At 38.7% G+C, this 144,179-nt stretch overlaps 6 protein-coding genes, 5 long non-coding RNA genes and 4 pseudogenes across 13 annotated transcripts; 9 read left to right on the top strand and 6 right to left on the bottom strand.

The window, feature by feature from the left end:
- The first annotated feature begins 12,577 nt into the window (after positions 1-12,577).
- On the top strand, positions 12,578-13,671 carry LOC139188327 (uncharacterized). The gene is made up of 3 exons (XR_011571695.1): positions 12,578-12,910; positions 12,994-13,091; positions 13,267-13,671. It is a non-coding gene; the product is annotated as an uncharacterized lncRNA (long non-coding RNA).
- A 14,415-nt stretch (positions 13,672-28,086) lies between these two features.
- Positions 28,087-30,586, top strand: LIS ((3S,6E)-nerolidol synthase 1-like). Its single transcript, NM_001293904.1, is given in 7 exon segments — positions 28,087-28,248; positions 28,381-28,657; positions 28,767-29,145; positions 29,256-29,474; positions 29,561-29,699; positions 29,841-30,089; positions 30,308-30,586. Coding segments are annotated over 7 exon segments (1,704 nt in total).
- A 1,919-nt stretch (positions 30,587-32,505) lies between these two features.
- Positions 32,506-33,901, bottom strand: LOC114827795 (uncharacterized). 2 transcript variants are annotated; one of them, XR_011571928.1, is made up of 3 exons: positions 33,561-33,901; positions 33,382-33,479; positions 32,506-32,833 (listed from the first exon to the last, which is right to left on the bottom strand). It is a non-coding gene; the product is annotated as an uncharacterized lncRNA (long non-coding RNA). The 2 variants fall into 2 exon arrangements; XR_011571929.1 differs by having other exon boundaries at positions 33,382-33,452.
- A 29-nt stretch (positions 33,902-33,930) lies between these two features.
- Positions 33,931-40,341, top strand: LOC103446643 ((3S,6E)-nerolidol synthase 1, chloroplastic-like; annotated as a pseudogene).
- Positions 40,342-44,463: 4,122 nt separating this feature from the next.
- Positions 44,464-53,906, top strand: LOC103456160 ((3S,6E)-nerolidol synthase 1-like; annotated as a pseudogene).
- Positions 53,907-64,421: 10,515 nt separating this feature from the next.
- LOC108170329 (uncharacterized) lies at positions 64,422-65,514 on the bottom strand. The gene is made up of 3 exons (XR_001786689.3): positions 65,123-65,514; positions 64,945-65,030; positions 64,422-64,837 (listed from the first exon to the last, which is right to left on the bottom strand). It is a non-coding gene; the product is annotated as an uncharacterized lncRNA (long non-coding RNA).
- Positions 65,515-77,559: 12,045 nt separating this feature from the next.
- Positions 77,560-80,395, top strand: LOC114827793 ((3S,6E)-nerolidol synthase 1-like). Its single transcript, XM_029110429.2, has 7 exons — positions 77,560-77,867; positions 77,966-78,242; positions 78,352-78,730; positions 78,841-79,059; positions 79,146-79,284; positions 79,428-79,676; positions 79,895-80,395. Exons 1-7 carry the CDS (start codon positions 77,706-77,708, stop codon positions 80,171-80,173), a joined length of 1,704 nt encoding a protein of 567 aa, XP_028966262.1. The 5' UTR covers positions 77,560-77,705; the 3' UTR covers positions 80,174-80,395.
- A 2,719-nt stretch (positions 80,396-83,114) lies between these two features.
- Positions 83,115-83,985, top strand: LOC139187546 ((3S,6E)-nerolidol synthase 1, chloroplastic-like; annotated as a pseudogene).
- Positions 83,986-84,040: 55 nt separating this feature from the next.
- LOC103400600 ((3S,6E)-nerolidol synthase 1, chloroplastic-like) lies at positions 84,041-92,275 on the top strand (annotated as a pseudogene).
- Positions 92,276-92,586: 311 nt separating this feature from the next.
- On the bottom strand, positions 92,587-93,456 carry LOC103446642 (small ribosomal subunit protein mS79 (rPPR3b)-like). The gene is made up of 2 exons (XM_029109317.2): positions 93,050-93,456; positions 92,587-92,797 (listed from the first exon to the last, which is right to left on the bottom strand). Exons 1-2 carry the CDS (start codon positions 93,454-93,456, stop codon positions 92,587-92,589), a joined length of 618 nt encoding a protein of 205 aa, XP_028965150.2.
- A 5,012-nt stretch (positions 93,457-98,468) lies between these two features.
- Positions 98,469-101,185, top strand: LOC103446597 ((3S,6E)-nerolidol synthase 1-like). Its single transcript, XM_029109316.2, has 6 exons — positions 98,469-98,988; positions 99,124-99,502; positions 99,621-99,839; positions 99,924-100,062; positions 100,203-100,451; positions 100,653-101,185. Exons 1-6 carry the CDS (start codon positions 98,469-98,471, stop codon positions 100,929-100,931), a joined length of 1,785 nt encoding a protein of 594 aa, XP_028965149.2. The 3' UTR covers positions 100,932-101,185.
- A 2,117-nt stretch (positions 101,186-103,302) lies between these two features.
- LOC103412504 (uncharacterized) lies at positions 103,303-107,285 on the bottom strand. Its single transcript, XM_017326057.3, has 2 exons — positions 106,113-107,285; positions 103,303-104,261 (listed from the first exon to the last, which is right to left on the bottom strand). Exons 1-2 carry the CDS (start codon positions 106,543-106,545, stop codon positions 104,257-104,259), a joined length of 438 nt encoding a protein of 145 aa, XP_017181546.2. The 5' UTR covers positions 106,546-107,285; the 3' UTR covers positions 103,303-104,256.
- On the top strand, positions 103,439-104,567 carry LOC103446645 (transcription factor DYT1-like). Its single transcript, XM_070806028.1, has 4 exons — positions 103,439-103,727; positions 103,818-103,991; positions 104,095-104,271; positions 104,350-104,567. Exons 1-4 carry the CDS (start codon positions 103,533-103,535, stop codon positions 104,419-104,421), a joined length of 618 nt encoding a protein of 205 aa, XP_070662129.1. The 5' UTR covers positions 103,439-103,532; the 3' UTR covers positions 104,422-104,567.
- A 9,570-nt stretch (positions 107,286-116,855) lies between the features above and the next one.
- Positions 116,856-119,218, bottom strand: LOC139188391 (uncharacterized). Its single transcript, XR_011571785.1, has 3 exons — positions 118,684-119,218; positions 118,514-118,582; positions 116,856-117,757 (listed from the first exon to the last, which is right to left on the bottom strand). It is a non-coding gene; the product is annotated as an uncharacterized lncRNA (long non-coding RNA).
- Positions 119,219-121,942: 2,724 nt separating this feature from the next.
- On the bottom strand, positions 121,943-129,199 carry LOC139188390 (uncharacterized). 2 transcript variants are annotated; one of them, XR_011571784.1, is made up of 3 exons: positions 128,859-129,199; positions 123,601-123,669; positions 121,943-122,844 (listed from the first exon to the last, which is right to left on the bottom strand). It is a non-coding gene; the product is annotated as an uncharacterized lncRNA (long non-coding RNA). The 2 variants fall into 2 exon arrangements; XR_011571783.1 differs by lacking the exon at positions 128,859-129,199 and adding an exon at positions 123,771-123,963.
- Between the last annotated feature and the right edge of the window lie 14,980 nt (positions 129,200-144,179).

Genomic DNA, 144,179 nt, shown 5'->3' with positions numbered 1-144,179 from the left:
TAATTGTATCTGGTTTTGTTTGTTTGTTTTAATTAGATGCTTGAAGGCTTAGTTTATTGATTCAAAAGGTTGCGAAATTGAGAAGCGATGAACTTACCAATAAATTCTTCAATATTGAGTTTAACGAAGGGATTACTGGGTGGATTCAAGATAAAAACAATATTGGACTGTTGAGGCTATTTTAGGAATAATGGTGTGGAAATAACTTTGCTCTCTTTTACTTTTAATTGGGGGTGTAAATATAGAAAGAGGGGGAGGGGAAGAGATAATAATAGGAAAACTAATAAAAATGTTTGAAAATCTTAAGTTTTAACGATAAAAACAAAATAAAAGATAAAATGAATAGTATAAGAATTGATTTTTTAGTATAAAATTTTGGTTTTTCATTAAAGTGAACAATACTGAAAGCTTTTCGTTAAAATTCGCAATAATAATTGATTAGTTGAATAAAGAAGGAAAAAAAAAACCAGCACATAAGTACAAGGCATGCAAATTGCTACTAGATCCGGACCGGAAGAGAGAAAAGGTAAGATCAAGAAAAATAGGGGGCATTTGTTTGCCTTCTTTAGCTCTCACTGGATTGGATTTGATTGGATTTGATTAAAGATATACAATCCGTGTTTGTTTGCTCTTGGGATGACATTAGTGGTACTAGCGAGGACTTGCCTCAACTAACAACGGGGCTAGCTAGTCTAAGTGTGTCCCCTCCAAAACCATGGGACTAGCTAAGACGCCTTACTCTGCTCTCACCTCCTCTATCTACTTCTCTCATTCTCCCATGGATGCTCGCGTCCCAAAATCGCGTCCTTTCCCTCTTCCCTCGTGTCTTCTCTTCTATCCTCTATCCTGTGAAATCACACCACCAGACCAAGCACAAACTGACCTGACCTAGTAATTTCCAAGCTCGAGGAGATGAGATTCTTGTTTAATCGGTCTTGGTTCGCGACCTAGACTTGAGTGGGGATTAGAATCAGAGCGTCACCTTTGTGAATACAGGAGATTCAGCTGCGATTTCGATTTCGATTTCAATTAAATTTCGTGATTGTGTTGCGCTTTGTGATTTGGAAGCTTTATTGATTGGAATGGAGGGAGAAAGTTGTAGAATTTGGACGAAAAAAGGAGAGAGAAGATAGATTCTTAGTCCAGAGTTGTGGAATTTGGACGAAAAAAAGGCTGAGGGAAGGGAGAGGTTTCTTAGTCCAGGGAGAGTGTTCTAGAACAAGAAACAGAAAATGAAAATGAAAAAAAAAATTAATAATTATTATTTTCATTATCCTGCTTTTTAGTCCGACACTACATCAAACGCTTCACAAAGATAGTTCAGCTTAGTTCTTGAAGCTAGTCCAGTCTGAGCTAGTCCGGTGCAACAAACACACCCATAAAGTATCCTCATTTTTTCACCATTCCGAAAGAATGAGCAACTTCTTCGGATTCTCTTTGTGAGGATTCTACCGATCTTTTAATTATATTCGTTCATTATACATCTTGCAGTTAGAAATTATTGTAAATTTTTTTATTTAAAATTAAATATAAACAATACCTGACGAAAACTGACCGCACAAATTATGATGAACAGATATAATTGAAAGATTTCTGAAATTCTCACAAAAAACATCCAAAGAGGATCCCTATTCGATCCGAAAATATCTTAGTTGTTGTGTAACATCCCATATCGCCCATGGGAGTGATCCTTAAATGTATATTATCATCTCTACCTAACAAAAGGCCTTTTGGGAGCTCACTGGCTTCAGGTTTCGTAGGAACTCCGAAGTTAAACGAGAATGAGGCAAGAGCACTCCCAGGATGGGTGACCCACTGGGAAGTTGCTCGTGAGTTCCCAAAAACAAAACCGTGAGGGAATGGTAAGCCTAAAGCGACAATATCGTGCTACGGTGGTGGAACGAGCCCGGGAAGTGATCCGTCTCGGGACGGGATGTGACAAATGGTATCAGAGCCAATCCTTGGTCGGAAGTGTGCCGACGAGGACGTCTGGCCCCTAAGATGGGTGGATTGTAACATCCCACATCGCCCAGGGGAATGATCCTTAAATGTATATTCTCATCCCTACCTAGCACGAGGCCTTTTAGGAGCTCACTGGCTTCAGGTTCCGTAGGAACTCCGAAGTTAAGCGAGAATGAGGCCAGAGCACTCCCAGGATGGGTGACCCATTGGGAAGTTGCTCGTGAGTTCCTAAAAAACAAAACAGTGAAGGAATGGTAAGCCCAAAGCGGACAATATCGTGCTACGATGGTGGAACGGGTCCGTGAAGTGATCCGCCCTGGGTCGGGATGTGACATGTTGAATGGCCATGATTTGACCCTAGTCATTATCATGTTAGAATGTGATTTGTCGATGAAAAAGCAAATTGATAATGAATAAAATTCAAACTCTCAACGTACAATTAACCGGCTCGATCATGCAATGACCCCAACTTTTAGTATTTTTCTGAAAATTTATATATATTTATTAATGCTAGTGAGATCAAAATTTTAAACTAAATTTTGTAAATCAAATTATGTGAAAGTTTATTATTGGATTATTGCTAAGTGTCATTTAACTTGCTTATTTCTTATTTATGACATATTATTTGATTTGTAAATTTAATTTAAAATTTTAATCTTCCTAGTATTATCCTTCTTTTTTTATTTTATTTTTTATGATGGACCATTAATTACTTGATTCATTGAATTGAGAATTGTACATACATAAATTATTTGTTTGTTATAGTCAAGGAAGAAAATATCGGTAATATCGGAAATATCGGTAGTCCGAAAACACGGAAATAACGATGGAAATATCGGGATAATATCGATATCGATAAAAATTACATGGAAACCACGGAAATTGTAAGAAAAACTTGGAAATTTTTATTGAAACTTTGCAGGATGTTTATTTAGTCAATTATCTATTAGTTTATCACAAAAAATTGGAAGGAAATGCATTGCATGATGGATTTAACATTATCAAGTTGATTATATAGCGAGCTGACAAACATTGTGAGTGTAGAAAATATGTAGAAATTAATGAAAGAAGTCTAAACACACCATAATCATTTATATATAATGAATTAGTACAATATTTTACACTTTATACATTGTATGGTAAGATACATGAGTGACTTAGTACCACATAGAGTTCCTATGAGGTTCAAAATTTTCACTATCTTCATCATCTCTATGTATAGAGTGAGTGTATTTTGAAGAGTAGTTAGCAACCATGACAATGGTTTTCAAGAACCAAAACCCAAAAGTCAATAGGAAACCGAATACTTTGGTATTTTTTGGGATTACCAAACAAATGGGATTTGGAAACCAATCCCATATCGAAAATTTCGGTATTTTTCGAGATGGGATTCCCGAACTTCAGGATGGTTTTGGTTTGGGATTTTTCAGTTTGGGTTTGAGACTTTTTCGGTTTGGTTTGAGATTTTCTGGAATTTTTTCCAGCCCTACCATGTAAGTGACCAAATAAAAAATAGAAAAATTAAAAACCACATGCCATTGACTAAGTAATTAATTGACACAATTTAAAATATAATACCACAAAAAATTTGGAAAATGTGCAAATTTGTTTCTTGTAAAAAGAATTCAAAACAAAAGAATATATATAAATATTGTAGCATATTATCACAACAACATAAGTGGTATAGTGGTTAAGGCGTTAAGGAGTTAAGTGGGAGGGGTTCGAACCCCTCTATGCTCAAAATTGAGACTTTTCAAAATTTTCAGGAATTTTTGGACTAATATCACGATATTATAGCTAATATCGCGATATTATGACGAAAATTCATTGAATACTCATTAAAATATCGATAACTAAAAAAAAATCGGCGATATTTTAGATATTTTCTTCCATGGTTATAGTATATTAGTACACCATATAATGTGACGTGAGAAAGTAGGCTTAGGTTTGTTGTTCTTCGTACGATAAGTAGTCCATAACCATTCAATTAAAAAAACAAAAACACACAATGAAAGTTACAGAAGTTGTACTGTCCCCTCATTTTTGTTGAAAGTCTTGCCGATTTTCCGGCTGTGTGGAAAGTGGGGCTAAGTGGCCACATAGAATTATGCTCCACGTGAGTCTCGTACACATTCATCGTGATAATATCTGAAGATCACAAATATACGAATATGATGTGTCATTCCCAACAGTACTAAATATTCAAACACTACAAAAATACATGTCAGCACAAAAAGTTATTTGTGCCATGAGGCTTAAGGACACTAACATATGTGCCCTTATGTCAATAGCAATAATGTAGCAATTAAAATGTTTTATGTGCTCTTTATAAACGTGCTTTTTGGTCATAAGATACACTATGGCATTTTGTTCGCAAAGATTAGGGCACTATTGACAGCATATTTGTGCCTTAAATATCGGCGCGAACTACCGTGCTCAAATTTTAGTTGGCACAAATACATCATTTTTTTCTTTTTGGGCACTAACTAATGTACTTTTTGTTCAGGGGGGCACATTTGAGATAGTATAATGTTCAATAAAATTTAAAAAAAGGATATAAATGTTGTAAAATTGACAGTGTATAGTGGAATAAAGTAAATAAGACATAATATTTACGAGATTCAGCAAGTTTGCCTAAGTTCTTGGGGCAGCAATAATATTTTATTTCATTATCTGAAATAATAGGAGTACAAAATAACTCTCACTATTTTCTCTTTTCTACCTAGCCTGACTCACTAGTAATTTCTTCCACATCCCTCTTCTGTCATCTTCTCTTTATTTTTCTCCATAACTCCTCTTTCTTTCCTTTGTATGTTTTTCTCTCATCTCTTTCTTCTTCTCCTCACTTCTTCCTTCCTTCGTTTGCTCTTATCTTATAGGCAAAAAATTACTATAACACTATTCTTTGGATAATAACTTTCGTATTCACTTTACAAACTTTCGCCAAATAAATAGTGAAATACTATGCATGAATAGTAACTCATATGTTTTTCTTGATATGAATAATAATTCATCTGATTTTTCTTTGGATGAATAGTAGCGAACTATTTATGTCGACCATCCATATATTATATTACAACAACAAATCAATTGTGTTCCTTGTCCATTTTTCTTGTAGTGAAAGTTCCAAATCTAGGTTTGGTAGTAACTGATGTGTAGATTTTATATTATAAATTTAACCATATTCTTAGTATATTTTGGTTAATATTTTGGAAGAATTTTGATATTTTGAATTGTATTTCTAATATAGGACTTTTGATTTCCTCTGAAGCAAAACGTGGTCAAATGGACGAATTTTGGAGCAATTCCAGTTGGAGGACGTTCGTGAGTCACTTAGCTTGATCATATCAAAATTTGGGATTTTCCCACCAAGCGGTTATTTTCTGGTGATAAAATAAAGGAGCGATGCGCGGTGCTTGAAAATGACGTTTCTGGCTTAAATTGCGTTTTTTGAGCTCAAGATGACCTCGGATGGTTTCATGGCCTTCTAGAAATGTGTTCAGAACGTCTTGATCTTTAAAAGAAGCTATCTTGAGCTGGATTTGGAGGAGATATGAGGCTAAAACGTGGTTAGACAAGTACTTGGTAGATTCTCCTAGTTTAATTAGGGTTTTATTTTCTAAGATATTTTATTATTTTTCTTAGTTTCCTAATTGGAATAAGAGACCTATGTTTTAGGGTTTGTGGATGGCTTAGCAGATATATTGCTTTGCCGTCTACAGTTTTTCAGAGACAAAGAACTTTGCTAGGGTTCTTGGAGATTTTCTACTTTAAGGTGTTATCAATCATTTTCTTAATAATATTTTCTATGATTTTAATTATGAATATGCGTAACTAATTCCTTTTGCTAGGGCGAAGCCTTGAGCCTTAGTATGAATATGTGATTTTTATTTAATTGCTTATGATTGATTGCATGCACACTTTGAATTATTAATCACCATGATTAAAACTATCTAATTGTCTTAATGCTTGATCACCATTAGGATATTTAGAAAAGTAATTTGATGCAATTTTGGTCGGAAGGTTCCCTGAAATTGACGATGGCTTCTTGTGATTAATAATTGTAATTTCACTTAGGATGAATACCACGTCTTAAGGGTTGCTTGGTTTTTCAAAGGGTTTTCATAAAGCATAATGAATCTTTCATGTTCATATTTGATCCGAACGTCCGAACAGGTTGCATGTTAGATATACGTTCTATGTTGGAGGTTCCAAGTAGAATATGAATTAGGAAAATCTAACCTTCAAAATGGCATGTGTAGATCATAAGTAATTGATAAAAGTTTATAGGATTGCTAGGTGATGGTAGAACCCTAGTGCTTTCTTAATTTGATTTCTCCAAAACTGGTTCCTTTTCTTTCATCTTTAATATTGCAGATTAGTTTACTTGTATTAATTTAATTCGTTTTTAATTTAAGTAGTTTATGAAATCAATCATCTCAATTTCTACTTTACAATAATTAATTGGAATTTGGTTTGTTTCGAAATATTTAATAATCCATGTAGAGAACAACCTTGCGAGATCCGTTTATGGTATATATTTGATCACGATATTTCTTTGCACCCTTCGTTTCCTTTTTCATGAAGGTCACGAATTAAACAGTTTATATGCTGCTGCTCAAGAACTTTAGTACTTTAAAGTAAACTATTAGGAAATTTCATTTTACTCGCTTTAGCGGAGGAGAGTAAGACTACAAATGTAATTCAATGATCATGCATTTATGTGTAGTTCAACTCACTTAATTTATCATCTTCTATATCCAATTTGACTCTCAGTATTCCTCCATGATGTATATATACTTTCATATATTATTCATCTTATATATTATCCTTTCTGCTAATGAACACAAGGGGAATCCGCTAATGAACAAACACCCTTGATAACTTGCTAACTAAAGTGCTAATGATCTTCCATCTTTAATAATCTCTTTTAACTAGATAAAACGTAAGGGAGAGTACACAAAGAAAGGATAAAAAAGAGCCATGAAAATGGAGCATTTTCTCAGTAGAAATGAAGTTACGGAACGAAGAAAAAAGAAAAATGATAAATGATGGTGTAACTGTATTGACTGAGTTTTACAGGATATTAAAACATTCATATTGTTTCTATGCCTCCTTAAATTTGATTTTAATATATTTTTTTCTTCAGTGTCAAATTTTTCCATTTAACTCGAAATTTAATTTTTGTTACACTTTACATGATTTTTGTCATGTCCACTTAACACTGACCATGTGACACAAGTATAAGATTACTCCTATGACATAAGTGAACTATTATTGATATTGTCTTCTGTCACACCTTGATCCCGACGTACGTCCAGGATCGACATGTGACGTCACAAAGTACCCATATATTTAACATACCTCGCCTTTGGGGTACAAACAAAGCACAACTCAAACTTCGAATTGTGTAGTGATTTTTCGTTTACTCTATGACTGCATCTAACCTTTTTGTTAGACTGCCTAAGTACCCTCCGACGGGATCAAGCCATTCGTAGTTCACCATTTGTTAAACTCTGAACTTTTCATAAAACACTTCCTAGCAGAAAACATAAGGTACCACACTACACATCAACCATAAGCCAAACAAGAGTTGTCATCTTGCCATTCACACACACATATGCCTTCCAATATCATTCCACAATCACGTCAATTTAACTCATCCAATACACCAAAATGAGGGCTAGAGTGATATAGATCGGTCCAAGCCTACATCTCTGAAGAATGTAATTTCAGACCACTCAACGAAATCCAACAACATCAGGTTTCGGACCACTCAATGGTACCAAAATACCAACCGGGATTCCGGACCACTTTAAGGAGTCCAAACCAAGATACGATTCCGGACCACTCAATGGAATTTCGGAGTAGAAGTGATTCCGAACCTCATAACGGAATACGAGTGGATATGATTTCGAATCACTCAGCGAAATTGTGGAGTACAATGGATATCAGACCACTCAACGAAATCCAAAGCAGGATACGATTCCGAACCACTCAACGGAATCGCGGAGCACGAGGGATTCCAGACCACTCAACGAAATCCAAACGGAGCAAGGAACCAGACCACTCAACAGAACCCCAGTGAAACCCAATTCTAGACCACTCAACGGAACCAAGCGGAAGTCCAAGAAACATAACAACGGCTCGAAGAAACAAAACATGAATCAATTTGCTCAATTTACAAAGGCTTAACGAAATGAAACAAAGCACAAGTACTAAATTTAGAATGGGTCAACGAAGCGAGAAATAAAACAATATCGAAGCAAACAAATCCCTATGACAATGGGTTAATGATCCATTACTAACCCTCGCATTTCACAAACAATTCAACATGTATTTCAAATCACATTTCACAAATATTTACAATCCACGAATTACATTTCATAACAATAGATCGATGGCCAAATATTAAAAAACATTTTAATAGAAATCACATTTAATAAACCAAGTTATATCCACAAAGGATATTAAATACGAAACCAAGGTAATAACCATATCACATTTATTAAAGTCACTCACTAACCAATGTAAGCCCACTAGACTTCACTTAGTCTCTAATAGTACTAATTTTAGTATTTAAAATGATTCGAGACATGTTGACCCAAAGTCAACTCTCAGTCAATGATGGGGTCCACAACCCTACGTAATTCGATCCGAAATATCCACTCACAGATTTTCGATCTGTAATTTCTAAAGAGTCTTGTTGATGCACAAAATCAGTGAAGACTTTGGTACAACAGAAAGTATCAGGTTTTGTGACCTTCGCTTGGTTGCTTCGGTCACTAGTGAGGATAAGTACGTAAATGAATAGAGACAGAGAAGCAAACACAGGATGTACGTGGTTCACCCAGATTGGCTACGTCCACGGAGTAGAGGAGTTCTTATTAGTAGTGAAGGGCTTACACAAGTACAAAGGATCAAGCTCTCAATTTAGTGAGTTCTTGTGAATGATTTAACACAAATGGCATTCGGCAATATTGTGGGGGAATGACCCCTATTTATAGAAAAACTTGTAGCTTTGTCACATTGACATGTGTCATGTTATGATTGGTTCTTGATGTTGACACGTGCTGCGCTCTGATTGGCTTCTAATCTTGACACGTGTCGAGTAGTGATTGGCCTCCTGGTCGGAGGGGAACTCTTCTGGGTCCTTGACAGTACAGCGTTGGCCGGTGCTCGGTAGTTTCGGGATTGGTCAAGTATGGTACAAACAGTGCTCCCCTAAATTCCCGAGTGAGGGAAACTCCTCGGTTGGGGACTTGCAAGATCCAATCCCTTGAGTAATCACGAAACTTCTAAGTACCGAAGTGTGGTCTGATCTTCATCTGCCCTTCTCTGGAAGTACCTTTCCTCCATCCGGGAATGGTGTATTTAGCTGATGTTGACGCACAAGGTAATGTATCAATTTCACTTGAAGCTTAGTTGTAGTTTCGGGCTTAGTCAAGTGTGATACAAACCCTATAGTAGGAGTCCCCCAAGTCGCCGAGCTAGGAGATCTGCCGAAAGAGGTGACAGACAAGGTAAGCAGTCAAACTTCCAAGTAAGCAACCCAGGATCAGAGGTTTGACTTCGGCTTCCGGTTGATTGTTCTCCTTCTCCTTGTCTCTCATTCAACTGCCAGGATAAGGAGAAGCAAATGGATAAGAGATGATATGAGATACTTTTGCTTTTGAAGAAGTAACTTTCCACAGGCTTATTCTTGAACTGTGCTGGAGGGTTTTCTGGTGCCCTTCAGAGTATAAGGCCGACTCAAAAATTTGAGGGTCAAAACAAGTCCATCAAATCTAGAGTACGTTCGACATTGATGATATGGGATACTTTTGCTGTTGACGGAATAATGAATGTGGTATGGAAAGGTGTCGTGCTGTAGTGATCTGTTTCAGCTCACCGTTGAACCTTCTGCTTCAATCTTTTGCATGGCAGAAGTGGTGTGCAACCTATGCATTTAAATGGTCCTTCAGAACATTCCTTCATAGTGACTCATCCACGCTTGGCAGCTTCAGTGTAAAGAGCCAATATCTGATCAACTGTCATGAGGCATTTGCCGGTGGAATTCGTGACCTTGACAGCAGTTGAGGATGAGTACTCGAGAGCAATGCTAAGTAAGCAACCAGGCAAAGGCTCCAGGCAGTCAGTTCCAAATTGGAGGTTTGATTTCAGGTTCCGACTGACTGCTCTCTTTCTCCTTGTCCTGCAGGTGTGGACAAGGACAAAGACAAAGACATGGAGAAAGCATGATATGGGATACTCTTGCTTTCGACCCTGATGATATGAGATACTCTTGTTCTTGGTGTGGCTTATTTGCTGAGGTATTATCGGGGGGAAATAAAGCTGAGTATTTCGAGAGGTTATGTTGAGGGTGCCTTTTCGAATGCGAGAAAGGGTTGAGCATTTTTGCAGGTTTGCCTGTCCGTTGAGGAGGGAGGTCAATGTATATAGGGATTTCCCAATAACAAGTAGTAATGCTATTCCTTTACCCTTCTTGGTCACAGCAATGTAGTGGGAGCTGCCAGCTTCACGTGTTTTAATTTTGTCAGAGCACTTTGAAAAAGTGGTATGTGGTATCTGGAAAGCTGATGTTACGTGTGAAGATTACAGACAAACTTTATCTAAGGAAATCTGGCTCTCGACGTTCTGAGAGTTGTGCCTCTTCGGTTTTCGAACAAGCAATCCCGTCGAGGATCTGACTCTCGAGATTCAGAAAGCGGTGCTACTCCGGTTTTTGAGAAAGTAATTATGTTGGGAGTCTTTTCTCGAATGTGAGTAAAGGTTGGACGTTCTTGCCAACCTGTCTTGCCGAAAAACACGGAGGTCGACACACATAGGGACTTTCCAGTTGTCAAGCAGTGGTGCTGTTCCTTTACCCTTATGGGTAATAGTAGGGTAGCTGGAACTTCGAAATTCTTGTGCCTAAACTTTGTCAGAGATCTTTGACAAAGTTATATATGGTACCCGAGGAGTTGATGGTGCATATGGAGAGCGGTGATTGAACAGTAAGATTCACGTGCTTTCTACTTCACCAGAAATCTTCGACAGAGTGCCCGTAATTTCCGCAAAGCTGATTGTGCATGTGACAGGTGCTGACGAGGCTGAAAAGGCAGGTGCTTCTTCGATTTCTGAGATCGGCCCTCGTGGTCTCTGAGCAGCCCAGCTTTTGAGAAAGCAAACGCCTCTTCGATTTCTGAGATCGGCCCTCGTGGTCTCTGAGCAGCCCAACTTTTGAAAAAGCAAACGCCTCTTCGATTTCTGAAGCTCCGTCGAGTGCAGATTTTTATAGAGGCTGGCATTAAGTTCCACAGCACACTTGAATCTCTACCAGTAGAAGCTCATTTCTTGCACTTCTAAGATCTTGATTTGTCTGACCTCTTCCTTCTTCAACACATTTGAAAATGTCTGGACCCTCCGACCGTCGTTTTGACTTGAACCTTGGAGAAGAGACAGCCACGCCTTCTCCAGACAACATATGGCGCCCATCCTTCATATCCCCTACTGGTCCTCTTACCGTTGGGGATTCTGTGATGAAGAATGATATGACCGCTGCAGTGGTGGCCAGGAACCTTCTCACTCCCAAAGATAACAGACTACTTTCCAAACGGTCTGATGAGTTGGCTGTTAAGGACTCTCTGGCTCTTAGTGTTCAGTGTGCAGGTTCTGTGTCTAATATGGCCAAACGCCTATTTGCTAGAACCCGCCAAGTTGAATCATTGGCTGCTGAAGTGATGAGTCTCAAACAGGAGATTAGAGGGCTCAAGCATGAGAATAAGCAGTTGCACCGGCTCGCCCATGACTATGCTACAAACATGAAGAGGAAGCTTGACCAGATGAAAGAATCTGATGGTAAGGTTTTACTTGATCATCAGCGGTTTGTGGGTTTGTTCCAAAGGCATTTATTGCCTTCGTCCTCTAGGGCTGTACCTGGTAATGAAGCTTCAAATGATGAACCTCCAATGCCTCATCCTTCTGGGGTTTTGTCAAGTACTGAGGCTCCGGATAACCACCCTCCGGTGCTTTCTCTTTCTGGGGCTCTACCGACTGCTGAGACTTCCCCTAAGCAACCTTTGTGAAGGCTCCCTTTTGTTTGTTTATTTTGACTCATGTATATGTACATATTTGTGGCTTATCGAAAATATTAATAAATAAGCTTTGCTTCATTTCAACATATTGTGTTAAATACACCAAAGTTTTCTTCATAAAGTTCTTTGAATTTTTGCTTTTGTTGAAACCTGTATTGTTGAAGCTTTGTGAGTGAAGCATGTAGTTTGAGGTAGTGTTCCCTTAATTTCCCGAGTGAGGAAAACTTCTCGGTTGGAGACTTGAAAAATCCAAGTCACTGAGTGGTTGTGAGACTGCCGAGTATCAAGGTGCAGTAGCATATGGTGGGAGTCCCCCAAGTCTTCAGGCGAAGAGAGTTGCCGAATGAGGTGTCTCGCGTGTTACTAATTTGTCAAAGTAACGAATCCTTGTTTCGATGTCACACATTCGTATATGCTTTATCTAAAAATATTTCTAACTTTTGTGTGTTTGATGCTGCATGCTATTGACTAGACAAGATCAAGTGCAATTAGTAGCTTTTCTCTTTTTTTCATCTTTTCTTTGGTGGAATTGCTTTTCGTTTCCACTAATCAGCCTGAGTGGATGCAAGATAACACCTTTCTCTATAGCTCAGATTGCAAAGTCGTCTTCATGAAAGTTTTGCCTTATCTTGTGAACTACAACATATCCAAATTTGAGATCCATCGGAGTAGTACAACTTCAGAAATTCAAGTATGATGAGTAACTGTTCATCAATGTTCTGTTAATCCGTCAGACTTGTTGTGAGCTTCGAAACTCCATTTTCTCTTGTTCAGATCAACATACTTTCTTCATCGAAGTTGTTCCTTAACTTGTGAACTACAACATATCCAAATTTGAGGTCCCTCGGAGCAGTATAACTCCAGAAATCCAGGTATGATGAGTGACTGTTTATCATTTGTCTGTCAACCCGTCAGATTTGTTGTGAGCTTTGAAACTCTATTTTCTCTTGCTCAGATCAGCATGCTTTCTTCATTGAAGTTGTTCCTCAGCTTGTGAACTACAACATATCCAAATTTGAGATCCCTCGGAGCAGTATAACTCCAGAAATCCAGGTATGATGAATGACTGGTTATTATTTTTCTGTCAACCCGTCAGATTTGTTGTGAGCTTCGAAACTCCATTTTCTCTTGTTCAGATCGGTATGCTTTCTTCATTGAAGTTGTTCCTCATCGACTCTTTCATAACATATCAAAAATTCAGGATGAACTAACGGTTAAATATTTCCAGATCTTCGAAACATCACAACAGCTTCGAAATCTGCAAGAAGCCGACTATCATGTTTGGAGCTTCAACACTGTAATTTCCGTCGCTCAAACAGAAATGGTTCCTTCTTGAAAGTTGTTCATATGCTCAAGAACTATAGGGTGTCTAAAATTCAGCTCCATTGGAGAAGAGCAGAGGTTGCAGAAATTTGATAGATGAAAGGAGGCGGAAGAGGGAGAGAGAGAAAAAGTCTCTTGGGTTGGATTTCTATTTTGGGGCAGATTCCAATTTTTGTAGCACCTTCATTATTGATGAATTGCTTGTACTTTTGTCCATTATGAAACTTGGGACTTTGGCTTGTTGTTGGATCTATTATAATATGTTTGGGAACATATATAAGTGAATAAATAAGAAGGAAAATTTTGGGCCCTTGTGGGTGTAAAACAAAAAATGTTTATGTTTACCCAAGTGTTTTTGTACAAGTTCAAGGGCATCTTGGGTTTTGTGAACAAAATTTGTTTATTTGGAGCAAGGTTTTGTGTTGAAGCTTTCTAGGTGAAGCTTTGATGGTGAAGCTTTGTAGATGAAGCTTTGTAGATGAAGCTTTCTAGATGAAGCTTTCTAGGTGAAGCTTTGATGGTGAAGCTTTGATGGTGAAAGTATGTAGAGGGAGCTTTCTAGGTGAAGCTTTTTTAGGTGAAGCTTTGTAGGTGAAGCTTTTTTAAGTGAAGCTTTTCGGGTGAAGTTTTTTTTTGGGTGAAGCTTTGTGGGTGAAGCTTTTTAGGTGAAGCTTTGTGGATGAAGCTTTGGAGGTGAAGCTTTTCGGGTGAAGCTTTTTGGGTGAAGCTTTTTAGGTGAAGCTTTGTGGGTGAAGCTTTGGAGGTGAAGCTTTTCGGGTGAAGCTTTTTGGATGAAGCTGTTTTTTTTTTTTTTTTTTTTTTTTTTTGGCGCTTGACACGGTCTTCATTTGCTTGTTTTGTAGTGACTGTGGAAGACGGATTGCTTTCTGATTGAGAAGGGTTCCGGCATCGCTTGCTATGAATGTAAAAGAGTGAGGGCTGAGTTGGCTAAATTACCTCTTTATTGAATTCATTGCCAAATGGCCTTCATTACATAGGATGCCGAACGGCTATAGCTCAACACTTGTACATCGTGAGTCTATTTGTAGTAGTACTTCAAGTGATCAGCGTTCCATGGATGGCCAAGGGTCTTGCCATCGGAGCTTCTAAGTGTGTAAGAGCCAGGGCGACTGATGCCAATGACTTCATACGGTCCATCCCAGTTTGGACTAAGTGTGCCTTCACTCGGGACTCTGTCGCAGAGTAATCTTTTCTTTAAGACCCAGTCTCCTATTTTGAAAGAACGAGGCTTGACCCTAGAGTCATAATAGTTGGAGATGCGCTGCTTGTAAGCGACATTCCTCAAGTGAGCTTGGTTTCTGTGTTCCTCGACTAAATCCAAGTTGAGGGTGAGTTGTTTGTCATTTTCACTTTGAATGTAGTTCTGGACTCGGAATGTTGCTTGCTCGAGCTCAACAGGGACAACCGCCTCTGTGCCAAAGGCAAGTGAGAATGGAGTTTCTCCTGTTGAAGTCCGATATGAAGTGCGATATGACCAAAGAACTTGGGGTACAAATTCTGGCCAACAGCCTTTAGCTTTGTCCAAGCTGGTTTTCAAAGTGCGCTTGATTATTTTGTTGATGGCCTCAACTTGTCCATTAGACTGGGGATGAGCTGGAGAGGCAAAGCATAAGTTGATGTTGAACTTAGAGCAGAACAACCTGAACTTCTTGTTGTCAAACTGTCGCCCATTGTCAGTGACTATCGCATTGGGAATGCCGAATCTACAAAGGATGTTCTTCCACACGAAGTCTTCTATCTTTGCCTCAGTAATGGTTGCCAAGGGTTCTACTTCGGCCCACTTTGTGAAGTAGTCCACTGCAACGACTGCGTAACAGACTTTGCCCTTCCCTGCCGACATTGGGCCGATCAAATCAAGTCCCCACTGGGCGAAGGGCCAAGGGCTGATCATAGGAGTAAGAGGCTCTGGAGGGGAATGAGGAATAGTTGCATATCGTTGACATTTGTCACATGAGCGGGATACTTTGATGGCATCCTGGTGGAGTGTTGGCCAGTAATATCCTTGGCGAAAAGTCTTGTGTGCTAGGGACCGAGATCCAGCATGATCTCCACATATTCCCTCATGTATTTCCCGAAGGACGATTTCCGCCTCGGCAGGCGTATGACACCTTAAGTATGGCAGGCTAAAACCTCGCTTATAGAGTTGATCATTGATGATCAGGTAGCGGGTAGACTTGTATCGAATTTGCTTAGCCTGGACTTTATCATTTGGGAGGGTGCCATGAGCAAGGAAATTATAGATCGGGGTGATCCAATTATCCCCCTGTTGTAAGTTGCATACTTCTGCGGCCATGGTGCTTGGTGTTGCCAACAGTTCGACATGAATTTTTCTTCCAATCTTGTCTTCCACAGCCGAGGCGAGGCGAGCCAGGGCGTCTGCATGACTGTTTGCCGCTCGAGGAACTTGGGTGATCTGGTAGTGGAAGTGCTTGAGCAAAAGTTGTGTTTGCGCAAGATATGCTGCCATGGAGCTGTCCTTAGCATCAAAGTTGTTGGTAACCTGGTTGACCACCAATTGGGAGTCACTGAAAATATCAATTTGTTTAACCCCGAGGTGTTTGGCCAAACGTAATCCTGCTAGAAGGGCTTCATACTCGGCCTCATTATTTGATGCCTTGAATTTGAAACGAAGAGCATACTCCATTGCTACTTTGTCGGGCGTAGTCAAGACTAGTCTCGCTCCACAGCCCTGTTGGTTGGATGAGCCATCAACATACAGACTCCATGCTGAGGTCGTTGATTCTACTTTCTGAGCTTCCGATGGTAATGAAGCTACTGCTTCAGGTGTAGAAGCAATGTCAACAGGATATGTGAAGTCGGCGATGAAATCTGCTACTGCTTGACCTTTTTCGGCTGGTTTTGGTTGGTAGGAGATGTCAAACTCACCCAATGCTATCGCCCATTTGATCATTCACCCAGACGTGTCAGGACTCTGGAGTATCTGTCGAAGAGGGTGATTGGTAAGCACGATGATGGCGTGTGCTTGGAAATAAGGGCGAAGTTTCCGAGCAGACATGACCAATGCTAGAGCTAATTTCTCAATGTTGGAGTATCGTGTCTCCGCATCTTGTAGGGCCTTGCTAGCGTAGTAGACGGGCCGTTCGACACCACTGTCCATTCGAATAAGAACAGAACTGACTGCTGAAGCCGAAACCGATAGATAGATGATGAGAGTGTCACCAACTTCTGGTTTGGAGAGCAGAGGGGCTTTACTCATGTACTCTTTGAGGTTCCTGAATGCCTTGGCACATTCCTCCGTCCATGTAATGTACTTCTTATTTCCCTTGAGTGCTTTGAAGAAAGGAGCACATCTGTCTGTGGCCTTAGAGATGAATCTGGTTAAGGCTGCCACCTTGCCAGTAAGGCTTTGGATGTCTTTTGAAGTTATTGGCTCTTTCATGTCGAGGATTGCTTTGATCTTTTCAGGGTTAGCTTCAATGCCTCGTTGGCTAATCATGAAGCCTAAGAATTTGCCAGAGCCCACGCCGAAGGCACATTTGTTGGGGTTCAACCTCATTCGATACCTCTTTAGAATGGTGAAAGTTTCAGATAGGTCGGTGATGTGTTGGTCAGCATGTTTACTTTTGACTAGCATATCATCAACGTAAACTTCCATGTTCTTCCCAATTTGTTCGGCGAACATTGAATTGACCAGTCTCTGATAAGTTGCTCCTGCATTCTTTAGGCCGAAAGGCATGACTTTATAGCAATATAGTCCCCTGTCAGTAGTGAAGGCCGTGTGTTCTTGGTCTGAGGGGTTCATGAGGATTTGGTTGTATCCTGAATAAGCGTCCATAAAGCTCAAGAGCTCACACCCTGCCGTAGAGTCTATAAGCCTGTCAATAAGAGGAAGAGGGAAACTATCTTTCGGACACCCTTTGTTTAGGTCGGTGTAGTCAACACACATTCTCCACAAGACCTTTTGAAGCAAAAGACTTTCTTTGGTCGGATTTTTCTTAACAAGGACCACATTTGCTACCCATGTCGGGTAATTGACTTCGCGGACAAAGCCTATGCCTTTGAGTTTTTCAACTTCTGCTTTCATTGCCTCGTATCGTTCAGCGTCATAAGATCTTCGCTTATGTCTCACCGGCTTGATCTTGGGGTCAATACTCAAACGATGACAGATGACATCGGGAGAGATGCCTGGCATGTCCTCGTATGACCAGGCGAAAACTTCAGTGTTCTCTTTCAAAAAAGATATCAATGCTAACCGAAGGGGTGGTGACAATGTGGTGCCAATCTTCACCATGCGATCTGGATAATCTCTTGAGATAGGTATCTTCTCCAACTCTTCAGCAGGTTGGGCTTGCTGGGTGAAAGAGTCATCTCGAGGATCATCGGGTTGATTGTTGCTATCAGGAAGATCCAAGTTCGCTTCATCTAGGCTGGTCTTTGTGACTTGGTCATGTACAGACAGGGTTTCCTTGGGTCCGGGCAAGTGTTGTTGCTTAACTGAAGTGTTGTAACATGATCGTGCACTAAGCTGATCTCATCTGATGTAGCCGTTGCCATGGGGGGTTGGAAATTTCATCAACAGCATATGCGTGGATACCATAGCCTTGAGATCATTGATGCCTGTGCGCCCAAAGATGACATTGTATGCCGTTGGGCAGTCAACCACTAGGAAGTTAGTGGTAATGGTAGCCGTGTAAGGGCCTGTACCAATAGTAAAGGGTAAATATATGCTCCCTAAGGGTTGCACGATATCACCGGAGAAGCTTATCAGAGGAGAAATCGAGCGATCGAGCACGTGTTCAGCTACACTGAGTGCCCTGAAAGCTTCGGCAAACATGATATTGACCGAAGCCCCTGTGTCTACGAGGATTCGTCGAACATCAAAGTTGGCTATGTGAGCCTCCACGATCAATGGGTCGTTATGAGGGTAGATGATGCCTCTTTCTTCCTCAGGGTAGAAACATATCGGATCCCAGTTAGGCTTTTGATACTTCCCTCCCCTGATGTCTTCCACGTGAAACACTTGGTGACCAGGCCTCAGAATTCGTTCACTGTTTTTCATGGCCCTATTGGAAGATTCAGATATGGGTGTGCCGCCGCTTATGGAATATATGACATTCACCTGGCGTTGGTTACGGTTATCCCTTTGAGGGTGAAGGAGGAATTGATCAATTTTTCCTTCTCGTGCCAAAGCTTCAATACGATCACGGAGGATGATACATTTCTCGCTATCATGGCCGTTATGCTCATGGTAGCAACAAAACATGCCCGCGTTATTCGGGGGCGTGTAATCTGGGTGCCTCGGCTTTGGCTTTGGTATCAGGTGAGCTATGCTGGGGTAAATGGCCGCGCATGTGGCATTCAAGGGCGTGTATGTCTCATATCTTGGGGTAGGGGGTATCTTGACGCGGGTTTGACCCACTGCATTGACTGCCTGGGGGCGAGCGTTATTGTGGCGATACCCTTGGTTATCGGGATAGTGTCCCTTACTCTTTTTACTGAAATGAGAGTGGTGAGGATGGAAATCCTTCCTCTTGCCTTGAAATTGATATGTCTGTTGATTCGGCGAAGCATTATGCAAGGCATGGGGAGGTGCCACTGCTGTTTGGAAAGTCGAGGTCTTCTCATTTAGGTGAGTCTGGCTTCCATCTCCCACTTGTTGATAAAGGATGGTTGTAGGAGGTTTCTCCTGATATGTCTTTGCCTCGGCGGAGGCATGGTTATAAGCTTGTGCCATCACCTCAGAGTAAGTCTTCCAAGTATTGGCATTGATCATGTATTTAAAGAAACAATCACGTAGGCCTGCCGTGAAGGCTTTGAGGGCAGTCTTGTCGTCTGCCTCGGCACACCGGGAGTATTCATGGCTGAAGCGGCCAGCATACATACGTAATGACTCGTCTGGCTTCTGGCGGATAGTGTACAAGTCATCTGCAGAGTGCAAGCGATCGGTTTGGAAAATGTGTTGGGAAACAAATAGTTTCCTCAATTCCTCAAATGAGTCTACCGTCTCAGGTGTAAGACGACAATACCAATTTAGAGCTCCACTAGAGAGGGTGGAGGGGAAGAGAAGACATCGCTCTTCGTCGGTGTGCATCCGGTATGCCATGGTGGACTCAAAGAGGTTAAGGTGCTCAATCGGGTCCTCTTTTCCAGTATAAAGTTGCAAGCCAAGCTTTTGCTTTGTCTTTGCTTGAAAGGGGGTGTTGAGGATCCTCCTTGTAAGAGGGCCAGGCCTGGGTTGGTTCCAGTCAGGTATTTCAGCCTGACGTTCAGCCTTCAACTTGTTTACTTCCTCAAGAAGTTGTAGGACAAGAGGGTCCTGAGCGGAGTTATGTGTCACTGGAGCTTTCTTTCGTAAATCTCCATCTCCTCTTGGAATTAGGAAGGTTTGATCAAGGGCATGTGATTTTTCCCTGGACTCGCTGTACTGGCTTCCAGGGTATGTCTGTCGGAACACCTCTGAGTCCCCTGTACCCTCATGTCTCTCTAGGACTTGTTGCCCCTTCCCCAAATTGGTGGCCGGCTTGGGCCGTGGCAGGGGACCGAGTCTTTCAGAAATCCTTGGGTCATTAATCTTTAAGCTTATGTGGATGGAATTCTCTCGACGTTGCTTCAGGAAATCCCGACAATCGCGAAAAACGGCTTTCGATCCTTCTGCCCCTTCAGCAAAGAGGTGTCTCCCTCCACTTCTCATGGTTCGGGTCGAAGCAACTGGGTTAAGAGAAGCCTCATGTTGATTATCAAGTCGAGGGGTAATCTGTTCCCTATCAGGGATATCTATGTCGAATGCATGTGACCCTCCATGTTGGAGGGCACCCAGTTGATGGTTGACTTCCACGGGGGCAACAATCTCGCGTGTCTGAGCTTGCCTAGCTTCGTGGAGTGTCTCGAAGAGCTTCTCATATTGCTCCTGGAGGACCTCATTCCTCATTGCTATCTTGTTGTTCTGAGCTTCCAACTCATCGACTTTAGCTTGAAGAAGAACTCGTTTTCCTTCCTTCTTTCGTTGTTTCGCACTATGTGCAAGGGGGGTGTCATTCTGTGTGCTGTGGCTTCCTTCGCTTCCCATGTTGGAGAGGGATGCCTGATCAAAAGAAAGTGTACGAATGATAGAAACCAGCTTGACACAGCTGAAGAGAGTAGGAAAAAGTGTCGCTTCCCACAGACGGCGCCAAATGTTGATGCACAAAATCAGCGAAGACTTTGGTACAACAGAAAGTGTCAGGTTTTGTGACCTTCGCTTGGTTGCTTCGGTCACTAGTGAGGATAAGTACGTAAATGAATAGAGACAGAGAAGCAAACACAGGATGTACGTGGTTCACCCAGATTGGCTACGTCCACGGAGTAGAGGAATTCTTATTAGTAGTGAAGGGCTTACACAAGTACAAAGGATCAAGCTCTCAATTTAGTGAGTTCTTGTGAATGATTTAACACAAATGGCATTCGGCAATATTGTGGGAGAATGACCCCTATTTATAGAAAAACTTGTAGCTTTGTCACATTGACATGTGTCATGTTATGATTGGTTCTTGATGTTGACACGTGCTGCGCTCTGATTGGCTTCTAATCTTGACACGTGTCGAGTAGTGATTGGCCTCCTGGTCGGAGGGGAACTCTTCTGGGTCCTTGACAGTATAGCGTTGGCCAGTGCTCGGTAGTTTCGGGATTGGTCAAGTATGGTACAAACAAGTCTCATTTATCTTCTAGAACAATATCTTAAAATTTTGGAACGATTCAACGGTCGGATCTCCGCCAATTGTTAGAATTAGGTGGCGGTCAACAATTAGTTTTGTTGATGCACAAAACCGGAGGGGTCTTGGAACAACGTAAATCCAACCGTAAATCTGCAAGAAAGTAAATAACACAAGATGTATCGTGGTTCACCCCAAGGTTTGGGCTACGTCCACACTGATATTGCATTTATGAGGGAGAGAGAGCTCTGCATATGAAAGTGAGAACTTTGGGAGAGCTTAGAGCTTAGGGGATGTGAGGAGGCTTAAGAAATGGCCTCCTTTAATGAGGAGAGTGAGGAGTCCTTTTATAGAATAATGGCTCTTCACTTATTACATATTTGCCCCTCAATTTATTACATAATTACATTTGAGTCCCCCAAGTATTTATACGAGGTCTAAATACGGAGGCCCTAAGTATGGTACAAACAGTAGTTCCCCAAGTCTTCAGTCAAGAGAGTTTTTTGGTTGGAGACTTGAAATTCAATCCATGTGTAGGTCAAAATAACTAGATGTCGTCTAGAACTGATACTCAATATGAGGCGTTGCCCAATTTGAAATGATGTTCAATTAGAAGTAGCACATGTTGCGAGGCTGCTCTGTTTGTGGTTTATGTTGCCTTGGTTGGCTCGGCTTGTGGCGTTGAAGGTGAATGAGTATTTTTTATAGAATAAGGGCTCGCTCCTCAATACATAAATTATGGGCTAGAGTTAATGCTTGCGGCAAGGCAGTTGCTCAGTAGGCGGCAATGCTCTCTAATGATGGTGAGGGAGTCCCTTTTATAGAATAAGGGCTCACTTCTCAATACATAAGTGATAGGTTATGAGTGATGCTCGCGGCGAGGCGGTTGCTCAGGCGGCGATGCTCTCTAATGAAGGTGAGGGAGTCCCTTTTATAAAATAAGGGCTCGCTCCTCAGTACATGAATAATGGGTGCTCTCTAATGAAAGTGAGGGAGTCCCTTTTATAGAATAAGGGCTCGCTCCTCAATACATAAATAATGGGCTAAGTCTCCCAAGTATTTTTCATGAGGCCCTGTTGAGGCCCAATATATGGTACATAATGTAGTCCCTCAAGTCTTCGGTCAAGAGAGTCTTTTGGCGGTTGTTCGGAAGCGGTATTTGTATACCATGCACTGAAGCTTTGTAGGTGAAGCTTTGCAAGTTGAAGCTTTGAAGCTAGAGCTCTGTAAATGAAGCTTTTGAAGCTACAACTTTGTAAATGAAGTTTTTGAAGCTAGAGCTCTGTAAATGAAGCTTTCGAAGCTGGAGCTTTTGTAAATGAAGCTTTTAAAGCTAGAGCTCTGTAAATGAAGTTTTTGAAGCTAGAGCTCTTTAAATGAAGCTTTTGAAGCTGATTGACATGAATAATGCTCATGAATGTTTATGTTGATTGACATGAGTGATGCTCATGAATGTTGACATGAGTAATGCTCATGAATGTTGACATGAATGATGGTCATGAATGTTTATGTATGATTGACATGAATGATGCTCATGAAATGTTTATGTATGATTGACATGAGTAATGCTCATGTATAATTTTGGAGTACTGGACGTACTTTTGATCACCTGGTTGGTGATAATAGCGGTAGGCTGCCGAATAATTTTAGAGTACTAGGCGTACTTTTGATCACTTGGTTGGTGATAATAGCGGCAGGCTGCCGAATAATTTTGGAGTACTGGGCGTACTTTTGATCACTTGGTTGGTGATAATAGCGGCATGCTGCCGAATAATTTTGGAGTACTGGACGTACTTTTGATCACCTAGTTGGTGGTAATAGCGGCAGGCTGCCGAATAATTTTTTGTAGTATTGGACGTACTTTTGATCACCTGGTTGGTGATAATAGAGGGTCTGGCTCTTTTGGGCATATAGGCATTCGCCCTCCACATAACATTGCGGCCCATTATTTTAGGCTTGCTGTTTTTTTTATATTTTATTTTTATTTTTTATTTTTTATGATTACCCTCTGATGGGGTTATACAGATGTCTCCAAAAGATAAGAAAAATAAATTACATCATTCAAAACAAAGGTTTCGACCCTTTGCTCAATGGGTCACGCCCATAATGCCATCATCACTGCAATTATGTCTGCTTCTTTTTATCTTCTTTTGCTTTCTGCTTTGCTTTTGCTTTTGTGGAAGTGGTTGAGCTGGGGGATAAATGCATGCTTTTTCTTTTCACCTGCAGACATACTCACATGCAGCCTTTCTTTTTCTTTTTTTTTCTTTTTCTTTTTTGCTTTTGAAATATTCTATTTTCACTGCACCTCTCTGTTTCTCTACCTCCAGACATACTCACATGTACTTGCTTTTGCTTTCTCTTTTCACTTTCTTTTTCATTTTCTGCGTAGGTGCAGTGGATTTTGATATAAATCTGCCAATAACATTGCTTTTGTCAGTGCTTTTGCTTTTCTTCTTTATGAGTGATTTTTCAGATAGTGGGATGGTGGACTCCCTGTGGTTGCTCATCTTCACACCAAACATCCTGTGTCCGTTCTGTCACTCTATAACCCTGTGGACATGGCAGAGAGTTTGTTGGGCCGGTGGATGTGGCAGATAGTGTACAAGGTTTATGTAAGTTACTCTCATCGAGGGAATGCAGAAGTCTGGGTACTGTTCAGGATTTGGTCTCTCGATTGGAATGAACTGACAATCCAAGACATTGTACACAAATATGATATGGTCGACGCCATTAAAGACTTCAGTGAAGACCAAGGTGTACTTGTAACTCCCTTGGTGAAAGTGGCTAGCTTTATGACAATATTTGATCGCATTTGGATCCAAAGAGACAAGAGATACTTCGGAAGAAGAGTTGTCGCCTTGTCGGGAGTTAGATCCTGCAGCTACTCCGTTGGAACTTCTTCAAGCAATAAGTGATGTCGAAGAGGAAGGGACGGTGAAGACTGGCCCGGTGTGTTGTACTTTGAAGTTTTCATCTGCAAACTTATCACCGTATATTGATTCTCCACCTCGTCCATCACCGAGAGTGAAATCACCTCCCTCTATCATAAAGCTGGGGATAATCCTATGAAATGTACTGCCTTTGTAGTGAAAATGCTTCCTACTCATTCCAGTTCATTTTTCCCATGTGCAAAGTGCTCGAAAATCCTCTCGGAGCTCGCTTTTGACAACATTCGGCTCGTTAAGAGCTATGTCGTCGCTGAGTCGAGTCAGGATGAAGACCAAAGTGCCGAAGAGGAGTATGACCCACAAGAGAGCCACCGTCGAAACCAGCCTTTTTCCAATCGTCATCTCGGCTTTTCTTGTTTCTCTTGCCTCACGGTTTGAAACGGGAACTGGTTTGAAGCTTCTAAAAAAATGGCCATCTTGAAGATCTTTACAGGCGGCGTCGAGGAGGGGCGAGACGTCGGCCCAGACGGCTTGATCGCCGGAAGGAATGGGGGTGCCGCAGTCGGGTAATGAGAGGTTCACGGTAGCTTCCTCTGCACTAATCATCCCGGCCATCATTACAGATGCCTTTTTTTTATCCACTGCTGCGTTGGAATATCAGTCATTTTGGTTTAACTTGTTGGTTGCTGTTGCCCACTTTGCCTGCCTTGAGAAAGTGAAACGAGGAAGGAAGACAGTGAGCGTGGACTGGTTCCTTGGGTTTTTTTTTTGGAAGGCTTTGGGTTGTTGGATTTTTGCAGATTTTGCAGATTCACGGTGGAGGTGAAAAAATGAAAGAGAACCGACATAGTTTTTTGTGTCGTTTCCCACAAACGGCGCCAAATGTTGATGCACAAAACCGGAGAGGTCTTGGAACAACGTAAATCCGACCGTAAATCTGCAAGAAAGTAAATAACACAAGATGTATCGTGGTTCACCTTAAGGTTTGGGCTACGTCCACAGTGATATTGTATTTCTGAGGGAAAGAGAGCTCTGAATATGAGAGTGAGAGCTTTGGGAGAGCTTAGAGCTTAGGGGATGTGAGGAGGCTTAAGAAATGGCCTCCCTTAATGAGGAGAGTGAGGAGTCCTTTTATAGAATAAGGGCTCTTCACTTATTACATATTTGCCCCTCCATTTATTACATAATTATATTTGAGTCCCCCGAGTATTTATACGAGGTCTAAATACGGAGGCCCTAAGTATGGTACAAACAAGTTTTACAAACTTAAAAATTCAATTCATCAAGATCCGTATGTCGGATTCCTGATCTGTCAGTTTCTAATGTCCTTAAATATTACGTGTTATAATATATTAAGGTTTGGTGACAATCCAACGGTTGGATCATCGATGGTTATAATGATCAAGAGGCGGACCCTAACGAAACTATGTTCGAACGATGGAATTTCGTCCATCAGATGTCACATATGGAATCGGTGTATCAAATTTAGCTTAAAAGGGTCAAATGGGTCCTTAGGTCACATGCCACCGCCCTGACTCGCAGGAAAATTCACCTAACTTCAAAAATTACCAAATTTTACAAACATGTAGAGCTCAATGAGGGAAACATTTTTCATACCTGGGCTGAAGTCCAATTAGGCCGGGAAGATGCTTGAAATCGCCTCTATCCGCCTGAAACCCCTGAAATGGGTGCACTTCGATTTGTCTTCTCCAGTGCTCCACCGCCGCCAAACTTTTTTGGGGTTTGTTCCTGGGCCCAAGAGGAGTTGATTGATGGTGGTGTTTGACAGTGATTCATGCAGGAAAGGCAGATTGTTGTTATGCACCCCACGGAGCCTGTCGGCATGTTTTAGAAGAAACCGAAGCCAAATTCCTTCAATTTCAAGTGAAAATGGAAAAGAAGAGATCATGGATGGGTTCTCAAGTGTTGCCTCATCGCAATTCACCAGAAAATGGCCGGAGAAGGCATCGGATTGCATGTTGGCAGTCAATAGTTGGGTCGCGGGTCGAAAGGGGGTCTGGGTTCCCTCCTTCTTTTTTCCCTCATTTCCCTCATTTATTCTCATCTTGATTGGTACGTTTAGTTCATTAAGGGCATTTTTGTCCTTTTACTTATTGAAAAAAAAAAACTACATGCCATAATTATAAACGCGTCAAAACTAAGAATACAAAATACGTAATTTTAAATAGTGAAATATGGGGACAGGATTTCACATCTTCACTTAACTATTATGCAATCTAGTAAGTCTAAATTTTTATCAATGAAGACCTCAATGCAAGTTGTATTTAATTTTATCAAGTTTTCGAAATGAGACTTTTTACATTGTTCAACATTATTAACCTAATCATTGGGGAAAAAAAACCTTGATTTCAGTATTATCAACCAAACTTGTATTATCCACGGTCACAATTGGATATGGGTTATACAAGTTATATCATGTCATTTACTATTACGACTGGTGGATAAAAAATGAGATCGAGTGATGCTAGAGATACCATATTTATGTGCATTACATTAATGCTTAACAATTTATGCTAGGAAACCAATTAATACTGCAATTTAGTGATTTTTCTCTTCACTTGTAAATGAGAGATTTTAGGTTCGATTCTCACCAAAAGAGAATTTGAACCACATTATTGCTAGTCCATTGTGAGGCTAAGCCCACCTCCCCCCTCTCCCCCTTAATGTAGTCAATATCGTTTGTTCCAAAAGAAAATATTTATGCTAGGGTACACCACGAGATCACACTTTTATTGAAGAGACGTGGGACAATGTGGTAAACTAAAATTGGATTTTCCTAATATTTCTATTAAAAATTATCCTTGAATTCACGACACATCAATTATATCGCACATGTAACATGTCGTCTAAAAAATATGTAATGTCTCACACACAAATGTAAACTCATATGAAACACAAGACACTGTATGTTTTAAAAAACTAAAACAAAGTATGAAAGAAAAAAAAATGTAATGTCTCACACACAAATGTGAACTCATATGAAACACGAGACACTGTATATTTTAAGAAACTGAAATAAAGAATGTATGAGAAAAATGGTATACAAAAATTACTTCACTTGCCATCTAATATTTGTTGAATCTTTTTGTTTGGCAAAATATAAAATGCTTTCAAGACTCTTTTTACAAGAGGACAATTGACACGTGACAAAAAAATGTCATAAACAATAGTTTGGTCATAATTAGGTGTTGTTGACTTGCTTCCGTCGAACTCACTAAATTATATTCAACCAAAAGAGTTCCCTAAATAGTATATATTATATAATAAGGAATGTGCTATCCACACACCTTATTTTACTTCTCACACACCTCTTGATAATTTCTGTCTATTGATCTTCTTCAATTCATCCGATTCGACGACCGAAAATTAAAAAGATATGTGAGAAGTAAAATGGGGTGTGTGAATATCATACCCCTATAATAAACTACGCAATGTTGCACAAGGACATTAAGGCTTTCTGGTTTGTTCGAAATTTTTTACCTGAAAACATAGAGAAAAGATAGATAGAGTTGATATCCGCACAAGTTTGCCGAACCAAAAGGTTCTAGATCTGAGCATTATTCATTTATTTATTTGTGGTCACTAATAATGGGAAAATGTGTTTGAAGGCTTCCATCAATATTGATGCCCTTATAGGGTTTGAGACATGCTTGGATAATACTTGGGTATACTGTTTTAGTGATTAAAAAATAATGACATGTTCATTATTATTTTTATTTTATTTTGAAAAACAAAACCCACGCGATATTTTTTTATTAAGCCAAATAAATACAATGAGTACATAAAATATTCACTAGTGACAAGTACCTAGGTATTAAGGAATCAAAAGTTGTTTCATAATAATAGGAATCCGCTTTCCAGTTGCCGAATAGCACAACTTTCACGTTTGGTACACTTTTTATTCTTTCTTGGACCCTTACTAGTACGTTTGATTTTTCAACAAAAAAAAAAAAACAAAAAAAAAACAAAAGCGCGAATAAAAAAACTCTAAATCAACGTGCAAATTAGTGTGCTAGCTCTCGAAGTATAGCGAAAATCGATTTTCATGGCGATTATAAATTGAGAGATCAAGAAGAGCGAAAAACATCTTATTTTCTCTATTCGCCTTCTACTACTCTGGGAGTTGATTACACATACAGAAATATGGAATTTTCTATTTCCCAGTCCTCCTTTGCGACCTCGTCTTCTACTCCAGCTGCTCCGGAATACCTTAGTTCTCAAAAATGGAGCATCCCCGAAGATAACAGTTTGCTTTCTACTCCCTTAAAACCGCTTAACTCCAAAACGAAGTATACTTCATCTAAGGTAAGAAAAATCATCTCTCTCTCTCTCTCTCTCTCTCTCTCTCTCTCTCTCTCTCTCTCTCTCTCTCTCTCACACACACACACATGTACATACATGGTTGAAAATCGACTCTCTTCAATTCCTTGTCCGCAGGATGGCATAATTTGTTTCCAGAATGAACAAAAACTGGACGACTTAAGGCATGCATTGATAAAAGTGGGAGGAGAAGCAGTTGAAAGTTTGGACATGATCGATGCGGTTCAACGGCTAGGTCTAGACTACCACTTTGAAGAAGAAATTGACCAAATTCTCCAAAAGCAACATATAATATCTAGTACTACTGCTCATGGTGCTCACCATCCCACCGACCTACATGAAGTCGCTCTCCGCTTTCGACTACTCAGGCAGCATGGTTACTTCGTCTCTGATGGTGAGTGTTAACTATAATTCAGTAATATAGATTGGTATTCGGTACCAGTAAATTGACTCAATACAATTTCGATATTTTGATAACTAGTGTGTTTATCGTGTGAATATAGATGTGTTTAACAACTTCAAGAACAGAGAAGGAAATTTCAATCAAATGTTAAGGGAAGACATCAAGGGGTTGATGAGTTTGTATGAAGCTTCACAGCTAAGTATAGAGGGTGAAGTTGTACTTGAAGAAGCTGGAAAGTTTAGTGGCCATTTCCTAAATTCATCACTGTCACATCTCGATCATCACCAGGCCAGAGTTGTTGGAAACACATTGAGAAATCCTCATCACAAAAGCTTGGCCCCATTCATGGCCAAGAACTTTTTTGTCTCTAGCTTCCAAGGAACAAATAATAGATGGCTAAATATATTACAAACTGTAGCAAAAACAGATTTAAATATGGTCCAGTCCCTTCACCAGAAAGAAGTTGCTCAAGTTTCCAAGTAAGTAACTTTATTGGAAAATAGCACCTTAATCTTCAATTGTTGTCTCTATATTTAATAAATTAACCAGTTGCTAATCAATGTTTATTTGTTTCAATTAACTTAATTAGATGGTGGAAAGAGCTGGGATTGTGTAAGGAGTTGAAGTTTGCAAGAGACCAACCTATTAAATGGTACATTTGGTCCATGGCTTGCCTAACAAATCCAAACTTGTCAGATGAGAGGATTGAGCTCACAAAACCTATCTCATTTATCTATTTGATTGATGACATTTTTGACGTTTACGGGACGCTTGATGAACTCACTCTTTTCACGGAGGTTGTCAATAGGTAGCAATAATTAAAACATCCCGTAACTTCTTAATTAATTTCACTACTTTTCACAGTGAACTGACAAGAACATTGTTATGCTACAGATGGGAAATTGGTTCTATAGAGCACTTACCGGACTACATGAAGATATGCTTCAAGGCTCTTTACGATATGACGAATGAAATCAGCTGTAAGATCTATCAAAGGCACGGATGGAACTCGTTGCATTCGCTAAAGAAGACGGTATATATATATATGTAAACTGTAGTATTGCCTTATTATTAAGTATATCTATCTAACTGGATTAATGTCGTGACAATTATATACTAGCATATTAAGAAAGGCTTAATTATAGCTTAATTCATTCTATTTGTTTGCGTGCAGTGGGCTAGTCTGTGCAATGCATTTTTAGTGGAAGCAAAATGGTTCAAATCTGGGCACTTGCCTAGGGCTGAAGAGTACTTGAAGAATGGAATTATTTCTTCTGGGGTGAATGTGGTGATGGTCCACATTTTCTTTCTGTTGGGTGAAGGTATAACCAATCAAAGTGTGGAGTTCTTGAATGGCACTCCAGCCATTATATCTTCAACGGCAGCAATTCTTCGGCTTTGGGACGACTTGGGAAGTGCCAAGGTAACTACATATTTATAGTATCATTTATATCAAGCACCCTACTAACTAAATGCCTATTCATCCCTGCTTATGAGGTTCTATATCATGTGTGGTCGATGTCTTGGCCGACTCCATCACAGAAAAGCTATATATATATTTGTCCATCAAAATTTGTAGCATGCATGTATATATACGCACATAGAGCACGTCAGATTTTCTTATCGTCGTACTGATTGTAGGATGAGAATCAAGATGGGGACGACGGGTCATATGTAAAGTTGTATTTAAATGAACATCAAGGCAAGACCATGGAGGAAGCACAAGAACATGTTACAAATATGATTTCAGAAGAATGGAAGAAGCTGAACAAAGAATTGGTGTCTCCTAATCCACTTCCCGCGGCATTCACAAAGGCTTCCCTAAATCTCGCAAGAATGGTGCCATTGATGTACAGCTACGACGACAACCAGTGCCTTCCATCTCTTGACGAGTACATGAAATCGATGCTTCATGCATGAAGTTGGTTTGATTTCGATTTCTTACGTGCAATGGGTACAAATAGAATTACCCTAGCTAGTTTATAATACATTAATATCCTACTGAGCAAGGAATAAACAACTAGAACATAAGTGCAAGGCATGTGAATCGCTACCGGAAGGGAGAATGCAAAATGAAGAGATTAATTTGATGCTCTTCAGTTGTTTTATTTTCTGAAAGAAAAAAATATCCTAGTTGTTGAAGGGCCGAGATTTGCTAAGTTGTTACAAACTAAACTATTATGTGGCCATCCAACTAAAAATTGATTAACAATGAATAAAAATATCCAAGAAGTGAGACTTTAGTTTTTCGGTATAAAGTTCATACTCTCAACTTCATCAACCAGCTGGATCATGAATAGCTTGTCCACATGAATTTGGGGGAAATATGTGGCCCCAACATTTAGTAGTTTTATGGAGGAATTTCTCTAAAACTAATGCATAATTTTAGATGTCATGTGATTATAAATTAGTCAAACTATATATTAATTGTTTGTCATGTCACGTGATTGGTTACAATATTTGATTTATTGAATTGAGCTTTTTACCTACAATGCAAAATCGTTGTGTGGTCATTACAAAAAACAATTGAAGATATTTCTGTTACTCAACAACTTATAACAGTCTTAGCAACCTGGTCATTGCTGCCTTGACTAAGGAATTTGATATTAAAGACTTGGGGACACTTTCTTGGCATTTAGATTACTTAGAATTAAGAGGGGTTGTTTCTTTCTCAAGCTAAGATCGTGTCTGATTTACTTACAAAAACAGAAATGTGTCATATAACATATTGCTCAAAGATGATGGGAACAATCTTGAATTATACAGAAGTATTGTAGGGGCACTTCAGTACCTTACCTTTACTAGAACAAATATTGCATTCTCAATGCATCTAGTCTGTCAGTTCATGCATTGTCCAATGGAGTCTCACTTTCTCGCTGTAAAAAGGATACTTAGGTATTTGTAGGGTACACAGAACAATGGTATTCAATTTGTTAAAGGTGTCTTAGATTTACATGGATTTAGTGATGTTGATTGGGCTAGATACCCTAATGACAGAACGTCAACAACTGGACTTGTAGTTTTCTTGGGGTATAATCCTACTATCTCTTGGTCTTCCAATAAACAGAACACAATTTCTCAATTCTTTATTGAGACTGAATATAAAGTCATTGCTTGACACGCCCGACCCCAATATTCCTTGAAGACCAGGGTAGGCACGTACTGGCCAACACCCGAAGGTGATGAGGCCATATTAGGATGCATGAGAACATCGAATGTAAATAAAAGTTATGAATTTAAATACAATGATTATGCAAATGAGGAATGTGTTCAGAGCATACAACTAATCCTAAACACTAACAAGGAATAATATGAAATTGAATGAACCAAGAGGTGAGTCATACACTGAGAGGACTCGAAGATGCTGATGCGGGAGTGCCCTGACGCTAGGATTGTACACCTCGAATCTAAGTTCTGAGGGGGCGTAATACAAACATGAGTGGACCAAGTTGATATATATATATATATAATATTGAAACAGTTATTCAACGTATTAACCCCCAAAGTTTTATGAAAACTCAATAGTATAATATGTAATAGGTTTTCCGAAAACCCTAGCATGCCATAAAATCTTTTATAAAACATATCTCGTATATAGTGTGATAAATAGTGGTATCCAATAATAATATCTCTTAGCCCAATGCCAACTTTTATGTCTCTATGCTCATAGCCAGATATTATTTCTCTTGGCCCAATGCCAGCTCCATGTCTCTCGGCCTGAAGCCAGAGATTATTTCTCTCGACCCGCAGCCAACAACCATAATCCTTGCCTGTGGCGGTATAGTGACCACTAGATAAGCACAAAACCATTGTACATAAACTTTCCAAACATAGGTATATATATCTCAAAAACATCTTCATAGTATAAAGTCATCCATCATCTATACTATAAAGAAGTGTGCAAAAGCATGTTCATAAGCAGTATAAAGTCATCTATCATCTATACTACAAAGAACATGAGTTCGATAAAATATGATAATTCAAAATATTCGTAGTAAGCATAATATCTCATAAAACGTTTCATAAAACGTAATTATTAAATCATGCTTTTCATGTATGCATTTCTACTATTAAAACATGCATTTTAGAAGGGGTCCATTCACAGATACTCCGTTGTCGAAGAGCTGCATGAAGTAAGCTGGATAGAATCGCCGTTAATAATTGTACCTAAGCACATAAAGGGTCCAATCAATAAAACTCTATTCAAATGATTGAATTTAGGAAAATGGACATCAAAAACGAATTCAGGACGTCGAATTACGCTAAAAAGGGTCCCGGTTAAATTTCAGAAAAGTCAACAGGGGAATATTCCCTAAAGGAATATTCCATCAGTTGGGTTGGGCCGATTCTTTCCAAGGTTTGGGTTAGGCTTTTAAAGGGTTGAGCTTTAAGAGGTTTGGGCCTGGGATTCTTACACAACCCAAGGCCTAGGTTGCCAAAAGGGTTTTGGGTTTTAGGTTAATGGGCCGAAGGCCCTAGCTGAATGGCCCAAGCGCCTCAACTCAAGGGGTTTGGGTTTGGGCTACCCTTAAAGGGCCGGGGGTTTCCATGGCACAAGGGCCTCGCAAGCCGCTTGAGTCACCGGAGAAGAACGCTGGTTTTCTTGAGTTTTCGCTGAGAAAACTTCCCTGGCTTCGATCCGGGGTTAAACCTTAACCAAAAACTACCATTAAAAGGCCAAATCAAAGGTAAGAGAATAAGGATTCGAGTTGTACCAAAATGGAATGAAGTTGACATCAGGATCGGCCGGGAAATGGCCTGCAAGCCACAGAACCTTGCTGGAAAACTGGAAATATAATCCCCCGAGTTATCTCTACATTTATACCACCCCAAAATGTCTCAAAACATTTTAATCTACTTGAAAACATAATCTATAGAGGTCTATGGTGCTTACCTTAGTCGGAATATTTGAAAACTCGCCGGAGTCACAAGCACTGTGACTGTATAGTGCCGAGATGTATCGAAGGGAAAGAGAGAGAGAAAGGAGGAGGTCTAGATGTTAGGGGTGCTGGTGAAGTCCTCGGGGTTGTCGTGTGTATGTAATGTGTGATCCTGTCGAAGATGAGCACCGAGAATGAGAGAGGTAAAGGAAAACCGGCAGAGGTGAGGGAGATGAGTTCACATGGGATGAGGGAGAAAAAAAGGAGAGAGATGGACTAAGGCTACGGAGAACAAAACCAAAACAAGTGGGCCCCACAGGCACACACATTAAGACCCAAAACAATTTTTAAAATAAATATCCCAAACTTAGTGACATTATAAAAATGCCCATTCGTTCCGTAAATTATGGGACAGGTTGTTACATTGCCTCCACAACAACTGATATTGATTGGATTAGACAATTACTTGTTTTTCTGCAGATTCCAGTGCCTATTCCTTCTACATTGTTCTGTGATAACTTGTATGGCATCGCTCTTACATGTAATCCAGTCATGCATCAAAGGACAAAGCATATAGAGATTGATGTTCACTTTGTCAGGTAAAGGGTTACTAAACAACTTTTATGTATGCAATTTGTCTCATCAAATGAACAGTTTGATGATATCTTGACAAAAGAATCGTGTACACCATTTTTTCATACACATTGCTGCAATCTCAGGCTTGGTGCTTCCTTTCCTGAGCTTGATGAGGGATGATAACAATATAGGATCAATGGATGTATAAAGTGCCATGTGTCAGTAGATTAGGGAATCTATTATAAGGCTGTTAAGATTGTTATACGGTTGTTGAGTTGACTTAGTTACTAAAACAACAGATATATAACCAAATGTACTCTTTGTAATTCACTACTGAAAATATATATAACCTTTTCTTCCTCTTCAAGCTTCCTCTTTCTCTCAACAATCTCTCTTAGTACTGGTTTGGTACTGAGATGTTTTTATAAAAAGTGGGTATAAAAAAAAGCTAAGCTCAAAAATGTGTTTGGTAAACACTTATAAACACCTTATTTTCACAGTTTTGAGTGAAAAAAAAAGCTGAAAACGTAAAGTAACAAAAGTGAGCTTATTTTTACATTACAGCAGAAAAAGTTTTTTTTTCAAAGCATAACAATACCAAACCAACCCTTACTATTCTTCATGTATGCAAACATTATTTGTTTCTTTACATAAATACCACGAAGATATTAAGTATCCGAATTGGGGAATTCATGACATAATCAAACAATTTCTTTCTCCGCACCCTTTGAGAATATGACATAATCAGGTAAAAAGAATTATCTCATACCGTTGATGTTTCCTTATAAAAAAATGACATCTTCTGGTTATTCTAAATATGTAATGATACACAAGTGTTTAAATTTATATGATAGCAATGAATGATCACGCAATGTACTATCTTCTGGTTATTCCAAATATGTAATGATACACAAGTGGGAGTTTGCATTTTAGCATGTCACTAAGAAATAATTTCATACGGGCTCTATAAATGAGAAACATGTTGACGTTTTGTGCCATAAATGGGGTTGTAGATGCATATGTGCTAAAGAAAAGTAAAAAATTTAAGTGCTTGTACTAAAGAAAAGTAAAATACTTGTGAAAAGATGTTAAAATGACCGAAATAACCCCGAACAAAAGTCTTGTGTGAGGCACTTGACTTATATTGGATGGAAAACTTAACGGGAGTTGGGGTGAGATGACAAATTAATGATTTTGTAAAGCTGGTATAACAAATTGCTTAAAATTTAGTTTATATAACAAATTGAAAATATGAACAAGTTCATATGACATTTCAAAAAAAATTCCTTGAAAGTATCAAATGTAGCCTAATTCCTTATAAACACATATAAGGTCTCTTATATTCTCAATGTGGGAACTCATACTCTCAATATATTAAGAGCAATGTAGGTTGATGCATGGAATAAAAATTCTTTCAAAGTTATGTAAAAAAGTGAAAATTCTAAAATATATTTAAGTATAACATAGATTTTTTAATTTAACAGTTAGATACAATGACGGAACCAAAATTTTATGTGTGGGGGGCTGATAGGCAAAACATATAATATAAAAGTAACATTGAATGATGAACAACTTGTGCAAATCAAGGAATAATGTATGCTTGCTCAAATGGTGCGAGAGGGTCAGGGCCACCTACATCTATCTGGCTCCGGCCCTGGTTAGATACATGTGCCGAAGAATGCCAACAAATTTAAACACTTGTTAAACGAGGTACATACCTTGTACTCTTCCCTCTATGGCATTTTCTTCTCAGGCCATCTTTGCTATCTCCACTCCAAATATTGCTCAAAAAAAGATCCTACTTCTTGGGCACTCTGATCTCATTCAGCTATTTATATCCAAACCTATGTCCACTCTTCCAATAACTCCACTTTGCTTGCAGGATGACATGCCGTTTCTGACATGAATAAAAGTTGGAGGCATTCAGGAATGTATTGAGCAAAGTAGGAGTAGAAGGCGCGCTCGAAAGTTTGAACATGATCGATGTTGTTCAACGTCTAGGTATAGATTACCACTATCGAAGAACAAATTGACCTAATCATATCTATCAGCTCCTGGCCTTTCTCATCAACAAAATGACCTTCATGAAGTTGCCCTTCTGTTATGGCCACATGGTCACTTCGTGTCCGAGGGTGAGTATAACTAAAATTTCGGTAACAATTTGTTTCTTATATTTACTTAGTATTGCAGATTGATATTCAGTATCAGTCAATCACTCCCAATTATAACTTTTGTTATTAATAGATGTGTCAACAACTTGAAGGAAAGCGAAGGAAGCATTTTAAGAAAACGTTAATTAGTTAAGAGGTCAAGGGATTGATGAGTGTGTACGAAGCTTTACAGCTAAGCAGGGAAGGAGAAGATGCACTTGATGAAGCTGGAAAATTGAGTAGTGATCTCGTAAATAGATCATTGTCCTATCCTGGTCCTCATTAGGCCAGAGTTGTGGGGAACACACTGGAGTACCCCCATCACAAAAGCTTGGCCACATTCATGGCCACTTTTTTGTTACTAATTCCCAAGCTGGCATGAACAATAGATGGCTAAATATGCTACAGGATGTGGCAAAACGGATTTTAATTTGGTTCAGTCCATACATCAGAAGTAGATATTCAAATTTCCAAAATTAACTGACATCGTGCATTTAACAGCACTTCTTAAAAATGTTGTCCAATTTATCGCCAACCATGTTGTACACATATCTACAAGGTCGAAGTACCAACAATATCATCAATATCAAGAATATATCCGCATGTAAACAATACGGTTAACTGCACTATAGAAATCCTAATTTGTCTGTTTATTTCATCCAACAAAATAATTAGGTGATGGAAAGAGATGGGACTGCCTAGGGAACTGTAGTTTGCGCTCAACAGATCCTAACCTGTAAGAGGAGAGGATTCAGTTCACAAAACCATTTATTGATGACATTTTCGATGTACGAGACGCTTGATGAACTTACTCTCTTCACTGAGGCTGTCAATATGTAAACAATAAAATGTCCTGTACTTTCTTAATTGGCTTCACCAGTTTTCACCGTGAATTGATCAGTAAATGTTACGCTGCAGATGCGAAATTGGTGCTATAGAGCACTTAAACCGGACTACATGAACATATATTTCAAGTCTCTTTACAATATGACGAATGAAATCAGCTGCAAATTCTATCAAAAGCATGGGTGGTACCCATTACATTCGTTTAAGAAGGTAATATATTAAACCGGTTAGTGTCATGAAATTTAATTACTAGTTTGTTCAAGAGAAGGCTTAACAGATAGTTAATTCTACTATCACGTGCAGTGGAGGATTCTGTGCAATGCATTTTTAGCAGAAGCAAAACGGTTCAAATCCGGGCACTTGCCGAAGGCGGAAGACTACTTAAAGAATGGTATTGTTTCTTCTAGGGGGTTAATCTTAGTTTACTACCCTAAAATTTCTTGATTTTCAACCTTTGATACATAAAGTTTTTTTTGTCCCAGTTTGGTACTTAAAGTCATAATTCTGGAACACTTTCATACATCCGTTAAGTTTTCCGTCAGAACATTAGTTAATTGATGAAGTGGCACTTACGTGGACAATGACTGGATGCCACGTGTCAATATGGGTCCACATGGAAATTTAAAAAAAAAATCTTTTCTGGGCATCCTGCCTCACCCTTCCCGCCTCGCTTTGTTACATCCTAGTCCACACGGTAAGATATTGTCCGCTTTGAGCCACGCCCTCACGAGTCCGCATGGTAAGATATTGTCCGCTTTAGGCCATGCCCTCACAGTTTTGTTCTTGGGCTTCCACCCAAAACACGTCTTTCTATAGGGAGGTGGGCATGTACATATAAAGCACATCACCTTCCCTCCTTCGGATGATGTGGGATCTTACAATCCACCCCTTTAGGGGCTCGACGCCCTTGTCGGCACACTTTCGGCTGGGCAGTGACTCTAATACCAAATTGTCACATCCCAGTCCGCAAAGTAAGATATTGTCCGCTTTGGGCTATGCCCTCACGATTTTGTTCTTGGGCTTCCACCCAAAATGCGTCTTACTGTAGGGAGGTGGACATATACATATTAGGCACATCACCTCCCCTCTTCCGGCGATGTGGGATATTACACCCTCCCTCATTCTCCCTCCCTTCTTTTCCCTACACCCACCTCCTTGCACACCCACACATCTACCTTGCTCCCTCCCTTCTCTCCTCTGCACCCACCCAACCTCTATACGGTACCCACCCCCACCCTTTTCACCTCCCCTCTCTTCTCTCTCCTCCACCCTCTTCACCCAATTCCTCCCATCAGATAGTTGCCGTATTTGAATCCCCCAAACCCTTCACCGTCACCATGGCCTCCAAGATTAAGATAGTTCAGCAATCGAGACTGCGATTCGCTATCTCCTAAACGCCGATCCGCTATTGACTTCGTTGATCCACCGCCACCTGCGGCTGACCTTCGATAACGCCGACCCATTTGTGCGGCGGCAAGGCCTATGTCATACCTAGATAGGTGGAAGAGGAGCAGGGCAGATAGTGGGTGTGCAGGGAGGGTGGGTGCAAAGAATGGAGGGAGAATGAGGGGAGAGGGTCCGAGGGAAGTAGGATGCCTAGAAAAGAAAGAAAAAACTTTAATTTTTTTAATATTCACATAGGCCCATATTGAAACGTGGCGCTCAATCATTGTCCAAGTGGGCGACACATCATCAATTAATTGAGGTCCTGACAGAAAACTTAACGGATGTATGAAAATGTCCCAGAATTATGACTTTAGGTATCAGACTACAATGAAAAAAAAAATTTATGTACCAAAAGTTGAAAACTAAGAAATTTCAGGGTAATAAACTGAGATTAACCCTTCTTCTGGGGTTAATGCGATGATGGTGCATAGATTCTTTCTCTTGGGTCAAAGTATAACCAAAGAAAGTGTGGAGCCGTTGAATAGAACTCTAGAAATTGCATCTTCCACAGCAGCAATTCTTCGGCTTTAGGAAGATTTGGGAAGCGCCGAGGTGATTATATATAATTAGATTCAAATCAAACACGTTACATAGAGTAAACATCTTGTTCATATCTCTCAAAATGTGCATAGCTTGACTGAAGGATGAGAATCAGGATCGGCACGAGGGGTCATACATACGACGCTACTTAGATGAAAATCTAGGTTCTTCAATGGAGGAAACACAAGAAAATGCTGTAAATATGATTTAAGAAGAATGGAAGCAGTTAAACAAAGAATTGGTCCTGTTAATGTGTCGCTACGATGATGACCAACACCTTCCACCTCTTGAGGCGTATATGAAATCCATGCTGTATGAAAATCTGTGTAATAATAACTATTCAACACTGAAATTGAAGGAATGTTTGAAGCTTGCACAAATTTAACTATATAAATTAGAAGTGTCTAGCAATAAAAGCACAAACATTTCGACATGCAAACAGAAACAAACAACAACAGAAATACATTATTCCTCTGAAGGCAACTGCAAATTGTAACGCAGGTATGTATTTGTGTTCCCAAGCCTCACAATCTTCTTTGCGTCATTGATCCGGGAAGCGTTAGCTATCCCATCCACCAGAGTCTGCAGTAACTCCACATCCACAAGGAGACGCCCTTTGAAAATTTTGTCGCCGAGTTCAAAGGCAAAGTCCAAATCACCCCTCTCGCAAACAAAAGGAACAAGAGCCTGGAAAGTTCATTTCTGCAGAGCACAACTACGCTTCACCAGTTCACGATACCACTGTTTAGCTTCTTCCAATTTACCCTCATTAACAAATCCCTTGATCATGGCATTGAAGCTTAACACATCAGGTTTTACTTCCTTGTTCCGCATTTCCTCGAACAATTCAACCGCCTCGTCAGTTTTCTTCTCCGAAGCCAATCCCAACAACCTGGCATTGTAGCTCCTAACATCAGGGACAACATTCTTCATTCAACTCCACAGCTTCTCGGCTGCCAAAAACTGATCATTCGCAAACAACCCATTCATGATCGTGTTGAACATGATTATATCCGACTCAACACCCTTCTTCTCCATCCCATCGAAACCACCGATCCAACGAACCCATTTCACAAAATGCCTCGATCATAGTATTATACGACATCACATCTGGTTCAATTGACAACTTCTGAGAGGCGTTTGAGGTTGCGCTCTTTGTAGAGGTCGGTGGAGATGGCGCCAATGCTCCTGCCGTTGGTGACGTTAGATTGGGTGGCGGTGCAGAAGGAGCGCTGGAGAACTTAACGACATCTTCTGAGACCAGAGATTTTTCAGTGCGATGGAATATGCATGCTAAAAAATTAATAATTAAAAAGTAAAATTTCTCACAATTTCTATTAAAATACGTAATGTAAAAAATACAACTCGAACTCTTTGGATATGGGCTTGAGTCTTGACCGTAGCCCAAAAAGAAAATGTACCCGTTGAGCATATTGGACTAGGTTATTTAGCAGTAGAAAATGTAATGTGACAACACATATATGAATAGTTGTTGAACATGCCTCTTGTTCCTCTCAGTAATCTCGTCCATTGACTAAATTTAACGATCAAGATTATTACAGTAAACATATAATTATACATGTTTTTAATTAAACCAATCCCTAACCAAGGTCGTTTATACATCTAAAAACATATTTTAAGTTCTGTAACAAAAATTGGACTTTCCGTTTCACATTAAAGTATTGTTATTGTTTGTTCCACATATTCTTTAACTCTTGAGCCTTTTCAAGACTAAAATTATAACTCAAACATTGTTCTTCAACACTAACACATCAAGCTTCAGCAGTCGCATATGCATTGGAGCATCCCTATCACAAGAGCTTGACAAAACTAGAGTTCAGCATGGTTTAATCTCTAATTGTTTAGACTCGATTTAACACTATCGCCCGATATAATTAAGGCTTGTTGGATGAAGAAAGGATTCCGGTTTTACACGTTAGATTTTCAGTGATTATTATTGTGCACTGGGTACGACCTTTTTTTTTTTATTATTGTGATTTTGTCATGGTATTATTGCATTAGGATCGAAGATAGGCTGCTAAAGTTCAAATGAAGATCCCATGCAATCCTTTGGATAAGGATTGTTTTCGCTTGGTCGGTAAAACTGGGATTAAAGATCCTTTGTTGTTTTATGGACTAATGTGACAAGGAACGTGAAAAAACTTTACCATGTTGTGCAGAAGGGATGCCGTTTATGATTGAGATGGTACAATTTGTAATGACTTTGATGTCAAATTTTTTTTAATTATTTTACTGTGTGAGGCTTATTAATGCATCAATTATAGATTTTGAAAATGTATTTTAATTGATTTATTTTTAAAATGAATCCTACAGATATCATTTATAATAAAGAAACATATCAGTTGGAAAAAGAGAAAATCTAACATTGCCACGTCAGCCATCAAATTAACATTTAACATTTATATTTTGACATCTCTTTTAGAAGTGCTCTTAGCTGTGTATGTAGGTGAAAAAGCAAGATGCATGGAGTGGAATTAATACCAATTTAGCTTTCAGTCTCGGGGGTCGTAATCAATGTTAACAAAAACAATGAAAGTTCCACAAAGTTAGCGTTTTGGGTTGTTGTTCTTCTTTTAAAGTAATTTAAAAAAAAAATTAAATTATGTACACTATCATAATTTTAATTTTATTAACATTTTAACATAAAAATATTTAAATTCTGATAAATATTGAAAAACCACTAAATTTGGGTGAATTTTGAGTTAAATAATTTTTTTTAATTATTTTAACCGTTAGATTTAAATTTGGGCCGTTAGATTTTTTTTTTTACAGTTAAATTTGATTATATTCGATCTCAGCCGTTGGATTCATTAAATCCTGTGAGACATGCCCATGTAGGTGGGGTCCCTCTGGTGGTGCCCACACCATTTTATGGGCTAAATCCTAGGGGGAATTTGGCATTTAGCTTTTAGCCCACACATTTACATGAGTTGGGTTGGGTTTGAGGGGGGGGGGGGAATAAAACCTACAAAATAGCATTTAGCCCAGGGTTAGATTTGGTCTTAAAAGTGAGACAAATGTTTTATAATGTTGGGATAACGTTTTATAATTATAACACGAAAATTAACGTTAAAATGTAAGGCAAGAGATCATACTTTTGAGTAGCATTTGTGGTCTGTCTCGCTCATCTTCTCTCGGTGGGAATGGGTTGTGTAGGAAGGACTACGGGTCTCCATTAAATGTATAAATGGATTTTTTTGGGTAATGGTCCCCATTCATCATTTGTTTAAGAGAACTTTAACGAAAAACTCATGAAACTGTTCACTTTAACGAAAAACCACATTTTTACACTAAAAAGTCAATCCTGGTACTATTCACTTTACCCTTTATTTTGTCTTTATCATTAAAACTCAAAGTTTTCAAGCTCTTTTCATTAGTTTTCCTTATGTTTAATGGACATGGATTGCCCAACTCCAATCCCACTATGTTTGTCCAATGCTCATCCCTACCATTGATGTGTAACTGTATTAACTATTGACTGAGTTTTAAATGAAACAGCAACATTTTTATTTTTCCTATGCCTCCTCAAACTTGATTTTAATCTTATTTTCCCATTGAATTCAAAATTTTCTATTTAATACCTTGGAACTAAATTTTCGTTCCATTTTTGCTTGATTTTTATCTTGTTTGTTACATATTCGTTAAGTTTACTAAGACATAAGTATAAGATCAACGCATCCAACCAAATGGTGCCACATATATTGAAAAAAAAGGAAAAAAAGAAAAGAAGAGGAGGCTTCTTCAATCTTCATCCACTGGCCATTTTTTTCTGAAATAATGTCCCAACAGCTTTAAATAGCTTAAATATGTAAAATTACAGTTAATTTCATGTGCTTATGTGTATATCTAAGGATTGTTGGTGTGGATAGGTTTTGGTTTTATGTGGCTATCGTCTGCTAGAAGGAGAAGAGTTCAGTGAAGTCTTAACATTTCTATGCTTATTTTTTGCTACTCTTTTGAAAAGGAATAGGCGAAATTTGAGTTTCAAAGGATAAAAGTGAGATTGAAATGGAATTTTAGGGACGGTCAAGGAGGTTAGATGCATTGTTGCCCACCAAAATCTGATGAGCCCCCTCCCCTAAGTACGGTTAAAAATGGGAGCTACAATAGTTAAGCATATAACTTGGGTTGTTGGCTAAATGCTACAGAAAATGTCAAAAAATAGACACGAAGAAGTGAAATTGGAATGAAGAGTCGAGAAGATGTAGTCGAAGCAGAGCATTGGATGATGATCGACACGTGGGCAGTGTGGACAAAGGCGTCATTCCACTATGCTAAGGAGGAAAAAGAACGAGGAATGGAGAGCTAGTGGAGGGCCATTTGTCATTTTACGGTTGGTGAACAATGTTTTTTGAACCGAGTTTTAGCATATAGAAAATGAGATTGTTATTGGCACTTTAAAAATCTTATTTTGCACTCTAAACTTTCTATAATTAAAAAGAAAAATACACTTATAAGAAGTGTAGAATAAAATTTTGCATTGTTAATATCAAGTCCCTGACGAATTCAACTATCTTATTTCTCCAACAATAAAGGGTGCAAAACGTTGTGTACTGTTAAGACAAAAATATGCATCAATCGAGCTCAAGTACTCAACTTCATCATCGTGCACATTGATCCCACCACTAAAGTGTGCAAAACGTTCCGCATCAGTGGCGGAGCCAGAAATTCATGCCACAAAGGCCTTTAAACTAATGAAAGAAATTAGAAAAAAAAATAGTAATATCATGGAAAATTTGAATCAAACAAGAGTGATGGAGCTTTAAAATTTGTATGAAAAAATTAGTATTGAGAGATGTCATAGTAAATAGAACATGTGTTGACATCTAACGCAACATTAATAATAATGTTATAACTAGCTCAATCTATTATTACAATATTTTTCTTTTAATATTATTGAATCGTTCTCTTGAATATATATACCTTATTTTATATGAACTAACAAAAAAATAAGCTATTATTACGATACTTTTTTTTTAATATCATTTAATCTTCCTCCCGAATATATATACCTTGTTTTATATGAACTAACACAAAAATAATTGGTTAAAAGAAATCAGAATGTTAGCAGAAGGTTAGTTATATATGATAATTGGTAAAAAATACCAAAAAATAGCTTTTCGTCAGCAAGCATCGACCCCAAGACCTAATGAAACCATTAAAACCTAACATACCAACACACCACTTGCACATTACTGCAAAATTTACTACATAATCGCTATAAATTTATTTCCAGGATAGGCCCTGGACTACCCTAGTCTCCATGTGGCTCCGCCACTGCTCCGCATGCTCCATTGCATTGGATGCCAAGAGACATTGCCCTATAAATTCACTAGGAATCACCATGAGCTGATCACCTCACTTCATTCCCAACAAGTATTTTCTCTCATCCAAAACTGGAATTTCTTAATTTCTTTCTTGTAGAAAATGGCACACTTCCTTCAAGCTCACTCTGCTTCCTCCAAGGGACAAGTTATTGTAAGTTCCAAAAATAATAACCCAACATATAGATATATATATATATATATATATATATATATATTTTATATACACATTAGTGTCCAAATTGCTCCACAATCCACTACTCATGTACCAAAACTAACACTACTTGGTTACTTAATTACTCCACACACTATCTTCTCTCTCTTTTTCTTTTAGAATAAAGTGCCGATTTAGTCCTTAAAATATCACCTTAAAGAAAATTAGGTCCTAGAATTATTTTTTCAGTAAAATAAGTACCTAAATTGATAAAAAATTGCTAATATCATTCATACTATTATATTCAAAGCTATTTTATCCAATTTTTCGTCAACTTAAGTCACTTGTTACTTTAGAGTATAATACTATCATTTTCTCGCTTATAAGCCTTTAACATTTCATATAGGTTGCGAATGTAACGTCTAATTTACCCTCCTAAGTTAACTCTATACACTGTCTTTTGAAAAAATATCAATCTACCTTCCAATGTGAATCACATGCAAGTAACGTGACTTAAATTGACAGAAAATTGAATATAGTAGCTTCGTATCTAATATTAAGAATGTAATTAGCAGATTTTTATAATTCACAGACTGAAAAAATAGTATAGGAACTTATTTTCACTCAGATGATAATTCGGAAACTAAATTGACAATTCACCTTTATTTTTTTACTATGTAATTTCAGCCTAGTGTTTGCTTATCATGCTAAGTTCAATGTTTCCCCTTTTAGGGCGACCTTCAGGTTCGCTATGCAAAGAAATTGAAGGAATTGAAGGATGCACTCGCAAACATCGGAGAAGATGAACAATTGATTGCGGTTGACGCCATGCAACGCCTAGGCGTTGACTATCATTTCCAAGAGGAGATTGAAGCAATTTAAAAAAAGCAATGCACGAGAGCTTATGGTGATGAAGGCAGTGATGAACTTGGTGTGGTTTCACTTCGTTTTCGACTACTGAGACAACAAGGTTATCATGTAACCACAGGTTGGTCTCAATTCTCTTTTTGTCCTAACTTTACTGCAAAATGTTATTTTATTAAAACGACCAAGTGAACATTTATTTGTTTGTTTGTTGATACAAATGTCAAATTTGGTTGAAAAATTTGGTCTGTCTAACATTACTCTGAAAGCTAATGTCACCATTACTACAAAGTAATTAATTTTCCTTGTGATTAACAGATGCAATATTTAATAAGTTCAAGAACAACAAGGAAGTCGACATAAGCGGATTAGTAGGATTATATGAAGCATCTCATTTGAGCTTCCCAGGAGAAGAGTCACTTGATGAAGCTGGAAGGCGAAGCCACCAGCTTCTCACGGATTGGATGAAAAACAACCTCGATGATCATCAAGCTTCATCCTTCGCGTACTCATTAGAGCATCCTTATCACAAGAGCTTGACAAGATTCATGGCTAAGAACTACTTAAATAATTTCGAAGGGAAGGAGAAATGGGTCAATGTTTTGCGGGAGCTAGCAAAACTAGAGTTCAACATGGTTGAATCTCTAATCCGAAATGAAGTTCAACAAGTATCCAAGTGAGTTCAGATCCAAAGACACTAGACACTGATTTTAAGTTAGTACTCCTTTTTAATTAATGAAAATATTTTTCATCGTAATAATTAGGTGGTGGAAAGAACTAGGCTTGACTAAGGAGTTGAAGTTCGTGAGAGACCAGCCAATTAAATGGTATACGTGGCCGATGGCATGCCTAGCAGATCCAAGCTTATCAGAGGAAAGGGTTGAACTCACAAAATCGATCTCTCTTGTCTACATAATTGACGATATTTTTGATGTTCAGGGCACCCTCGATGAACTCATTCTCTTCACAGCTGCAGTTGAGAGGTTCGTGTACTTGTGTGGTTTTATGATATCCTACATGTTACACTAGTGTGCAAATAAAATGTGAATATGTTGCTAGATTGTGAATTTGAATCATGCATGACTATCAGCGGTCTAATTCATAGTCACTTGCGCTGACATTAACGCATGTAATTAATTATTTGCAGATGGGATATTGATGCAACTGGTGAACTAAAAGGGAATCTTCTTCTCAACAAATTGATTGCTTGTCTACTAGCCTTTCACGAGTACTTCCATTAGACATGCCTTTCATAATTTTGTCTAGTCCACTAATTGTCCATTAGTCTTTCTTTACTATTTCCATTAGTTGTTGTCCGCTCCTTTGGCTCCTATAAGGAGCATCTCTATTGTAAATCATAATATAGAAATACAATATACATTTTATACTCACCTTAATTTGGTATCAAGAGCAACAAAGCTCCATCGAGCAATTTTTTTTCCGATCCTCATGGCTGAATCCACCAACTCACCCCCCTTGCCCACCCCTATCACCATTAACGCTGCTGCTCAGTTACCTCTAAAACTCACACCCACCAACTTTCCTTCATGGCGAGCTCAATTCAATGCCCTGCTTCTTGGGTATGACCTGATGGGTTACATTGATGGATCAAAACCACGTCCTGCTGCCTCCTCTACTGTGTGCTACACCTTCTGGATTCGTCAAGATCAGCTGCTACTACATGCTATCTTAGCTTCTGTCTCTGAACAGATTATATATCTCATTTCCTTCTCTAAAACATCTAAGGAGGCTTGGGACAAGCTCACCAAGCTCTACGCCAACAAAACACGCTCTCGGGTTCTCAACCTCAAAGAGCGTCTTACGCTCATGCGTCGCGATACACAACCTGTGTCAGTTTTTCTACAAGCTATCAAAGTTATCATTGATGAGCTTGCCATCATTGATTCTCCACTCTCCGACGATGATGTTGTTCTACACGTCCTCAATGGTGTTGGACCTGCCTTCAAAGAAATCGTTGTCGTTGTTCGAGCTAGCGATACCTCCATCTCTTTTGAAAATCGGTATGACAAACTCATTGAACATGAAACTTTCCTCCAACGAGATGCACCACCAGCTGCTGTTACTCCTATGACTGCCCTTGTTGCTTAAGCTCCCCGCTCCTTCTAGCGTGACTTCAGGGCCACACAAGCCTCCCAGCAGCGTCCAACAAATACCACCTACAACTCTAACCGTGCTAACCACCACAACTCCAATCATCATCGTTCTACTACGGGGTATCGTGGTTTTTGTCAATGGTGTGGTACTCAAGGGCATAGTGCAAAACGTTGCCCTCAACTTTCTTCCGCTCCACCCATGGTCAACCACACCACTATCCGCCCCTCAACATCATCTCCTTGGCTGCTCGACTCGAGTGCCTCTCACCATGTCACTTCTGACTCCAGGAACATCCCGGACTCCACTACCTATGATGGTCCTGATCAAATTGTTATTGGTAATGGAACAGGTTTAAGTATTACACATGTTGGTTCCACATCACTCTCTTCTTCCTCTACCACCCCATTTCACTTAAATGGTGTCCTTTGTGTTCCTTCCATTTCCCGTAATATTATTTCCATTGCCAAATTTAATAGACAAAATGCCACCTCTATTGAATTTTTTCCTGATTCCTTTCTTGTCAAGGATCTCAACATGGGAGCGGCACTTCTTCGAGGCCCGAATAAGAACGATACATATGAGTGGCCGTGCTTGATGCCTCAAAAACAAGTTATGAGTAGTGTGATGGACTCCTCCAATGTGTGGCACCGTAGGCTTGGTCACCCCAACCATCGAACCTATCTTCAAATCCAACGTACCTCCTCAATTCCTATGTCTTCAACTCCTTTGCACTTCTTGTCATTGCAATAAGAGCCACAAGCTCCCGTTTGGTCATTCTACGCTTGTTAGTAAGCGTCCCCTTGAACTAATTTATAGTGATGTATAAGGTCCTGCTCCCTATTTATCTACTGATGGTTTTTCATACTATGTTATCTTTGTCGATCATTTCACGAAATATATTTGGTTTTATCCCATGAAACACAAATCCGATGTTTTCTCAATCTTCACAACCTTTAAAGCTCTTGTAGAAAACTACTTCCACACCAAAATAATCACCTTCTACTCTGACGGAGGAGGAGAATATGTTAAACTCAAACATTTTCTTTCCACAAATGGCATCACTCACCTCACCACTCATCCACACACTTCTGAACACAATGGTGTTACTGAACGCCGCCACCGCCATGTTGTCGAAACAGGGTTAACACTTCTCCACCAAGCATCCTTACCCCTAACTTATTGGTCATATGCTTTCAAAACTGCTGTGTATCTTATTAATAGGATGCCCACTCATGTTCTCAATAATATATCTCCATACAAAGCTCTCTTTGGTGATCTTCCTAACTACATTAAGCTTCGTGTGTTTGGTTGCTTATGTTTCCCTTGGTTAAGACCCTATAATTCCAACAAGCTTCTTCCTCGATCTCGTCCATGTCTCTTTCTTGGTTACTCCTCTACTCAAAGTGCTTATCTATGTCTTGATCTCCCTTTCCGTCGTATGTTTGTTTCCCGTCACGTTCGATTTGATGAAAACACTTTTCCTTTTTCTTCTTTTGACTCTGTCATCCCTTCAGTTCCTTCCCCCGACTCCACTGCATGGTCTCCTGTCACTCAAGCCGCCATCTCCATTCCTGCTCACATTGCCGAAGTGCCACCAGTTCCATCACACACCTCTTCTCAGCATGCTGCCATTCATACATCTTCGGAGGTCTCGGAGTTGTGTCTCTCCGCTGCACCATCACCATTTGCGACTACTTACCCCCATCCTCACATCATCTCATACCCACATCTATCATTCCTTTACCCCCACCACCACCACCAAATATCATTCCTTTACCCCCACCACCACCACCAAATAATTTCAACCATCACCCCATGACCACCAGAGCCAAAAACAATATCTTTAAACCTAAACAACTTTGCACTGCCACCAAACACCCACTTCCTTCTCCCATTGAACCAACATGTGTTTCTCAGGCTATTAAAGATCCTCTTTGGCGTGCAGCAATGTCCGACGAGTTTAATGCGTTAATCCGCAATGGCACATGGGAGCTTGTTCCTCCTCAACCTTCACAGAATCTTATCGGGTGCAAATGGGTCTTCCGCATCAAAAGACATTCTGATGGCAGCATTGATAGGTACAAAGCACGCCTTGTTGCTAAAGGCTTTCACCAATGTCTTGGCGTGGATTTCTTAAACACCTTCAGTCCAGTTGTCAAACTCACCACCATCCGTATTGTTCTTCATTTGGCTCTCACTCATGGTTGGCCTCTTCGTCAATTAGACGTGAACAATGCCTTTTTGCATGGATCACTATCTGAAGATGTTTACATGGTACAACCCCCCGGGTTCGGTGAATTTACCATTCCAACACATGTCTGCAAACTTCGCAAAGCTTTATATGGCCTCAAGCAGGCACCCCGATCATGGTACAAGGAGTTGAGCACCTTTTTGCTCAATCAAGGATTTGTCAATGCCATCTCAGATATCTCTCTCTTTATTTTTCGTCAGGATAATGATGTGATATTCCTTCTAGTTTATGTTGATGATCTTGTTCTTACAGGAAATAATACCAGTCTCCTCTCTATGTTCATTCAAGTCTTGGGAAATCGTTTTTCTGTCAAAGATTTGGGGAACCTTCATTATTTCCTTGGGGTTGAAGTGATACCCACCACCACGGGTTTGTTTCTTTCTCAACATAAATACATCCATGATCTTCTCGCTAAAGCTAAAATGGATGATGCTAAGGATGTGACCACACCAATGGCTACCTCTACTCCTTTGATTCTCTCTGATGGCTCACCTCTCACTGATGCTACTACCTTTCGACAACTTGTTGGAGGTCTCCAATACCTCAGTCTCACCCGCCCTGACATCTCATTTACCATCAACAAACTCTCACAGTTCATGCATCGACCCACTGAGTCTCATTGGCAGGCCTTGAAACGTCTCATCCACTATCTAAAAGGCATTGTTTTTCATGGCATTCTCTTCCACCGCAGTGCCTCATCTCGTCTATATGCCTTCTCAGACGCTGACTGGGCTGGTGATCGTGATGACCGTAAGTCTACCACGGGTTATGTCATCTATTTGGGTGGCAACTTAATCTCTTGAAGCTCTCGCAAACAATGTTTTGTCGCTCGATCGTCTACGGAAGCAGAATACCGCGCCATAGCCTCTATTACTGCTGAACTAGCTTGGCTTCAATCCCTTATCCATGAGCTTGGTGTCTCCTCAATGGATAAGCCAACCATTTCCTGCGACAATATTAGGGCAACTTTTTATAGTGTCAATCCTATTCTTCACTCTCGCATGAAGCACATTGAACTTGATTTTCAGTTTGTTCGTGATCGCATCAATCACGGGCTTCTTCAAGTTTCACATGTTTCTACTCAGGATCAGCTTGCAGACGTCCTCACAAAAGCTCTTCCTCGTCCACGCTTCCAATTGTTACGATCCAAGATCGGTGTCTCTGACAGGACCACCGTCTTGCGGGGGCGTAAAAGGGAATCTTCTTCTCAACACATTGATTGCTTGTCCACTAGCCTTTCATGAGTACTTCCATTAGACATGCCTTTCATAATTTTGTCTAGTCCACTAATTGTCCATTAGTCTTTCTTTACTATTTCCATTAGTTGTTGTCCACTCCTTTGGCTCCTATAAAGAGCATCTCTATTGTAAATCATAATATAGAAATACAATATACATTTTATACTCACCTTAATTTGAACTACCGAATTACATGAAGATATGTTTTAAGGCTCTTTATGACGTTACCAATGAAACCAGCTACATTGTGCACAAAAGGCATGGATGGAACCCTCTAGAGCCCCTTAAAAAATCGGTATATAAGTTAACTTCGATTCAATGACTTACGCATTACAATTCAGATTTGGATTTATTGTTAATAATATAGTACTGCATGCATGCAGTGGGCAACATTATGCAAAGCGTTCCTACTAGTGTTCGCGTCAGGAATTTCTGTCGGGGATGTTTCCTGGCCGACGAGCACACAGCTCCTCTGGAGGTTGGCGCCGGTTGAGGGCTGCTATCGGGCTTCTGCTTCGCTATCGGGCTTTGTCGGGCAAGTCTTGTCGGGCAATACTCTTCGGGCAAGGCTCGTCGGGCAAAGCTGAAAGAGAAGGACAACGTTAACTTTGAGAGGTGTCTTTGTGGGGCCTTAGGTATAGGCCTTGAGGTTCACAATCAAGGTTAACTTTTAGGTGCTCAGGCGTGCCACTGCCATCTTCAGCATGGTAGATGTAAAATGGATGTCGAGTTTTAATTGTATATATGTATATATCCGAGAAACCGTGTTAGTTATAACAGGTGCCTTTGTGGGGCCTTAGGTGTAGGCCTTGAAGCTTCCCATAAATAACTAAACCAGTGCTCAAACACATCATATTTGTTCTTGTGATTGCCGGAGTTTTCTAACTATTATACTTCTGATTACCCGAGTCCAAGAAGTAGAATGAACCCAAATAGGTGCCTTTGTGGGGCCTTAGGTGTAGGCCTTGAGGCTTCCCATCAGAGTTCATCCTTATACTTAGACTCTCTAGATCGCAGAACGGAATGAATCCAAATGGATGCCTTTGTGGGGCCTTAGGTGTAGGCCTTGAGGCTTTCCATCAGAATCCACTTCATGCTCAAGCGTTCTATGGTAATCATAACATAATAGAAATAAAACTAGAGGGTAGGTCGATTACTTGTGCCCAAAGTAACTTCGGACTTCTCGTTTATCAAGGACTGTCGTGGATGGGTTAAGTCCACATAAGGTTCTTTTTTATGCCTTGAGGCCAAGGACTTTTAACCGATCAGATTTACATGCCCGAGGGCTTAGGACTTGGATCTGGTTTGAACACTGAAGATATATTCAAATCGGATTCAAGTATTGAGAAAGCCTTTTAATAGTCATATTGCTAGAAATAACTTGCATACAACTGGACGTATACAACATATTGAAAAGACAAAAACAAAGCAAAGAAGGTCGGGCAAGGTTAAACCTTATCAGGTAAGGCTGCTCGTCCTGTAGGTTCCTATCTTTGTAGTTTTGTCAAGGGTCTGACAGCTTAGAGGGATAGAGAGAGGGATTACAAAAGATGAATCGATACTACAGCAAGGTTGAACAGGGTAGCAGAGCTATTACAAAGGTTTGAAGGGAGGGTTATCCCGCGAGGGATGAAGGCTTGTCCCGAGAGGGATGAAGGCTGACTACAGCTTTGTTTTGAAGGCAAATCTAGCTTTGAGCAGAGTTTGTGCTTGCATTTGTTTGTTTGATTGAGTGTCCTTATTCCTGGTTTCTCTTTCTTCTTATATAGACAACTCGGCTTGGCCTTCTGTAGCAGCAGCCTTACCCGAATACGGTTTGAGGGTGATGACTCATAAGCTATTTTACATGTAATGCCACCATAAAGTGCTTTATGGGATGTGTAGCTGATCAGTCTACACCACTTGGCTTTTGGGTAGGTAAGCAAGTGGTCTTCATAAGCTGCACCAAGTCAGAAAAGGCCCTTTCTGCCTTATGGGCTTTAACTGGGCTTCGGCTGTCTTTCCCTTCGGGCCTCATTTTGGGCCAGCTCATTTCTTGAGCCCAAAGTTCAAGTTTTGATCCAAACAACTAGAAGCACGATGGTTTAGTTGCAGGCACTTGCCAAAAAGTGAAGAGTACTTGAACAACGGGTTCATCAGTTCAGGGGTGCATGTGGTTCTAACACATGCATTCTTCTTACTGGGTCAAGGTATAAGCAAGGAAACTGTACGTATTCTGGACAACATCAACATATCTAGCATTATATCTTCAACCGAAAAAATTCTTCGGCTATGGGATGACTCTGGAAGTGCCAAGTTTCGTACTTGTATTTTGATATGGTTAGTTTGAGTTACATTTAGCACTTGTTTATAAAAATATAGTATTGTAAGGATATTTTCTGGATTAATTGCAGGATGAGGACCAAGATGGAAATGATAGTTCATACATAGAGTGTTACATGAATGAAAATCAAGGTTGTTCAGAGGAAGATGCACGAGCATTCGTTGTCCATAGGATTTCGGAAGAATGGAAGTTCCTCAACCAAGAATGTTTGTCTGCATCAAATCCATTTTCAGCATCCTTTATAAAACTTGCTCTTAATGTTGCTAGAATGGTCCCATTGATGTATGATTATAATTCTCAACATAGCCTTCCAAGCCTTGTGGAGAATATGAAGTCACTGCTTTCTGATAGTTTTCTTGCACAAGACTTAAGTAACCAGCGCAGCCAAGCATAGATTGATCAATCTTGAGAAGGCAAAAGGCCGCCAGAGACCATATGCCAAGTTTGTTTAATCGCAATGCTCAAATTATAGTTTGGATTCAGGAGCGCCTTTGTTCTTGCTCTCCTTGTTAGTTTTGGGAGATAGTGTGTTTTACCTTATTTGGTTGTCCTCCGATGAAATAAAGGGATTTGGATCCTCTCCTGGGCTAATGGAGAGGATCCTCCTGACCAGTCATCGTGGGCCGTTGGATTTTTATCCAACGGCTACAAACAGAGAAGTCCTTTTAAAGTTATTATAATTATAGCCGTTGGATTTTTATCCAACGGCCCACAATGATTGATCAAGAGGATCCAAATCCGAAATAAAGAATAGAAGTTTATAATTCTCATACATTTTTTATCATAAAATTGTGCAATTAAGATTTCATAAAAAGACAGTCCACTTTTTGGAAAGGAAGAAAAGTAAGTTGACACTCACAGTTTTTAATTATTGATGTGAACAACTTTAGAAATCATTAGAAAACTCGCGCATGCTTCGTTGCGGGAATTGAATGTATTAGTCATAATAGGCAAGAATAATTTGCACAAAAATATGCACTAAAAAAGAGGTAGGAAGTGAATCACACCCTCAAATGCACCAATGCAGATAACACATATCTTACCAACACCAATGCAGATAACACACATCTTACCAAAGCAAATAACACACACTAATACCCCTTCACATAAATTGCAGGCCAAGATGTGGAAAACATGTTACCATATTCCTTCAAGAAAAATTTCTAGGCCTTTGTAATATTATGTATTAAAAAGAACCAAATTATATCCGTAAAACTCTGAATTTGTTCACTTGAGTCACAATCCTTTGCATCAAGTAGCAAATAAAATTACAAACTTGCAGCAACAAATATTCAGCATGTGCAACACTACCTTAGCGAAATATTATGGCGGCAACCATTCTTCGGCAAGTTCCCAACTTAGAAAGTTCAAAGGTAGTCAAATTAAATGAATTTTTTTTATAAATAAAATAATCATAATATGCCCACCCCGGACTCAGATCATCTCCAGGTCTCTTTAATTATGCGGATCCGACGGATTCTTGAATCTTGATCGTTCACACATATCAAACGACCATAAATAAAATTAAAAAAAAATTCACACCAAACGAGATTGCCTCTGTTGAGTGTCGTGACAGCTCAACATTAATTAGTTAGTGAGACTGCCATGTCATACTAAAGCTGTTAGATTGTTAAAAAAATTAGTTAGTCACTTAGAAGTGTAAGAATGAATCTTTAATCTAGATATATGTGTGTACAAAAACTCTGTAATTTTGATGATCCATTTCATTAAGTCTTAAATACACTTTATACAGTGTACTCTCTCTCTCTCTCTCTCTCTCTCTCTCTCTCTCTCAATTGTTTCTCTCTCTAGTACTCCATTTTCCTACATTTCTTATTGCTCTTTGATTCTTTCTCAATGTAGTTAATAGCCTCACCCCTTTCTAGTTTTTTATTTTTTTTGGGTAAACCACCCCTTTCTAGTTTCTACCTTCCGTTCCGTTTTATCTTCACTCTCTCTCTCTCTCTCTCTCTCTCTCTCTCTCTCTCTCTCTCTCTCTCTCTCTCTCTCTCTCTCTCTATTCATAGCACCATCGCCATGGACATCAGTAATCAAGACTCATAATTCACTGTTTTTCTTTCTAATCTCTTTATTTTTCCCCTTTGATTGCAATTTTCCACCGATATGCTATTAGAAATTTTCCCTGCCTCTCTTCATGTCTAGGTTCTGAAAAAAAATTTATAAAAAAAACCAAGAACTATTTTTGCATTTTTTTTCCTATTAAGAACTCCATGGAATTAATGATAACAAAATCCAGGAAGAAGGTTGGAGATGGAGGCTGTGAACAGAAATAGAAAGAGGAGAGAGCATAAGTGAATAGAAGAAAATGGTGGTACTGCGTCGTTTTTGTGATTTATTTATGGTCGTTTGATTTGTGTGAACGAGCAGGATTTAAGGGTCTGTCAAACCGTAGAAAAGAGATCCTGCGAGGATCTCAGACTCAGTCCCGCCACTTATTGTCTATTATTCCACCCACTTTATAATAGGAAAAGGATCCAGCGAGATCTTAGGGATCCTATGATTATGACCGTTTATCGTATATTGTGCGGTCAAAAATCATTTTAACATTTAAAATAAATATAAATAATATATAACGAAAATTGACCGCCCAATGTACTATGAACGGTTGCCGGATCCTTTTCCTTTATAATGAAAGTTTTAATGACAAGCTTACCTTATTGCAAAATTTCATAGAAGGAGACATAATAAAATATAAAGAAAGTGTTTTTTTTTGGGACTGGAGTGACGTAGGTAGCTCTGCGTCTCTCTGTCTCTCTCTGATGCACCACCGATCCTCACAACTTAACCAATAGCAGAGTTAGGATTTTTTTTTTTTGGGTGGGCTAGTTGAAATTAGTACTATAAAATCATATGTTTATTTTTTAATCAATAAAAAAAATGACAATAAAATATAAACAATTCTTAAAATCATAACCCTAACTGATAACTTCATGACCATATAAATAATTAACATGCTAAATAAACCAAGAATAAGTAAATAAGGCGATTAAGAACATATCGAAGGTTGCATTCATTGGAAAATTACAATGAAAAGTAAGGAATTGTAGAGATAGGGATTTAATTGTGAACTAAAAGAAAATTCTTTTTCTTTTCTTGAGTAAGAAGTACGGAGGCTAAATCGCATAGGGTAAATAGTCTTTTTCTTTAATGAATAGGATAGAAGGGGGAGGGAAGATAGAACTAATTATTACTTGGGAGTAGGATTCTCTCCCTTTTTTTTTCCCTCAGCTTTCCTTACCTCCTAATTGAAGGGTCACGATTAAGACACGTCAACATCTTATATTAATTTTTTTATAGCAAGAGAAAGACAAAATAAAAGAATGTGAGAGGGATGAGATAGAAGGAGATGGAAAGATGAGATGAGAGAATCCTAATCCTTTAAAATTGGGGAGAAGACAACCTAATAAATAAGATTTTACTTGTCAAATCATTTTCGGATGTGTCAGATTTTTACCTTACCTTTTGGATATATGAGAATCATGTGGTATCTGCACAATTTTCAGCCTTTGAATTTGTGATTTGAGCTGCTCTTTGATATCATCGTCATCAATCGAGGTACCTTACACAGAGAACAAACATGCATGATGTTTGTACCATACTTAGGGCCTCCGTATTTAGATCTCGTATAAATACTCGGAGGACTCAAATGTAATTATGTAATAAACGAATGGGCAAATATGTAATAAGTGAGGAGCCCTTATTCTATTAAAGGACCCCTCACTCTCCTCATTAGGGGAGGCCAATTCTTAGGCCATGGGAAGAGCTCTCTCACCCTCAGAAGCTCTCACCCTCTCATCCTCAATCCTCTTAGAGAAATACAATATCAGTGTGGATGTAGCCCAAACATTGGGGTGAACCATGATACATCTTGTGTTATTTACTTTCTTGCAGATTCACGGTCGAATTTATGTTGTTCCAAGACCTCCGGTTTTGTGCATCAACATTTGGCGCTGTCTGTGGGAATCGATATGAAAAGTTGTGTCGGTTCTCTTTCATTTTTTCACCTCTGCCGTGAATCTGCGCCAGCTTTCATTTTCTGATTTTTGTCAGCTTTCATTTAGTGAGTACTACGCCAACTTTCATTTTCTGATTTCTGTGAGGACCAGGAGAGAGAAGAAAAATAATGTGTGGGTTTGAGCCATACACCACCTCAACACTCCTTTATTCTCTTATCTGTTTTGCGTCTCGGCGGCGGGTGCATTGGCTCATCTACAGGGTGATGAGTGTCACTCTTCCAACAGCAAATCTGGACAAGGCTTTTATTGATTCTTGGTTCCACCATTCAGCATGAAATCAAGACCAAAGGATGGTTAGCATTCTATTATGCCTCTTTGTTTCAGAGGCAAAGCAGAAGCACATTTTTTGCATTTTTCCAAAGGTGAAGGCAACAGACTACATTAAAGGGAACACAAGCCCTCAAGAGAGCCTAAGCCCACCAGAGAAGAGGCTGCATCGAGCATCTAAGGGATCCGTCTGAAATATCGGTATTTTTTGTAACGTGTTTGCCCAACACCGCAAGAAAAATCTCGTCAAGAGGGTCCGATTCTTGAGCTTTCGCGCAGATTGAAGCATCGTGGACCTAACTGGAGTGGGCTGTACCAGCATGGAGATTGTTTTTTTGGCTCATCAGAAGTTGGCCATCATTGACCCTGCCTCTAGTGATCAACCTCTCTACAACGAGGACAAGTCAATCGTTGTCACGATGAATGGAGAGATTTACAACCATGAAGAGCTGAGGACATAAGATCTGGCTAGATACATTCATGCTCTACTTTCACTTTTCATTTTCCTGGGGTTTCATCAAATCGCACTCCCGACACCACTCTCCTGTCAGCCCCTCAACCCGACCCGACTCCAACTCGGCCCTGAACTCCCTTGACGAGTTCGTAGTGAGCTCCAACTCGGCTCTCTCTCTCTTGCTTATGAACTCAGCTCACTCTGTCCCAACGATTCAACTCGGTGATGGCGGTTACAACTGTTCCGAGTTCCCATCTTCACGACGACTTATCCGCCATTGGATTATCCTCGTTTGAGCTCTTTTAGGACTTGTTTCACCTCCTAGTGTTGCTCTGTGTGTCAAGGTTGTGCTCGTCAAGGCTGTGCAAACCCCCGTGGTGGCGAGCTCTGATTGGTCAGAAAACGCTGAAAACGGCAAAGTGTAAAGTGCAAAGTTCAAACAGAGGGAGCACTGAGCAGAAAAGAGAAAGCAAAAAGAAAAAAAGAAAAAAAAGCAGAAAAGAGAAAGCAAAAAGAAAAAAAAAAACAAAAGAAGAAAAGAGCAAGTCGGCCACGGCGATGGGAAGATGAACTCTGGTGTTTTCTTATGTTTTCTCAGTATTATGGGCTGTATTCTTGACTTTTTCTCTTGTCAGCTTTTGGTGGCTTTCTTATGTTTTCTCAGTATTATTGACTTTTTCTTGCCACGGTTTCCCTTTCTTTTCAGAGGCTGCTAATGGTAGAAAATTAAAGATAGTGAAAGAGAGAGAGGGGAAGAAGAAGTTTGGAAAAGCAAGAGAGTTTGAGATGAATGGAGGCTTCACAAACTCCACTCTCTTCATGATCTCACTGTCGGTGGGTTTCCTGACCTTGTATCCTTCCCAAAAGAGTACCTTCTTCCCAACAATATAACATCCTTCATCATCCAAAGACTTCCAGATCTTGGATCCATATCGGAGGTGCTCGGAAATCTCTCATTGCTTCAAAAATTGGTCATCATGAAGTATGATAAGCTCCAATATTTGCTAAAAAAAGGGCTACCAGCAACGCTTTGTCACCTATCAATTCATTGCTGCCCTATTTTGCTGCATCGGTGGCTGCAATTGAGAGCCTGGCCAGGAGGTTCTATGGGTTGCAGTACCAACCAGAAGTGCTTAGTCGTGACTCATTCCCTGCATCTTCTTTACAGGGTGGTAGCAAATCATTTTCTGAGAAAGCAAAAGGAGAAAGCCATGTGAAATCATTTTCTGAGAAAGCAAAAGGAGAAAGCCATGTGCTCGCGGTTTCAGGCATGTGAAATCATTTTCTGATTTCTGAGAAAGCAAAAGGAGAAAACCATGTGAAATCATTTTCTGAGAAAGTGAAAAGAGAAAGTAAAAGCAAAAGCAAAAGCAAAAGCAGAAGGCAAAAGAAGATAAAAAGAAGCAGACATAATTGTCGTGGTGATGGCATGCAGAAAAGAGAATTATGGGCGTGACCCATTGAGCAGAGGGTCGGATTTATTTTTCTTATCTTTCGGAGACATCTGTATAAACCCCATCAGAGGGTAATTAAAAAAAAACGGCAAGCCCAAAATAATGGGCTGGAATGTTATGTGGAGGGCGAAGGCCCATATGCCCAAAAGAGCCAGACTCGCTATTATCACCAACCAGGTGATCAAAAGTACGCCCAGTACTCCAAAAAATTATTCGGCAGTCTGCCGCCATTATCACCAACCAGGTGATCAAAAGTACGCATAGTACTCCAAAATTATTCGGCACCCTACCGCTATTATCATTAACCAGGTGATCAAAAGTATGCCCAGTACTCCAAAATTATTCGGCACCCTGCCGCTATTATCACAAACCAGGTGATCAAAAGTACGTCCAGTACTCCAAAATTATACATGAGCATCACTCATGTCAATCATACATAAACATTCATGAGCATCACTCATGTCAATCATACATAAACATTCATGTCAACATTCATGAGCATCACTCATGTCAACATTCATGAGCATCACTCATGTCAACATCCATAAGCATCACTCATGTCAATCAACATAAACATTCATGAGTATCACTCATGTCAATCAGCTTCGAAAGCTTCATTTACAGAGTTCCAGCTTCAAAAGCTTCATTTACAGAGCTCCAGCTTCAAAGCTTCACTTTAAAAGCTTCACCTACAAAGCTTCAGTGCATGGTATACAAATACCGCTTCCGAACAACCACCACTTCGGCCCATACATGGATTCAATTTGAAGTTTCTAGCCAACAAACTCTATTGACTGAAGACTTGGGGGACTACACTATGTACCATATATTGGGCTTCCTTAACTGGGCCTCATGAAAAATACTTGGGGGACTTAGTCCATTATTTATGTATTGAGGAGCGAACCCTTATTATATAAAATGGACTCCCTCACTTTCATTAGAGAGCATCCATTATTCATGTACTGAGGAGCGAGCCCTTATTTTATAAAAGGGACTCCCTCACCTTCATTAGAGAGCATTGCTGCCAGCTGAGCAACCTCCTCGCTGCGAGCATCACTCCTAACCCATTATTCATGTACCGAGGAACGAGCCCTTATTTTATAAAAGAGACTCCCTCACCTTCATTAAAGAGCATCGCCGCCAGCTGAGCAACTGCCTCGCCGCGAGCATCACTCTTAGCCCATCACTTATGTATTAAGGAGCGATCCTTTATTCTATAAAATGGACTCCCTCACCTTCAACACCACAAGCCGAGCCAACCAAAGAAAAATAAGCCACAAACCGAGCAGCCTCGCAACATGTGCCACTTCTAGTTGAGCATCACTTCAGATTGAGCACCGCCTCATATCGAGCATCAGTTCAAGACAACATCTAGTTACTTCGGCCCACACATGGACTGAATTTCAAGTCTCTAACCAAAAGACTCTTTTGACTGAAGACTTGGGGGACTACTATTTGTACCAAACTTAGGGCCTCCGTATTTAGATCTCGTATAAATACTCGGGGGACTCATATGTAATTATGTAATAAACGAATGGGCAAATATGTAATAAGTGGGGAGCCCTTATTCTATAAAATGACCCCTCACTCTCTTCATTAGGGGAGGCCAATTCTTAGGCTATGGGAAGAGCTCTCTCACCCTCAGAAACTTTCACCATCTCATCCTCAATCCTCTTAGAGAAATACAATATCAGTGTGGACGTAGTCCAAACATTGGGGTGAACCACGATACATCTTGTGTTATTTACTTTCTTACAGATTCATGGTCGGATTTACGTTGTTCCAAGACCTCCGGTTTTGTGCATCAACACATGAGACATTTCTGATTCATCTCTATCTAATCTGCGCTCTGGACAAGAACTAAACGGGACGAAGGTTGAACTTTACCTCTAAAGTGTTATTGGGGCAGGATTTAGGACAAAGATCTGACATGCACATATTAGGGATGAGAGAGAAACTTTGTTCAGCTAGTACCATCATCTCTCTGCAATGGACACCCGTTCCCCAACTCTCCTAAGGATGCAATTGGGGCTTCGGGTTTCAGGAAGCAAGCGGAAACGAAGTGTGTTTCCAACCCCACCCTTTCTACGATGGTCGATACGTGCACAGTTGAAGGGTTGGCAATTTCGTAAATAACCAAAATTTCCAATCTGAAACTGAAGAGGTGGTGGCAATTTTGTAAATAGCTCAAAATCCACGTCAAGTAACTGTTCATTTGAACAATGCAATTGAAAACCTTATTTTAACTAAAGTAATTGTAAAACTACTTTTATGACACATTGGCTGCAATTGAGGGTTTTTTTTTAATATATTTTTTAATTTAGCTATTTAGTACTACAGTTTAGTGGTATTTTTTTTCACTTGTAAGTGAAAGGTCTTAGGTTTGATCCTCGTCAAATGCGAATTTGAACCACATTCTTGCTAGTTCATTGTGAGATTAAGCCTATCCCCTTTCCCTTAGAGAAAATAACATCGTTCAACAAAAAAAAAAATTGTATGAAATTCTAGAGGCATTATTTTCGATCCAACAAATATTCAACATGTGCAACACTACTTTAGGCGAAATATTTTGGTGGCAACCATTCTACGGCTAGGGGATGACTTGGAAAGTTCAAAGGTGGTCAAATTGGGATTTGGATCCTCTTCAGATCCACTTGATCTGAGCTTGCGGATCAAGTGATTTGGGCCGTCAAAATTTGATCAAACGGCTACAAACAGGGGGCCCCTCTAAAAGTTATAATAATTGTAGTCGTTTGATCAAATTTGGACGGCCCATATCACTTGATCTGCAAGCTCAGATCCTTTGGATCCGAAGAGGATCCAAATCCCAATTTGATCAAACGACTACAATTATTATAACTTTTATTTTATTTATCAATGAAAAAGCAAGTTGATAATGAATAAATTCAAGCTCAAATCCTTTGGATCCAGAGAGGATCCAAATCCGTCAAATTAACTCTTTTTTTTTTATTTATAAACCAAATAATCATAATTATGCCCACCCCAGACCCGGATCATCTCCACGTCTCTTTAATTATGAGGATATGACAGATCCTTGAATCTTGGCCGTTCACACAGATCAAACAACCAGAAATTTTTTATTTATTTTTTACACGAAACAAGGTTGCCTTTGTTGAGTGTTAATAAATGACAGCTCAACATTGGTTAGTTAATGAGGCTGTCATGTCATACTAAAGTTGTTAATTAAGTTGTTAAAAAGATTAGTTAGTCGTTAGAAGTGTAAGAATGAAGCTTTAAGCTAGATGTATGTGTGTACAAAAATTCTGTAATTGTGATGATCCATTTCATTAAGTCTGAAATACACTTCATACAATTTACTCTCTCTCTCTCTCTCTCTCTCTCTCTCTCTCTCTCTCTCTCTCTCTCTCTCTCTCTCTCTCTCTCTCTCTCTCTCTCTCTCTCTCTCTCTCTCAAGTTTTTCATTTTCTTACATTCCATATTGTTCTTTGATTCTTTCTCAATGTAGTTAATAACCTCACTCCCTTCTAGTTTCTTTCTTCCGTCCCATTTTATCCTCTCTCTCTCTCTCTCTATTCGTAACACCGTCGCCATGGATACTAGTAATCAAGACTCATAACTCACTGTTTTTCTTTCTAATCTCTTTATTTTTTCCCCTTTGATTGCAATGTGCTACCGATACGCTATTAGATTTTTTTGTTACGCCATGGATACTAGTAATCAAGACTCATAACTCACTGTTTTTCTTTCTAATCTCTTTATTTTTTCCCCTTTGATTGCAATGTGCTACCGATACGCTATTAGATTTTTTCCCCGCCTCTTCATGTCTAGGTTCTGAAAGAAAAAAAAAATTTTAAAACCCAAGAACTATATTTACATTTTTTTTTTCCTATTAAGAACTCCATAAAATTAATGATAACAAAATCCAAGAGAAGGTTGGAGATGGAGGCAGTGAACAGAGATAGAAAGATTTAAGGGTCTATCAAACCCGCAGAAAAGACATTCTGCGAGGATCTCAGTCCCGCCACTCATTGTCTATTATTCCACACATTTTAATGAAAGTTTTAATGACAAGCTTACCTTATTGCAAAATTTCTTAGAAGGAGACATAAGAAAATATAAAGAACGTGTTTTTTTTGGGGACTAGAGTGATGTAGGCAACTCCGCGTCTCTCTCTATCCAATGCACCACCGATCCTCACAACCCAACTCAAAATCAAGCAAAAGACCCAAGATTTAAGTTGCTGCTTCATTTAGGTGTTTGAAACTCACATCACAATTAATATTGAAGAGAAATTCGATTGAGCAAATATATTATGCAATTCTTGAATTTAAGAATCGATTTATGGCATAAACGCAAATAGTGGGAAACATGTAACAAATTATTATGGGAGTTTTAACGAAAAGCCCAAGGTACTGTTCACTTTAACGAAAAACCACATTTTTACACTAAAAAGTCAAACCTGGTACTATTCACTTTACCCTTTATTTTGTCCTTATCATTAAAACTCAAAGTTTTCAAGCCTTTTTCATTAGTTTTCCTTTAAAACTTTGGATTTGTCGGCAATAGCACGGATACCAATTTAGGTATTCTTTAGATGGGTTTTGTGATTTGGTCGACAAAATTAGATAAGAGTTTAATGAACCATAAAAAAGCTTACTAAAGTTGGTCTTCAAAGAGCAAAAGATTAATTGTATCTGGTTTTGTTTGTTTGTTTTAATTAGATGCTAGAAGGCTTAGTTTATTGATTTAAAAGGTTGCGAAATTGAGAAGCGATGAACTTACCAATAAATTCTTCAATATTGAGTTTACACTACAAAAAAAATGAGCACTGCGCATAATAAATTATATGTGCCCTTTGAGATCAAAAAGCACCAACAATTGTGCCCATAGACCAATAGCAACAATGCAGCTACTATCTTTGGGTCTGTGCCCTCTATGGGCGTCACCATTGATTAGAGGGCACGATACAGCCATGTGTGCTCAAACATTGAGCACAAATAAGGTTTTTTTTGTGTCCTGTTCTGACACCTGTGTCAGATGCCATTTCAGATTCATGTTAGCACAATTTTTGTAATTGTGCCTTATCAATTAATTTTTTTTTTTAAAAAATAACAAATTCGAAATACCCTACAATCTAAAACAAACATTTGAAAACGTATATTCATCCTTTCAGGCAATCATCCTTCCGGTGGAGGCGCCTGTGCTCCACGCGCCATCCACAACAGCTCCACGCACAGCGACAGTGCGACCTGCAGCCACGCCAGGGGTTTCAGAGTCCGTTTTGGTCCAAAACACAACCATTTTCAACAATTCAAAAGCTAAAACAAAGCTACAAAGGTAAGTATTCGAAATTTACCTACTTCAAGGCCATTGAGTGGCCGGTGATAGCCTAAAATCATAGCCCTCGCTGGAAATCAGGGGAATTTGTCCCCTAAGTTGAAACTGCATCCAAACTTAACCAAATCAGGCATGCAGTGCACGAAAGCGTCTCTAAACAACTTAAAGAACCTAACTAAGGTGTTTTCAAGACTCACCCATACTGAATTCGACGGAAAATCTCGCCAAGGAGTCAAGCCGCGACGGACCTTGTCATTTCATCGCGTCGGTTTCGATTTTCAGAAAGCAAAAGGTAAAGGGGAGTCTGCAGAGAGGAGAGGAAGGTGACGCTGGTGGTTGCCTCGCCGGAGATCGCCAGCTCCGCCGCCGTCATTGCTTATGTGCTTCTCTGTGTCAAGGAAGAAGCCGAGAGGGAGAGACAAAAAGATTGTGAGAGAGCGAGGGTGGCATGTAGTGTTTGGGTGGTGGCAAGGTTCGCCGGAGTGGCTAGTTAGATGGAGATGGATGCTGAGGTTTTCTGTGCAGTGAGCACAGAGATGGTGAAGGAGATCACAGAGAAAATTATGAAGAAGTAAAGTGAGAAAGTGAGAGAAAGGGTTGCGTGAAGGAGGGAGACAGAAGAGTGATGCAGTGCAGAGAGGAGTAGAAGCATGGGGAAGGGTGAAGACCCACGTGGGTGGGTCCTTGTTGCATTTGTGCCGGGATAGAAAAAAGATGGAGGAGCACAAAAATCCATCATAAAATTAATAAAATAATAATTTAATACTATTATATATATATATAATTAGGTGGGAAGGGTGAAGACCCACGTGGGTGGGTCCCTGCTACATGTGCTTGTCGGGAAAGTAAAATGGGAGAAGCTTTGGCTTCTAGAATACTCCTTCCCAAAATTTTACCATTTTGCCTTCTAATTTTAAAAATTCGTAACTTACTCGTTCTAATTCCGAATTCACATCAGTTTGTAACCACGCGTTCATTACGATAAGTATTATTTAAATAGAATATAATATTTATCACCATTAATAATTCAAATTGATTGCAACTAGATATTTTCACAAATTGTAAACAAGAAAAAAATAGTTGGGAATAGGAAATATTAAATGTAAAAGACACGAAAATATAATTTTTTTATTTAAACATATTAAAATAGAGGGCACAAAAGCCTTTATTGTGTTTGTGTAAATTAATAAAAAAAAAATTTCATCCCTGACAAGCAAGCTGGACACAAAGTTTGGTGTTCAAATTTTAGTAGGCACAAATACCCGACACAAACTAATGTGCCTTTATGTTAGAGGGCACATTTGAGGTATTTTGGTGCTCAATGGAATTTAAAAAGCACAAATATATATTTGTGCTCAATGAAAATGAGAAGGGCACCAATCAATTGTGTTCTTAGCCCATTTTTCTTGTAGGGTTAACGAAGGGATTACTGGTTGGATTCAAGGAAAAAACAATATTGGACTGTTTAGGCTATTTAAGGAATAATGGTAAGTGTGGAGATAACTTTGCTCTCTTTTTACTTTTAATTGGGGGTGTAAATATAGAAGGGGGGGGTAAGAAATAAGAAGGTGGACATTGTAACAGTGTTAAGTAATCATAATCATGGTTATAATAATTGATCAGTTGAATAAAGAAGGAAAAAAAAAAAAAACTAGAACATAAGTACAAAGCATGCAAATTGCTACCAGATCCGGACCGGAAGAGAGAAAAGGTTAGATCAAGAAAAATAAAGTATCCTCGTTTTTTTCACGATTCCAAAAGAATGAGGATCTTCTTCGGATTCTATTTTTGAGGATTCTATCGATTTTTCAATCATATTCGTTTATCGTATATCGTGTGGTCAGAAATTATTGTAAATTTTTTTATTTAAAATTAAATATAAACAATACTTGATCAAAATTGATCGTACGATGTGTGATGAACGAATGTAATTAAAGGATCTCTAGAATTCTCATAAAAAAAATTCAAAGAGGATCCCTATTCGATCCGAAAATATCTTAGTTGTTGAATGGCCATGATTTGAGCAAAGTCATTATCATGTTAGGATGTGATTTGTCAATGAAAAAGCAAGTTGATAATGAATAAATTCAAACTCTCAACGTACAATTAACCGGCTCGATCATGCAGTGACCCCAACTTTTAGTATTTTTTTTTTAATTTAATGATAGCGAGATCAAAATTTTAAATTAAGTTTTGTAAATCAAATGATGTGAAGACTTATTATTGGATTATTGTTAAGTGTCAATTAACTTGCTTATTTTCTATTGATGACACATCATTTGATTTATAAATTTAATCTCTCTAATATTGTCCTTCCTTTTTTTTTTTTAACGAGGGACCATTAATTACTTGATTCTTTGAATTGTACATACATAAATTATTTGTTTGTTGTAGTACATTAGACCATCTCTAACTCTTGGGCTAAAAGCCAAATTTTTTAGCCCGGAAAATTTAGCTTTTAGCCCAAAAACATCTTTTCTGCTCCAACTCTTCTGCCCTAAAATCTTAGCTCGGAATTATTAAAGAATGAACTTAGACTAATTTTTTTCTTAAATCAATTTTAAAAAAATAAATATGTAGATTATTGTAAATTAATTTTATGAACATTTTAATCTAAAAAGATTTAAATTCCGATAAACATTTGGCATTTAGCCCGGGTTTGAAGGTGGTCTTAGTACACCACATAATGTGATGGTGCTCATATTTCCTTTTTTACTTTTTACCTTTTCCCTCTCCCTCTCTCTGGCGTAAACAGACGGCGCCCATATTTTCCTTTCCTCCCCACCATTTTGCAAGCAACAACCCATGATTTCATGGGTTTCCGTCTCATACCCGGGCTATACCCTCTAGTGCGACTAGACCCGCGATGGTGGGTCGGATCCACCTCCTACACCTGCGGCCGGATTTCCTTGGAGGGATTTAATTTTTGGAATACGACAAATGGCTAGCCAAATGGATACAACAGAAACCCAAGCACAAATTTAGCTTAAATTTAAAAAAATGCTTGGAATACTCTATTTTATAGACAACGTGTAGATCAGGTAGGATCTACTTATATTGGTGAGCTTTATTTATATTAAATAGTTCACATATAACTTGTAAAGTTTAGTTTCTCTAATCACTTTTATAATTTTGTTTAATTTTCTGGTGATGTTTTATAGAGCTGTATGGTGATGAAAAGTCTGCAAGTACTACGTACGAATGTGAAAAAGGAAGATGCATGGAATGGGATATCAATGTAGCTTTCACTCACGGGGCTCATAATCATCAATGTCTAACAAAAACAATGAAAGGTTCACAAAGTTAAGGTTTAGGGTTGTTGTTCTTCGTACGATAAGTAGTCACTAACCATTCAATTAAGAAAAGAAAAAACACGATGAAAGTCACTAACCACTCGTTTTTGTTGAAAGTCTTGCCGATTTTCTGGGTGTGTCAGAAGTGGGGCTAAGTGGCTACATAGAATTAGGGTCCACGTGAGAAAGTTAAGGTTTAGGGTTGCTATTCTTCGTACGATAAGTAGTCACTAACCATTCAATTAAAAGAAAACACACACACACACACGTTTTTGTTGAAAGTCTTGCCGATTTTCCGGTTGTGTGCGAAGTGGGGCTAAGTGGCCAGTGGCCACATAGAATTAGGGTCCACGTGATTCTCGTACACATGCATCATGATAATGTTTGAAGATCACAGATAAATGGACAAGGATTCTCTGCTCTCTTTGTTTCTGTATCCTCCTGTTTTGTGTGATCATGGTTAAACCATATCAACATTTTATATTTTTTTTTATAGAGATAATAAGACAAAAATGAATAGTAATATAAAATGTTGACATGACTTAACTGTGACCACACAAACAGGAGGATATGAGAGGGCACGAGAACAAGGAGGGCAAACAATCCCTGTCCCAGATATATAAATATGATGTGTCATTCCCTACAGTACTAAATATTCAAACACTACAAAAAAAAAATATGGCCAGCACAAAAAAGTTATTTGTGCCATGAGGCTTAAGGACACTAACATATGTGCCCTTAGAGCAAGTCCACCGGAGTGGAATTTGCCTAGCACAAAATATAAAAATCAGGCTGGGAGCCTGTCAATCCACTCCAGCCGACCCTTTTGCCTGGGACGCAGCCCAAGCTGGTCTCCAAGCTAGCCCAAATTTGACTGAGTAAGAAGCCGGCCTATTTGGCTGGCGCGTGCACGACAATCGCGCGTGGCCACGAGTAGGCGACAAGGTTGCAGAGGGCTGTCAACCCACTTGTGCTCCGGAGCCCCATTAGTGATGTGGCATGCTCATAGCCATTGGATTTCCAATGGCTAGTTATTCTAGACCGTTGGATTTCCAACGGTAAAAAAAAAAAATTAAATTTTACTTTTAAACTTGACCGTCCGATCACAGATCAACTGTCCACATTTTTTCTCCCAAAAAATTAAGAATTTCACTTTTAAAAAATACAGAAATTTTTTAATAAATTTAGATATTATTATTATTATTATTTTATTTTTTATAAATTCAGAAATTAAAAATAAAATTATTATTTTATAATAAATAATAATAATATTTTAATAAAATGGACAAGGCTATTTTTTGTTAGGGGTGGAGATGCTTTGGCCTATTACTGTTCCCTAGGGTCTATTACTGTTCACTTGAATGGATAAATGCGCTGGGTGCTAGCACAAAATCCTTAGAGGTGGACTTGCTCTTGTGTCAATAGCAATCAATAATGTAGCAACTAAAATGTTTTATGTGCTCTTTATGGGCGTGCTTCTTGATCATAGGACACACTATGGCATTTTGTTCGCAAAGAGTAGGGCACTATTGACAGCATATTTGTGCCTTAAATATTGATGCGAACTACTGTGCTCAAATTTTCATTGGCACAAATACATCATTTTTTTCTTTTTGGGCACTAACTAATGTACTTTTTGTTCAGAGGGGCACATTTGAGATAGTATAATGTTCAATAAAATTTAAAAAAAAGATATAAATGTTGTAAAATTGACAGTATGTGTATAGTGGAATAAAATAAATAAGACATAATATTTACGAGATTCGGCAAGTGTGTCTAAGTTCTCGGGGCAGCAGTAATATTTTATTTCATTATCTGAAATAATAGGAGTACAAAATAATTCTCACTATTTTCTCTTTTCTCTCTAGCCTAACTCACTGGTAATTTCTTCTGCATCTCTCTTTTTTCCTCTTCTCTTTATTTTTCTCCATAACTCCTCTTTCTTTCCTCTATATGTTTTTCTCTCATCTCTTTCTTCTTCTTCTCACTTCTTCCTTCCTTCGGTTGCTCTCATCTTATAGGCAAAAAATTACTATAACACTATTCACTTTACAAACTTTCGCCAAATGAATAGTGAAATACTATGCATGAATAGTAACTCATCCGTTTTTCTTCATATGAATAATAATTCATCTGATTTTTCTTTGGATGAATAGCAGCGAACTATTTATGTGGACCATCCATATATTATATTACACCAACAAATCAATTGTGTTCCTTGTCCATTTTTCTTGTAGTGAAAGTTCCAAATCTAGGTTTGGTAGTAACTGATGAGTAGATTTTATATTATATATTTAACCATATTCTTAGTATATTTTGGTTAATATTTTGATACTTTGAATTGTATTTCTAATATAGGACTTTCGATTTCATCTGAAGCAAAACGTGGTCAAATGGACGAATTTTGGAGTAATTCCAATTGGAGGACGTTCTAGAGTCACTTAGCTTGATCATATCAAAATTTGGTATTTTTCCACCAAGCGGTTATTTTCTGGCGATAAAATAAAGGAGCGATGTGCGCTGCTGAAAAATGACGTTTATGGGTTTAAATTGCGTTTTTGGAGCCCAAGATGACCTCGGATGGTTTCTTGGCCTTTGGGAGATGTGTTCAGAACTTCCTAATCTTTAAAACAAGTTATCTTGGGCCGGATTTGGAGGAGATATGAGGCTAAAACGTGGCTAGATAAGTACTTGGCAGATTCTCCTAGTTTAATTAGGGTTTTATTTTCTAAGATATTTTATTATTTTTCTTAGTTTCCTAATTGGAATAAGAGACCTATGTTTTAGGGTTTGTGGATGGCTTAGTAGATATATTGCTTTGCCGTCTACAGTTTTTCTCGACGCTAATTATTATTCAACTTCAGAGACAAAGAACTTTGCTAAGGTTCTTGGAGATTTTCTACTTTAAGGTGTTTTCAATCATTTTCTTAATAATATTTTCTATGATTTTAATTATGAATATGTGTAACTAATTCCTTTTGCTAGGGCGAAGCCTTGAGCCTTAGCATGAATATGTGATTTTTATTTAATTGCTTATGATTGATTGCATGCACACTTTGAATTATTAATCACCGGGATTAAAATTATCTAATTGTCTTAATGCCTGATCACCATTAGGATCTTTAGAAAAGTAATTTGATGCAATTTTGGTCGGAAGATTCCCTGAAATTGACGATGACTTCTTGTGATTAATAATTGTAATTTCACTTAGGATGAACACCACGTCTTAAGGATTGCTTGGTTTTTCAAAGGGTTTTCATAAAACATAATGAGTCTTTCATGTTCAGATTTGATCCGAACGTCCGGACGGGTTGCATGTTTGATATACGTTCTATGTTGGAGGTTCCAAGTAGAATATGAATTAGGAAAATCTAATCTTCAAAGTGGCATGTGTAGATCATAAGTAATTGGTAAAAGTTCATAGGATTGCTAGGTGATGGTGGAACCCTAGTGCTTTCTTAATTTGATTTCTCCAAAACTGGTTCCTTTTCTTTCATCTTTAATATTGCAAATTAGTTTACTTGTATTAATTTAATTTTTTTTTTAATTTAAGTAGTTTATGAAATCAATCATCTCAATTTCTACTTTACAATAATTAATTGGAATTTGGTTTGCTTCGAAGTACTTAATAATCCCTGTGGAGAACGACCTTGCGAGATCCGTTTATACTACAATAACCTTGTCATTCTTGCAAGTATTATAGGAGTTTTTAGCTTGTTTACGTGTGTAGTAAAATCCCTATCAGTAACCCATCCGTTTTTCTTCATATGAATTATAATTCATCTGATTTTTCTATGGATGAATAGTAACAAACTATTTATGTGGGTCATCCATATATTATATTACAACAACAAATCAATTGTGTTCCTTATCCATTTTTCTTGTAGTGAAAGTTCCAAATCTAGGTATGGTAGTACTTAACAAAGTTGTGGTATATATTTGATCACAATATTTCTTCCCACAAAGCCTTTGTGGGAAGTGGGGCTAAGTGGCCACATAGAGTTAAGGTTCCACATGAGTCTCGTACTCATACATCGTGATAATGTCTGAAGACCACATACATTAATATTATGTGTCATTCCCAACCGTTCTAAATAGTGAAACGTCAAAATTTATGTTTGGTAGTACTTAACAAAGTTGTGGTATATATTTGATCACGATATTTCTTCGCACCCTTCGTTTCCTTTTTCATGAAGGTCACGAATTAAACAGTTTATATGCTGCTGCTCAAGAACTTTAGTACTTTAAAGTAAACTGTTAGGAAATTTCATTTTACTCGCTTTAATGGAGGAGAGTAAGACTACAAATGTAATTCAATGATCATACATTTATGTGTAGTTCAGCTCACTTAATTTATCATCTTCTATATCCAATTTGACTTTCAGTATTCCTCCATGACTGAGTGTATATATACTTTCATATATTATCCATCTTATATATTATCCTTTCAGCTAATGAACACAAGGGGAATCCGCTAATGAACAACCACCCTAGATAACTTGCTAACTAAAGTGCTAATGATCTTCCATCTTTAATAATCTCTTTTAACTAGACAAAACGTAAGGGAGAGTACACAAAGAATGGAAAAAAAAGAGTCATCAAAATGGAGCATTTTCTCAGTAGAAATGAAGTTACGGAACAAAGAAGAAAGAAAAATGATAAATGATGGTGTAACTGTATTGACTGAGTTTTAAAGGACATTAAAACATTCCTATTGTTTCTATGCCTCCTTAAATTTGATTTTAATATATTTTTTTTCTTCAGTGTCAAATTTTTCCATTTAACTCGAAATTTAATTTTTGTGACACTTTACATGATTTTTGTCATGTCCACTTATCACTGACCATGTGACACAAGTATAAGATTACTCCTATGACATAAGTGAACTATTATTGATATTGTCTTCTCTCACGCCCTAATCCCGACGTACGTCCAGGATCGACACGTGACGTCACCAAATACCCATATATTTAACATACCTCGCCTTTGGGGTACAGACAAAGCACAACTCAAACTTCGAATTGTGTAGTGATTTTTCGTTTACTCTATGGCTGCATCTAACCTCTTTGTTAGACTGCCTAAGTACCCTCCAACGGAACCAAGCCATTCGTAGTTCACCATTTGTTAAACTCTGAACTTTTCATAAAACACTTCCTAGTAGAAAACATAGGGTACCACACTACACATCAACCATAAGCCAAACAAGAGTTGTCATCTTGCCATTCACACACACACATATGATTTCCAATATCATTCCACAATCACGTCAATTTAACTCATCCAATACACCAAAATGAAGGCTAGAGTGATATAGTTCGGTCGAAGCCTACATCTATGAAGAATGTAATTTCAGACCACTCAACGAAATCCAACAACATCGGGTTTCAGACCACTCAATGGAACCAAAATACCAAGTGGGATTCCGGACCACTTAACAGAATCCAAACCAGGATACGATTCTGGACCACTCAATGGAATTGTGGAGTAGAAGGGATTCCGGACCTCTTAACGGAATACGAGTGGATACGATTCCGGATCACTCAGCGGAATTGTGGAGTACAATGGATATCGGACCACTCAATGAAATCCAAAGCAGGATACGATTCTGAACCACTCAACGGAATCGCGGAGCACGAGGGATTCCGGACCACTCAACGAAATCCAAACAGAGCAAGGAACCAAACCACTCAACAGAACCCCAGTGAAACCCAATTCCAGACCACTCAACGGAACCAAGCGGAAGTTCAAGAAACATAACAACAGCTCGAAGAAACAAAACATGAATCAATTTACTCAATTTACAAAGGCTTAATGAAATGAAACAAAGCACAAGTACCAAATTTAGAACGGGTCAACAAAGCGGTAAATGAAACAATATCGAAGCAAACAAATCCCCATGACAATAGGTTAAAGGTCCACTACTAGCCCTCGCATTTCATAAACAATTCAACATGTATTTCAAATCACATTTCACAAATATTTCCAATCCACGAATCACATTTCATAACAACAGATCGATGGCCAAATATAAAAATACATTTTAATAGAAATCATATTTAATAAACCAAGTTATATCCACAAAGGATATTAAATACGAAACCAAGGTAATAACCATATCACATTTATTAAAGTCACTCACTAACCAATGTAGACCCACTAGACTTCACTTAGTCCCTAATAGTACTAATTTTAGTATTTAAAATGATTCGAGACATGTTGACCCAAAGTCAACTCTCAGTTAATGATGGGGTCCACAACCCTACGTAATTCGATCCGAAATATCCACTCACAAATTTTTGATCCGTAATTTCTCAAGAGTCTCATTTATCTTCTAGAACAATATCCTAAAATTTTGGAACGATTCAACGGTTGGATCTCTGCCAATTGCTAGAATTAGGTGGCAGTTAACAATTAGTTTTACAAACTTAAAAATTCAATTCATCAAGATCTGTATGTCGGATTCCTGATCCATCAGTTTCTAATGTCCTTAAATATTACGTGCTATAATATATTAAAGTTTGGTGACAATTCAACGGTCGGATCATCGATGGTTATAATGATCAAGAGGCAGACCCTAACGAAACTATGTTCGAATGATGGGATTTCATCCATCAGATGTTACATATGGAATCGGTGTATCAAATTTAGCCTAAAAGGGTCAAGTGGGTCCTTGGGCCACACGCCGCCGCCCCGACTCATTGGAAAATTCACCTAACTCCAAAAATTACCAAATTTTACAAATATGTAGAGCTCAATGAGGGAAACATTTTTCATACCTGGGATGAAGTCCAATTCGGGCGGGAAGATGCCTGAAATCGCCTCTATCTGCCGAAAACCCCTGAAATGGGTGCACTTTGATTTGTCTTCTCCGGTGCTCCACCACCCCCAAACTTTTTTGGGGTTTGTTCCTGGGCCCAAGAGGAGTTGATTGATGGTGGTGTTTGACGGTGATTCATGCAGGAAAGGTAGATTGTTGTTATGCACCCCACGGAGCCCGTCGGCATGTTCTAGAAGCAATCGAGGCCAAATTCCTTCAATTTTGAAGTGAAAATGGAAAATAAGAGATTGTGGATGGGTTCTCAAGTGTTGCCTCGTCGCAATTCACTGGAAAATCGGCAGTCGGTAGTCGGGTCGTGGGTCGAAGGGGTGTCTGGGTTCCCTCCTTCTTTTTTCCCTCATTTCCCTCATTTCTTCTCATCCTGATTGGTCCGTTTAGTTCATTAAGGGCGTTTTTTTCCTTTTACTTATAAAAAAAAAAACTACATGCCATAATTATAAACGCATCAGAACTAAGAATACAAAATACATAATTTTAAATAGTGAAATCCAGGGACGGGATTTCACATCTTCACTTAACTATTATGCAATCTAATAAGTCTAAAGTTTTATCACAGAAGACCTCAATGCAAGTTGTATTTAATTTTATCAAGTTTTCGAAATGAGACTTTTTACATTGTTCAACATTATTAACCCAATCATTGGGGAAAATCCCTTGATTTCAGTATTATCAACCAAACTTGTATTATCCACGGTCACAATTGGATATGGGTTATACAAGTTATATCATGTCATTTACTATTACGACAAGTGGATCAAAAATGAGATCGAGTGATGCTAGAGATACCATATTTATGTGCATTACATTAATGCTTAAAAATTTATGCTAGGAGACCAATTAATACTGCAATTTAGTGATTTTTCTCTTCACTTGTAAATGAGAGATTTTAGGTCCGATTCTCGCCAAAGGAGAATTTGAACCACATTATCGCTAGTCCATTGCGAGGCTAAGCCCACCTCCCCCCTCTCCCCCTTAAAGTAGTCAATATCGTTTGTTCCAAAAGAAAATATTTATGCTAGGGTACACCACGAGATCACACTTTTATTGAAGAGACGTGGGACAATGTAGTAAACTAAAATTGGATTTTCCTAATATTTCTATTAAAAATTATCCTTTTTTTTTTTGGAAAACCTCGACGGTACGAGGGTAATTTTATTGATAACGAAAAAACAAGTTACACCTAGTCAGGGGGGGACATACACCTTACCCCTCCAAAAAACAGAGACAACAAAAAGGAATACACTAGAAAGAAGGGGGGACATAAACCTTACCCTTATAGAAACAAAAAATGAGAATGAAACAAAGAAAAGAGGGGGGGACATGAAACCTAACCCCTCTAGAGCCAAACATAAAGGTCTAAACCTGCAAAACAAGTCAAACAACACCATAAAGATATGAGAAAAAAAGAAGAAGAAAGTGAGACAAACCTGGATACCGACATGCACATTAATTTGAGAAGCGATAACCAAGCAAACCAACATAGTCAGAAAACAGAGTAGCACGACACATCAATTATATCGCACATGTAACACGTCGTCTAAAAAATATGTAATGTCTCACACACAAATGTAAACTCATATGAAACACAAGGCACTGTATGTTTAAAAAACCTGAAACAAAGTATGAAAGAAAAAAAAATGTAATGTCTCACACACAAATGTGAACTCATATGAAACACGAGACATTGTATGTTTTAAGAAACTGAAATAAAGAATGTATGAAAAAAATGGTATACAAAAATTACTTCACTTGCCATCTAATATTTGTTGAATCTATTTGTTTGGCAAAATATAAAATGCTTTCAATACTAATTTTACAAGAGGACAATTGACATGTGACCAAAAAAAAATGTAATAAACAATAGTTTGGTCATAATTAGGTGTTGTTGACTTGCTTCTGTCGAACTCACTAAATTATATTCAACCAAAAGAGTTCACTAAATAGTATATAGTATATAATAAACTACGCAATGTTGCACAAGGACATTAAGGCTTTCTGTTTTGTTGGAAATTTTTACCTGAAAACTTAAAGAAAAGATAGATAGAGTTGAGATCCGCACAAGTTTGCCGAACCAAAAGGTTCTAGATCTGAGCATTATTCATTTATTTAGAAAATGTGTTTGAAGGCTTCCATCAATATTGATGCCTTTATAGGGTTTGAGACATGCTTGGATAATACTTGGGTATACTGTTTTAGTGATTAAAAAATAATGCCATGTCCATTATTATTTTTATTTTATTTTGAAAAACAAAAAACAAGTGATATTTTTTTATTAGGTCAAATAAAAAAATGAGTACATAAAATATTAGTGATCAGTACCTAAGTATTAAGGAATCAAAAGTAGTTCCATAATAATAGGAATCTGCTTTCCAGTTCCCGAATAGCACGACTTTCACGTTTTGTACACTTGATTTGATTCTTTCTTGGACCCTTGCTACGTCTGATTTTTCAACCCAAAAAAAAACCAAAAAAAACAAAAGCGCAAATAAAAAAACTCTAAATCAACGTGCAAAGTGTGCTAGCTCTCGAAGTATAGCGAAAATCGATTTTCATGGCGATTATAAATTGAGAGATCAAGAAGAGCGAAAAACATCTTATTTTCTCTATTCGCCTTCTACTACTCTGGGAGTTGATTAGACATACAGAAATATGGAATTTTCTATTTCCCAGTCCTCCCTTGCGACCTCGTCTTCTACTCCAGTTGCTCCGGAACACCTTAGTTCTCAAAAATGGAGCATCCCCGAAGATCACAGTTTGCTTTCTACTCCCTTAAAACCGCTTGACTCCAAAACGAAGTATACTTCATCTAAGGTAAGAAAAATCATCTCTCTCTCTCTCTCTCTCTCTCACACACACACACATGCACATACATGGTTGAAAATCGACTCTCTTCAATTCCTTGTCCGCAGGATGGCATAATTTGTTTCCAGAATGAACAAAAACTGGACGACTTAAGGCATGCATTGAAAAAAGTGGGAGGAGAAGCAGTTGAAAGTTTGGACATTATCGATGCGGTTCAACGGCTAGGTCTAGACTACCACTTTGAAGAAGAAATTGACCAAATTCTCCAAAAGCAACATATAATATCTAGCACTACTGCTCATGGTGCTCACCATCCCACCGACCTATATGAAGTCGCTCTCCGCTTTCGACTACTCAGGCAGCATGGTTACTTCGTCTCTGATGGTGAGTATTAACTATAATTCAGTAATATAGATTGGTATTCGGTACCAGTAAATTGACTCAATACAATTTCGATATTTTGATAACTAGTGTGTTTATCGTGTGAATATAGATGTGTTTAACAACTTCAAGAACAGAGAAGGAAATTTCAATCAAATGTTAAGGGAAGACATCAAGGGGTTGATGAGTTTGTATGAAGCTTCACAGCTAAGTATAGAGGGTGAAGTTGTACTTCAAGAAGCTGGAAAGTTTAGTGGCCATTTCCTAAATTCATCCCTGTCACATCTCGATCATCACCAGGCCAGAGTTGTTGGAAACACATTGAGAAATCCTCATCACAAAAGCTTGGCCCCATTCATGGCCAAGAACTTTTTTGTCTCTAGCTTCCAAGGAACAAATAATAGATGGCTAAATATATTACAAACTGTAGCAAAAACAGATTTAAATATGGTCCAGTCCCTTCACCAGAAAGAAGTTGCTCAAGTTTCCAAGTAAGTAACTTTATTGGAAAATAGCACCTTAATCTTCAATTGTTGTCTCTATATTTAATAAATTAACCAGTTGCTAATCAATGTTTATTTGTTTCAATTAACTTAATTAGATGGTGGAAAGAGCTGGGATTGTGTAAGGAGTTGAAGTTTGCAAGAGACCAACCTATTAAATGGTACATTTGGTCCATGGCTTGCCTAACAAATCCAAACTTGTCAGATGAGAGGATTGAGCTCACAAAACCTATCTCATTTATCTATTTGATTGATGACATTTTTGACGTTTACGGAACACTTGATGAACTCACTCTTTTCACGGAGGTTGTCAATAGGTAGCAATAATTAAAACATCCCGTAACTTCTTAATTAATTTCACTACTTTTCACAGTGAACTGACAAGAACATTATTATGCTACAGATGGGAAATTGGTTCTATAGAGCACTTACCGGACTACATGAAGATATGCTTCAAGGCTCTTTACGATATGACGAATGAAATCAGCTGTAAGGTCTATCAAAGGCACGGATGGAACCCGTTGCATTCGCTAAAGAAGACGGTATATATATATATATGTAAACTGTAGTATTGCCTTATTATTAAGTATATCTATCTAACTGGATTAATGTCGTGACAATTATTTACTAGCATATTAAGAAAGGCTTAATTATAGCTTAATTCATTCTATTTGTTTGCGTGCAGTGGGCTAGTCTGTGCAATGCATTTTTAGTGGAAGCAAAATGGTTCAAATCTGGGCACTTGCCTAGGGCTGAAGAGTACTTGAAGAATGGAATTATTTCTTCTGGGGTGAATGTGGTGATGGTCCACATTTTCTTTCTGTTGGGTGAAGGTATAACCAATCAAAGTGTGGAGTTCTTGAATGGCACTCCAGCCATTATATCTTCAACGGCAGCAATTCTTCGGCTTTGGGACGACTTGGGAAGTGCCAAGGTAACTACATATTTGTAGTATCATTTATATCAAGCACCCTAGTAACTAAATGCCTATTCATCCCTGCTTATGAGGTTCTATATCATGTGTGGTCGATGTCTTGGCCGACTCCATCACACAAAAGCTATATATATATTTGTCCATCAAAATTTGTAGCATGCATGTATATATATGCACATAGAGCACGTCAGATTTTCTTATCGTCGTACTGATTGTAGGATGAGAATCAAGATGGGGACGACGGGTCATATGTAAAGTTGTATTTAAATGAACATCAAGGCAAGACTATGGAGGAAGCACAAGAACATGTTACAAATATGATTTCAGAAGAATGGAAGAAGCTGAACAAAGAATTGGTGTCTCCTAATCCACTTCCCGCGGCATTCACAAAGGCTTCCCTAAATCTCGCAAGAATGGTGCCATTGATGTATAGCTACGACGACAACCAGCGCCTTCCATCTCTTGACGAGTACATGAAATCGATGCTTCATGCATGAAGTTGATTTGATTTCGATTTCTTACGTGCAATGGGTACAAATAGAATTACCCTAGCTAGTTTATAATACATTATTATCCTACTGAGCAAGGAATAAACAACTAGAACATAAGTGCAAGGCATGTGAATCGCTACCGGAAGGGAGAATGTAAAATGAAGAGATTAATTTGATGCTCTTCAGTTGTTTTCTTTTCTGAAAGAAAAAAATATCCTAGTTGTTGAAGGGCCGAGATTTGCTAAACTTGTTACAAACTAAACTTTTATGTGGCCATCCAACTAAAAATTGATTAACAATGAATAAAAATATCCAAGAAGTGAGACTTTAATTTTTCGGTATAAAGTTCATACTCTCAACTTCATCAACCAGCTGGATCATGAATAGCTTGTCCACATGAATTTGGGGCAAATATGTGGCCCCAACATTTAGTAGTTTTATGGAGGAATTTCTCTAAAACTAATGCATAATTTTAGATGCCATGTGATTATAAATTAGTCAAACTATCTATTAATTGTTTGTCATGTCACGTGATTTGTTACAATATTTGATTTATTGAATTGAGCTTTTTACCTACAATGCAAAATTGTTGTGTGGTCATTACAAAAAACAATTGAAGATATTTCTGTTACTCAACAACCTTATAACAGTCTTAGCAACCTGGTCATTGCTGCCTAGACTAAGGAATTTGATATTAAAGACTTGGGGACACTTTCTTGGCATTTAGATTACTTAGAATCAAGAGGGGTTGTTTCTTTCTCAAGCTAAGTACGTGTCTGATTTACTTACAAAAACAGAAATGTGTCATATAACATATTGCTCAAAGATGATGGGAACAATCTTGAATTATACAGAAGTATTGTAGGGGCACTTCAGTACCTTACCTTTACTAGAACAAATATTGCATTCTCAATGCATCTAGTCTGTCAGTTCATGCATTGTCCAATGGAGTCTCACTTTCTCGCTGTAAAAAGGATACTTAGGTATTTGTAGGGTACACAGAACTATGGTATTCAATTTGTTAAAGGTGTCTTAGATTTACATGCATTTAGTGATGCCGATTGGGCTAGAGACCCTAATGACAGAAGGTCAACAACTGGACTTGTAGTTTTCTTGGGGTATAATCCTATCTCTTGGTCTTCCAATAAACAGAACACAATTTCTCAATTCTCTATTGAAACTGAATATAAAGTCATTACTTGACACGCCCGACCCTGATATTCCCTGAATACCAGGGTAGGCACGTACTGACTGACACCCGAAGGTGACGAGGCCATATTAGGATGCATGAGAACAACGAATGTAAATAAAAGTTATGAATTTAAATACAATGATTATGCAAATGAGGAATGTGTTCAAAGCATACAACTAATCCTAAACACTAACAAGGAATAATATGAAATTGAATGAACAAAGAGGTGAGTCATACACTGAGAGGACTCGAAGATGCTGATGCGGGAGTACCTTGACGCCAAGATTGTACGCCTCGAATCTAAGTTCTGAGGGGGTGCAATACAAATATGAGTGGACCAAGTTGATATATATATATATATATATATATATATATATAATATTGAAACAGTTATTCAACATACTAACCTCCAAAGTTTTATGAAAACTTAATAGTATAATATGTAATAGGTTTTCAGAAAACCTTAGCATGCCATAAAATCTTTCATAAAACATATCTCGTATATAGTGTGATAAATAGTGGTATCCAACAATAATAATATAGCCTTGTACAAATACTGGTAGTCCAAAAACATAAATCAAATAGAAAACTTCGAACACCACATGGTACATTTGGAATGGACAACACATTCTAAACGCACAAAAATTATGGTTTCAACTAAAATTTATTATGTTGAAAGCATGAATGATAAAATCCAATTCTCAATTCCCTATTCAACATGCAAGTAACACTGAGAGATAGGGAAGAAGGGGGAAGGGGGGAAGGAGGGAAGAGAAGGAGCAGTGCTCCAATATTTTTTTGTATTTTGATTTCGTTTTGTAAAATTTGTTCTTAGCTTTTACCTCCAGAGCATGAGCTCATATATAACTCTCCACTCAAACAAACTGTCAGCTGGCTATAACTAATCACTCACTAATAATTGTTATTTAATCTGCTAATATATCACTGATTGTGGTCAAGGTATTAACGGGGACCTAACAATGAACAAATTAACTGATGTGAAATACGTGTGGTTGCCAAGATTCACACATAGATTAATTTATTTTGATACCATGAAGGAAGTTGGCATTCTATCATAAAACTCTTTGAAAGTAAGGAAATTTTTTGAAATATCATATGAACTTGTACGGATTTTGTAATTTGTCATATAAACTAAAATTTTAAGCAATTTGTCATATCAACTTAATGAAATCATTAATTTGTTATCTCTCCCTAACTTCGTTAAGTTTTCCATCCAATATAAGTTACTCGTGTTTAGGGTTATTTGGTCATTTTAATACCTTACTTCCCTTTTATGAAGTTATATTCAACAAAAAACTGTAGGGTTTATTAGGCAATGGAACAATATTTTTTTATATGATAGCAATGAATGATCACGCAATGCACTATTTTCTGGTTATTCCAAATATGTAATGATACACAAGTGGGAGTTTGCATTTTAGCATGTCACAAAGATATAATTTCATATGGGCTCTATAAATGAGAAACATGTTGACGTTTTGTGCCATAAATGGAGTTGTAGATGAACAATTTTATGTGTAGGGCTGAAAGGCAAAACATATAATATAAAAGTAACATTGAATGATGAACAACTTGTGCAAATCAAGGAATAATGTAAGCTTGCTCAAATGGTGCGAGAGGGTCAGGGCCACCTACATCTATCTGGCTCCGGCCCTGGTTAGATACATGTGCCGAAGAATGCCAACAAATTTAAACACTTGTTAAACAAGGTACATACCTTGTACTCTTCCCTCTATGGCATTTTCTTCTCAGGCCATCTTTGCTATCTCCACTCCAAATATTGCTAAAAAAGAGATCCTACTTCTTGGGCACTCTAATCTCATTCAGCTATTTATATCCAAACCTATGTCCACTCTTCCAATAACTCCACTTTGCTTGCAGGATGACATGCCGTTTCTGACATGAATAAAAGTTGGAGGCCTTCAGGAATGTATTGAGCAAAGTAGGAGGAGAAGGCGCGCTCGAAAGTTTGAACATGATCGATGTTGTTCAACGTCTAGGTATAGATTACCACTATCGAAGAACAAATTGACCTAATCATATCTATCAGCTCCTGGCCTTTCTCATCAGCAAAATGACCTTCATGAAGTTGCCCTTCTGTTATGGCCACATGGTCACTTCGTGCCTGAGGGTGAGTATAACTAAAATTTCGGTAACAATTTGTTTCGTATATTTACGTAGTATTGTAGATTGATATTCAATATCAGTCAATCACTCCCAATTATAACTTTTGTTATTAATAGATGTGTCAACAACTTGAAGGAAAGAGAAGGAAGCATTTTAAGAAAATGTTAATTAGTTAAGAGGTCAAGGGATTGATGAGTGTGTATGAAGCTTCACAGCTAAGCAGGGAAGGAGAAGATGCATTTGATGAAGCTGGAAAATTGAGTAGTGATCTCCTAATAGATCATTGTCCTATCCTGGTCCTCATTAGGCCAGAGTTGTGGGGAACACACTGGAGTACCCCCATCACAAAAGCTTGGCCACATTCATGGCCACTTTTTTTTACTAATTCCCAAGCTGGCATGAACAATAGATGGCTAAATATGCTACAGGATGTGGCAAAACGGATTTTAATTTGGTTCAGTCCATACATCAGAAGTAGATATTCAAATTTCCAAAATTAACTGACATCGTGCATTTAACAGCACTTCTTAAAAATGCTGTCCAATTTATCGTCAACCATGTTGTACACATATCTACAAGGTCGAAGTACCAACAATATCATCAATATCAAGAATATATCTGCATGTAAACAATACGATTAACTGCACTATAGAAATCCTAATTTGTCTGTTTATTTCATCCAACAAAATAATTAGGTGATGGAAAGAGATGGGACTGCCTAGGGAACTGTAGTTTGCGCTCAACAGATCCTAACTTGTAAGAGGAGAGGATTCAGTTCACAAAACCATTTATCGATGACATTTTCGATGTACGAGACGCTTGATGAACTTACTCTCTTCACTGAGGCTGTCAATATGTAAACAATAAAATGCCTGTACTTTCTTAATTGGCTTCACCAGTTTTCACCGTGAATTGATCAGTAAATGTTACGCTGCAGATGCGAAATTGGTGCTATAGAGCACTTAAACCGGACTACATGAACATATATTTCAAGGCTCTTTACCATATGACGAATGAAATCAGCTGCAAATTCTATCAAAAGCATGGGCGATACCCATTACATTCGTTTAAGAAGGTAATATATTAAACCGGATTAGTGTCATGAAATTTAATTACTAGTTTGTTCAAGAGAAGGTTTAACATATAGTTAATTCTACTATCACGTGCAGTGGGGGGTTCTGTGCAATGCATTTTTAGCAGAAGCAAAACGGTTCAAATCCGGGCACTTGCCGAAAGCGGAAGACTACTTAAAGAATGGTATTGTCTCTTCTAGGGGTTAATCTTAGTTTACTACCCTAAAATTTCTTGATTTTCAACCTTTGATACATGAAGTTTTTTTTGTCCCAGTTTGGTACTTAAAGTCATAATTTTGGAACATTTTCATACATTCGTTAAGTTTTCCGTCAGAACATTCATTAACTGATGAAGTGGCACCTACGTGGACAATGACTGGGCGCCACATGTCAATATGGATCCACGTGGAAATTTTAAAAAAAAAATCTTTTTTGGGCATCCTGCCTCACCCTTCCCGCCTCGCTTTGTCACATCCCAGTCCACATAGTAAGATATTGTCCGATTTGAGCCACGCCCTCACGAGTCCGCATGGTAAGATATTGTCCACTTTGGGCCATGCCCTCACAGTTTTGTTCTTGGGCTTCCACCCAAAACACGTCTTTCTATAGGGAGGTGGGCATGTACATATAAAGCACATCACCTTCCCTCCCCCGGACGATGTGGGATCTTACAATCCACCCCTTTAGGGGCCCAACGCCCTTGTCGGCACACTTTCGGCCGGGGAGTGGCTCTAATACCAAATTGTCACATCCCAGTCCGCATAATAAGATATTGTCCGTTTTGGGCCACGCCCTCACGGTTTTGTTCTTGGGCTTCCACCCAAAACGCGTCTTACTATAGGGAGGTGGACATATACATATAAGACACATCACCTCCCCTCCCTCGGGCGATGTGGGATATTACACCCTCCCTCCTTCTCCTTCCCTTCTTTTCCCTACACCCACCTCCCCGCACACCCACACATCTACCTTGCTCCCTCCCTTCTTTCCTCTGCACCCACCCAACCTCTATACAATACCCACCCCTACCCTCTTCACCTCCCCTCTCTTCTCTCTCCTCCACCCTCTTCACCCAATTCCTCCCATCAGATCGTTGCCATATTCGAAACCCCCAAACCCGTCACCGTCACCATGGCCTCCAAGATTAAGATAGTTCAGCAATCGAAACTGCAATTAGCTATCTCCGAAACGTCGATCCGCTACTGACTCCGTTGATCCACCGCCACCTGCGGCTGACCTTCGATAACACCGACCCATTTGTGCGGCGGCAAAGCCTACGTCATACCTAGATAGGTGGAAGAGGAGCAGGGCAAATTGTGGGTGAGCGGGGAGGGTGGGTGCAGAGAATGGAGGGAGAATGAGGGGAGAGGGTCTGAGGGAAGTAGGATGCCTAGAAAAGAAAGAAAAAACTTTAATTTTTTTAATATTCACATAGGCCCATATTGACACGTGGCGCTCAATCATTGTCCAAGTGAGCGCCACATCATCAGTTAATTGAGGTCCTGACGGAAAACTTAACGGATATATGAAAATGTCCCAGAATTATGACTTTAGGTATCAGACTAGAATGAAAAAAAAAATCATGTACTAAAAGTTGAAAACTAAAAAACTTCAGCATGAGATTAACCCTTCTTCTGGGGTTAATGCGATGATGGTGCATAGATTCTTTCTCTTGGGTCAAAGTATAACCAAAGAAAGCGTGGAGCCGTTGAATGGAACTCTAGAAATTGCATCTTCCACAGCAGCAATTCTTCGGCTTTGGGAAGATTTGGGAAGCGCCGAGGTGATTATATATAATTAGATTCAAATCAAACACGTTACATAGAGTAAACATCTTGTTCATATCTCTCAAAAAGTGCATAGCTTGACTGAAGGATGAGAATCAGTATCGGCACGAGGGGTCATACATACGACGCTACTTAGATGAAAATCTAGGTTCTTCAATGGAGGATGTTGGAGTATGTGGCCAAGTGGCCACCTTTTAATTAAACAAATCAAAAAGAAAAAAAAGACAAAATAATTATGTCTCTTCCTTGTTTTGGGGAAAAGAAAAGGGAATTGGTCTAAAGTTGTCTTGGTCCATGGGAAGTCACGGATGAGTTCTTTGAAAGAGAAATAATTGCTATTTTTGATGAAGTGTAGTAATGAAGCCATAAGAGAGGAAAAAAACGTAGCAGAAAATGAGAGCAAAAACAGAGGTGCTGCAGCCCCATTTTGAAGAGAAGAAAGAAAGGTGATTTTCTTTCTTTGTTGGTACTCACTCAATCAAAGTTGTATTTGTGTATTAGCTTTGAGCTTTGTATAGAGAGGAAATTATTCACTATATTTCCCTCTCTATTTGTTTCTTTGGTGTGTGAGAGCTATTGGGTGTATTGGGCTTTTGGGTTGTGAGATTGTCAACACTTTGTAAACTCCCATTTGGTTGATAGTGGATTATTGGGTGAGCTCCTACTGCTCCGAGGACGTACTCCAGTTACACTGACTGTTGAGGAACCTCGTTAAAATCTTGGTGTCTTTAATATTTTGTTCTTGCATTTCATTTGATAAATTTCTTGTGGGTTAGCTTGAGTTGGTTCCAACGGGTTTGGTGCTGTCCTAGCACAACAATTGGTATCAGAGCACTGGTTGCTCTTGGGTACTGTCTAGTTGCCAAAGATGTCAGATGGGCAAGATGAAAATCCTTTTGGAAGCAGCTCCGGGTTTGCAAGAACTACGGTGCAAAATGCAAAGTTCGAAGTGGAAAAGTTTGATGGCACAAACAACTTTGGGATGTGGCAATGTGAGGTCAAAGATGTGTTGGCTCAACAAGATCTACTTACCGCTTTGGGAGAGAAGCCAGAAGCTATGTCGAAGCCGGAATGGGAGAAATTAAATTTGTGGGCTTGCTCTTCAATTCGGTTGTGCCTTGCAAAAACTCAGAAGTATTTTGTGATGCGGGAGACGGTAGCAAGTGTGTTGTGGCAAAAATTGGAAGACAAGTATATGACGAAGAGTGCAGAGAACCGGCTACACTTGAAGAAAAAACTCTACCGCTTCCAATACAAAGAAGGTATAAAAATGATTAGACACCTTGATGCTTTTAATAAGTTGATTGCCGACTTGTTAAATTTAGATGAGGATATTAAGGATGAAGATAAGGCCTTAATATTGTTGAATTCCTTGCCGGACTCTTATGAGCATTTTGTTACCACTATTATGCATGGTAAAGAAACTGTGAAATTTGAAGATGTGTCAAATGCCTTGATGAATTATGAAATGAGGCATAGAGATAAAAATCATGATAGTACATTTGAAGCTTTATTTGTTAGAGTTAGATCATCGGAGAGAAGATCATCTTCTAGTAGGAAAAAATCACAGTCTCGACCTAGAGGAAACTCTAAAGGTAGAAAACCTTTGGAAAGAGATGAATGTGCCTTTTGTCGTAATAAGGGCCATTGGAAGAAAGATTGTCCTAAATTGAAGACCAAAGGCAAAGAAAGTTCTGAAGCTAATGTTGCTGAGGTTGAAACAGATTTTTCTGATTTTGCTTTAACCACTTCCTCATCATTTGATTGTGCTACTAAGTGGGTGTTGGATACGGGTTGTACTCATCATATGACTCCTCACAAGGATTGGTTTTCAAGCTTGAAAGAGTTTGATGGTGGCGTTGTGTTCATGGGAGATGACAATCCTTGCACAACAAAAGGGATTGGTACAGTTCGTTTGAAGTTGCATGATGGCATGGTTAAAGAGTTGACAGGTGTTCGGTATGTACCGAATTTGAAGAAAAATCTTATTTCTTTGGGTACTTTGGAATCTAAGGGTTTCAGGTTTCATTCAGATGGACATACATTGAAAGTTACTTATGGTGCACTTGTTGTGATGAAAGCTCCTAGATGTGGCCATTTGTATTTATTGCAGGGAAGCACTGTGACAGGTGAAGCATCTGTAGTCTCAGAAAATATGGGTACATCTGATTCAGATACTACTAGACTGTGGCATATGAGATTAGGCCATGCTGGTGAGAAAGCTCTACAAGGGCTTGTGAAACAAGGTCTTTTAAAAGGTGCCACGACTTGTAAACTTGATTTCTGCGAGCATTTTGTCTTGGGGAAGCAAACTAGAGTGAAGTTTGGTACTGCTGTACATCAGACGAAGGGCATTCTTGATTATGTGCATTCGGATGTTTGGGGTCCTACAAAGACTCCTTCATTGAGTGGTAGACATTGGTTCGTGACCTTTGTTGATGATTATTCAAGAAGGTCTTGGGTCTACACTATGAAGCATAAGAGTGAGGTGTTAAGCATTTTCTTGGGATGGAAGAAAATGGTTGAGAACCAGACTGGGAGAAAGATTAAGATTTTGAGATCGGATAATGGTGGTGAATACACATCCGACCCTTTCTTTAAAGTTTGCAAAGAGGAAGGAATTGTGAGACATTTTAGTGTTCGGGGAACTCCACAACAAAATGGAGTTGCAGAAAGATTGAATCGAACCTTGCTTGAGAAGGTTAGATGTATGTTGTCTCAGTCGGGTTTAAGCAAGTCATTTTGGGCAGAAGCAGTTAATTATGCATGTCACATCATCAACCGATTACCTTCAGCTGCTGTTCAGGGTAAGACACCAATGGAGGTATGGACTGGAAAACCTTCTTCTGATTATGACTATATCCGTATTTTTGGTTCACCTACTTATTTTCATGTGACTGAAAATAAACTTGATCCTAGAGCCAAAAAGGCTATCTTTCTTGGTTTTAGTAGTGGTGTCAAAGGTTACAGGTTGTGGTGTCCAGAGATGAAGAAACTGGTAATTAGTAGAGATGTGACATTTGATGAAGAAAGTATGTACAAAGTCTCTGAGAAGAATGTGAAAGATGTCCAACAGGTGGAGCTTGAGAAAGTTGCCTCTGATACTTCAAATCCTATTTCCGCTGATGTCGAAGCCACTACAAGTGAAGAAGTTGGAGACCATGAGGATGTTGAAGAAGTTGAACTTGAAGATTCTATTCAAGTTGAAGAGCAAGTTTCACCTCAAGAGTCTATTGCTAAGAACAAAGGAAAGAGACAAATTACCAAGCCAGCTCGGTACAGTGACTATGTTGCTTTTGCTCTTCCTATTATCACTGATGAGATTCCATCCAATTTTGAGGAATCTATTGAGAGTGAGGAGAAGAAAAGGTGGTGCAATGCCATGGGTGATGAGATGAATTCTCTCTTGAAGAACAAGACTTGGGACTTAGCTAAATTGCCTAAGGGCAAGAAAGCTATCCGTTGCAAATGGGTGTATGCCAAGAAGGAAGATGCTGATGAGAAAAGCAATGTGAGATTTAAAGCAAGATTAGTTGCTAAAGGGTATGCACAAAAGGAGGGCATTGACTACAATGAAATCTTTTCTCCGGTTGTGAAACACTCCTCAATTCGCATTATGTTAGCTCTTGTTGCACAGTATGATCTTGAGCTTGTGCAACTTGATGTGAAGACGGCTTTCCTACATGGTGATTTGAATGAAGAGATCTATATGTGTCAACCGGATGGGTATATAGTGAAAGGGAAGGAAAATTTGTTTTGCAAATTGAAGAAATCGCTTTATGGCTTGAAGCAATCTCCAAGGCAATAGTATTTGAGGTTTGATAAATTTATGAGAGGCCAAAATTATTCTAGAAGTCAATATGATCATTGTGTGTACTTCAAGAAGTTGCAAGATGGGTCTTTCATTTATTTGTTAATATATGTTGATGATATGTTGATTGCCTCAAAGAATGTTGAAGAGATTGAGAAATTGAAGAAGCAAATGAAGAATGAGTTTGAGATGAAGGATCTTGGTGAAGCGAAGAAGATCCTTGGCATGGAGATCACTAGAGATAGAGAGAAGGGTTTGGTCAGTTTGAATCAAAGACAATATCTTGAGAAGTTGATTCGGAAATTTGGAGTTCATGATTCAACCAAACCGGTTAGTACCCCTTTGGCTCCTCATTTTAAATTGAGTTCTTTACAGTGTCCTAAAACTGATAAAGAGAAGCTGCAAATGAAAAATATACCATATGCAAATTTGGTTGGTAGTTTGATGTATGCAATGGTATGCTCTAGACCGGATATTGCTCATGCAGTTGGCATGGTGAGTCGATATATGCATAATCCAGGTAAAGAGCATTGGCAAGCAGCTAAGTGGATATTGAGGTATCTCCATGGTACTCGAGATGTTGGTTTATGCTTTGAGAGAGATGACTCTGGTATTGGTCATTTTGCAGTTGGTTATATTGATTCAGATTATGCAGGTGATCTGGATGGAAGGAAGTCTACTACAGGCTATGTGTTTACTATGGCTAAAGGGCCAGTTTGTTGGAGGTCCATTTTGCAGTCGTCTGTTGCCTTGTCTACTACAGAGGCTGAATATATGGCAGTTGCTGAAGCTATAAAGGAGGCCATTTGGATACATGGGCTTATTAGAGATTTGGGGGTTGATCAGAAGCAGGTGGAGGTACATTGTGATAGTCAGAGTGCCATTTATTTGGCTAAGTATCAGGTTCATCATGCGAGGACCAAGCACATAGATGTGCGTTATCACTTTGTTCGTGAAATTGTTGGTGAAGGGGAAATCATTCTCCAGAAGATTCCAACGAAAGACAACCCCGCTGATATGTTGACTAAGGTTGTTGGTGTAGCCAAGTTTGTTCACTGTTTGAACTTGGCTCACATTATGCCTATATAAAGAAGGCGTTGAGCAGTAGGAGTTTTGGAGTATTTGGCTCGGCATGAGTTGTTCTCTTGCTAATGTTTGGGAGTGATGTTGTGTGTTAATTGTGTTGGTTGGCTTATCATGACGTTTTTCGGAACTTGGCCAAGGTGGAGATTGTTGGAGTATGTGGCCAAGTGGCCACCTTTTAATTAAACAAATCAAAAAGAAAAAAAAAGACAAAATAATTATGTCTCTTCCTTGTTTTGGGGAAAAGAAAAGGGAATTGGTCTAAAGTTGTCTTGGTCCATGGGAAGTCACGGATGAGTTCTTCGAAAGAGAAATAATTGCTATTTTTGATGAAGTGTAGTAATGAAGCCATAAGAGAGGAAAAAAACGTAGCAGAAAATGAGAGCAAAAACAGAGGTGCTGCAGCCCCATTTTGAATAGAAGAAAGAAAGGTGATTTTCTTTCTTTGTTGGTACTCACTCAATCAAAGTTGTATTCGTGTATTAGCTTTGAGCTTTGTATAGAGATGAAATTATTCACTATATTTCCCTCTCTATTTGTTTCTTTGGTGTGTGAGAGTTATTGGGTGTATTGGGCTTTTGGGTTGTGAGATTGTCAACATTTTGTAAACTCCCATTTGGTTGATAGTGGATTATTGGGTGAGCTCCTACTGCTCCGAGGACGTACTCCAGTTACACTGACTGTTGAGGAACCTCGTTAAAATCTTGGTGTCTTTAATATTTTGTTCTTGCATTTCATTTGATAAATTTCCTGTGGGTTAGCTTGAGTTGGTTCCAACGGGTTTGGTGCTGTCCTAGCACAACAGAGGAAACACAAGAAAATACTGTAAATATGATTTAGGAAGAATGGAAGCAGTTAAACAAAGAATTGGTCCTGTTAATGTGTCGCTACGATGATGACCAACACCTTCCACCTCTTGAGGCGTATATGAAATCCAGGCTGTATGAAAATCTGTGTAATAATAACTATTCAACACTGAAATTGAAGGAATGTTTGAAGCTTGCACAAATTTAACTATATAAATTAGAAGTGTCTAGCAATAAAAGCACAAACATTTCGACATGCAAACAGAAACAAACAACAACAGAAATACATTATTCCTCTGAAGGCAACTGCAAATTGTAACGCAGGTATGTATTTGTGTTCCCAAGCCTCACAATCTTCTTTGCGTCATTGATCCGGGAAGCATTAGCTATCCCATCCACCAGAGTCTGCAGTAACTCCACATCCACAAGGAGACGCCCTTTGAAAATTTTGTCGCCGAGTTCAAAGGCAAAGTCCAAATCACCCCTCTCGCAAACAAAAGGAACAAGAGCCTGGAAAGTTCATTTCTGCAGAGCACAACTACGCTTCACCAGTTCACGATACCACTGTTTAGCTTCTTCCAATTTACCCTCATTAACAAATCCCTTGATCAAGGCATTGATGCTTAACACATCAGGTTTTACTTCCTTGTTCCGCATTTCCTTGAACAATTCAACCGCCTCGTCAGTTTTCTTCTCCGAAGCCAATCCCAACAACCTGGCATTGTAGCTCCTAACATCAGGGACAACATTCTTCATTCAACTCCATAGATTCTCGGCTGCCAAAAACTGATCATTCGCAAACAACCCATTCATGATTGTGTTGAACATGATCATATCCGACTCAACACCCTTCTTCTCCATCTCATCGAAACCGCCGATCCAACGAACCCATTTCACAAAACGCCTTGATCATAGTATTATACGACATCACATCTGGTTCAATTGACAACTTCTGAGAGACCCCTCTGAAAACCTCATCAACCTTGTCAAAATCCTTGGAGTTAACACAAGCACCCAGAGGGCATTAAAGGACAAGACGGTGCGCTCACAGTTTTTCTCAGGCATTTCGTCAAGCACCGGCATTCTCCCGTAAAGCTTAACCAGTGGGACAGCGAATCCCTCGTTGGAGAAGTCCGCGTACTGCTTCTCGTCCTCCAGGATCTCCTCGATCCACTTGAAACGTTTTGCGGAGGCGAGACGGCGTACGGTGTCCTCTAAATGGGAGTTTGGTACGGAAGCGATAGAGCTCGGATGATTTTTTGAACTTCTCAACGAGGCGTTTGAGGTTGCGCTCTTTGTAGAGGTCGGTGGAGATGGCGCCAATGCTCCTACCGCTGGTGACGTTAGATTGGGTGGCGGTGCAGAAGGAGCGCTGGAGAAGAACGACATCCTCTCGGAGGAGGAGTTGAGATTTTTCAGCGTGACCAATAACGGAATGGTACATCATATGTCATTATACAAATTGTGAGATATGTGTGCTAAAAAATTAAAAACTTAAAAAATAAAAGTTCTCACAATTCCTATTAAAACACGTAATGTAAAAAATACAACTCGAATTCTTTTGATATGGGCTTGAGTCTTGACCGCAGCCCAAAAAGAAAATGTACCCTTTGAGCATATTGGACTAGATTATTTAGCTGTAGAAAATGTAATGTGACAACACATATATGAAGGGTTGTTGAACATGCCTCTTGTTCCTCTCAGTAATCTCATCCATTGACTAAATTTAACGATCAAGATTATTGCAGTAAACATATAATTATACCTGTGTTTAATTAAACCAATCCCCAACCAAGGCCGTTTATACATCTAAAAACACATTTTAAGTTCTATAACAAAAATTGGACTTTCCGTTTCACATTAAATTATTGTCGTTGTTTATTCCACATACTCTTTAACTCTTGAGCCTTTTCAAGACAAATTATAACTCAAACATTGTTCTTCAACACTAACACATCAAGCTTCAGCAGTCGCATATGCATTGGAGCATCCCTATCACAAGAGCTTGACAAAACTAGAGTTCAGCATGGTTTAATCTCTAATTGTTTAGACTCGATTTAACACCATCGCCCGATATAATTAAGGCTGTTGGATGAAGAAAGGATTCCGGTTTTACACGTCCGAAGATAGGTTGCTAAAGTTCAAATGAAGATCCCATGCAATCCTCTGGATGAGGATTGGGACTAATGTGAAAAGGAACGTGAAAAAACTTTACCATGTTGTACATAAGGGATGCTGTTTGTGATTAAGATGGTACAATTTGTAATGACTTTGATGCCAATTTTTTTATAATTATTTTACTGTGTGGGTCCTATTAATGCACCAATTATAGATTTTGAAAATGTATTTTAATTGATTTTTTTTTAAAATGAGTCCTACAGATATCATTTATAACAAAGAAACATATCAGTTGGAAAAATAGAAAATCTAACATTACCACATCAGCTATCAAATTAACATTTGACATTTATATTTTGACATCTTTTTTAGAGATGCTCTTAGCTGTGTATGTAGGTGAAAAAGGAAGATGCATGGAGTGGAATTAATACCAATTTAGCTTTCAGTCCCGGGGGTCGTAATCAATGTTTAACAAAAACAATGAAAGTTCCACAAAGTTAGCGTTTTGGGTTGTTGTTCTTCTTATAGGGAAAAGATTCATCTTCAGATTTTCTATGTGGGGATCTGGATGATCAATCAATCACTATCGTTCATCGTACATCACGCGGTCAGAAATCATTTAAAATTTAAAATTGAACATAAATAGTATTTAACAAAAAATAATCGCATGATATACGATGAACGGTCGTGATTTATTGATCCCTCAGATCTCCACAAAGAAGATTCGAAAAGAATCTTTTTCCTTCTTACAGTAACTAGTCACTAGTAATTCCATAAAAAGAAAGAAGAAAAAAACGAAAATTTCAAAGTTGTACTCGTTTTTTCGAAAAGTCTTGCCGTTCCAGTTTCCCGCAGCATACCAAAAAAAAAACAGTGTGGGATCACGATAGGAATTGACGTGAGTCTCGTATGCATCGTGAAAATGTCTGAGGATCACGTACAGACCCATCAACATTATGTGCCATTCCCAACTTTACTTAACAAAAGTCCCAAAATTAGGTTTGGTAGGCCATCCCTATTTCCTGTAATTATAATCATGAGGAATTAACAATTAATCTTTTTTATTATTACTGATAAATTGTTGAAATTCTTGTGAAAATTCTTTTTAACGTGTCTTCTAGAAGTTGTCCTTCACCTAACACTCAAAAATAATGTTCGAATAACTATATTTTAAAATGATATAAGTAGTAATTTAATTAAATTAATCAATAAATTCAAAGAAAAAACTGAAAGCTAATAAATTCTTGATAGACTATGCTTAACTCTTTCAGTTAGAAATGGTATATGAATATGCTTTGATATTATTCATTTAAAAAAAATTACAAAACTATAATTCTGGATGAGACCATATTTAGTCATTTTGGATGGAGATGACCTTAGTACCCAACTTTACTCATCAACTTCTGTCTAATTTGACTAATTTCAGTACTCCTACAGTGACTTTCAGTATTCCTACCATATCTCGTATATTATCCTTTCAGCTAAAAGAACAAAAGGGGAATCCGCTGATGAACAACCACCCTAGCTAACTTGCTAACGAAAGTGCTAATGATCTTCCGTCTTTAATAATCTCGCAAGCGAGAGTGCACATAAACTAAGGGGGAAAAAAATAGAGTCATCAAAATGGAGCATTGAAACGTTTTTCTCAGTAGAACTGAAAGAACAAAGAATAAAGAAAAATGATAATTGGTGTGTAACCGTATTGACTGGGTTTTAAAGTATATGTTATAACATTTCTATTGTTTCTTGAGATTTTATTTTATTTTTTTCTTCAATGTCAAAATTTTAAATTTAACCCATTGAAATTTAGTTTTCATTACACTGTACTTGATTTTTGTCATGCCCACTTGTCATTGACCATGTCATACAAATATAAGACCAACACATTCAATCAGTACCACATAAGTCAAAAAAAAAAAAAAAAAAAACAAAGAATAAGGAATAAAGAAAAGAAAAGAATCTCTCTTGTAGCCAGCGCTTTAGGAAAAAAACAAAAGAATAAGAAAACAAAAGTACGTATAAAAAAATGGTATAATAGGATATCTGACATGCAACAAAATTTATTTATTTATATTCAAAATCGTTTCTGACGTCGATGCAAATCATTTTAAGTTTGTCCACCCTAAATTATTTTGGTAATTCTGTTAAAAATCGCCATTAAATAAGGATAAAATGACAAAAATACTCTCAAATTTTGTCAAATCATTTTGGTCTATTGTTTATTAAATTGAGGGTAGTTTTATCATTTTAATATTTATTTAACATAACTATTCACGCAAATACCAAAATGATTGATGGTGGACAATCTTAAAGACCAATTGTATTGATTTCAAATCTCAATGACCAAATGAGAAGTTATGCAAATCTTAGAGATCATTTTGGCTATATTTCCTTAAAAAATGTCTAAAAAATAGTTTGGTCATAATTAAGTTGTGTTGAGTGCTGCTGTCGAACTCACTAAATTATATTCAACAAAAACAATTCTCTAAATAATACATATTACATAATTAATGAATTACGTAATCGTGTACATGAACCTTAATATAGATAATATCGTTTATTAAAAAAAAATCTATTTTATTATAATTTTTTTTACCAAAGAACATAAAGAAAAGGAAAATAGATATAGTTGAGATCCGCACAAGTTTGCCAAACCAAAAGGTTGTAGATCTGAGCGTATTTCATTTATTTATCTTTTTTCAGTAATTTGGGCAGATGTGTTTGGAAGCTTCCTTCAATATTGATGGTGTCCGAAACATGCTTTTGCCGAATAGCACTATTTTCGCGTTCCGTACACTGCATTTGAACTTTCAAGTATATTTGGTTCTTCCTTGGATCCCGAGTTCCCGACCCCGACCCCTATACTTTTGCAAATAGAAAGAAGAAGAAAAGATTCAAAGGTTACAAAATGTCTGAGCCGCCCAACCATGTTGGTTTAAATTAATACTCTAGTCCCTTTGTTGTTATATATATATATAGTTTGGAACATTATTATTAACCAAATTTTGTGTACTTTAGAAATATATTGTTCAAATTTCAACTTTGTTCATTGATGATGCAATATATGGAGGAGGCCTGCAGGAGGATAGGGTAAGAAAATAAGATTACTAAATGGTCCTTGTCACTAGATCCTCACTCTAATAGGATAAAGGAGTATACACGCTAGTGCAAAAAAAAAAAAATTGTGTTAGACAGTGATCAGATAAGGTGGATTGTCTGATCTATCTTCAAAGAAAAAAACCATCTATATTTACATGTTACTGTCATTTTTTTAGGTTGAAACTCCAAGATAAGAGTTACATTCTATTATAAGTTGGTAGAACAATCCACCTAGTCCCGTTGTTGACGAACATAGGACTTTGCAAGTTTCTCCCTTTCATGAGGGTTAACTTGAAATGAAAATTGTGGTTCCATCATAAAACCAAATGGCAATATAGAGAATAGTTTAACCTCTTATAAGCTCATGTAAGGTTTTTTACTTCACCGATGTGAGAATCTTTTACCCTTCATATCCTCACGTGCCCTCTCGCATGTGACAAATTTTTAAGTCTAACAAGTGAACAACACAAAAGGGGTAACATGGAGCACGTGTGGCTGTTGAGCTTCATATGTGGGCCAACCTACTCTGATATCATAAAAAATTGAGATTTCACTATAAAATCAATTGTCATAAGGGAGTATAGCCGAACTAATATGAGAGAAAAAGGTGTGCGGTACATATAATGGTGGAGTGATCGCTTTGAGCCCTAAACACAAATTTGACAGGAAAATGTTCCTCCATCTTATGTTTCATGTTTCAAGAAATTAGTTACCTCAAGCTTTATGGTCAAATCAAGATTAGGCGGTGAGAAAAGTGGCCCCAAATTGTGTAAATGCATGACAGAATTATAGAGTTAGATGCTTAATCTTAATTATTGTACTCTGCCTTTGAACTTTAAGTATATTTTATTCTTTCTTGGACCACCGACCCAGATACTCAGGACTCCACACAAGAAAAAAACTTGAATAACTAGCGACAATCAATTTTCATGGTGACTATAAATTGGAGAAATTTTTAGTGTGACCGGAATTAATACGTTTAGTACATCAAGTGTCATAATACAAATGGTTAAATTTTTTTTTCAAGTATTCAACTACTTGTATTATGAGACTAATTAGTGTATCATAACATGTTCTACACAATGAACAATCTCTATAAATTGAGAGATCAAGAGGAGCGAAAAACATCTCATTTTCTCTATTCGCCTTCTACTTCTTTGGGAGTTGATTAGATATATAGAAATATGGAATTTTCAAAATTTCTGTCCTCCCTTGCGACCTCGTCTTGTACTCCTCCAATTGCTCTGAAAAACCCTAGTTCTAAAAAATGGAGCATCCCCAAAGATCACAGCTTGCTTTCTACTCCCTTAAAACCACTTAACTCCAAAACGAAGTATACTTCATCTAAGGTAAGAAAAATCCTCTCTCTCTCACACAAACACACACACACATCTAAGGTAAGAAAAATGGAGCATCCTTGTGCGCAGGATGGCATAATTTGTTTCCAGCATGAACAAAAATTGGACGACTTAAGGAGTGCATTAAAAAAAGTGGGAGGACAAGCAGTTGAAGGTTTGGACATGATCGATGCTGTTCAACGTCTAGGTATAGACTACCACTTTGAAGATGAAATTGACCAAATTCTCCAAAAGCAACATATAATATCTAGTACTACTGCTCACGGTGCTCATGATCCCACCGACCTGCACGAAGTTGCTCTCCGCTTTCGACTACTCAGGCAGCATGGTTACTTCGTCTCTGATGGTGAGTACCATCTATATATAATTCAATACTATAGGTTGGTATTGGGTACCAGTAAATTAGCTCAACCCTTGCTGGTATAATTTCAATATGTGATAACTAGCTAATCCAAAATTTGGGTTTATCGTGTGAATATAGATGTGTTTAACAATTTCAAGGAAGGAGAAGGAAATTTCAATCAAATGTTAAGTGAAGACATCAAGGGGTTGATGAGTCTGTATGAAGCTTCAAAGCTAAGTACAGAGGGTGAAGTTGTACTTGAAGAAGCTGGAAAGTTTAGTGGCCATTTCCTAAATTCATCCCTGTTACATCTCGACCATCACCAGGCCAGAGTTGTTGAAAACACATTGAGAAATCCTCATCATAAAAGCTTGGCCCCATTCATGGCCAAGAACTTTTTTGTCTCTGGTTTCCAAGGAACATACAATAGGTGGTTAAATATATTACAAACTGTAGCAAAAACAGATTTATATATGGTCCAGTCCCTTCACCAGAAGGAAGTTGTTCAAGTTTCCAAGTAAGTCAATAACTTTATTGGAAAATACCACCCTAATCTTTAATTGTTGTCTCTACATTTAATTCATTAACCAATTATTAATCAATGTTAATTTATTTGTTTCAATTAACTTAATTAGATGGTGGGAAGAGCTGGGATTGTCTAAGGAGTTGAAGTTTGCAAGAGACCAACCTATTAAATGGTACAATTGGTCCATGGCAGGCCTAACAAACCCAAACTTGTCAGATGAGAGGATTGAGTTCACAAAATCTGTATCATTTATCTATTTGATTGATGACATTTTTGACGTTTATGGGACGCTTGATGATCTCACACTCTTCACGGAGGTTGTTAATAGGTAATAACAAATAGAGCGTCCTGTAACTTTAATTAACTTCACCAATTTTTACAATTAACTGACCAGTAAATTGTAATGCTGCAGATGGGAAATTGGTGCTATAGAACATTTACCGGACTACATGAAGATATGCTTCAAAGCTCTTTATGACATGACGGATGAAATCAGCTGTAAGGTTTATGAAAAGCACGGATGGAACCCGTTGCATTCCCTAAAGAAGACGGTATATATACAAACCATAGTATTGGCTTATTATTAAGTGTATTTATCTAACTAGTTTAGTGTCGGGACAATTAAGTACTAGCATAATTAAGAAAGGCTTAATTAAAAGATTATTCATTCTATTTGCATGCATGCATGCAGTGGGCGAGTCTGTGCAATGCATTTTTAGTGGAAGCAAAATGGTTCAAATCCGGGCACTTGCCTAGGGCTGAAGAGTACTTGAAGAATGGAATTATTTCTTCTGGGGTGAATGTGATGTTGGTCCACATTTTCTTTCTCTTGGGTGAAGGTATAACCAAACAAAGTGTGGAGCTCTTGAATGGCACTCCAGCCATTATATCTTCAACAGCAGCAATTCTTCGGCTTTGGGACGACTTGGGAAGTGCCAAGGTAACTACATATTTATAGTACCATTTATATCAAGCACCATAGTAACTAAATTCATATTCATCCCTGCATCTAAGGTTCTATATTATGTGTGGCGGATGTCTTAGCCGGCTCCATCGCACAAATATTTGTCCATCAAAATTTGTAGCATGCATGTATGCATATAGAGCACGTCAGATTTTCTTATTGTGATACTGATCGTAGGATGAGAATCAAGATGGAGACGACGGGTCATACATAAACTACTATTTAAATGAACATCAAGGCAAAACCATGGAGGAAGCACAAGAACATGTTACGAATATGATTTCACAAGAATGGAAGAAGCTGAACAAAGTATTGGTGTCTCCTAATCCATTTCCAGCAGCATTCACAAAGGCTTCCCTAAATCTTACAAGAATGGTGCCACTGATGTATAGTTACGACGACAACCAGCGCCTTCCATCTCTTGACGAGTACGTGGAATCGATGCTTCATGCATGAAGTTGATTTGATTCCGATTTCATACGTGCAGTGGGTCCAAATAAAAATACCATAGTATATTATCTTATGGAAGTATAGAGTAAAAACAAGAAATAAACAATTAGAACATAAGTGCAAGGCATATGAATTGCTACCACAAGAGAGAATGTAAAAAATAAGAAATCTTAGTTTGATGCTCTTGTAGTATTTTATTTTCTAAGGAAACAAAATATCCTAGTTCTTTTCTCCCTAAAGAAAATATCCTAGTTGTTGAATGGCCGAGATTTTTTACTAAACTTGTTATTACCAACACTGAACTTTTATGTCACTTAAAATTTGACTACAACTAAAAATCGATTGACTGGATGAAAAGATACAAGATTATTTCAACTATGTACATATTAAGTGAGACTTCAATTCCTTGATATCAAGTTCATACTCTCAACACAATCAACCGGCTGGATCATTAGCTTGTCCTCATGAATTTGGGGCAAATATCTTGTGGCCGCAACATTTAGTAGTTTTATGGAGAGATTCTCTCCAAAACTATCGCACACTTTTAGTGGCCATATGTTCAGAAATTACTCCAATTATCTACTAATTGTTTTGTCATGTCACGTGATTGGTTACAACACGAGATTTATTAAACTGAGCATTTTACATACAATGCATATTTCTTGTGTGATCATTACGAAAAACATTTGGAGATATTTCTATTATGGTACGAATACCATGAAGGTATTTATTAAATGGCCTTACAAAATAAGTATACTCTACGGTCTACAAGAAAGGAATATAGTCTGCCCTAACAAACCTTCATTATTTGTACGGGTTTTTATCACAAATGGTCGCTGAAATTGACTCACCAAATCAAGATAGTTCCTGAAATTAAAAATCGATCAATGTAGTTTCTGAAAATGATTGTTGCAAATCAATGTGGTCATTCCGTTATAATTCTGTTAAAATTTTTATTAAGTGCTGATGTGACACATAAATGGATCCTATAAATTTAATTAAATATTATTATGCAAATAAAAAATATTTAAATAATAGAAAACAATTGTTATTTTTTATAATTAAAATTTTAATAAAAAAAGAAGAAGGAGATGATTGAACACTGTTCATCTTCTTCTCCTCCTATTCACAGAAATGATGAAATTGGAAGGAGAAAATCCAGTTCCCCATATGAAAGTCACAGCAAACTCATAAATCCACAATTCAGAAAAGGATCACATCGCTCTCAGTCACCAGATTTTAAAGCTCATTGAGGTTTTTTCAAAGGCTTTGCGTCATGTCTCCATCGCCACCAGTGAATCCTCCACCTCCACTCTCTCTCTCTCTCTCTCTCTCTCTCTCTCTCTCTCTCTCTCTCATAATATCAATTTATCACCCTCATCATTCGAACACAGAAAAAAGAGTGAAGATTTTCTCTTTTTTTCTTTTGCTTTTCCCCCTCTTTTTGACGGAGTGCACGGCAGCTACCGACCCCCGGAGGTACTCGGAGTCGAGAATCATGGCGATGTGGACCAGCGACGGGTCGTAGGAGGACACCATTTCCCGGTTCAACGAAACGGCGCATTCGGCACCGTTTCGGTAGTCGGGGGCTTCGGAGAATCGGGCCCAGGCGGCGGAGCCGATTTCGAAGGCATCACCGCCATCGATCGCTCTCGTCGGGAATGAGCGAGTCCCGATGCAGAAGGGGGGAAGAGGAGGGAGATACTGGAGACCAACAAAACGGCGGCGTACAACTGGAATGGGAGCATTGGTCGCCGCTTTTCATGGTGGGGGTTTGGTATTCGGTATTCTTGCTGGGTTTATGGTGGGGTTTGTTGCTGGGTTAATTTATGAGAAAACGAAGAGAGTGAAGGAGTAACAGAAATGGTGGGTGCGGCGATCATCTCCTCCTCCTTTTTTTAATATTTTAATTATAAAAAATAACAATTATTTTTATTATTTAAATAGTTTTTATTCACATAATAATATTTTATTAAATTTATGGAACACATTTATATGCCATATCAGAACTTAACAGAAATTTAACAGAATTATGACGGAAGGACCACAATGATTTACAACAATCATTTTCAAGGACTACATTGATTGATTTTCAATTTCATGAATCATCTTGATTGAGTAGGTCAATTTCAGGGATCATTTATGATAAAAATCCTTCATTGTACCCAAAAAAAAAAAAAAAACAAACATACAAAATTCCTTTATGTACTTTTTTCCAGTCAACAAGACCAACATGTATGACATGAATATATTCAAACACAAAAACAACCGTGGTGATTTTTGCATACCATTTTCCTCCCCATCTACTTCTACTTGTTTTTTGAAATCGGGAGTCGGAAAAAAATAAAAAATAAAAAGACAGCGTAGAAAGAGAAAATGAGAAGGTAAAAATCACTTTCGAAAAGCAAAACACACACATATATGCATGGCTGTTGAAGCTGCTTCTCCCTCCCTTTAATCTCATCCATCGATTAAATTTAACGATCAAGATTATTTCAGTAAACATATAATTCGATACCCTTGTGAGGACCATCTATATAATTTCATAACAGAAACTACTCCCTCCCACTTGTTTAAACTAACTTTGATCAAAATATATCAAGAAATATGGACTCTGTGAGTTGTGTGTTGGATGAATTATGCTTAGCAGAAGGAGGCAGCCGAGGGGGACGGATGGGTCGAAGGAGACACAACAATGGCGGCGAATTCAAATCCAAAAATCTCGTTGCTGAGAGGAAGAGAAGGGAGAAGCTCAGTGGAAGGCTCCTTGCACTACGCGCATTGGTCCCGAATATCACAAATGCAAGTCCTCAAAGCCCTTGCCTCCATTAAATTTTTCCAGTTTCCATTATTAACATGAGAGTATCTCAACTATGGTTTTTCGTGTTTCAGATGAACAAAGCAACCATTGTTGAGGATGCCATCACGTACATCCAGGAGCTGCAGCAGAAAGTAAACTTCCTCAAAGACCAGCTTTTTGAGATGGAAGAATCATCAGAAGAAACACTGCAGCCGAACAAAGAAGAAACTCATGCTGCTGAAGAGATGAAGAAATTCGGGATTCAGGTTTTGACAACCAGCTAACAACTCATCACATTCAATCTCTTTGAAACAATATAGGAGTTTTTTTTCTGCTCATATATTTCAATGTTGTTGCTGGAATGTGCAGACAGAGGTGAATGTGACTAAGATTGATGGGAACAAACTTTGGGTGAAGACAGTCCTCGAGAAGAAACGAGGCGGGTTCACAAAATTGATGGAAGCCATGACCGGCTTTGGCTTCGAACTCACCGACACCAGCGTCACTACCTCCAACGGAGTAATGATGGTTTCATCCTGTATAACGGTAAGTCACGGTAAAAACAAAGAAAGCTCTGAAATTCTACCAGCACCAGAAGTTAATATAAATTCTAATGAATTTCAGGGATTCTGCTGTGATAAGCTCGAAGTTGAGCAAACCCGGGAATTGATGCTGGAGATCATCAATGGCATATAGAGCAAAAGGGAAGGATCAGATCATACAATCATATTCAATTAGAACACAACACAACACAAACAACTTGAAAAAAAACTAACAGAGTTTTCTGTTTTGATTTCTTGTTAATTTCACCTGGCATATGGCAATCCACAACGTTATTACAATCATGTTTTATCCAAGCGATATTCTAGTTTAATCTAAATAAAGGTATTTGATTAAAGAAATGGAAAATTGTTTGGCTAGCTTGGCAACATAAAAGAACAAAAGGGGCTGCACCATCCCACAAACGTGTCAATGAACAAAAATCACAAACAAGAAAAAGCCACAAGACAGCTAACCAATATTCCAATATTGCAGGCTTAGGGATAGGAACCAAGCAGCTAAAGGGCGAACCAAGCCAACAAAGCTCCTTGCATTGTGAGGACTTAAGACAAAAATATATAAAACCCGAACATTTCCAATTGTGCAAACTGTTGTGAAAAAAACCTAGAGTACACAACTCTAACACAAGTGTTGGAGAGACAACACAAATAAACAAATTACTTGTATTACACACACAAAATATTACAACAGTCATAATGACACAACTTTAGAAGCAATGACACTCACTCATTTTTTAGAAACACATTCTAGATCACTCACACTCCTACAAGACTATTCTTGCTTCTCACTCTCACTTGGTTGCCTACTACTACGACTACTTGATTTCTTGTTGGTTACCTAGCAACACACACATGCATACATATTTATAGGCAATGCTTGCCGACTTGGACATTTGCTAGATTATTCTAGCAACTAATTATGCGCGCGCACACACACCCACCAACATATGGCTAATAGCCATATAATATTACAACTTGCTAGAATTATCTAGCTTATTATGCATGCCCACCGACATGCTAGAACTTTCTAGCAAAATCATGCTTTCATTCATGATTCCAAATGGGCTGGCCCTTAATTATTGGGCTGGTGTTGTATTTTTAACACAAACTTCCAAAATTGCACCAATTGATTCAAAATCTTACACTCACTTTTGCTTTCCTTTGTTTTTACAATCCTAACAAGTTTCTATGAACATTCAATCTTTTTGCTCAAAATTAAGAGAGAAAAATACCCAAAAGCCAAAAAAGGAGAAAAATTATCCAAGTGACAAAAGATCAAATCTTCATCTCTGGGCCTAAAATCCAATCTTCCTTCCTCCTTCACTCTTCAATGAAATGCCTGCATTCCATGATTCTAATATCAATTTTACCAACCCTTAATGCTAAAAATTGCAATAATGCAACGATTTTCACACAACCATTTTCTCATCCAGCGCTCCCTTTAAGATTTATTCAAACGCCACATAAAATCCAGGATGTACATTGGAGAAAAAGGCGTGCGCAACTCACTTCTTTTCACTAATACATTGGATCAAATATCAAATAGACAAAAGGCGCGACCCCAAATTAACAAAGCTCCCTACTTTGCAAAGGTCGGGAGAAACGTCTATCGGACTCAGCCTTACTCTTGTTTTGTAAAGAGACTATTCTCACAACTCGAGATCACAGAGGAACAATCTTTCCATTGCCCAAGGCTCAAATAGACAATTGGAATTTAATTGTGGAGAATAAAAATTCCCAAATTTACATTTCATTTCAAAGATTAGTACAAGTCTACTGAATTTGTAGAGAGAAAAAGAGAATAAAAAGATGGGATTTTTTTAGTACCTTGAGATTGAGGCTTGCAGACAGGGGGCTCTTCAAATAGAGAGAGAGAAAGCTGCTTATGGGCAACACCAATGTCAAACAAAATCAACCCAGAAGACGGATCGCTCACTGAGATTCCCTTCACCGGCAGCCAAAGAAAAAGCTCCTCCTGAGTCAAACCCTTCAAGCCTCTGAGCACGCCATAGCTGAGATTAGCTCTGACTATGCTCTCAAAGTAAACTCTTGTCTCGAACTTGGTCATGCAAGAACGGTCCAGATGCACCTCCAGGTGGCCCATCTGGTCGAGATTGTAGGACTTCACATTGTCCGGGAAGAGCCCGGCAGGGAGGCCTTGGCTTTGGAGGAGGTTGTGGAGGGTTAGGGTGGCGGTGGGAGGAAGAAGGAGAAGGAGAAGGATACAGAGAGTGAGCAAAGATATTGGTGTCAGAGACATTTTGTGAAGGACAGACAAAAGCTGAATGTCTGAGGTTTCAAGGAGGGTTTTATTTAAGGTTTCGTTTTGGGGAAAGCCAACATGAGAAGATATTAATATATAAGTTGGAAAAAAGAGTACATTTTATTTAAAAATAATTACACATAGAGTCAAATTACAAGACAATATTTAGGGACTTGGATCCTCTCTTGAGCTATTGCCAACGGAGCCTAGGGATCCATTAATTACAGCCCTTCAAATCAATCCTACAGCCAAGAAACTTCCTTCCTTCAAAAATTTCGACCTCTCTTCTCCCTAAATCCCTCAGTTCTCCGATGAACCCACCCCAATCCCTCTCTTCTCAGGCGAGCCCATCCCCAAACCTTCTCTTCATCGGCGAGCTCATCCCAATACCTTCCATCCCTAGCAACCCCAACTCCACCCATCTCTTCTTTGATGACCTCAACTACCCAAACCACTTTGTTCACCGACGAGTCCAACGTCAACCGTCTCTTTGATGGCGACGCCACCTAGTCCCCCAACTCCACCCATCTCTCCTCCAGCGACCTCAACTACCCCAACCCCTCTATTCGCGGGCAAGTCCAACGTCCCTCTGTTCGACGGCGACCTCACGTAGTCCTCGAAATAATTTAGTGGGCTAAGGAAGTTTATCCGTAGGATCAAGTTTGAAAGGCTGTGATTAATGGATCCCTAGGCTCCGTTGGCAATAGCTCAGGAGAGGATCCAAGTCCATATTTAGAAGAGAGACGTAGTTTTTTTATTTATTTCATAAAGAAACAAAATTTATCCACGTGACAAGTGATGTCATAGTTGTTTTTTTAATTATCTTTGCATTTACAATTTACTCATATATGTGAGTTGTTATCTTCTCATTTTTTTCTCGCCTCTTTCTCTCTCCTCTTTCTTAAATTTATTTTTTATTTCATTTATGAGAACGATTGAGATTTTTGGTTTTTTTTTATTTTTGTTTTTTTTAAAGTATTTGATTTTTCAAGTTAGTGTTGACCAAAAAAATACTGGAGGTCTACCGTCTACCCTAGAGATGTAAGATCCCACATTGTTCAGGGGAGTGATCCTTAAATGTATATTCTCATCCCTACCTAGCACGAGACCTTTTGGGAGCTCACTGGCTTCGGGTTCCATCGGAACTCCAAAGTTAAGCGAGTAGCGCGCGAGAGCAATCTTATGATGGGTGACCCACTGGGAAGTTGTTCGTGAGTTCCCAAAAGGGGGTGGATTGTAAGATCCCACATCGCCCAGGGAAGTGATCCTTAAATGTATATTCTCATCTCGACCTAGCACGAGGCCTTTTAGGAGCTCACTGGCTTCAGGTTCCATCGGAACTCCAAAGTTAAGCGAGTAGCGCGCGAGAGCAATCTCATGATGGGTGACCCACTAGGAAGTTGCTCGTGAGTTCCCAAAAACAAAACCATGAGGGAATGGTAAGCCCAAAGCGGACAATATAGTGCTACAGTGGTGGAACGGGCCCGGAAAGTGGTCCGCCCCGGGCCAGTATGTGCCAGGAGAGGTACTCAAATGAAACCAGTGATCGATTTCTAGGTATTTTGATTAAGCGAAGCACCTTAGTTGTGTATTGGAACTGAATGAGAAGGGTAATTGCTTCAGTTCAGAATGCCGAAGGGTATTGATAAATACAAAAGTTTTGCTTAGAGCAGAAAACATCCTGACACTTTTCCTACTTGTACAGTCAGTGATGCTATTCGTTTTGTTGGATTTATATATTATATATCAGGACTGTATAACTTTATCCGTTTAGGATTAACCCCTACTCAATCAGCATTTTCCCTAATGTTCAAGTTCGTTTTCTTAAATAAATCAGTGAAAATGGGTGTATTAAAATGATATTTCCGTACATAAACAGATAAACTTCATTATTCTTGTCAAATATTTAAGGAAGATGATTTTGTTGATGCATCAGGCAGCATAATCAAGTCTATTAACCATCAAATCTAAGGTTTGCTTTCTTAAAGAACTTTATCGTTGTGCCTTCATGAGGCAGACAAGCCTTCTTTCGATGATTTTGATTCATGCCAATTGTCCTTTCATAAGTTAATTTGTCCACTGATGCCACCTGCTGTGTTATCGCCTTAACAAAAGGCAATCAATAGCATGTGGGTTAGATTAGTTGGTCAAGGTAATGTGTTCATCGCTTCCAATTAGGTTTAGATAAATTAGTTAGCACAGTATATCCGTCTCCTTATAACAACAATTTATACCAAGTTTTTTTTTTTTTTGAACAATTTATACCAAGTATTGATTAAGAAGGTTTTGTCCAACATAATTATTCATTCGTACAAAGTCACAATCAAAGCCTCTGACTTGAAAAAGTTGTGGACAACCACAAGCCAGATATCTTACAATCTCCAAAACATCTTCAATTTACCCATCAGTAAATCCTCCTCATGCTCAACCCTGCCTACTGTAAATAGTTGTTTCCATCATCCCTTATTTCACCATACGAATTTGAGCTTCCGAAAAGACAATCTGCAGTTCATTTCAATGTATTTCCATATCTTCCTTCATCACTACCAAATTCATAGCAAGAATCACCATTTCCATTGCCTCTCTTGAAATCACGAGCAAGGCAAGGCCAGTACCCAAACAAACTCTCACAAATATCCATGGCTTCCAATCCATTGTTGAAATGACTGAACACTAAAAATGCTATGAGAATGGCAGATTGAATGCTTCGTTTATTACATTGTTGTACAATATATACATAACAAGTCAACTATTCAACCCTACATTAAAGGCTAGGGAACAATAACCCATATTTGGTGAGATTTGACTCAAACCTATTTAGGTAAATATAATACAAGATATTTACATATAATATCGTATAATATTTCCTAATACTCCCCCTCAAGTTGGAGAGTGAATGTTATGAAGTCCCAACTTGTTGCGTAATGTCTCAAAGTGATCTTTCCCCAAGGCCTTAGTAAATAAATCTGCTAACTGGAAACGTGTGGGAATATGTGAAGGACTAATCATTCCAGCTTGCAGTTTTTCTCGAACAATGTAACAATCAATTTCAATATGCTTTGTCCGCTCATGAAAAACGGGATTAGCTGCAATATACAGGGCGGCTTGATTGTCGCAAAATAATGGTATGGGAGCCTTTTGCGGAACCTGCAAATCTTGCAATATATAGCGCAACCAAGTTAATTCTAAACATGTGTTCGCCATAGCCCGATATTCAGCTTTTGCAGACGATCTGGAAACATTGTCTTGTTTCTTGGACTTCCATGAGATGAGAGAATTTCCAAGAAAAACACAATACCCTGTAACTGACCTTCTAGTTGCACGACAACCTCCCCAGTCAGAATCACAAAAAGCCTTTAACTCAAGATTATCAGAGGCAGAGAATAACAAGCCTTGACTAGGAGTGCCTTTGATATACCTGAGAATTCGTAAAGCTGCATCCCAATGAGGTTTGTGGGGCTCATGCATAAATTGACTCAATGTGCGAACTGAAAAGACTATGTCAGGCCTGGTGACAGTAAGATAAATCAATCGTCCGACTAGTCTTCTGTACTTGGTGGGATCATCTAACAAAGCTCCATCAGTGGGAGTGAGTTTTGTTTATACCATATTTAGGGCCTCGTATATTTGGGCCTTGGGCCTTGTATTTGGGCCTCACACTAAAGCCCATACTTTGTAAAGGAGGAGGAGCCCCTTATTCTATAAAAGGGGACTCCTACCCTCATTCTAAGGGGAGCTCACTCTCACTCTCGGAGGCCAATTTCTGGAGCCTTCTCATCCCCTCTCAAAGCTCTTCACTCACAGAGTTCCTTCTCTCACAAATACTCTCAGATAAATACATATTCAGTGTGGACGTAGCCCAAACCTTGGGGTGAACCACGATAACTCTTGTGTCATTTACATTACTTGCAGATTCACGGTCGGATTTACGTTGTTCCAAGACATCCGGTTTTGTGCATCAACATTTGGCGCCGTCTGTGGGAATCGATACGAAAAGTTGTGTCGGTTCTTTTTCATTTTTCACCTCCACCGTGAATCTGCAAAATCACAAAAACCCAAAACAAAGAGAAACAAACGATTCCAGATCCAAATTCCAGATTATGATCTCACTCACTCCCACTCCCTCTCTCGTCCACCGCATAAGATCCGCTGTCGTCTTCCTCTTCCCGATCCCAAACCCGACAAGGGTGCACCCATCAGTAGCACCAGCCCCTTCAGGACCCGATGTTCTTCGGCTGGCTCGGGCTTGCAGGAGGCACCCAAGTCATCCGAAGAGAGGAAGCTGAGCTCCGATCTCTACTCGTCGGTGCCAAAATTATTCGACAAAAAAAAAGGCCCCGCGTTGCGGCGTTGGAACGGCGTCGTATATCAATTAGGGGTCTGCTGGTGATGGGCGATGAGAAGTCGTCATCATCGATTGTAATGGCGAGCAGAGACAGAGAACCGTGAGATCGCGAGCTTCTCATTCCCATGGCAGACTTCGGCGACGAGGATGCATCGCCCAAACCCTCTCCTCATGCACAGACGCGCATACCAGCGCCGCCGTCTGCCATCTCCTTCAGAAGCATATTCCATCACAATGGTCAGATGGGTAGGAGTAAGAATAACCTCCTTGAATCTGATGATGTTCAGGTGCCTCAAAGACCTATGATTTATTATCTCTCTTCGAACATTTTCATCAATTTTATTGCCACGTACTTGACGGCGACGAGTTCCCTAGTCTGCCTGTCCGCATCAGCCTGGTGACCTTGAAAGTTTCCAGACCCAATATCTCGGACGAAATCATACCGGTCGCTATCGTGCATGATCGATGTATCCATGGCCAGCCCAACCGTCATCGCCTGCCGATCCATTTCACTGAAATCACGAGTTCAAATTCTAATTAACCACAAGCAATAGCTGAACTCAGCGAGCAGATCAGTGGCCCAATTCAATAAGATCTGTCGTGATTCGGCGGACCCGTTGTCGAGTGAATTTTTCTGTCGACAGTGAATTGCTGTCTGAGGAAACAGTGAAGGATGACTCGGTGAGCGGGTTGACTCAGTAGTAGAGCATTTCTCCAGCTCAGAGCAAAAGCAGCTACGGATGACTTCTCCCTAATCAAAAATTCGAAAAATTAAAATCCACGATCAGAAGAGTAGATTTTAATTCAATTCGAAAAGATGTCGCAGAAGCACTCGAAGAACAACAACGACCTCGCTTTCTTCACCTACGACGAGAAGAAGAAGCTCAGCTATGGAACCCAGAGGGAATGGCTCGACAGAGACTCCATCAAGCCCTTCGACGCCTGCTGCCTCTGCCTCAAACCCTTCATCGACCCCATGCGCTGCCAGAAAGGCCACGTCTTTTGCAAGGAATGCATTCTCGAGTGCTTGCTTTCTCAAAAGAATGACATCCACAGCGACAGGTTTTTCAAATAAAAAATGCTCTGTATGCTGCAGACAACCTGCTGGATGAGATCAATGACCCATCTCATGCATCTTCATTTTCTGAGAAAGCAAAAGAAAAAAGGAAAAGAGAAAAGAAGAAAGAAAAGCAAGGAATAAACATGCAAAAGCACGGGGACACCACTCGAAGCAGGGGTCATCCTTCAAAAGCTTCATTTCCGTCCATCATCTTGTCGAAAAAGAAGAAAGTAAAAGACAGACACAGTGCAAAGCAAAAGTGAAAAGAAAAAAAAAAGAAACAAAAACAAGAAAAGCAAGTGGATGGGTTTATGCACTTTTGAAGATTCTCACGGAGGAAGCAGCATTCAAATTTGCAAGTGGGAAAGGGATTAATCTTGTATCAGTCATAACAAGTGAGAAATGACATCTGTATAAACCCCATCAGAGGGTAAAAAAGAAAAAAAAAAGGGGCAAAGCCCAAAGTAAATGGGCTGGAATGTTGTGTAGAGGGCGAAAACCCATAAGCCCAAAATAGCTCCAACCAGGCGATCAAAAGTACGCCAAGTACTCCAAATTATACATGAGCATTACTCATGTCATTCATACATAGACATTCATGAGCATCACTCATGATAATCATACATAAACATTCATGACCATCATTCATGTCAACATTCATGAGCATCACTCATGACAACATCCATGAGCATCACTCATGTCAATCAACATAAACATTCATGAGCATCACTCATGTCAATCAGCTTCAAAGACTTCATTTACAGAGCTCTAGCTTCAAAGACTTCATTTACAAGAGCTCTAGCTTCAAAAGCTTCATTTACAAGAAGCTCTAGCTTCAAAAGCTTCATTTACAGAGCTCTAGCTTCAAAGACTTCATTTACAGAGCTATAGCTTCAAAGCTTCACTTGCAAAGCTTCACTTGCAAAGCTTCACTTACAAAGCTTCAGTGCATGGTCTACAAAGACCGCCTCCGAACAACCGCCACTTCGGCCCATACATGGATTCAATTTGAAGTCTCCAGCCAACAGACTCTATTGACCGAAGACTTGGGGGACTACATTATGTACCATATATTGGGCCTCAACTGGGCCTCATGAAAAATATTTGGGGGACTCTAGCCCATCACTTATGTATTGAGGAGTGAGCCCTTATTCTATAAAAAGGAATCCCTCACTTTCATTAGAGAGCACCCATTATTCATGTACTGAGGAGTGAACCCTTATTCTATAAAAGGGACTCCCTCACCATCATTAGAGAGCATCAACTCTAGCCCATCATTCATGTATTGAGGAGCGAGCCCTTATTCTATAAAAGGGACTCCCTCACCTTTAAACGCCGCAAGTCGAGCTAACCAAGGCAACATAAGCCACGAGCCGAGCAGCCTCACAGCATGTGCTACTTCTAGTTGAGCATCATTTCAGATTGGGCACCGCCTCATATCGAGCATCAGTTACTTCGGCCCACACATGGACTGAATTTCAAGTCTCCAGCCAAAAGACTCTCTTGACTGAAGACTTGGGGGACTACTGTTTATACCATATTTAGGGCCTCGTATATTTGGGCCTTGGGCCTTGTATTTGGGCCTCACACTAAAGCCCATACTTTGTAAAGGAGGAGGAGCCCCTTATTCTATAAAAGGGGACTCCTACCCTCATTCTAAGGGGAGCTCACTCTCACTCTCGGAGGCCAATTTCTGGAGCCTTCTCATCCCCTCTCAAAGCTCTTCACTCACAGAGTTCCTTCTCTCACAAATACTCTCAGATAAATACATATTCAGTGTGGACGTAGCCCAAACCTTGGGGTGAACCACGATAACTCTTGTGTCATTTACATTACTTGCAGATTCACGGTCGGATTTACGTTGTTCCAAGACATCCGGTTTTGTGCATCAACAAGTTTCAAATTTTGTTCCATTGGAAACTTGTATGGACGTGCCCTCGTAAGCCCAGAATCCTGCAAAATATCTAGTGCATATTTTCTTTGAGACATGAAAATGCCTTTTTTAGAACGAGAGAATTCAATCCCCAAAAAATATTTTAAATCACCAAGGTCTTTGATGCGGAAGCGTGTGAGGAGAAATGTTTTGAGTCGTTCCATCTCTTGAAGATCATTTCCTGTAAGAAGTATGTCATCTACATAGATGAGGACAACAATGAATGAAGTACCTTGAGCCTTGGTAAAAAGAGAATAATCAACTTTTGATTGTTGATAGCCAGCTTTCTGAATAGTAGCTGAAAATGTGGAAAACCAATTTCTAGAAGCCTGTTTGAGTCCGTAGAGAGATTTGTTGAGCCGACATACAACGTTCTCTCCCTGTCGGCGAATACCAGGAGGATGTTCCATAAAGACAAGCTCATGCAAATCACCATGTAAAAAGGCATTTTGAACATCTAATTGATGGACGAACCAATGACGGGAAGCATCTACCGTAAGGAGACAGCGGAGAGTTGTGAGTTTGGCAGTAGGAGAAAAAGTTTCATGATAGTCGATGCCCTCAACTTGAGTGTATCCTTTTGCAACAAGACGAGCCTTGTACCGCTCAATGGTACCATCAGACTTGTATTTGATTTTATAAACCCATTTGCATCCAATAGGTTTATGACCAGCAGGGAGGGGAACCATGCTCCATGTATTATTGTGTTGTAAAGCCTCTAATTCAACATGCATAGCCTGTCGCCAATTGGGATCAAGGATAGCCTAAGCATATGAAGTAGGCTCGATAGAACTTGTAATGGTAGCTAGAAAAGCACAGTGGGTAGGAGAAAGACGTGAGTAGGAAAGAAAATTAGAAAGAGGATACCGAGTACCTGAGGGAACACGAGGCTGCAAAGGAAAATGACTGACTTGATTAGTAACGTGATAGTTTTTATGCCAAATCGGAGGTTGCTTAGGACGATGGGACTGGCATGGGGGTGGAGAGGATGATGTGGCGAGAGGAGAAGAAGTATCGGACGGAATGGGGTGGGAATGGAGGGTAGGTTCGGTGTAGGGAAGGAGAGAGTCTGATGGGGGGTTAGAAATGTGATGGAGGGGTGAAGGATGATTGATGGAGAGGTGGGGTCCAGGAGAAGATGGGATGGCTTCAGGATGAGATGGGGTGGAAGAAGTGATGGGAGGTGAAATAGGAATGTGGGTAGGGTCCGTGAGTGGTGGAATGGAAGGGTTATGGGGGGCCATGTGGGAGAGGTCAAGTGTGTCAGTTGAGATGGGAATGGACGGTATGGCAGGGATATCCTCAGGGGGTGACGGGGACATAGAGTGGAAAGGAAATGTGTGTTCAAAAAATTTAACATCACGACTGACAAAGAAGGTTTTAGACTCCAAATCATAAAGTTTGTAACACTTCTGACCAGTTGGGTAACCAACAAAAATACAACGCCTAGCACGAGGGTCAAATTTGTATGTGGGATGAACAATAGTGGAGAAGCACAAACAACCAAAATTTTTCAAGTGATCAAAAGATGGTGAACACTTGTATAATGATTCGAAAGGAGATTTATTGGATAACAAAGGGGATGGTAATCGATTAATGAGGTAGACAGCAGTGGAAACACATTCGCCCCAAAAAGAAAGGGGTAAGTGAGATTGAAATAGTAAGCTACGTGCAATGGTGAGGATGTGTCTATGCTTACGTTCGACAACCCCATTTTGTTGCGGGGTGTAGACACAGGTGCGTTGATATTCAATGTCATTGGTTTGGAAAAAAACTTTCATGGACAAAAATTCAGACCCATTGTCGACTCGTATGGCTTTAATTTTGGCATGAAATTGAGTATGAGCAAAGGTAATAAACGATTTTAAAAGGTCTTGCGTTTCAGATTTATATTTCATCAAAAATATCCATGTGCATCTAGTAAAATCATCCACAATGGTGAGAAAGAATCGAGCTCCTGAATGCGTGGGAATTTTATGAGGTCCCCAAATATCATAATGAAGTAAATCAAATGGATTATGAGTGGATATAAAACTTGAAGGAAACGGAAGTCTAGTTTGTTTGGCTATGGGACAAATGTTACAATTATTATCAAAAGAAATATTATTCGAGAATAACGAGGGAAATACTAATTTAAGGCGAGTAGGCGAAGGATGGCCAAGTCGCATATGCCATAAATTGGTGGAGTGGGAAACTTGACAGGAGATGGGCATCCGTTGCAACGGCGACATATAATAAAGACCATCACGTTGCGTACCCGATCCAATCATCTTCCCCGTAGCCAAGTCCTGCAAGACACAAAAGGTGGGAAACAAAATGGCACAATAGTTTAGAGAATCAGTGACTTGGCTAGCAGACATGAGATTTAAGTGAAAAGAAGGAACACACAAAACATTATCTAATGTGATATCGAAATTGAACGGTATGGTGCTGGCGGAAGTGATTGTGGCTGAAGAGCCGGTGGGTAATTTAACAGTAGATATAGGTGAAGGTTCGATTTTATTGAAAAGGGAGAAGTATGGTTTAAATTTATCATGGATACAGCTTGGGCCAACTGTTGAAGATGTTCTGCTGAAAGCCCTTGCAGAGCATTTGATTGAGACATGTGTGATTGGGAAGGGGCAACTGATGTAGTGGTAGCAAGATGAGGACCATGTGCTGTGTTGGCAGCAAGAGAGAAGGATGTAGCAGCTGCATTTGCAGTAGGAAAGGCAACACGTGAATTGTTGTTATGAGACCCATGGGAGTATGACTTGTTGATGTATTTCCTATCTTGGTTTCCCCCAAGACTAGAGCCATCGGTCCCATTTTTTATTCGACATCTGTCTTCAGTGTGGCCTCTGACACGCCCCGATCCCGATATCCTCGGGATATCAGGATGGTCACGTGCTGGCCGACACCCGAGGGTGACGAAAGCCATTTATTGAGTGCAATTGCTGAAAATAAAGGATAGATAAAACTTACAAATGTAAAAGAATAAGGAATATGCATTTAAGGAACGTGTTCAGAGCATACAACTAACTAGAACACTAAAAGAATGATATAAAATGGAATGAATAAAAGAATGAGTCCCACACCAAGAGGACTCGAAGATGCCGATGCGGAAGTGCCTTGATTGTCGGGATTGTACGCCTCGATCCTAAATCCTGAAGGGGGCGCAAAACAAACATGAGTGGACCAAGTTGATATATATATAATAAAACAGTTATCAATATACTAACCCCCAGGTTTATGAAAACAAATATATAATGATGAACATAGGTTTTCCGAAACCTAGCATGATGTGCAGTATCTCAAATCATAACTCATATATAATAATCACTAGTGAATTGTCCGATAACCTGCAGGCCCCATGCCGGCTCCCCGTCTCTGAGCAGACAGTCAGAGGAAAATACACTTCAGGCCCCATGCCGGCTCCCCGTCCCTGTGCTAAATAGCCAGAGGAAACACACTCCAGGCCCTATGCCAACACCAAACCGTCGCCCGGGACGGACCGGAATCTATCCCTACGTCCCGTAGCGGAAAGGACCACTAGGTAAGTACAAAACCATTGAACATACATATATTGAAAAACAACTTCATAGTATAAAGTCATTCATCATCTATACTATAAAGAGGTGTTCGAAACATGTTCTAAATATCATATCGTCATCCATCAGATATTCTATAAGAACACGGGTTATAGGAAAAATAGTAATAATTCAAGGTAGCCTCAGTAAGCATGTTATCTCAAAACGTTTCATAAAACGTAATCATTAAATCATGCATTTCATGTATGCATTTCTACTATTAAAACATGCTTTTGAAGGGGTCCACTCACAGTACTTAGCCGCCGAAGAGCCACGCAAACTAACGTCACCAATAATTGCCCCTAAGCACATAAAGGGTCCAATTAATAAAACTATATAATAGCAATTGGATTTGGGAAAACGGACGTTGGAAACGGATTCAGAACGTCGAATTACCCTAAGAAGGGTCCCGGACGAAAACCCGAAAAGTCAACTCTAAAGTCAATGTTAACCGGAGGTCAACGGTCAAATTAGGTCTAACGGGTTTTAGGCTTGAAATCCGGATTAGGGTTTAGGTTAAATAGGATTAGGATTTATTGGGTTTTGAATTTAGGGTTCTAAGGTTAAAAGGGTTTAGGGTTAAAATGGGTGGTTTGGATTTCTAAGGTTTTGGGTTAAAATGGTTTAGGGTTAGGAAAGGGGTTTGGGTTTAAGCCCAAACACATACATATAGCCCAAACACATACATATACTATAAACACACACACACACACACTACACAAGGCCCTAAGGCCTCCTACAGAAATCAGGGCTTTAAGCCCTTGGTTGAAAACCGGCCCAAGGCCAACCAAAACTAGGGCCCAAGCCCTTTGGGTTTTAAAAACATATAACTAAAAATAAAAACTGAATGGGCTAGGGTACTGGGCTAAGGCAACACGGGCCTAAGGCCCGAGGGAGAGGGAAAGGCCGGATGGCCTGGGTTTGTCGAAGGAGAAGGTCGGAATTTTCGGCCGGAAAACCACCCAACTTTAAATGGCCATAACTTTGTCAATACTCAACGAAATCAAGCAAGACAAAAATGAAAGTTGTAGCCCTTGAAGAGACGAAGAGAATGGTACCTCACACGACGTCTAACTCGCCGTGGTTTGGCCGGAAAATTCCTCGAAAGCCGTCGGACTCGCCGGAAACTGGGTAAGATTCAAATGAGTATAACTTCTTCAATACTTAATGAAATTAAGTGAAACAAAAAGGAAAGTTGTAGTACTCGACGAGACGAAGAGATTGATACCTTAAACGCCGGCCAACTCGCCGTGGTTTGGCCGGAAATGGCCTCGAAAGGGGCGGTGCTCGCCGGAGCTTACTCCGTGTCATCGAACTCGCAGGGCAGGGTTCGGGGTTCGTTGCGAGCCTCTCTTCGATGGTGACTCGATCCTAGTGAGTCCAGGAGAAGAGAGAGATGCGAAAGGTTGAGGGAGAGAGAGACGGGAGAGCTAAGAAGGAGTGAGCTACGGGAGGGAGAGACGAAGAAGAAGAAGAGAGAGATCAGAAAACATATAAAAAAATAAACAAGGTGGGCCCCACGGGCTCACCAATTAAGGCTTTAAAACAATTTTAAAATATAAAAGAGGGTTGGGGTGTTTCAATCTACCACCCTTATAAAAAAATTTCGTCCTCGAAATTTAAAACAACATACTACACCGAAAATACTTGAAAATAGGAAGAAGAATAATATATATATATGTAACGAAAAGATCAGGTAAGAGCGGTTTCACAAAAGGGAAAATGCCACGCCGTCGCGATCGGCTGCAATGATTCCATCTTTCGTGCCTCCAGGCTCAAACTTTTTTTTTTTTTTTTTTTCCATCAGTGTAAAAATAAAACACATATTTTAATAAAATATAAAGTTGAAAACACAAAATAGCTTAAGGCCAGATAACGTCAAAATAGATATGTACTAACATATAGTTCAAAAACTCGAATCAACTTAAAAATGAAAACATAAATACTTTTCCAAAAACATTTGTAACGCCAAAACAATTAACTAGAGTAAAGGGAGTTCAAAATACTTATACTGAAAATCAAAACTGAAAAATGAGAGTGGGTCTCGCCCAAGAATTCGAAATGTCATATATTCCGAGAATAGATGTGCCTTTAGGTCGAGTCCTAAGAAATACAAATTCTGAATCTGCATCAGCTGCTGTAGACGAATCTTCTTGCCCCACTTGCTTAACGAACCCACCAAATAAGCTATCGATATCACAGTCTGCAGCCCGCAATATCGACCTCACATTTGTTGTCTCGATAGGCAAGTAGTAATTTCTCAAATGGTGTACAATTTCACATATCGTAGGATCGATCCTCCAAATACAAGTTCGCAAGACTTTTCAGTCAACCAGTGTTTTCCATGAAAAACTATCGTACCAGGTCGTAAAAAGTACCATACACCAAACCGAACAAAACAGAAACTGTCGTCGTAACACTCTATCCAGCACCAAGCATCCTATCCTCCTCAGTTCTTCCAAATGTGACCAACTACTTCAGAATTTCACCAGTAAGGAACCCATTTGAAAATTGTACCTTGGGATTCAAGAGAAGTGGCTACCATGTTAGTAGTAGACCCAAAAGCTCAAATCAAGCAAGCAGAAAACGAGAAGTCATCTTCCTCAACACGCAGTATCTCTTACGAACTGTTGTGGTGCTCAATCCACCTCTCCATTTTTGCTTAGTTGCAGATTTCAAGTCAAACAAGATCAAAGTTGGTGGAAAGAAGAACGACTCGCAAATGGTCATCCTAACAACCAAAGACAACACGCACATTTCGAGAGAAGTGTAAAGATTATCCAATTCTCGCTTCGACCGTCCTGTAGTGCCATCTCAGAATGCACCAAACATATCTGCTAGAAATGTTTTAACAACCACGTACTCACAATAATAAGGTTCAGAAATGAAGCAGTGGAAATATGCGTCGAGACGAACACATATAGTTGGAAAATAACCAATGTGATGCCTATGAATTCTAGTAAGATGGTGATACAATATGCTGACCTTCTGCACCAAAATCTTCACCAGTCTCTTACCAAAATACAGCTTAAACCTCATACCCACATGGAATTCTTTATGGTAAGTCTGGTAAGCTTGTGAAAAGATTATGCTCCCAACATTCATGTCCGAATCAACACGAACTGGGTGCCCACTTTCACCGAAACGATCGATTGTGAATTTCTCACTGGTTAGGCGAGAAACCATGTCGAGAAGGCTAAAAGAATACTCAAGAATTTGAGGATCAAAACAAGTCCATAAAAAGATAGATTACAAGAAATCAGGATTTGAACCAGAAACCACGCCAAGAACAAGCTCATATTGTTCCGGCATGATTCAATTTTACATTGAGAACCAACAAGCGAAGGAAGATAAAGATGCAGAAATAGAGTCATTGTTTCTGATTATTTTGCAAATCATCACAGTATGGTCAACTGGTTCTTAGCCAAAAGGAAATAGGGCTAAGCTCAAGGATAGTTAAGAACTGATAATAAGATTTGACGAGGTCAAAAACATTACGAGATTCACAATACTATGTGAGAGTTGTTTCAAAGTTCAGAAATTAAACATAGAACCTCTGAATCAGCAGAATGACGAAGAAGAAAGATACAAAGCAACCTGCGTATGCATGCAGTGACACGATTGGCTACCTTAAAGTGATGCTCTTGAGCAAACCAAAGCTCAATGAGTCCAGAGAAGTTTAGAGTAAAGTTCGATCTTCGTACAATGATAAACATGGTAGAGTCTCAAGCCATTACAACGAAAATTACAAGACTGAACATTTAGGCTGCAAGCAATAGACTAAGTTCACATTCGCCAAAAAGTACGCGGACGAGGAACTAGGGTTTGCCACCAGGTACCCAACCCAGGTGAAATTCAAGGAATCTGTTTATCCAAACAAAACTGGATATTCATCATCCAAATCCAACTACAACAACAACAAGAATTGCAACTCAATTTGAAAATTGATGAGAATAACGTCTGCTACTGAGGAGTTTCTCAAGATTTCGATGTAGAGCCGACTCCGCCCGCAATTCCTAGGGAACGCATGTTGCAGAGTGGCATCGCCATTTCAAATCTACAGCTGGTCTTAACCAGAATTCCTCAAATTGAGATTTCTAAAACACGTCGCTGAGTATCGATCCGATGCTGAAAGTCGTCCAACGATTCAAACACGTCACCGATGAGGCACAATCCCGACACGAATTCTTGAATTTCAACAAGAAGGTGACAATTCAATCAGAGAGAGATTCACACAACTGCACCGACTAGCATAAAATCCGGAAGTCGTGACATCCAAATGATGTCAAAACCAACACTTTAAGATAATAGAAAAGAACCCTAAGTATGCTCTGAACAAACCACGCTCTGATACCAATCTGACACGCCCCGATCCCGATATCCTCGGGATATCAGGATGGTCACGTGCTGGCCGACACCCGAGGGTGACGAAAGCCATTTATTGAGTGCAATTGCTGAAAATAAAGGATAGATAAAACTTACAAATGTAAAAGAATAAGGAATATGCATTTAAGGAACGTGTTCAGAGCATACAACTAACTAGAACACTAAAAGAATGATATAAAATGGAATGAATAAAAGAATGAGTCCCACACCAAGAGGACTCGAAGATGCCGATGCGGAAGTGCCTTGATTGTCGGGATTGTACGCCTCGATCCTAAATCCTGAAGGGGGCGCAAAACAAACATGAGTGGACCAAGTTGATATATATATAATAAAACAGTTATCAATATACTAACCCCCAGGTTTATGAAAACAAATATATAATGATGAACATAGGTTTTCCGAAACCTAGCATGATGTGCAGTATCTCAAATCATAACTCATATATAATAATCACTAGTGAATTGTCCGATAACCTGCAGGCCCCATGCCGGCTCCCCGTCTCTGAGCAGACAGTCAGAGGAAAATACACTTCAGGCCCCATGCCGGCTCCCCGTCCCTGTGCTAAATAGCCAGAGGAAACACACTCCAGGCCCTATGCCAACACCAAACCGTCGCCCGGGACGGACCGGAATCTATCCCTACGTCCCGTAGCGGAAAGGACCACTAGGTAAGTACAAAACCATTGAACATACATATATTGAAAAACAACTTCATAGTATAAAGTCATTCATCATCTATACTATAAAGAGGTGTTCGAAACATGTTCTAAATATCATATCGTCATCCATCAGATATTCTATAAGAACACGGGTTATAGGAAAAATAGTAATAATTCAAGGTAGCCTCAGTAAGCATGTTATCTCAAAACGTTTCATAAAACGTAATCATTAAATCATGCATTTCATGTATGCATTTCTACTATTAAAACATGCTTTTGAAGGGGTCCACTCACAGTACTTAGCCGCCGAAGAGCCACGCAAACTAACGTCACCAATAATTGCCCCTAAGCACATAAAGGGTCCAATTAATAAAACTATATAATAGCAATTGGATTTGGGAAAACGGACGTTGGAAACGGATTCAGAACGTCGAATTACCCTAAGAAGGGTCCCGGACGAAAACCCGAAAAGTCAACTCTAAAGTCAATGTTAACCGGAGGTCAACGGTCAAATTAGGTCTAACGGGTTTTAGGCTTGAAATCCGGATTAGGGTTTAGGTTAAATAGGATTAGGATTTATTGGGTTTTGAATTTAGGGTTCTAAGGTTAAAAGGGTTTAGGGTTAAAATGGGTGGTTTGGATTTCTAAGGTTTTGGGTTAAAATGGTTTAGGGTTAGGAAAGGGGTTTGGGTTTAAGCCCAAACACATACATATAGCCCAAACACATACATATACTATAAACACACACACACACACACTACACAAGGCCCTAAGGCCTCCTACAGAAATCAGGGCTTTAAGCCCTTGGTTGAAAACCGGCCCAAGGCCAACCAAAACTAGGGCCCAAGCCCTTTGGGTTTTAAAAACATATAACTAAAAATAAAAACTGAATGGGCTAGGGTACTGGGCTAAGGCAACACGGGCCTAAGGCCCGAGGGAGAGGGAAAGGCCGGATGGCCTGGGTTTGTCGAAGGAGAAGGTCGGAATTTTCGGCCGGAAAACCACCCAACTTTAAATGGCCATAACTTTGTCAATACTCAACGAAATCAAGCAAGACAAAAATGAAAGTTGTAGCCCTTGAAGAGACGAAGAGAATGGTACCTCACACGACGTCTAACTCGCCGTGGTTTGGCCGGAAAATTCCTCGAAAGCCGTCGGACTCGCCGGAAACTGGATAAGATTCAAATGAGTATAACTTCTTCAATACTTAACGAAATTAAGTGAAACAAAAAGGAAAGTTGTAGTACTCGACGAGACGAAGAGATTGATACCTTAAACGCCGGCCAACTCGCCGTGGTTTGGCCGGAAATGGCCTCGAAAGGGGCGGTGCTCGCCGGAGCTTACTCCGTGTCGTCGAACTCGCAGGGCAGGGTTCGGGGTTCGTTGCGAGCCTCTCTTCGATGGTGACTCGATCCTAGTGAGTCCAGGAGAAGAGAGAGATGCGAAAGGTTGAGGGAGAGAGAGACGTGAGAGCTAAGAAGGAGTGAGCTACGGGAGGGAGAGACGAAGAAGAAGAAGAGAGAGATCAGAAAACATATAAAAAAATAAACAAGGTGGGCCCCACGGGCTCACCAATTAAGGCTTTAAAACAATTTTAAAATATAAAAGAGGGTTGGGGTGTTTCAATCTACCACCCTTATAAAAAAATTTCGTCCTCGAAATTTAAAACAACATACTACACCGAAAATACTTGAAAATAGGAAGAAGAATAATATATATATATGTAACGAAAAGATCAGGTAAGAGCGGTTTCACAAAAGGGAAAATGCCACGCCGTCGCGATCGGCTGCAATGATTCCATCTTTCGTGCCTCCAGGCTCAAACTTTTTTTTTTTTTTTTTTTTCCATCAGTGTAAAAATAAAACACATATTTTAATAAAATATAAAGTTGAAAACACAAAATAGCTTAAGGCCAGATAACGTCAAAATAGATATGTACTAACATATAGTTCAAAAACTCGAATCAACTTAAAAATGAAAACATAAATACTTTTCCAAAAACATTTGTAACGCCAAAACAATTAACTAGAGTAAAGGGAGTTCAAAATACTTATACTGAAAATCAAAACTGAAAAATGAGAGTGGGTCTCGCCCAAGAATTCGAAATGTCATATATTCCGAGAATAGATGTGCCTTTAGGTCGAGTCCTAAGAAATACAAATTCTGAATCTGCATCAGCTGCTGTAGACGAATCTTCTTGCCCCACTTGCTTAACGAACCCACCAAATAAGCTATCGATATCACAGTCTGCAGCCCGCAATATCGACCTCACATTTGTTGTCTCGATAGGCAAGTAGTAATTTCTCAAATGGTGTACAATTTCACATATCGTAGGATCGATCCTCCAAATACAAGTTCGCAAGACTTTTCAGTCAACCAGTGTTTTCCATGAAAAACTATCGTACCAGGTCGTAAAAAGTACCATACACCAAACCGAACAAAACAGAAACTGTCGTCGTAACACTCTATCCAGCACCAAGCATCCTATCCTCCTCAGTTCTTCCAAATGTGACCAACTACTTCAGAATTTCACCAGTAAGGAACCCATTTGAAAATTGTACCTTGGGATTCAAGAGAAGTGGCTACCATGTTAGTAGTAGACCCAAAAGCTCAAATCAAGCAAGCAGAAAACGAGAAGTCATCTTCCTCAACACGCAGTATCTCTTACGAACTGTTGTGGTGCTCAATCCACCTCTCCATTTTTGCTTAGTTGCAGATTTCAAGTCAAACAAGATCAAAGTTGGTGGAAAGAAGAACGACTCGCAAATGGTCATCCTAACAACCAAAGACAACACGCACATTTCGAGAGAAGTGTAAAGATTATCCAATTCTCGCTTCGACCGTCCTGTAGTGCCATCTCAGAATGCACCAAACATATCTGCTAGAAATGTTTTAACAACCACGTACTCACAATAATAAGGTTCAGAAATGAAGCAGTGGAAATATGCGTCGAGACGAACACATATAGTTGGAAAATAACCAATGTGATGCCTATGAATTCTAGTAAGATGGTGATACAATATGCTGACCTTCTGCACCAAAATCTTCACCAGTCTCTTACCAAAATACAGCTTAAACCTCATACCCACATGGAATTCTTTATGGTAAGTCTGGTAAGCTTGTGAAAAGATTATGCTCCCAACATTCATGTCCGAATCAACACGAACTGGGTGCCCACTTTCACCGAAACGATCGATTGTGAATTTCTCACTGGTTAGGCGAGAAACCATGTCGAGAAGGCTAAAAGAATACTCAAGAATTTGAGGATCAAAACAAGTCCATAAAAAGATAGATTACAAGAAATCAGGATTTGAACCAGAAACCACGCCAAGAACAAGCTCATATTGTTCCGGCATGATTCAATTTTACATTGAGAACCAACAAGCGAAGGAAGATAAAGATGCAGAAATAGAGTCATTGTTTCTGATTATTTTGCAAATCATCACAGTATGGTCAACTGGTTCTTAGCCAAAAGGAAATAGGGCTAAGCTCAAGGATAGTTAAGAACTGATAATAAGATTTGACGAGGTCAAAAACATTACGAGATTCACAATACTATGTGAGAGTTGTTTCAAAGTTCAGAAATTAAACATAGAACCTCTGAATCAGCAGAATGACGAAGAAGAAAGATACAAAGCAACCTGCGTATGCATGCAGTGACACGATTGGCTACCTTAAAGTGATGCTCTTGAGCAAACCAAAGCTCAATGAGTCCAGAGAAGTTTAGAGTAAAGTTCGATCTTCGTACAATGATAAACATGGTAGAGTCTCAAGCCATTACAACGAAAATTACAAGACTGAACATTTAGGCTGCAAGCAATAGACTAAGTTCACATTCGCCAAAAAGTACGCGGACGAGGAACTAGGGTTTGCCACCAGGTACCCAACCCAGGTGAAATTCAAGGAATCTGTTTATCCAAACAAAACTGGATATTCATCATCCAAATCCAACTACAACAACAACAAGAATTGCAACTCAATTTGAAAATTGATGAGAATAACGTCTGCTACTGAGGAGTTTCTCAAGATTTCGATGTAGAGCCGACTCCGCCCGCAATTCCTAGGGAACGCATGTTGCAGAGTGGCATCGCCATTTCAAATCTACAGCTGGTCTTAACCAGAATTCCTCAAATTGAGATTTCTAAAACACGTCGCTGAGTATCGATCCGATGCTGAAAGTCGTCCAACGATTCAAACACGTCACCGATGAGGCACAATCCCGACACGAATTCTTGAATTTCAACAAGAAGGTGACAATTCAATCAGAGAGAGATTCACACAACTGCACCGACTAGCATAAAATCCGGAAGTCGTGACATCCAAATGATGTCAAAACCAACACTTTAAGATAATAGAAAAGAACCCTAAGTATGCTCTGAACAAACCACGCTCTGATACCAATCTGACACGCCCCGATCCCGATATCCTCGGGATATCAGGATGGTCACGTGCTGGCCGACACCCGAGGGTGACGAAAGCCATTTATTGAGTGCAATTGCTGAAAATAAAGGATAGATAAAACTTACAAATGTAAAAGAATAAGGAATATGCATTTAAGGAACGTGTTCAGAGCATACAACTAACTAGAACACTAAAAGAATGATATAAAATGGAATGAATAAAAGAATGAGTCCCACACCAAGAGGACTCGAAGATGCCGATGCGGAAGTGCCTTGATTGTCGGGATTGTACGCCTCGATCCTAAATCCTGAAGGGGGCGCAAAACAAACATGAGTGGACCAAGTTGATATATATATAATAAAACAGTTATCAATATACTAACCCCCAGGTTTATGAAAACAAATATATAATGATGAACATAGGTTTTCCGAAACCTAGCATGATGTGCAGTATCTCAAATCATAACTCATATATAATAATCACTAGTGAATTGTCCGATAACCTGCAGGCCCCATGCCGGCTCCCCGTCTCTGAGCAGACAGTCAGAGGAAAATACACTTCAGGCCCCATGCCGGCTCCCCGTCCCTGTGCTAAATAGCCAGAGGAAACACACTCCAGGCCCTATGCCAACACCAAACCGTCGCCCGGGACGGACCGGAATCTATCCCTACGTCCCGTAGCGGAAAGGACCACTAGGTAAGTACAAAACCATTGAACATACATATATTGAAAAACAACTTCATAGTATAAAGTCATTCATCATCTATACTATAAAGAGGTGTTCGAAACATGTTCTAAATATCATATCGTCATCCATCAGATATTCTATAAGAACACGGGTTATAGGAAAAATAGTAATAATTCAAGGTAGCCTCAGTAAGCATGTTATCTCAAAACGTTTCATAAAACGTAATCATTAAATCATGCATTTCATGTATGCATTTCTACTATTAAAACATGCTTTTGAAGGGGTCCACTCACAGTACTTAGCCGCCGAAGAGCCACGCAAACTAACGTCACCAATAATTGCCCCTAAGCACATAAAGGGTCCAATTAATAAAACTATATAATAGCAATTGGATTTGGGAAAACGGACGTTGGAAACGGATTCAGAACGTCGAATTACCCTAAGAAGGGTCCCGGACGAAAACCCGAAAAGTCAACTCTAAAGTCAATGTTAACCGGAGGTCAACGGTCAAATTAGGTCTAACGGGTTTTAGGCTTGAAATCCGGATTAGGGTTTAGGTTAAATAGGATTAGGATTTATTGGGTTTTGAATTTAGGGTTCTAAGGTTAAAAGGGTTTAGGGTTAAAATGGGTGGTTTGGATTTCTAAGGTTTTGGGTTAAAATGGTTTAGGGTTAGGAAAGGGGTTTGGGTTTAAGCCCAAACACATACATATAGCCCAAACACATACATATACTATAAACACACACACACACACACTACACAAGGCCCTAAGGCCTCCTACAGAAATCAGGGCTTTAAGCCCTTGGTTGAAAACCGGCCCAAGGCCAACCAAAACTAGGGCCCAAGCCCTTTGGGTTTTAAAAACATATAACTAAAAATAAAAACTGAATGGGCTAGGGTACTGGGCTAAGGCAACACGGGCCTAAGGCCCGAGGGAGAGGGAAAGGCCGGATGGCCTGGGTTTGTCGAAGGAGAAGGTCGGAATTTTCGGCCGGAAAACCACCCAACTTTAAATGGCCATAACTTTGTCAATACTCAACGAAATCAAGCAAGACAAAAATGAAAGTTGTAGCCCTTGAAGAGACGAAGAGAATGGTACCTCACACGACGTCTAACTCGCCGTGGTTTGGCCGAAAAATTCCTCGAAAGCCGTCGGACTCGCCGGAAACTGGATAAGATTCAAATGAGTATAACTTCTTCAATACTTAACGAAATTAAGTGAAACAAAAAGGAAAGTTGTAGTACTCGACGAGACGAAGAGATTGATACCTTACACGCCGGCCAACTCGCCGTGGTTTGGCCGGAAATGGCCTCGAAAGGGGCGGTGCTCGCCGGAGCTTACTCCGTGTCGTCGAACTCGCAGGGCAGGGTTCGGGGTTCGTTGCGAGCCTCTCTTCGATGGTGACTCGATCCTAGTGAGTCCAGGAGAAGAGAGAGATGCGAAAGGTTGAGGGAGAGAGAGACGGGAGAGCTAAGAAGGAGTGAGCTACGGGAGGGAGAGACGAAGAAGAAGAAGAGAGAGATCAGAAAACATATAAAAAAATAAACAAGGTGGGCCCCACGGGCTCACCAATTAAGGCTTTAAAACAATTTTAAAATATAAAAGAGGGTTGGGGTGTTTCAGCCTCTTTGGTCACAAAACTTGCAATAATATTTTCGAGTCCTACAATTTTCAATTATGTTCCCATCTTTATCACAATATTCGCAGTGAAGATTCTTGAAATTATCAGAGGAATGGTTTGATCGACTTTGGACTGCAGCAACGATTAAGAAATTTTCGGTTGATCCCGATGTCATTTGTCGTTGTGTTTCATCTTGAATGATAAGTGAATATGCTTGACGAACTTTAGGCTATGGTGTCATCATAAGGATATTACTGCGAACTCCATTATAGACATCATTGAGACCCATAAGAAATTGCATCATCTGATCTTCTTCTATTTGCTCATTATGTGCCTTTGTCTGATCATAGATAAGAAGATGTCGATATGTCTCTAATTCATCCCAAAGGCCTTTAAGGTAGCCGAGACTGTCATGGAGCCTTGTGAGAGAGATGCGATTGATTTCTGAATTTGATAGATTGTTGGTGCATTCTTCTGTGAAAACTGATCTTTGAAATCTTCCCACACTTTTTGGGTACTTTTGGCATGAACAACTCCTTTAGATAAATCGGATTCGACTGATTGAGCAAGCCATGACAAAATCATACTGTTGCATTGATTCCAAATAGCATATTCTTTTGCTTGGTCTGTTGTTGAGGGAGGCTAAATGGAGCCATCGATGAAGCCAATTTTGTTCTTGGCTGTGAGAGCATGTATCATGGATTTATTCCAAGATGGATAATTGGGTCCATTCAATTTTTCTGAAAACGATCATATGACCAGGGTTATCTTAATGGTGAACGTAGTATGGACTTGATGAATCCATGCCGATATTGCTATTATTTTGATGTTTTTGTGGTGATGGTTGAGCAAGTGTGTCTGACATGATGTTTGGAAATAGGATGAGAGTTGAAAACGTAGGCAATCAGGCACCAGAACTTTATGCTCTGATACCATGTTGAAATGACTAAACACTGAAAATGCTATGATAATGGCAGATTGAATGCTTCATTTATTACATTGTTGTACAATATATACATAACAAGTCAACTATTCAACCCTACATTAAAGGCTAGGGAACAGTAACCCATATTTAGTGGGATTTGACTCAAACCTATTTAGGTAAATATAATACAAGATATTTACATATAATATCGTATAATATTCCCTAATATCCATACCCACTAGGAACTTGATTATACACTTCCTTCTCATGTTCATAACTACCTTGCACAACTTCTTCACTTTTCTCAACTTGATTAGGGTTTTCTTCTACTCGATTATGGTTTTCATCTACTTGGCTTGGCTGATCTTCTATGCTCTCTTGGTGCTGCTGTTAAGCAAGAATGATCTGTTGTAGTAGAGAAGATGAATACAAAGACAGAGAGAGAGAGACAGAGAGAGAGAGAGAGAGAAAGAGAGAACTTAGAGAGAGAAGTAATCTTGTTTGTATTAATCTTTTTACACACATTACATAGTACATTTACATTGTAGTATATATATGTGTAACTAAGGTAGCTTACAGACTAAGCTAACAGATATAACAAACCCTTAACTAATTGCCTAATCTTATGACACATGTCAAGAGAATATCCCTTAGATTGACTACTCCTTACATCTCCCCTCAAACTCAGGGACAGTGAAACTGAGTCTGAGATTGTCACAATGAGTCTTGAACAAAGGTGCAGACAAGCCCTTAGTGAATATGTCAACAAACTGCTTAAGTGAAGAAACAAATTGGACCAACAGCACCTGTTTTGCCACCCGTTCCCGCACAAAATGAACATCAATTTCAATATGTTTTGTGCGCTGATATTGGACAGGATTACACGTAAGAGCAATGGCTGAGAGATTATCACAGTATAGAGTAGGTGGTCCAGAAACAGGAACTTGCAGAAACTGTAACAATTGTTTAATCCAATCAATCTCAGCAGCCGTTGAAGACAGTGCGCGATATTCAGCTTCAGTAGAAGAGCGAGAGACATTATGTTGTTTCTTGGAGGACCATGAGATAGGGTTTGAGCTAAGAAAAACAACTAGCCCTATCGTTGATCTCATGCCATTGGGATCTCCTGCCCAATCAGCATCACTGAATGCTTGTAAATCCAATCCTCATTTGATGTAATGAAGGCCACACCCTTTAGTAGCCTTGAGATACCTCAGAATTTGTTTAACTGCCACAAAGTGAGCTTACATAGGACACTGCATGAACTGACAAACATGATGCACAGCGAATGCAATATCAGGTCGAGTAAAGGTGAGGTATTGGAGTGCGCCTACAAGGCTTCTATATAAAGCTGGATTATTGTAAGGCTTCCCATCATCCTTCAACAACCTATTGTAAGGTAGGCAAGGAGTAGCACACGGTTTAGACAACTCCATTCCAGACTTAATAAGCAAATCAGTAACATATTTGTCCTAAGAGAGGAATAAACCATCCTTCTTATGCACAACCTGAATACCAAAGAAGTAATGCAATGGTCCGAGGTCCTTGATATCAAACTCTTGAGTAAGAGCATGTATAACATCTGATATTGCTTGAGATGCATTCCTCATGATGATAATGTCATCCACATATAAGAGGAGAATCACAATTGTACCATTCACAGCTTTAACAAATAAAGAGGAATCACTATAGGTGGATTGAAAACCCAAAGTTGGCAAGAAACTAGTGAATCTGTCATTCCAAGCCCTTGGGGCTTGCTTGGGACCATATAGGGACTTATGTAACTTACAAACATAGTCACTATGTGTGGAATTAAGAAAACCAGGAGGTTGAGCCATATAGACTTCCTCTTGTAAGACACCATGCAGAAAAGCGTTTTTCACATCAAGTTGCGAAGACCCCAATTAAAATGAGCAGCCAAAGAAAGCATTAACCTCACAGTGGTTGATTTAACCACGGGACTAAATGTCTCGCCATAGTCTATACCTTCCTCTTGATTGAACCCCTTTGCAACCAAACGAGCCTTATACCTCCCTATAGAACCATCTACATTCTTTTTAATCTTGAACACTCACTTGCAGCCTACCAAGTTTTTGTGAGGAGAAAGAGGTACAAGAGACTAAGTTCCTTGTGTATGAAGAGCACTCAACTCATCTTGCATTACAGCCAACCATTCTGGAGATTTGAGTGCTGATTTATATGTGGCAGGTTCAACCTGGGTAAGATCAGTACCCCCATTTTCATGAACAGAAGCTAGTAGAGCATCTTTTTAGAAATGCCATTCTTGGACCGAGTCTGCATAGGATGATTGTTTAATGGTGGTATAGACAAAACCACTTGAAGTTGTTCTCCCTGAAATTCAGGAACCACAGGTAGGGAATGAGAGGATTGCTGTGCAGTGCCAGTAATGGGTAGAGTGTCCGTAGATAAACTGGAGCTTGAATCATGTACCGTAGTAGAACTGTGAACATGCAAATCTGGAGAACTAACAGCAGCTGATAGAGGCACATAAGCTAGGCTTGGTGGATGAAAGACTGATGGTATAGTAGGCACAGAATTAGACTGAGGTGTGACAAGAACTTTATTAAGATTTGGGGTGAACACAGGTGTGAATGTGAAATTGATGGGCAATGGAGTAGATACTTTGGAGCATTGAGAAACTAGAGTGATGTATGGAAATTTTGTCTCATCAAATAGAACATGACGAGATATAAACACTCTTCTTTTGTGAACCTCAAAACAGATATAACCCTTATACTTTGAAGCATACCCCAAGAAAATACATTTGGAAGTTCGAGGTTGCAGTTTAGTATGATTATAAGGTCTAAGCAAAGGATAGCATGAACGACCAAATACTCTAAGATGATTAATCTCAGGAATGGAATTAAACAAGACCTCAAAAGGTGATTTATTTTCCAAAGTTGAAGAAGGCATCCTATTAATGAGATAGACCGAAGCTTGACAAGCATAGGACCAAAATGAAGGTGGTAAAGAAGCTGTTCGTAATAAGGTAATGGACGTCTCAATAATGTGTCTATGTTTCCTCTCGGCAAGCCCATTTTGCTCTGGGGTATATGGACAAGACATGTGGTGAATAATGCCTTTGTCTACCAAAAATTTTTGAAAGGATTTGCCTATATATTCCCCTCCACCATCACTCTGAAACATTTTAATAGAAGCATTAAATTGGTTGACAACAAAGTGATAGAAATAGACAAAAGTAGTGTCAACTTCACTTTTATTGCATATTGGGAAAATCCAACAAAACCTAGTACACTCATCTATGAAAGTAACATAGTATTTGAAGCCTTCAATAGAAATACAAGGAGTCGGGCCCCAAACATCACTATGTATTATCTCAAAAGGTTTTGCAGATTTGGATGAAGACACGGGAAAGGGAAGTTTACTAAATTTGCCTTCTAGACATGGAGAACAAACAATAGGTAACGAATCAGGGGTATGAGAGACATTGGATTTTCGAAGAATCTGAGATACAATGGTATTAGAGGGATGACCTAATTGGTGATGCCAAAGTCTGGATGTAACTTGTTGTCCAAGATATGCAGCCACATAAGCCTTTTGTGTTGAAACTGGATCTGATGGAGAAATGATCGGATATAACCCATTACGGCACTGCCCTTTGTACAAAATCCTCCCTGTGGTTTTGTCCTGAATCCAGAAACAAAAGGCATCAAAGATTAACCAGCAATTATTATCCAAACATATTGATGGACAAATAGCAAATTTTGTGTCAACTTCGGAACATAGAGAATAGATTTTAATTGAAATGACTGTAGTGGAGTTTGAAGAGTGGAAAAGCCAATATAAGAGATGGATAAACCTTCACCATTGGTTGTGTGACTTCATGAGATGGATATGATGTAGCGAGAGAAAGATTATTCAAATCGATGGTCATATGATTTGTAGCACCCGTATCAGTAATCCAAACTTGTGGAGGTGGGGCAAAGGGCAATGAAGTTGATATTGAATTCCCAGAAGCATTGTTGACATACATTGCAGTCATTGGAGAGGATCCTTTCTAAAAACAGAACTCAGCACTATGATTTGGATTCCCACATATTTGACAACCATGAGATTGAGATGCATCTCTAAATCTGCAAGTAGCAGCCATGTGATTGTTCTTGCCACAAATTTGACACCCTTGAGATACATTTCTGAATCGACAAGTATCAGCCAAATGATTTGTTTTCCCACAAATTTGACAAGGGATGACAGGAGGATGGCCAGACTGTGGAGCAGCACCAAGGATTCCAGAAGCAGGATTACCATTATTGAAAGCTTGCTTTGAGTGATTGAACCTATTATTCGAATTAAATCTGCCCTTGTTCTTATTGGTGAAAGATTTGTAACCAGAGTTGGAGTTATAGGAAGTGTATGGCCGACCAGATTGTGCCTGAGACTGAACATTGGAAGGTCTCTGAGTAAAATTAGGTGAATGAGCCACTAATGCATTAACCATTAGAGCAGGATGAATAGTCTCACTTCTTCAGCAAGCAATTATGACCGAAGATTTTTAAGAGAAATAACAGATTCACGCCTCCTTATCACAGACCTGATTGTATTATACTCGGATAGTAGACCATTAAGTGTAAGGATCACAATATCATCATCTTCAAAATAGACACCAGCATCAGACAAATAATCCCTAGCTTCTTTGATTCGTTGAAGATACATATTAATGGAATCAGTACCTTTCTTGATAGTTTGCAACTCAGATTTCATCTGAAATATGCTTGTCCGAGTAACAGTAGAAAATTGTTCCTTGAGACGAGTCCACAGATCCTGAGCACTTGTGCTTCCAATGGCACAGGAAATGGTTGGTGGTGATAAAGTAGCTGTGATAAGCTGCATCAATGCTCTATCATGCATCCTCCAAACCATATATTCATCAGATTCCTTGCAAGCACAAGACTTATCAGACTGTTGTCCAGGAAAGAGTTCGGTATCACCAGAATTTGGAGTAAGAAACCGAGATGGACATGGTGTTGAACCATCAACAACCCCCATAATTCCATGACCTTCCAGTAAAAGTTGCATTTGGAAATGCCAAGTCAAGTAATTTGTATCATCCAATTTCATGGTTTCAGAGGTTGAGACCGATGAAATTAGAGAAGTAATAGGATTGCAATATCTGTTACTGATTGGCGGTCACCATTGTTGAATCTTCAAGAAAATGATGTACAGAGAACAAAACATAAACAGTTGGTGTGCACAACTTGCAACGAAGAAAATATTCCAAAATTAGAGATACAGAACCCTAAAGCAGAAAGAAAGAACTTGCGATAGAAGAACAAGAAGAGAACACGAGAAGATTGAAGTAATAACGGAAGCAAAAATTCCAAGATCGAAGAACCGTCAAGTCTATACACTTGTACCGGTGAGAGAGCTGATGAAGCTTAAATGGCGATTGATACCATGTTAAGCAAGAATGATCTGTTGTAGTAGAGAAGATGAATACAGAGATAGAAAGAGAGAGAGAGATAGAGAGAGAGAACTTAGAGAGAGAAGTAATCTTGTTTGTATTAATCTTTTTACACACATTACACAGTACATTTACATTGTAGTATATATATGTGTAACTAAGGTAGCTTACAGACTAAGCTAACAGATATAACAAACCCTTAACTAATTGCCTAATCTTATGACACATGTCAAGAGAATATCCCTTAGATTGACTACTCCTTACAGCTGCTTCTCTTCTTCAACGGCCCATATCAGTTCACTTCCATTTATGGGTTTTGGTGCTTGCTCAGCAGTTTCTTGCTTACCACTCAACGGCACGATAGCCATCAGTGACACCATCGAAAGAGGAGGGATTTAAGGCAGCAGGCCCAGAAGAACGTGGATAACAAGTTTCAAGTGAAGGCAAAAGGGGCTTTCCGTAGGTTTTTGGGCGATATCAAATCCACCATCATAAGTTGTAGGATCATATTCTTCAAATTCGGGCTCATTAAACTCGAAAGAAACGGAATAAAAGATCATAAACTGAGTTACTTCATTATCATAACTCGGGTTATAAACATTTGGGTTGTAATAGTGGAAAGAGGTTTGGTGTAAGAATTATGACAAGCATGATAGTATTGAGATGGAGTTGTATCATACTGAAAGAAATTTTGGGTAGGGGGCTCATAGCTAGAATAATTATATGATATTGGTCCCTGATCTAGAGAAGCATGATGATCATGAGTATCAGCATAAGGGTTAACTTATACTCACCAAGATCACCAGCCTCATAGTAGTTGGAGCTGTAGAATTCCATCTATGAATCAACCGACATGATTCATAGACGATTTTCTCTCCTTTCTGTTAGATTCCAGATGTTCTAGGATTGGTATTTTCCGCAACGTCAGAGGAATTACATTGAATTCTATAACATCAAAATGAACCCTAATTTACAACTGCCTGTGATTCCTATATATCTCTCTATCTTCTAACTAAATTCCCATGCACACAAATCTATCCAGTTGGGAAGAAAATGTGTGCCTCACCAACTCATGTGCAAGAAAAAGGAAAGGTGGGTTCGCTAAATGTCAACATATATAACAAACTGATGAGAGGGCAAGGGATTAAGCATTTCATAAACATGTGATTAGGGAGAATTACCCTTGCCAGAAAGTGGATTGAGGTGTTACTGAAAAGGAATCCTGAGAAATTTCGCTTGAAAGATGATGAGATTCAACAATTTTTTCTGCGCTTTTTGTATTTTTTTGGTTGCCTAATTTCCTTTGCTTAGTAAGATGGTAATTGTATAAATCATGGCAGCATGTACAGATTGCACTCTGGTCTAGTGCTGTTGGCTTGTCAATATCATAATGGTCCCCGCTAGAAAAATTTGGCACATTAGACACTACTTGTGTTTAGCGTTTGACACCGAAACCCTTGGATTGGATGATGGCATGGTTGCCAGAATAATAGCAAGTGCAACTAATTAGGGAACGACTTACTAGTTTTGATTCAATTTTTAGTTCATTCAAAATTAGCTATTTGTCTAAGTAATACTTCTATCTCAAAATTTAAGGAGGTCCGAGTTCAAATTTCACCTCTAAGAATAACAAACGAGAAAATGCGCCAGTCATACATTAAAGAGGTAGATGCAAAGTTTTCCTATCTTGTCACAATGATGTCGTTTGAACTATCATCTGCATGTTGTTTAGCCAACCACACTTTTTTGGATTTTTAGATTAGGATTAATTATGTTCATACATGATTCATCGCAAAACACTTATAGAATAGCCTCACAATGAGCTTAGCAATAATGTAGTTCAAATTCACCTTTGACGAAAATCGAATATAAGACATTTCACTTATAGAATGTTTACTAACTTAAATTAGGAAAAGTGATAAAGAGGTGGAGATGTCAAAGATTATGGGAGACTCATGTATTGGATTAAAAAAGTAATGTGAGCCTTAGCATACTTTTTGATTTCGTATAGTCAGAAACGTTTGAAAAGTTAGGAAATTGGGTTAATTTCATTTATTATCATACTCATTCTAATTTTCAGGTAAGCAAACATGTCAAAGTGTTTTTAGCGAACTCTAGTATTTGCCAAGGTTAATAGCAGACTTGTTAATTTCTGCAATTTTAGGAAGCTGGACAAGACAATGGCCCAATTTAAAAACCATATACCCATATAATATGAACTGGATCAGAAAAATGAAAAGTCAACTCAACTATAAAATCCCCAACTCATTTTGGATTGACCGGAATCAGGTTCCAGATTGTGGCCTAAAACCCTAAAGGAGTCCAAGGCATTGAAGTCAACCGTGTATGTTTTGACCTTTGTTTCTTGATTTCTTTTTTATAATTGACTTAATGTAAAAAATGGTTCAAAATCTCAGAGGATCTTTGTGAATGAAACAAGTATGAATTATCAACAATTGCAACTGCCTTTACGTATTTGATACTTGATTTTCTGAGTACTTACAAGATTAGGTGCATATTACATCACTAAGGTTGTCGAATCCAGTTGAAGAAAAACCGGATACGTCAATGATAGTTTTATCTCCTAAAACACCGAGTCTACGGGATATTGTGATATTTAAAATAAAAACAAATGGCCTCTACTTTTATTGATTATTATTTGACCATATCTTATAAATAATAGTAGTTCAACAGAACTTTTTTATTTTATGGAAGGACAGGAACACAACAAAAAGTATTTGTTTATAAGATTGGGTTTGTTTTTCTAGTTTATGTGTATATTAAAAAAATGGTTATTATTCTGAACTTTTATGGAGATGTTGATTCGGATTTATGACTTAATTTAAAGGTAAAAAAAGAAGTCACACTAAATTAATACTAATAGCATTTTGTGTTGAAGATTTCAAATCTGAAAGGGAAAATTAACAGAACAATTTTCAATATATAATACTTGTCTATTTTTAGATAAATCGAGGTTTATTAGAATAAATCTCACTTCTATTGGGCTAATAGTGATCAAGTTGAAAATAATATTAGTGTTGAATCATAATGTATGCAATTTTACAATTCGTATAAAAAAGTCACTGATCCATTTAGGACAAGGGTATCTCACATATATAAATCAATTGGCAACATAAATGACAATGTTGTCTCGTCTTGTTCCCCATGCATAATTGTCACTTAGCTGTTGTATATATATGTAACTCTCTTTGATATTTAGTACTTTTATATCATGATATTAATTTGGAGGGCAAGTAACTTAACCATCCAACTTCTTTTGTTCTTTACCAGCTACGTACAGAAGCTTCAACTTTTACAAGTAACTTAACCATCCAACTTGTTCTATTCTTTACCAGCTGCGTACATATAAAGTACTAAATATTAAAGAGAGTTACATAGTTTGTCAAAATTTTAGAGCAACCTGTATTATTGTGAATCTTCCTGTATTATTAGCTTAGAGCTACCTAATTTGGATTAATTTTGTCAGCTCTCACGGTCATGCTTATGATGTGGGTTACACAAAGTATACATAAAACATGGATTTGAGAAACCATGCATGACCTCAGATAAGGGACAAGAAAGAGGAAATTAAGAAGATCACTGTATTTTTTTTTTTTTTTTTGTTGCTTTTGAAGAAAGAAAAGAGAGGAGAAAATTTTCATTCGTTGTGGCAAAATATTTTATTAATGATTATGACATTAGCGAAAGAAACAGAAAAAGAAGGTCCAACCCAACTTTCAACTCCATTTTAATTACCATCATGAAACCAACAAAAACTACTTTGTTATGTAACTCTTTATATAGGGCGGAGGCACTCTAAGGCCACCATAGGCCAAGGCCTACCCTCATTAAGGATCCCCCAACTAACCTTTCTAAATAATTATGTATTATATTTGGATAAACTTAATATTATACTTCTTTTAGTTTACACAAAACTCTTAATTGCCATTCACTAATAGTTAAAATAAGAAGTCTCTTTTTCTTTTCAATCCCAACAACACTCGTCCTAAAAATAAATTTACAATCTTATTTTATAAACAAATCAATAGCTCTTAAAATTAAAATCTAAAGTCTAGTTTAGTTTTATCAAAAAAAATATTCTTTTACATTGCCAACTAAAGAATAATAAACTTTGAGTTTCTCCTTCTCCGCTTCTTGAAATTTTATATATTTTATCTTTGCTCTCTTTAACTTTTTACTAAATTTTTAAAATTTCATATATTTTGTTCACCAAATTCCCAATCCATAATTCTCATTTTTTGTTCGGAAATTCCCAATCTATTCTATATTGACTTGGAGTGATGCTATAGATAGCTTCTACTTGAGCCATATTTTGTGACCACATGATTGTATAGTACTTAATGGTTGGACTACTTCTTTAAATCACCATAGAAGGAATCCAATCATCAACGGGGTCACATTATGTGGTTTCTAAAATATGGTCTAAAAACATAGTATCCCTAGCATTTTTCATTGACTTCAGAATGGAAGGTTAACTTCGACATAGAAAAAACAGTTAGAGCCTAAAAAATAATTAGCTCACAACTCCAAGCATGCATTATTTAATTTTGTTCACATTTATGTGAGGCCCCTCCTCACCTAAAATCCTGGCTCTGCCACTATATTCCAAGTCCTTTGATCAATTACAAGAAAGTTGACTTGCTTAAGAATTGTATCTATTATGCACAATGTATATCATACGTGCGGGAGGTCATCTACTGACCAACAGTTTGTAACCAGTCTTGTGAATTTAGAATATTCGGCATCATTTGTGAACATGTACTCGATTCAAAGATTGTTTCTACTCATAAACACTTCTGCGCTAGAATTTTTATTAGAAATACGTTGAATATTTTATTAAAATTCCTACTACTAATCTAAAGAACACTTAACTATATAGGATACATTTTGTGATTGTCATTTTGAGAAACCTAGGACACATCATTACAACCATCAAGAATGATGAGCTAAAGATATTGAAAGATTTGCGTGAAGAGCACGAGACAGAGCATGACACATAATTCAATCAATGTCCCAGTTAATTAAACACTTATATATTTGTTAAGACTTAAGAAGTTCTCTTAATTAAATGGTTTAATAGATGTGGGACCTAATGATCGATGACCGAATGAATGTTTTTATATAAGGAATTTTAACGAAAAACTCACAATTCTGTTTATTTTAACAAAAAATCACATTTTTACATTAAAAAGTCAATCATGTTACTATTTACTTTACCATTTATTTTATCATTATCGTTAAAACTCAAAGTTTTCAAACCTCCTTAATTAGTTTTCATTTTTATATAACATGGGACAACCATGTCAACCTCATCACACCACACGAAGGAGGGCCAAAGGAGACTAACTTGGTGACGTTTCATATTTAGGTCAACAAAGCTAATGATTAACGACTTGTCATTCTTTGGAATATTGGAGCCTCTTCTTTGGTGGAAAACGTATTGGAAATTAATTGAATTAGACTCCTGGAAGTCAATCTTGAGAGGGATGGCTATTGAGAGGGAACTAAACCTTTTATTTTAAAGGGAACTTTAAAGAGAAAGTCTCGGTACTGTTCATTTTAATAAAAAATCACATTTTTATACTAAAAAGTTAATCATAGTACTATTTATTTTACCCTTTATTTTGTCCTTATTGTTAAAACTCAAAATTTTCAAATTTTTTTTATTAGTTTTCCTTTTATTTTTTTAAGAGAGAGAGAGAGAGAGAGAGAGAGAGAGAGAGAGAGAGAGAGAAGGTGAAGACTAAAAAAATTAGAACAAGTAGACACCAACAGCTGCTCGATCAATCAAGATGATAAATTAAAGAAGTAGGACTGCACGAAAAGGCAAAGTTTAGAGCTTTATTTTCGCACTTTAATCATTTTTCAATTGAACATGCATGCCTTATCCCCACAAATCAATACAATATGCTTAGTTGCTCACTAAGGTAAACATAATGTATTATTGCCTGTCTATAAAAACCATTAACTGATCCACTGCAATTGCCTTGCTTTTCATATCACAATTAATTGAATTCTTTTTAAGTAATAGTTGCAATAAAAACTGAGACCAACTTACAAGACGCTATATCGTTGTAATGACGTTTTGTTCACATTTTTCAAGGAATTATGGAATAGCATGAACAGTTAAATAAATTTGATTTTAAGAACATAAGAACAAAACTAATATTTATATTTTTATCGTTAACAAGAAATGCCTCAGTAACAATATATCAGTACTGTAGAAGTCCTCACAAAAATCAAAAACAAAAAGATAGGATAAATGCAAACAAGAGAAAATAAAAGAATGGACGGCTCTCACTTTGGTGCGTGCTTAACTTAGTTTGGGGTAGACTAAGGATGCATAGCTAGACAAACACGTTTGATTTACAACACAGATGGTCCACTACCTTAGATTGGACTTAAGAAACACATGGTCAACTGGTGGCCACTCAAACTCGTTTTGTTTTGTTATTTTTATTTTATTTTATTTAAAAAAATTCATCATAGCATTTCTCAAAATTTTCCATGTTGTTTTTGTTTTTCTTGTTAATACCATTTTGATTAGGCATGCCACGTGATCCCGTACGTGGTACTATTCCAAGGCCGCTTTTCTTACTACATGTGAGTTCTTTTTGTGCACACCTCAAGACTTGCTCCACATGACGTCACTAATTTGATTTATTTTTATATTTAATATGTATTTTTAGAAAAAAAAATAGAAATAAAACTAATTACCATACTGTCAACCTACATCTCAATCATTAAAAGTGGACTAATTTAATGGCTAGAGACTTGTAACATTTTATTTATATTTAATATGTATTTTTAGGAACATAGAAATAAAATTAATTGCCATATCGTCAACATACATCTCAAAAATTAAAAATGGACTAATCTGATAGCTAAAGACGTGTCCAAAATTGTGTGAAAAACATGATGTCACAGATCCGTCCCCATATATATTATATTTATTTTGGAAATTATTATTATTATTAATATCCAGAAGAAACGGAAAAATTAAAAAATATTACAATAATTAGAAAGAAAAGAAAAGAGAATTTCGTATATATAATTGCATAATCGATGCCAATATTCAATAGTAAATGATCATCAGTGCTAGCTAGGGTTAAATAATCACTTTCATATTATTGCATATATGAGAATATTGAGGATAATACACGTATTATGATTTTAATACACTTATGTACTTGTAGAAATAATTGAGTACTTCTCTTCTTTATTTCTTTTCTTTTTCTTTTTCTTTTTTGAACAAATTGAGTGCTTCTTCTTATCTTTGAGAATTGAGATAACCCAAACAGTACACGCGCCTTAATCCGAGTTTAATGGGTAGGTGGTTTCTTCTTAAAGCTAACAAATATATAATTTGTGCAATGATCGTAACTAATTGCATAACATAATAATTAATGGATTAGTATTAAGCAATTAATTATAAGAACATTCACTCAGTACTATGGTTTGTTGGTATTCCTCTTCACTTGGAAGTGAAAGGTCTTAGGTTCGAATCTCGTGGATGGCAAATTTGATACCAAATTAGGCTGCCTATTGTGTGGCTTAGTTGAACTCCCCCTCCTCATAGTTGTTAGGACCCAAAATGTTATTTTGGGCCGAGCTCAGAAATATCCTCGGCCCAAAGGTGTTTGTTTAGAATCTTGTCATGGGCCGGCCCTGTCAAGGTTGGCCGAATCCTGCTACGAAGAGGATTATTTTGAATAAAGGTGAAGTAGTTGAGACCTAGTATGATAAGGAGTCCTAGGGATGCTGGGACTCAGGAGATGAATTTGGCTCGTTTAAAAGGTGGGTTCAAAGTCCCAGTTGAATTAAGATTGGCCGAGTCCTAGTTAGATTAGGTTAAGGAGTCCTAATCCAAGTGTGGTTCTAGCTCGGCCATGAGAGAGTTTATTGCTATAAATAGAGAAGGGCGTGCATCATTCAAGCTCTCTCCAATTCAACACACAAATTGCCATGCGCAAACTCTCACTTTACGCGAAACCTCTCAACAACCTCGAGATTTTTATTTTCTTTTTTCTCGCCGACACATCTTCAGTTTGGATAAACAGCATTGTGAAGGCAACCGGTGGCATCTTCAATTTGGATAAACAACACTATTGTCGTAGAATCAGCCGACTACGGAGCACCTTCAGTTTGGATAAACAGCACTGTTTCGAGGCCGATTGGTTATCTATCCAAGTCTAGGTCAAAAAGGATTTTCGAGTCCTTATTGGCAGAGGTCATCTCACTAGCCTTCTCGGCAAAGTGAGGTGTTACAGATTGCTAGGCTTGGTGCATTGAATGCCGAGTTGTTTTATGATTGGATATTCACAAGTAAGTTTTAGAGTTCGGCAATCTGACAGCCGAACCACATTCACCATCAAGACATACATCTCTTTTGAGTACTTATGTCCGTATAGTTTGGTGCCAGTTTGGTGTGCTTATACTCTTACAAATATAATCACTGTAACCGAACCCGGCGTCGACGATCCGTGAACATCGCAAGACTAGCAGCCTTGTCTTCAGGTTTTAGAACCCGAAGGCCGAGACGTGTTCCTTCCTCGGTCGTAGTCACAAGATCGAGAAGT

Source organism: Malus domestica, chromosome 10 (genome assembly GCF_042453785.1).
Source record: "Malus domestica chromosome 10, GDT2T_hap1".
In the NCBI taxonomy this organism is placed as follows: domain Eukaryota; kingdom Viridiplantae; phylum Streptophyta; class Magnoliopsida; order Rosales; family Rosaceae; genus Malus; species Malus domestica.
Note: the sequence above shows the minus strand (reverse complement) of the source record. Positions and strands in the feature narration are given on the sequence as shown.

Excerpts from the sequence above, each read along its gene's own strand:
- LOC114827793 (XM_029110429.2), top strand. The coding sequence starts at position 77,706 with ATGGAATTTTCTATTTCCCAGTCCTCCCTTGCGACCTCGTCTTCTACT. Across the intron at positions 77,868-77,965 it reads CGAAGTATACTTCATCTAAG|GATGGCATAATTTGTTTCCA; the intron begins GTAAGAAAAATC and ends CCTTGTCCGCAG. Across the intron at positions 79,060-79,145 it reads TTCACGGAGGTTGTCAATAG|ATGGGAAATTGGTTCTATAG; the intron begins GTAGCAATAATT and ends ATTATGCTACAG.
- LOC103446642 (XM_029109317.2), bottom strand. The coding sequence starts at position 93,456 with ATGTCGTTCTTCTCCAGCGCTCCTTCTGCACCGCCACCCAATCTAACG. Across the intron at positions 92,798-93,049 it reads ACTCCAAGGATTTTGACAAG|GAGCTACAATGCCAGGTTGT; the intron begins GTTGATGAGGTT and ends CCCTGATGTTAG.
- LOC103446597 (XM_029109316.2), top strand. The coding sequence starts at position 98,469 with ATGGAATTTTCAAAATTTCTGTCCTCCCTTGCGACCTCGTCTTGTACT. Across the intron at positions 99,503-99,620 it reads GAAGTTGTTCAAGTTTCCAA|ATGGTGGGAAGAGCTGGGAT; the intron begins GTAAGTCAATAA and ends TAACTTAATTAG. Across the intron at positions 100,063-100,202 it reads TGCATTCCCTAAAGAAGACG|TGGGCGAGTCTGTGCAATGC; the intron begins GTATATATACAA and ends GCATGCATGCAG.
- LOC103446645 (XM_070806028.1), top strand. The coding sequence starts at position 103,533 with ATGGACTCTGTGAGTTGTGTGTTGGATGAATTATGCTTAGCAGAAGGA. Across the intron at positions 103,728-103,817 it reads TGGTCCCGAATATCACAAAT|ATGAACAAAGCAACCATTGT; the intron begins GCAAGTCCTCAA and ends TTCGTGTTTCAG. Across the intron at positions 103,992-104,094 it reads TGAAGAAATTCGGGATTCAG|ACAGAGGTGAATGTGACTAA; the intron begins GTTTTGACAACC and ends TGGAATGTGCAG.
- LOC103412504 (XM_017326057.3), bottom strand. The coding sequence starts at position 106,545 with ATGTCTCTGACACCAATATCTTTGCTCACTCTCTGTATCCTTCTCCTT.